This window comes from Accipiter gentilis, chromosome 18, assembly GCF_929443795.1.
Source record: "Accipiter gentilis chromosome 18, bAccGen1.1, whole genome shotgun sequence".
In the NCBI taxonomy this organism is placed as follows: Eukaryota; Metazoa; Chordata; class Aves; order Accipitriformes; family Accipitridae; genus Astur; species Astur gentilis.
The window spans coordinates 1995867-2117762 of record NC_064897.1 but is presented as its reverse complement, the minus strand read 5'-3'; the positions used below and the strand labels follow the sequence as shown (position 1 = coordinate 2117762).

Genomic DNA, 121896 nt, shown 5'->3' with positions numbered 1-121896 from the left:
GTGTTCCCTGGCCGTTAGCTTTGAGGCTGTTGGGACACTGAAGCAATTTTTTATCTCTGTGTAAAAGGAACATTAAAGTATGACCTAACATAAGTGCCTACCTCTAGGGGAGGCTGCACAGCTGAACATGCCAAACACAAAGCAGCGAACCAGACACCAAACCCCCGCCTCATTTATGGGGCTCCTTCCTCAGCTGGCTTCTGAGGTTCTCAAATCTCTGTGTTATGGGGAGCCTGCACATCTATCCAGAAGCTGAAATCTCCATCAGTGAAGCAGGACGGTAGCAAAAGATTGAGCTAACACTTTCCAAAAGATCAAGTAGTGAGGCCAAAGTATCAGAAGTGGGGCCTGGAGCCTAGAAACATAATCAAAGCCTGGGGAAGAGTTTGGCGAATGTTGGGGTCAGCAGTGCAAGTGCAGAGTGAAGCCGTAGAGTCCTTGAGCATCTGAGCTAAGCACTGGGTGCTGCCAGACCAAACTGACGACGAATCTCTGCTGAGCACCTCAGGAGTTACCAACTGACTCCTCCAGCGGACAGGCCTAGAATGTAGTGAGCTGAAGTAGCTCTTTCTTCACTGTAAAACCATCTGCTCAAAAATCTATCACACATCAGGACTTCTACTTCACCTTAGTATCGTGTCCATCAATCCTCTGTAAAACCACTCACACAGCTCTTACCACCATGTTACTGCAAGGGAGAATCAAAGAGCCAGGAGTGCTCAGAATGAGACAAGCTGCAAGGTTCACACTCCCCAGGTATCAACACATAATTGACAGTATATGCATTATTGTGTTTCCTTAAGAATATAAATATATCATGAGGATTTCCACCAAGAGGCCATATTTTTATTTATTTAGGAAACAAGTTGAATTCTGCTGGAATGTCTCCATACAACAGATGCTCCAGGAGTCAACAGTACACAGATTTCTTGGAATTGCCACGTTCAGAGCAAATAAACATGGCCTTAAAAGCCAGTTTCAAGACAACTCTCTCACAGACACAAGGTATTGGCTGTGAAACAGAACATGAGACATGAGGCATCGCATGACATCAGGTAGCACATTTCTGTTTATTTGCCTTTCTTCAAGAACTCTTAACTCACCATTAGGCAAAGTAGTGCATACAAGATGTACAAGAAAAAGATTAAAAGAGACTTCTTTATCACTGTATTCTGCGGCATGAAGGCCCACAGCCTCTGGGTTTTTTTGTTTTTTTTAAAAGGATATGTTTTTATTCTGGCTGAGGTGTTACGGTTCAGAGAACAACCTGCTGTCTACAGGAAATCTCTTGAGAAAATTAAAAGTGAACACGGCCATTTGCTAGGCTGTTTTACTGAACAAACACTGCCAGCTGCACCAATAGCATTTTACCAGACACTTGTCAGCTTGTGAACCCCTAAGTTTATAAAGACAATAGGAAATCCAACTGCAGAGTGACAGGGACAAGGAGAAGCGGTTGGAGTTTCTTCCCCCTCACAGCAGATTCCTGCCTGCTGTAAACTTGTGTTTGTGTACTTTAGTACAGCTGTGATGACCTACAACAGAGGTTCTGCCCTAGACACATATAGCTTGCTCATAGTCCGACTCAATGTGTAACTTTCATATATATTAAACCCCAAGGTTTGTCTCCCAGTGTCCTTCACATGATGCTCTGTCTGTTCACGTCCACATTGTACGCTGATGAATTGGAACAGCCTCGGCCAAAATCAATAAAAATGCCTTCAGAATCAGAGTCGATCGACTCCAGAATCTGATCCACTATGTTCTCAGGGCTGGAAGAAGGAACTGGAATCAAGGAAGGGTCCCTGTCCAGCTCAAAAGACCTATGCGGGTCATCTATTGAGTGGAAGAGTCCCTTCTGTTGCTCAACTGTGCTGAGTTTGCTAGAGCATTGCACTGACCCGGTGCTGGGCCTCTCCTGGTCTCCTGACAGCGAGCTTTTCGTGGCCGTCATGGAGCTCTTAGAACCGTTGTCCATGATGGTAGTGAGGTTGGAGTACCCCTGGAGCTCCAGGCAGGAGGTCATTTCCGAAACAGAGTGCCTTCGGATGCCTGTTCCATTGGCAGCCATGCCCTCGGTTTCATACTCGGCCACTGGTGTCAGCAGTGGGTTGTTGTAGCTTTTCGATCGCACAACGGGGTTCTTGGCGAGGATGTCACCTGATTTTGAGCGCCTGAAGAACCGCTTCTCTGTAAATAGAGAAAGATATATAATATCCACAAAGTCTCCTATTTTCATGGTACTAATAATTATGAGTGTTCAAAAGAAAAGTCAAGGCTTTTGAAAAGCTCAAATTCATGAGCTTTTCTTGAATGACACAAACTTTTATAAAAGAATACATTTGATAGTTTTGTAGATCCATAGGCTTCAGATTTCCTATATTTCTTTAGTACATTGAAGACTCCAAACCTATCTTTACAAATAATAGCTGAGATTCCCTTATATTCATACAACTTCAGCAGCTGGAGTAAAACACTAAATATTGTGGGAGACCTGAATAAACAATTGCAAATACTTTCTTTAGACAAGAACAGAAACTGCAATTCTGTTCTTGTTCAGGCTATAAAGGTCATCACTAATTTCTAGTAGTTGAAATTTAACTTTTCCACCCACCCTGGGAAAATCAGGTCTCTTCAAATTTGGGGCACAAGGATTAAGACAGGCAGTCTTACTAATAATTCTGGAAAAACTCAGATTCAGAGCATCAGTCAGAGACCACATAAGGAGAGAGCACCAAGAGCGTTTGGAAACGTTAACTGGAGGGCAGTGCCCACAGCAACTTTTTTGGGGAACAAACCTGCACTCAATCCAGCAGTGATGGTATGAATGCTGCTGTTAACCAAGTGTGCTCTTTCCAAAGAATGAGCAGCAGGTGGCAGCAAGTCAGCACAGAGATCCTCCACCAGTGGTTTTGGGCTGGAGTGCTCTCTGGCAGCTAGATCAAAACAATCATTACACAAACTTTTCGCGGACCTCAGTGCTCAGACTTACTTGTGCTAAAACCAAAAAGTGATGTGAATAATAGGTCTCACTTTCGAAGCTTTCTTCCTGCTACTCTCACTGCCATCCCCACAAAAGGCGCGTGGCTGGACAATCAAGTTACACTCTGCAAGTCAACCACAGCCACTGCATATAAATTGTCTGCTTTAAATCAGTATGCTGGTATATGTTCCCCTGCAAACCACACAATTTCCTTTACAAATGCTAGTCTCTTCTAAAATTTTACTTATGTATAAGTATCTGCTCACCTGGACGCAAATTCCAATCATATGCTGTACTACTAAAAACCCACAGTTTCTGTACTTAAGACTGTATTTTGCAGTTGTGTCTGCCTCAGCAGTGAAATTAACTAAGCCAAGTTCACCTTTGGATTTTTGCTTTGTTAGGAGTTTGACCTGGCAAATAGAAAAGGTTCCCTGGGGCTGCCCTGCCACAGGAACTCTGGCTTTTTGGTCACACCAAGGCTTGGCTAGAAGGGAAGGCTGGGTGTGCTGGCCAGACAGGGAAGAAAAGAGGTCAGTGGCCTCACCAGTCCCAAGGACAATTTGTCACAGCTTTAAATCACGCTACCAAAATAATTGGACAGAACTAGATGCATTACTTTAAAAGCAGCAGAGACTTAGGCACTCAACTCCCTTGGATCCAGGTTCATTGACTATAGTAAGACCTGTTCAGGGGTACTGCTACAGATCTGCACCCCAGACCACAGCAAGGGGAAGTGCCCAGTCCACCAAAACCTTCCTATCTTCTGCAGTCATGTAATACAACATTTATTTTTTAACAATCCATTTCACTGGAGTTTTATTATCTTTGGGTGCATTTTTTCTGTCCTGACATACAAAAGCCTGTATTCAGAAAACATCAATTTGGGGCTCCGTTTAAATGCTTGTGGCCTTTTAATGGCAAGCAATGAATACAAAGTAGTAATCCTGAACCATTTTCCATAAATAACTGGCCTCTATTTATTCACGTAAAACTGATTTGTTTCTTAAACTCCTACTGCAATACAACCATTTTTTCCATTCAGCTTCAAGGGAAAATCAACCACCTTATTGATCATTTCTGACAAGCAAACAGATTAAATTGACTGCATAGAAAACACACAATTGAACTTCTTTTCCCCTCTGTTTTCTGTATTCAAGCAGGCCATCACAGTATTTACATTAAAATACTCAGGTACTACCACATTTCCTTTTTGATTTACACTGGAAGTATCCCCCTTGCATTTTCAACAGATTGAATTACTACATGGGATATTCAAAAAACCTTCATCTTGGCCAAAGCTTGCCTTCACAGAGGTCACTGAATGCTTCAGAGCTCAAAGAATCGTTGAAAATAAGCTGGAAGGCACTCAAGAAGGTCACTCAGCCTCTGTCAACAGGCGGGACCATGTTTACCCACCTTACTCCTTATGGATGCCTATGTATGTGACATGTATGTAGTGCCTCTAGCAGTGAAGATTCAACAGCCTCTAGATGCGGTTTATGTGACATCAGAGACTTTTCCTTCCATGTAATCTGAATTTCCCCTGCTATGTGTGGTCCACTTTATTTTTCTTGTCTCCACTGGGATGGAGAACAGTTTATTATCTTCCACTCTGCAGAAAGCTTTCATAGGTTTGAAGGCTTATCCATTAGTCTTCTCTAAGACAAATTCCTACTCTCTTCCCTGCTTTAAACAGCCTTGTATGATCTTTGTGCACTAATAAACAGACACTATTCAGCACTCTAGAAATGGCTTCTTGCTTCTTCCTCTCACTGTCCATAAAGCACCCTGTGTTAAAGCGCTCTCATTAAAAGGTAGATTGGAAAGGCTAAGCACAATGGATTCACAGACCCATTGAGCGCTGTTATGAAGATCTGATTTCACCTTCTGCCACTGGCAAGTTTCACTGTGACTTTGCACACTGCAAAGAGCATGGCCTTAGAAAAGGAGCCTGACCACACTGCGTTAGTACTGGCAGTCTCCTCTCATGTGTGCCCTGACCCTGTGTAGAGCAAGGTTTTGGTGAAGCCCTCTGTGCTGTGTCAAATTGAGCCTCTGTTATTCTTACCCAAGATACAGGAAGAGTGCGTGAAGGGTCCGTCACTCGAATACAGTCCGTATGTGCCCAAGTAAGGAGAAACGACTTTCTGGATCAATGATTCCAGTTTCAAATAATCTTCAGTCACACCTTTCGACTCGTGAACCCCCTGAAAGAGAGAAAATACCCAAGATGAGCACTGTCCTCTCCAACCACAAGCTTTCCTTCCTCACTGGGGCAAAGAGAGAGGCAGCACTAACTTATATAGCAAAGATGCACCATGATGCAATACTGGTTTGTTACTACCGCTGATCCCTCTTACTGTAAAGACAAGAGGTGAGTTGAACCAGACAGAGTCACCATGCAGGCACTGCACAAATGCTCAGAAAGAGGCAGTAGCTACTCCCAGGACATTTAAATCCAGAAGGGTACATCCTGCTTAGGGCAAAGGCACTCAGGGAAGATGGAAGCTGTGGTCTGTGACAATGAATTAAAAACATCCCTGGACTTTTTGTTATTGCAATCTTACACTGACTTCTGAACGAACTACTGCCGAGTGCTGCACCAGCGGCTGGTACCACAGGGTGTCGCTGCCATCTAAGCAATACCAACAGGGTTAAGAAAAAGGTGAAACTGAGACTCCCAGAAGTATTTCTTCCACGATATTTTCAATAAGAAATGTTTACAGTGAAGAGGTTTGCATCTCTTTCCTCACGCCCTCCCTGGCACTTGCCATTATCCAGGCAAAAGTCATAACTAGCATGGTAAGATTCACCCATAAGTAAAGCCTTTTGCCCTTAGCTGTTAACTCTGCATTTCCACCCACAAATGGGCTTATAAGGCTGCAGAGGTGACAGGAAAACTCCGTGGAGCTGTAGTGTCCCTTCCACTTACAGCTGCAGCATGCACACTCCTGCGTCGTCTGAGCAGAGCCCTGCATACTCATGTGTAAGGTTCTGAACCCAAAGTAAATTCACATCTTAGTGTGTTGCTACGTAGCCATATGTTTGACGTATTTTGTTGCAAAATTAAGAATCTAAATGTCATGCTCAGCAAGAAGGTTGCTTGAATTTAGCAGAATTCCAGACTTTGTAATATGTCCCTGAATTATTGTAAAAAGAAACATGTTGGGATGAAAGCCTCCAGAGAGCAGTATGCAGATCAGATGAGTAAAATTGCAACACTTCCTTCAGCATGTGAAAGGATCCTGATGTTCAGGATGTACTCACTGCTCAGTATGATTCACCAGCCAGTGTCTACGGGTGACTATGAGCCTGCAATGTGTTTGTGAATGGCTTACTTCACCTCTTGGCTGCTGCCTGGCATTACTTGATAAAAGTTTATGAATGGAAAATAAATAATGGCCAACAGGGAAGGGACAGAATTTGCATTACGGTTCAGCAGGTTTTAAATAATGAATAACATCTTCGGAGATGTTCTCTGTCCTGTAAAACTTTGAGAGAGTCACAAATACAAACATGAACACAAGGGCATATGCAGTGAATCTGAAAGCTTGCAAACACCAAAGTAACAGCAGAATAAGCCCATGGCTATTCAACCAATTTATACTAGACAAAAAATAACACAGGAATAATTTAGAAGACTTAGTGAAGGTGCATGTATTATTTCCAAGTCATTGTTGGACTGTATCAGAGAAAACGTTCCAAATTACAAGAGGAAGGGTCTCAATTTTTATCATGTTGAGATCTGCTCCAGGGTTCCCCACCCTGTCTTGCTGGGATTTAGCCAAGAACTTTTCAGCCCTCAGAAGGGCAACATGCCTGCTACCTTACTACATATTCATGATCATATTGAGCTCATAACCCACCCACAAAGGCCAGTGCGTTAGGCCATCCGCTCCAGGCTCCCACACCAATTACCTCCGGAACTGGTCTCCTAAACATGTGTCCTGGTTTCGGCTGGGATACAGTTAATTTTCTTTCTAGTAGCTGGTACAGTGTTATGTTTTGGATTTCATATGAGAAGAATGTTGGTAACACACTGATGTTTTCAGTTGCTACTAAGTAGTGTTTATACTAAGGGAAGGATTTTTCAGCTTCTCATGCCCAGCCAGCAAGAAGGCTGGAGGGGCACAAGGAGTTGGGAGGGGGCACAGCCAGGGCAGCTGACCCAAACAGGCCAAAGGGGTATTCCATACCATGGGACGTCATGCCCAGTATATAAACTGGGGGGAGTTGGCCTGGGGCGATCACTGCTTGGGAACTAACTGGGCATCAGTCGGCGAGTGGTGAGCAATTGCATTGTTCATCACTTGTTTTGTATATTCCAATCCTTTTATTATTATTGTCATTTCATTATTATTATCATTATTAGTTTCTTCCTTTCTGTTCTATTAAACTGTTCTTATCCTAACCCATGAGTTTTACCTTTTTCCTTCTGGTTCTCTCCCCCATCCCATTGCGGCGGCGAGGAGTGAGTGAGTGGCTGCATGGTGCTTAGTTGCTGGCTGGGGTTAAACCACAACAACATGATATATAATACTAGTGGCAAAAGCCAGTGATATTTAGCGTTGCTCGTGCCCAGACTTTGTGGTAAGGCTTTATTTACTTTTCTGCCCTTTAAGTGTTTTTGATACTTGTGAAAGAAAGTAGCTAAATATCAACTGTGGAGAATGAAACCGGGTAATTCACTAGTACCATGCTGCCCACAAAATAGCTCTTACCACTAGCAGAACTGCAACACTGTACAAGTGACAAAAGTGTCTTTGCCCAGTGGCATCTTAACGCCATCTGATTTCCTATCGGTCTTACATGCCTGAAAAGTTCTTTTGGTTTCCCTCTTGGTTGTGAATTGTCTGCTCTGTTATATACTCCTTCTTCCCTGATGAACACCTCAAAAGCCTGAGCTGTATTCTGCATTGACTGCTGCTCTGGCAGGGATACAAGGAGGATTCCAGTAGCTCTGTTGAGTTCGGGTAGGCTCCTAGGGTGAACTAAGAGGATGGAGACTTGACCCCCAAGCTCCAAGCTGCTGCAACATCCCTCCATCACGGGGCTGGGGAGCAGCTGTGCAAACACACACAGTTTTTGTAAAGGTTTTACCTTTACAGTGTAAAACCACCCAGTATTATCACAGACCGCCATTAGTCTTATTCCTCAGCTCTGCGATCGTCCACAGGATGCTTTTCAGAACATACTGAAAAGTCACAAAACATCTGGTGTCCGCTGGAGCTGTGGCGACTTGTCTTCTGCTCTGCACCTTGGCACGAACGTGCCGTATCCACCTGCGACATCCTTCCCGCATTGGCCATTGTTCCGGGCCTTCCTGCAGGCGCCCGATGGGGCAGGTCCCTTAACCATTTTCTCGGCGTGGAGCTTCTGTGAGAGCAGGAGCGTAGCAGGCTGCAGACCACGTCCTGAACTTGTAAAAGAGTGTTTTTCCTGCATTTCCTTCTGTTATGTAATTCAATGACAAACATCCTCCGGGCCTCTATTTAACCAAATACAAATACCTCCCAATATCCAGCAAGGACTGTCTCAGCTTTCCAAACCTAAACTTTCCGTATCACTTGAACGACACCATCACTCATTTACGAATTACCCCAGCTGGAGCGGCCCAGAAGAGTGTCTGCAGGCTCAGAGCAAGCTGTGGCCACCTCCGCCTGGCCACACAGCCCCTGCCTAGGGGCAGGGCAGCACCATGCGGCAGTCACCACGTGCCGCTCATGAAGCCGAATGTCCCCTGACCCAGAGCCAGCTCGTCCTCACTGCAGCTGTGTCGACATGACACCGGCTGGGAAGTGTCCCAACCACATGGTCTGGGCTATAGGCTGTCAAAGGTTTGGTCACAGGGTGTAAGGCAGCCCCTGCTTCTCTTCATGAGCTTTTAAGATCACGGCCCATGAAGAAGGCAGCTACAGGTTCATACATCAGCCCGCAAAAGGTCAGCTGAGATATACTAAAGGTAGTAACAGGGGCAGGGGTGCCCCACAACCCTACTGCGAAAGTGGGGCTTTCCAATTCCGCAGTTCTCCCAATTTCACTTCTTTCGTGAACCCCAGTCGTGGCTGGTGCTGTGCTTGGTGCAGCCACAGGGCAGCCAGAGGGGGGATTGCTGCGGCACTGGCACCTCTGAGCCAGCCGGGAGCGGGGCTGGGGGGGGCTGCAGAGTCCCAGCTCTTACTGCCTCACCGATATTAGTATCAGGCAGAGCTGGGTTAGAAAAGGACTCTGAACAGCGACTGACCTGCCGATTCCTGTTACCAACAGCAGCGTGCAAACCTCACTTCAGAGGGTACTGTAATTCGGCACTGTGTGGGGCTGGGGGAGGCAAGGAACTTCAAGGGGAAGGATGGACACCTCCTAAAGCAGATCAGCTTTAGCAGGTGAGGGGAAGCTTCTGTTTTGCTTTAGCTGCAAGCCCCAAGGGTGCTTTTAAACTCTTCTCTCCATGAGAGGTTTCTACCCCATCTGTTGTGCCACATGTGAAACCACTTGTTTGTGTGACACCAAATTCAGTGGGAAGGCACTTCTGGTGGAAGTTTAGCATAGAGCGAAGTATGGTTATAAATGCTTTGTACATCTGTATGTAAATATAGATAGATAGACAGATGTATAGACATCTATGCATCTATCTACATGGATATCTCTATATACTTTAAGGTATATGAAGTCCTTTTTAGACTCTTTCTCAAATTTGTACGTGATTGTGCTTATAGAGGCAAAACTAGCTTTAGAGTAAAGCCAATTTGGGATTATTATCCGTGTTACAGTACTTTCTGAAAACCTGATGGCAGGTCTTAAAAGTCACCAATAAAATAATAAAAAAAAGTATTTTCCCGTTATTTTGGCAGCTCATGGTTCTTCTTGTATTTACTGCTTGATGCCTTTCTAGTTTGGTATATCACTATATAGCAATAAAACAAGTCACATCCAGCAGGCTGGCTGCTTAGCTTGCAGGAAGCTATATCATAATTTGGAGGAAAAAATGAAAACTTGGAGCATTATCAGTAAAACAGAGGCTCTACCCTTATCTTTAATGCAATATTTGCTCTGCAGACATGCAAAAACTTTCTTTAAAAGATAACCGTGACCTTTCATGAACCCAATTTCATTTTAGCAGTAGAGTTTCATGCTTCTCTGCAAGTGTGAGATGTATCTATTAAATTCCTTTCAAAGGCCTTGCCTGACCTATTTATTTCTCAATTGAGGGCCCAAATAGCTCAATATCATATAGCTGCAAGTATCTTAGTACTTCTGGAACAGTGTAGCTGCTAGATGGAATCCTCATCTTGGTCGCGCTGTTTTCAAATGCAACAAAAATCACCTCATTATCTTTGGAAGGATTATAATGTAATATTATTGCAAGAGTCTGCCTTACTTTCAAAGCATGGATAATGGGGATTTGAGTCCCGAATATGTGAATACCATTGCAAATGGAAAAGGTCTACGGTCAGCATCAAGAACAGAGACATGTATTTCTACGTGTAACACAGTATCCAAGTCCCTTACTTCATTAACCTGTAATTAAATCATTTAGAAACAAAGAATTGTATATCATAGTTTAAAAGCATTATAATGACCCGATGCACTACTGGTTTTGATATGTAAATCTGTAAGCACTCCCAGAAGGGCCATATACCCTAAAGACTACAGGTTATTGCAGTAGCTCCTTTATGAAGTTACTGCCCCATCTGCTGAACTGTGGCACTGGCTGCATGCATGCTCCTCGTTGCTGCACTTGAGTATGTTGCTGGAACAAAACATTCCTTGTGTTTGAGAACAAAACCCCATGAGTCAAAACCATAAGTCATTCCAGTAAGAATGGACACACCGAACTGCTCAGGTTTCCATCCCTGTTAATTCTGTAAGCTAACCACAAACTCCTCCTGAGTTTTTAAAGGGCACAAGGGCTTCTTAGGAAAGCACAGAGGAAAGAATAAATTTGTCTTTTGGCACTGCGAATAAACAGATACATTCAGAAGAATAGCTGGGGGGTTTGTAACCCTGTGTAAGGCCACAGCCTCCTTTTTCAAAATATTGGACGCCTCTAAGCCTCAAAGAGGTCCTAAAGTGGAGGCCACTCCAGGCAGGCATTTAAGGACTTGAAGAGTCCTCCTCAAACGCAACCTTAAAACCTGCCTGAGGCTAAGGTTTATTACTTTAACCTTTTGCATGCTGTACAACAAAAAGGGATTGCTTTGAAGATTTTTTAATGAACATACATATATTTTAACAAAAAATACTATTAAGCCATGATCAACATTCTATCTAAGCACAGGCTACATGACTTGCAAAGCTACCCAAAACCTAAACTCTATTTTGGTAACATTTGCCACAGCTTTTCTTAGGAAAAAAAAAGTATCAAATGTCCTTGCTTTATTTTACCATGGCAATGAAATAACCACAATCACAACTCTTTATTTCTATACACTATTATATTAATTTTTAACACCCTGGTCTTCTCTTCATAAGCAGTGAGCAGTGATAGTGGCACACAGGCGGGTGGATGTGCCATCAATCCAACTCGGTGTAAGATGCAAGCCTGCCTGCAGCCTCTGTCCCTGTGCAACTAGGAGGTCATTGCTGCATACTCCCTGATGCTCCAGCTCTGTCTTTTTATTCATCACCGTAAGTGAAATCCTTTAATTTTTGGTAAAAAAAAGACACCTAAAACCCCCCAGATGGTATCAGCACTTCCAAACAATGCTCTGAAATGACCATAAACCTGGCTGCACCAAGCCCAGCCCATCGAGGAGGCGTTCAGGCTGTGAGTTGCAAAGAAGCCCAGAAATTAATCATGTGCCTTCCACCACTTTTCACCTGGTCTTGGCTATTTCACTTCCTCAGGCTCTGGTAAGAAACCCAGACATGAAGCAATCCCCGAAAACAGTCACAGCCATGAAAAACTATTTATTTAGTCTGCTGATGGCCCAGTATGTCTCATTAGACAGCCTGGCTAAATTAGGATGCAGTTTTAGGCTTCCCATGGTCCTGTGAGCAGATGTAGGACATCTTACGGAAAAGACCTGGCTCACGAAACCCAGTCAAGTGGCAGAAAGGGACTTGCTTTTGTGTATCATTTGCTGCTTATGTCCCTTGCTTCTCACCACAAAAACTGAATGTGAAGCTGCATGCCTCCTTTTTACCTGTAGTTGGGAGCAAAGAGGTCCTCACTGTTTCAGTGGCAAAAACTGGTGGCAAAGCCCCACTTTTAATAACCTGCCCATGGAGTCCAATAATGAAATACAGCCCTAGGAGCAGGCTCCTGCGCCACCGAGCAGGCTGCATCAGTTTCTGCCCCATCACTCTGTGAACTACAGCCTGCTCACAAGTGCTTGCTAGCACAGCACTAAGTAGAACAAAGATGAAATTTTCTTCTCAAGTACTTCTGGTGGGCAGAGCAGCCACCAGCAGAAGAATGGTATATTCACCACTTCATCCAACTGCCTTGAAATCTTGGGAACTGGTGGCTTACATTGACTGAAAAATGATCTACCCTAAAAATCCTGCAATGCATCGCCTTCTTAATGGCAGGCGAGGCACCAGACCAGAGAACTGAATACATAAATCACAGCAGTTGGAAACAAAAGAGCTACAGCTAAAGCTGTCACGTCCTCTGGCTATCAGGCACACCTCAAGGGGATGTCTCATGCATGCCAAGAGGCTAGAAATAAACCTAGCTGCTGGCTGTTCTTTTTGCTACCTGGCTGCTTTTCATTGACACTTGGCTCATGTTATTCCACTTCGGTGTCTTAGCTGGATCTCCACGTGGCCATGACTCTCTCATGCCTGACTCCTTTTGTTTTAACCCTTTGCTTCACCCCCTTGACATCTGCTGTTTCAAAATACCCCACATCCATCCCGCATTCCTCTTTCAGACCCTGGCCAAGCCCCCTGTCATCTGCTGAGCTCCTCTGCTGCATGAGCCTCCCTGTATTCATCTTTGCTGCAGGCTGCTTCAGTTCTGGCCGGACAACTGCAAGTTGCCCCAGGTAACTCCTCATTCATCTGTGTCTGAAAATAATCATAAACCACTATTAAACACCAAACTGCTTATAACTGACCAGCAGTAACTTAATGTTTTGCTGAGTACTTATAAAAGGTCATAGGTCCTCTACAGTTTCCAGTTCTCAATAATAGCACCCACCACTAGTAACACCTAGAAACGGTGGTATCACTCAGTTGCTTTTCACTTCCCTCTTTAGCACAGAGTATTACAGGATTGCTTACCTAATAAAGTACATATTAAAAGATATCTCCAGTGTCTAAGTGTACCCTAACAATTGGATGTGACGGTGGAAACTACTTCATGCCCACCTGCAACTGTAGATGTGCTGACGTATATACTGGTCATTGATTAAATGATGTAGCACAACTTTAGCTTTAATGCTTCAGCTGATCAGCATGTTCACATGAGTAAGTAAGTAACGGTGCAGAAGACTGCCTTCTATTTCAACTGACAGACTGATGGATAGATTTTAAATTAAAAATAAAATAGAACACAATAAAATAAAATAGAACAAAATAAGACATAAATAAAAATCTGTCTTCCCCCAGGTCAGGGTGGGCAAAGCAAGCAGGGCTTCTGGACCCAAGCCCAGCACCCTACCAGGAGCAGACACGGCACCGAGGGAGGCACAGCATGTCTTGATGCTTGACATGGGAGCAGCTCTACCTTCTTGGTGTCCCCTGTGGAAGAGCTGCAAACTAGATCCTGCGTTACCAACTTCTGGACTTCAGGAAAGAAAGGAGTAAAAGCCCGACTTCTGGATTATTTAATGAAGTCATTTCAGCAATCACTACTCTTGGTGACTTGATGGCCCAGAAGAGCGAAGTCCTCTGCCCATGGGACAGCTGTGTGTGGCTCTGCTCATGGCCAAATAACACACCCTGAACCTCAGACTGCTCGGGCGTTCTCAGCCTGGTTCTGCTGGGGCATCCTTGATGGCTGGCCTTCAGCCTGGTCTACCAACAAAAAGCTGTGACCTACTACCTGCTGAAGCAGTCCTGACCCGGTGCTATGTGAAAGGAAACGTGCTGCCAGAAAGCGTTTACAGGGTCAGGCCCAAATGCAAAGTGAGGTCCTGGCCTCATGCACTGTCCTCTTTTAACCACATAGGAAAACAGCTAAGAAATGTAATTATTTTCTGCTTAAAAGCAGAAGATTCCTTGGAGGAAAGAAATACGCATTAAAAACCACATTTCTTTCTTTAACTGGCAACAGGTCAGATCAATATGACTAAGAGAAACACACATGCAGCAGCAATAATCTGACAAATACTGGATGATAATAGTTGCCCAACTGCTCCCAGGGAAAGCTGAGATTAAAAGTCACAAGACATACCACAAGGCAAACACAGAATAGTATCTATAGGGAAAACACACATTACTCAGGCAACACTGCTGGTGGAGAATTGATAAGGGCATGCAGACTGCAGTGCACACCCTGGTGACCACACAAACGGGAAGATCTGCTTCTTATTTTAGCCAAAGAGACAGCAGCAGCCTTGCTTGTAAGAGATTTGGAAACCAATGCCCTTACAGGCACTTGTTATCCCACTTTGGTGCGTGTGACACCTTTCACTGCATCATACCTAGCCTTCTCAAACTTGAGCAACACAGAGCAACCTGGTCTCAGGGCAGGCATGAAATCACTGTGAGGAGGAATTGGGGACAGCTGGGCCACCAGTCGTTGCCATGTCCACCACTGCTGGCATAGCATGTGCTCTCAGTTATGTTATGGGTCACATTCTGGATTGAGGTCTGCATCCCTCCATTGTCCTTTGAATAGACACATGCACATACTTAGTATCACCTAATAGCTAATCATCTAATTTTTACCGATCTTGCAATGCTCACACACAAACCTATGGCAGCAAAGTTACGTTATGTTTTACTTGGTTGAGAAGAGGCTTCAGCAGTGGTCCCCAGGTGTGCAGAATTTTTGTTTTCTCTACAGCATGGTGGCACTTCATTGACCAAGACCACCCAGCCTCATGCTTTGGAGGAGACCACAGCTGGCTCTTGGAGCAGCAACTATTGCCCAAACAGCCGAAGCTGTCCTCCTGTGCACAGCTGTTCAAAGCCTGCTCTTACCACACCATGGAGGAGCATCATCATGAGAGTCTCCTGCTCACATTTACTCCACCTTCAGTTGACATGCGCAACATTCTACTGAAGAACTCAAAGATCTTGCTTTTATACCCGCTACAGTAACTTGCTAGGCTTCAACACAAAATCAGGAAGCCCAAGTAGGTGGAGATATTGGGCTCCCTCAATCCCAACTATCCACCTTGTCCCTGGGAGTCAGCTCTGCAGAGCAAATCCCCCAGAATTATACAAATGGAATTACATTTGTGGAGTAGCATCTCACATGGGGAGTAGCATTTACACATGGGGTAAATGCAAGCTCCTGAGTAAACTCATGGAGGTATCAGATGTGATAACAGATTCTTCTCAGCCTTTGCAATTTTGACACCAAGGGTAATATGGTGCGTAGAATCAGCCGTGCAGTGTCAGACCAAAAGTTAACTAAATTCAACATTTTCTTGCTAACAGTGATAGCAGAAGTGCGTGGGCAAAAAAAGGAAATAGGGCATGCTCAGTTCAGGCTTTCTTGTTGAATACATTGGTGCTTCTGGCAAACAGTGATGTAAAAACTTGCTGCATGGGACTTTGCAGTAGCCCTTAAGCATAAACAATCTGTGCTAGAAATTATTTAACCAACAAGATGAAGATGGTCAATAATTGACAGAATAGCTAGTTTCCAGAACCAAAGAACAAGCCTAACTACTGAGTCCTCTGAACAGGGGAAAGGATGGATTTCTTTGGTACTTTTGCTAAGCGCTTTTCTTGTGTAGTTGCAGCTTTCCTAGTTAGGAGGTGAGCAAGTGCGATGCTGAACCCTTCTGCTGTCTGACAGAGAAGGACCAGACTGTTGGCAACAGTTATTCAGCTTAACTCTGAATGTTAATTGCAGTTAAGTGGAACTATGCTGACTGACATCAGCTGGCGGTCCAGCCTAAGCCAGCAAGGGTGGAAAACCGGGTGAAAACAGATAGGACATGGAGAGAGTGATTAATTTTTCCACCTACATTGATGAAATCCTGATGTTCACAGAATGGCTAAGGTTGGAAGGGACCTCTGGAGTCATCTGGTCTAACCTTGCTGCTCAAGCAGGGCTACCGAGAGCCAGTTGCCCAGGACCATGTCCAGATGTCTCCAAGGAGGGAGACTCCACCGCCTCTCTGGGCAACTTGTGCCACTGCTCAGTCACCCTCAGAGTAAGACAGTGTGTCCTTATGTTCAGAGGAACACTCCTGTGTTTCAGTTTGTGCCCATTGCTTCTGGTCCTGTCACTGAGCACCACCGAGAAGAGCTTGGCTTCATCTTCTTTACACTCCCCCTTCAGGTATTAATAACAACTGATAAGATCCCCCTGAGTCTTCTCTTCTCCACGCTGAACAGTCCCAGCTCTCTCAGCCTTTCCTCAGATGAGAGACACTCCTGTTCTTTTATCATCTTCATGGTCCTTTGTTGGACTCTCTCCAGTATGTCTGTGTCTCTCTTGTACAGAGAAGCCCAGAACTGGACACAGCACTCCAGGTGTGCCCTCATGAGTGCTGAGGGGAAAGATCACCTCCCTCGACCTGCTGACAATACTTTATCTAATGTAGCCCCAGGATACTACCAGCCTTCTTTGCAGCAAGGGCACATTGCTGGCCCATGTTCTTCTACTAGCTTCAATGGGGCTCGCATTTCTGGAGGACTCTCCACCTGAGAGCTTCAAGTCCCATAAAAATGTTGAGTAAACTCTGGGAGCTCACTTGAGAGGGACTACAAGATCAATTGATCCATTTTGAAAAGACATCTGAATAAAAAGAAATGCCCTGCATCAAACTTAACTGGGAGCAGAAAGGGGTCAAGGACTAGGAGTTTAATCTTCCTGCTCCTGCTCCTAGTCTGTGATTGCCAGGATAGAAAATTTCAGGTACTTCCTCCTGGGTTTCCCTGATGATTCATGCCACTTTCATCCCAAGCAGACAACTCAGACATTTTTTAGCCTTTAGGAAACAGACTCAAAACAGGATCAAAACTGCTTCAAGCAGGGACTAAATTTTGCTTTGTCCAAGCCTGTGTTGACTAAGCAGAACCTGATCCTTTTAAACTGTGTGTGCCCTCTTCCCCATAGGGGTTTCCCTGCAGCAGTCCAGAGGCAGAAAGAGAAAATGTGCCTGGGCTGGGGGAAATGGAGACCACATCTTTACAGAGTGGAACAGGCTGGAAGAAAGCGGTTTCCCCTCTCGGAGGGCTATCTCAGCTCAGCTAGGAATTCATAATGGACTCATTTTCAGTAAACCTCGAAGTCTATGCTATGCGTGTTCACAAACAGTATATCTCATGGCGGGCGGAAATGTGTAAACTAGGACTTCTGCATCAAACTCTCAATTGCTTTAAGTCAGAATAACCCCTGTTAGGTTAATAATTTTATACTGGTTTACAACCACAGGAGGCTGTGCCCTGTGCATTACATGTCCATTCCTAGGCACTGGTATCCTTTTGCACGTGTTGGGACAGATGCAGCTCCACAATTCATGGTTCTATCGTTATGAGCCCTCGGTAGTGTTGCCTCATGTTATTTTTTCCTCTCTCCATTCTATCCTAAGCCACTGGCAAACTGGTAAAGCCTAGAATATTTTAAGGGTTAAATCATGTCTTGTCTCATCTCTGCCTCTTGCTTTTCTCATAGCAACAGCATTCACAGGAGGGAGAGGCAGAGAAGCTTGCCATTGCCATATTGACAAAAGTCAGCACTTCAGATACCTGTGACTGCCTCAGAAATAAAGATCTTGTCATATTCACTTTAATCTCCAGCAAGTGCCAAGTTATGTCAATGTCAGCGTGAGAAGCTGCTCTGTCTCTCTCTTCCTTTCATTGGTGGCACTGAGACACAGACAAAAGATAAGGAAGACAAAACACCCAGACACAGCTTGTGTTCAGCTGGTGAGGGTTTTTCAAATGGCCTAGCTGCAGAAAGATAGCAATAGGATTTTTCTTTCCAGACAGGATCAAACACAAAGAACAGGCTAGTATTTCCCTGACCCACAGAAATCCAATGTATTATTTTTCTTTAAACTGTTATTAAACATTTTATATGAGACTGCAAAAGACAAAGCAGAAGATGAAGACTGAAGATAAGCAAAAGATAGGAAGTTATTAGAAGTTAGGAAGTTACTTTGTGGCTTTAAATACAGTGCTTAGGATCCTGCAGAAGCTGAACAGCCAGTTTGCTAATAAAGATCCAATAAAAATAATCTTATGCATTTCTGCCTTTCATAGTTTTAGGGCTAGAGGTTGTCTGATTCCCGGCTAAGTGACTCCCCTGGGCACAGATGAGAGCTGCAATCATCTCAGTCAAATAAGCTAATGTGACTTTGAAACAACCCACCAAATGAAATCTATGCAGAGGTGAGCATCTCTGAAGAGCTGTTTATGGAATAAATCTGGGCTGGAGTTAGTTTATCTGCATTTACAAATGCTTTAGCACTACCACATTACACTCACGGGCAAACACACACGTGCACGGAAGCGCATGTGCAGCCCCATGCAGAGACCACCCTGCGAGTTACCAAATAATTAGATGTGATGTTTAATGTCCAAGAGAATAAAGCTTCTCATTTCTTTTTAGGCTCCCTCCTGAAGTTCTTGCTGATTTGTACACATTAAGCTCATCTAACCTTGCTGGGGAATTGATGACTTTTAACTCTGAGCATTCAAGTCTTTTACCTAGTCTTGGCTCTGAGTGTTTTCTCATTTAACATTTATTACAAGAAAATCCATCTTAGATTTATTTTCAGGTGGGTACTCAAACAGAAGAAAGGATTGCAGAGCCCTCCCTCAGTGCATCCAGGCTCTTTTGAAGAGACATCCAAGAAATGCTTCTGAAGAGCTGCAAACATTAACTTGACTGCTGTTACCTACTTGTAGAGGATTTCTGACACTGCCTTTCACAGCCACACTCCCCTTTTAAATCATTAATGAACATTCATCCCTCAGCATCCTCCATGCTGCTTCATCATTCACAGGTGACTGAATCTACTCCACAAATTTTCTTCTTTTCTGAAATACACTTGAATAGACTGAGCAGACATGTCAGCCGTGCCTTCTGGATTTTTTTAATTTTTGCCATTTCTGGTAGTAACACCATTTTCATCACCAACAACTCATCCCTCTGAGCCAGAAAGCAGATTACCTCGAGATCACCTATCTATCCTGGCTTAAGAAGGTGCGTGGTTCAGACACCACCCGTGGGCAGCTGTCTGCTCAGGCAACCAGCCACTCAGGGCAGCTGCTTGCCCACAGCCTGCTGCTCGTGCAGGCAGGGAGCAAACCACCGGGAGAACTGGGAACTGAGCAGCACGCTGCTGAGCGAGTGCTTTGTGGTTATTCTCTTGCACAAGGAGGTTGAGCTTCCATCAATCCCAGAACACAGAAGTTTTGGAGCCCAGGTGCCCAGCAGCCTGGCCCTGAGGGAGTCCTCCTGGCCTGCAGCAAAAGCTTTGCTGAAAGCAACACCTTTCTACAGAACAATTTAATTTCAATAAAAAAATCTTTGCCAATTCAAAATACTTGGAAAGTAACTGACTGGATCTAGAGCAGAAACACCGTCTCAGCAACCCAGCACGTGGAGGGTAAAAGGAAACAAAGAAACACAAGCATACAAAATCCGAGTTTACAGCCAGAGAGCACTGAGCAGTGTACTTCCCAAATGCAAACAGCAGACGGATTAGGGACGTAATTGCAGGAGTAGCTCTCAAAGGCTGACCTTCCCTCCTTCGTCCCCATCACCCACCAGGGACATGCACACTGGCAACTCCACGCTCTGGCAAAATTCAGCAGCATTCAGCAATCCTTGCAACAACCTGCAAGATCTATCTTGCAACAGATAGCTCTACATGTAATGGAAACCTATGTGGTTGAAACCAACAGACGCCCTGACCTACCTGTTGTCAGTATGACCCTACTACTGAAACAAAAGTATTTTCCCACTGTCTCTACTTCCCTTAATGCTGGCTGGTGCTTTAATTTAATTCACATAGTATCACACAGCCACTTCTATGGAGCAAACCTTCTCCTTGCTTCTGTTTTAAATGTTAACAACACAGCTACATATATAACCATATTCTAGAGATTTTCAGGCAAAAGTACTGCCCAATTCTTCCTCTACTATACAGGGGCTTTAGCAGAGCTGCATGAGCTTAATACTGCCTAAACGTCTGTCCTAATGTGATTCAGTCTTTTGAGAAACGATGGAAATACCCCACTGCTTCTTCCAAGGTTTTGTTCTCTCCAGCTAAACAAGGAAACCACAAGAAAGGCTCATGAGTGATACAGGAGGAATGAGGGATGTGTATTTTTTCTTGGAGCCCAACACATAACCTACAACAAGAGGACAAGAAGGACCACATTGCCCTTAGTCTCTAGAGGACATCTAGACCACTAAGGCCAACAATGTATTATTTGTCATAAAATTACTTCTAGTATGTTTGTTTCCTTGTTTCCTTCTGTCCCCATTTGTCTGACCAGAAATACCTCCCACCTCTTGCATCAGGCTGCACAATCTTTAGTGCAGAGACCGTATTTTAATTGTGTTTATACAGTGCCCAGTGCACGAAGGCCCATCTACCCACACTAGCAAGTAAGGAGGCTCGGAGATACATGGCGGCTGGGAATAGAAGCAGCTGACAGGTCTTAGCTGCTCAAGAAGAAATTTAATTGGTTTCATGCGAGAGCCACTCCGAGTACAATAGCTGTATTTTGCAAAACACCTTTCTGACTGATTTCAGCCACGCTCAATGACAGCTTTTCTCTTGCCAGCATCTGCTTGACTGCAGCATGCTTGCTTTTTGCATTTGGATTACAGAGCACTAAAGCACAATCCCCTGCCTACTGACTTCAAACCAGAAGCCTCTGGATCCATTTTGAAGTGCAGATGAGTCAGGAGTGGTTTCCTCCCCTCCCTGTGCCCCTGGCTTGCCCCACCACAGCTCCCACCCTTTCTGATGGATGGTCACTTCTGAGCAAAACTATGCCGCCACGACCAGATGGTTCACTTGCAGCAAAGCCATAACATACCAGGGATGCTCAGCACAACTGCCCACACGCCCGACTCGTAGGCATGACCTGCCACATCATCGTCACCTTGTGCTGCAGAATTCTTGCCGCAACCACCCAGTAGCTCACTGGAAACGGGACAAGGCTCCTGGGAAATAACTGTTTAAATCAAATAACATAATCTGAATCCTGCTCTGTCACATGATTAACTGTTTACCTTTTAATTGCTTCTAATAATTGGGTAGTGCCAAGTTAATGAATTTCACTGTACGTGTCGTGTATCACTGTGCCACACAGTTGTTTCTTCTGCAGGCGCAGCAGAGCTAAGGGTAAGACTGTGAAATTACTGGTAGAAGACAATTAACCCTGTCCACTCACCATGGGAGAAAGAATGCCTCCGAGAGACTCATTCAATCACTCACCTATCTTTTGCAGATTGCAATGCACAGCCTTTTTGTTTTTGAAAGAAATACACCACAAAGCAGTTACCCTCTGCACAAGTCCCCGTGCCACTAGCCTGGTACACACTGTCCCTGTGGGCTGCTGGTTCTGGCACCAGCAACCACAGACCAGGAGAGGAAAGGCTTGGGGAGGATGCTTAGGTGGCACTGCAGATCAGAAATTTCCATACCTTGCACAACTCTTTCCCTTCTCAGTGCACCTTCTGGGGAGAAGGCGGAGGCTAGGACATTTTACATAATTTGTTTTAATGACCCTGTCAGCTTCAATGGAAACACATCTTCCCATTATAATAAAATTCTATAGCATAGACAGAGAAACAGGCAAACACCAAAACCCCAGGAGAAATCACTCCTGATGGAAAGCAAACAGCTGCCAGAGTTACTTCCAAACAATTCATAGAGGAAACGATTAATTTTGCTCCTCTCTAATTATAGGGGACTCTTCTACAAAGTTGCCATTCACATCGGTGTGAGCAAACCACTCTGTGCCTGCTGCTGGGGGACGCCTCCTTTCTAGAGCAAGCAGTGCTGGCCATGCCCTCGTCTCTCCCCAAACCAGATGGGCAGCTGGCTGCCTGCCAGAGAGTGCAACCAGCTCCAGCTGCCTACAGGGCAAACGGAGCTTCACAGCACCTGTATTTCCACTAGCTGCCACCCAGGTCCCCATAACTCGCTCAGGTCACCGCTGCCTCTGGGAGGACTCAGTAGTTCAGGCGTTCCTGAGAGATGCTCGTCATGACCATCTAACAGCCCGTGGCGCAGGCAGCTCCCTGCATGGTGTGTCCTGGCACTCTGCAACCGGCTGCTACTGGGTCTTGACCCTGTTTATGGGTGTAATTGAAGACAGGAGGGGGAAACTGAGACCAGAGAAAGAGTTGCCTGCAAGGATGAGCTTCCAGCTGTCCTCCATGAGACTAACATGCTGCCAGCTACTTTCCTCTCTGCCTTCCTCCCTTCTGCCCTGTGGGAAAATAAGATGGAGTCAGGGGAGGAAAAGAGTCAGAAGGCTCTTCTGACTCTTCCTATGGGAAGGTAAAAGGTGAGGAAGCAGCCAGCAAGACGATGGGAGAAGCTGTGTTACCAGCAAGCACCAGTGTTCAAAATCCAGCAAGGACTGTGGAGCCCCGTGTCTGCCGCAGGAAAGGCTCAAGCAGCAGGAGAACAGGCACGTGGGCCGCCTCCGAAATCTCCTGGTGGGAAGCTTCTCCGCCAGCCCTCTGCTCAACCAGAAAGCTTTAGGCAGTGAGAAGGCACGGGCATAGTGGTACCCGCACAGAGTGCTATCCAAGCAGCTCTGCACCCAGCTGCAGCTCAGTACAGATCTAACTGGAAACCAATGTCAACTCGTCTCCGAAAACCATGGGGAAGCCCAGGTGTGCTACACTACGAAACAACCCTGCGCAGCCTTTCTGTTGGAAATTACTTTTGCTGTTCTTCCTGTGAGCAGGGCCAGGCGAATCCCAGGAGGCCAGAACAGGAGGTGCTGCACCAGTGACCCTGACCAGCATCGGCTGACCTTCTACCTGCACGGACACGACTCAGTCATGGAGAGCAAACTGTCCTCCCCTGTTGCGCTGGTTGCCACCATGGCCATAGCTGGTAGGTACCACCCATGATGCCGGGTCCCAGGTCTGCGGTCAGCCATAACAGCCGAGAAGTGACAGCCACCTCTTGGGGACCCCCCCTGCAGTGCCCTGGGCAATTCAACAGCCACAATTCTTCATGGCTTTGTCTACCTGGAGATAGTCAGGAAAATGGAATTATATTCACTAAATTAAGAACAGAAAGCTGGTTAGATAAATTGCACGTAGGCCTCTGATGTAGAATTGAAGTGTCATTAATTTAACTCCCCAGCCTTCCTACCCCTTTAATTCTCAGAATGAGTGTCCATACAGAGTTTTAATGGGGTTTAATTAATCTTCTTTAAAAGGTAGCTTAGATTAACTTTCTTATGTTCCCCCTGTAGACAACCCATGAATTACAGTATTGAAGCACCTGCCTCAAAGGATTCTTGCACCGTGGGAATGTTTATTGCTCAGTTTTTCAACGGTCAAAATTTCTGCGCTATCTTTTATGCCAGTTTTAGTCTACTGGCCCAAATGGGTCCATAAAAGACATTTGTACAAACTAATGCAATTACTTAAAACCTTCTCCCTTTTACTCGATAAAATTACAGGGTCTACAGGGACATTCTAATTCAAGTTAAGAATGATTTTACTGATTTAACTCTATTTTGTTAAGGATTAAGGATTTGCCTACCAATGAACCTGTACTGGTTTTAATATGCCAGTTTCATTATTGGAGGCAAACTCCAGGAGACAGACATATATTTTATTAAGGACAACCTGGTTTAGTTGAGGTTAAACACTTATCTAACTGAATTGAGCTGAAACAACTCACACTTAAGCTGCACAAATAAATTATTGTGGGCTAAGGTAGTCTCAGGTGCCATAGGCAGCAGCTACACCGTAACTCCATGCACGCCCACTCTAACCCCAAGGCAAGTGTTGAGTAATTTGAAAGACAAGTAAGCACTTCTCACCTACCACAGTGCAAGACAGCAAATGGGCAGTAACTGCAGAGTTACCTGATGGACGGTAACAGCATAACTCAGGGCAGTCTAGACAACTGCTGTGGCATTTGACCAACTCTATCTGAAGCCATACGTTTGGTCAACTAACTGGTATCCTTCACAGAAGTGACATTTTACTTAACGCAAGGTACTCTTAAAATGCACTATGAACGTACACCCAAAGGGAGTTTGCACAATACAAATTGCCTTCTAAAACAATTGTGTTTAACTGGTATGGACAAGGTTATGGTCATGTTCCCCTGAACACTGTCCTTCTGTTAAGAGGAGGGACAAGGCGCACATTTGAATTACTACACCACAGTGTTCATGAGACACGTTTATACATAATAAAGCAAAGCAACTATATTTTATATTGCTTTCCTGTTTATCTGCTGCTTAAGATTACAGAAGTGGCAACATGTAGTGTTGTCAAATATGTTCAGAGCTAGTTTTGGTGAGTACTCAATTTCCAAATGAAATCTCATCTTTTCATATGGCAATGGACTTGCACTTCCATTGGCCTTAATTACAAAGAGGGTCCACATGAGTGCAGATCTTCCAAGATTCATGGTGCAGAAATGCTGGTTGCACTGGAGTTACTATTGAAAAAGTGCCTTGTCAGTCAGGCTTACAGATTGGTTAAGAGCAACCACGCTCAATCCCCCTATCTCTGCCCCTAAAGAAAACATACTTGTGGTAAGCCATGAAATAAGTGCCAGGTGGAAAGCGAGCTAAAAACATTATAGAGGGAAAATGCCTCTGATGTGGTTTCCCTCCTTAACTATAAGCCTACAGCTTGTAAATGGAAAACAGATAGCCACTGACTGCCACTGACTCATGTCCTTACCACTTACACCAAGGTCCCCAACTATAGCAGGGGAATTGCTCTTGACTGACATGCAAGCAACCGAAGGTGGTACTTTGGTTAGTACAAATAGTGTATTTGGCACTCCCACCTGGCACCATCAGCCAACTGAAGTATCAGCACGACTGTAATGTACATTTAGACCTTTCTGGTTCCCCTGTATTGCACTTAGACTACTGCAGCTGTCACTTTTTTGAACTCTTTGGTCAGTTCCCAGCTTCTTGTCTCATAGTCATTAACACAGCACATCCCAACCTGCTTGAGGCAATACCCCAAGATGTAGAGGAAATAGTTCCAGCATTTTTGCTGCTTCCATGCAGAAATGAATCCCAGCACCAGAAAACTAGCACAATAATGAAAACCATATGAGGAAATTCAAAATCAAGTATGACAAATACTCCTCACTAGCAAAAAGGTCAAGATTTTCTTTCAAAAGATCTTTTTCCTACAACAAATGAATGCTATGCCTTGTTAAAATCATGGTAATACAAATTCATTCCAGGATAACAAACCTCTGCCAATTTCATTACAGTAAACTGCACTTGCTGATGGAGACAACAAATAAGACAGAGTAAGACAGAGGATATTGCTTAGAAGTGAGCGTTGTTTCTACAAAATACTCTAAGGTGTAAATCTTGAGGCCCAGATTCTCAGTTTTGTGTATGTCAACACAAAGCAGTGGAGGACTCTTCCCTTTGTGTCAGGCAGTGTCCCGGCTGTAAGATTTCTTACCTGACTCCTTACGTGCCTATGGGGCTGATGCAAAGGACAGACAAGCCAGCCTTTCACCAGGAAGGAAGAAAACACATTTATGCACAACCCAGGGAAAGCACAAGTTTTTGATATGGTGATTTATATTTAAATAGGGTCTACAATATATTTATTTATTGGCTTCTACTTTTTGTGTCTTATAAATCAGGAATTCAGAAAAAGGTAAAGAGGAATTAAAAACATTTTGAAACCTCACACCCACACCACTTTGTTCAACCTGTGCTTCAGGTCTAAGAGACTTAGTAAGACAACCTCTCTAAAGCAACCAACAAATTTGAAAAACTATGGCCATAAAGAATTGACCCCAGTTGACACACATTGTAGTGTTACAGCTAATCTGTTGTTCCACAAGCAGGACCCTAAAGCCTTCTGATAGCAAAGGGTATTTTGTTTTTAACCACTACGCTGTCTTTGTTTTGCTATGTGGCTGCTGAGATGGAAAAACAGCACACTCTGCATTTTGCTTTCAGCTCTTGCAGTGTGCTTTTCTACCCCTTTAAAGTGCAAGGAGCTGAACCTACATTTAGGAACTTTCCAGAGATAACAAATAGGTCACACTGGGCAGTTTTATGTATTTATTTTGTCTTCCTTTACAGAGAAAGACAACAGGCAAGGGAATTCAAACGAAGCTCAGAGAAGCCAAAAAGGAAACCACAGGTTTTATTTTTCTTTTCAGAACTTATGTTTAGTGCGGCCTCCTCTCTCGGCAAGAGAGATACTGTGTTGTGTTGTTCTTCTAAGGTTTTTAAATACCTCAGATCACCCAGACAGATTCTGTGAACTCAAATAATCCTGATGTTAACTGAAAGATGCAGAGAAACACTTTTTAATTCTTCTCTTCCAACCTTCTCAGACTCAGGAGACATACCTGGAGCTAAGATGTTCCAGTTTCAGTGGCAAAGGTCATCTTTGACAACATGCTTTGTGAAATAAGTCAGGTTGTTTATCCTCTGGTGGTAGTTTTGCTCTCTTTGGTTCACAGAGCATAAAGGAAAAAATTCTGTTCTAATCTCTCCTTCTGTTTATCCCTCTCCTTCCAGCTTCCTAATTTCACCCAAAAAGAAAGGTCATCAAGGTGAGACTGACAACTCAGTATAGTTACATGAGCTCCTGTGCATCGCTCTGTGCTCAAAAGCGGTTTTAGTTCTTTTACTTCCCTCAGTCACAACTCTGCTCTTGAAGGCCCTGCAACTTAAACAGGAGCATCCTGGAGGCACTTCAGCTTATGTTCCTATATGCAGCCACAAAGGATTAACATTTCAGTTTGTGCTTTCTAACTGGGTCAGGCTATGCTGGTAACCAAAAGTTTGAGCAGTATAAGGCCCTTCTTCCAAGCCATGATAAAACTCCCACTGACTTCACCAGCACAGGACTATCACTTCTTCCCCCACTTCTGGGGGACTGCTGCTTTCCTGATAGATTGCTGGTTTGTACTTAGACCAGGTTATAGCACTGGTGAGAAGTGGCTCTACTGGATTGGAGAAACCAAGTCTAATAATTAACTCAAGGACTAATTTCTGATCCTTTAAATGGAGGGTATCCTACAACAAAGCTTCAGATATATGATCTGCTATTACAATACTTTAAACAGCTTTATCCCAGAAATGGAGGTGGTTCTTTCCTTCAAAAAAGGACTGCATAGAGAAGATACAGGATTTTCCTTCCTCTCGTTATTTTTTTTTAGTCTTTGATGTCTTAAACACAAAGAAATTTAGGTATTTGGCTTTCTGGGCAAATTGTGAGGTATGTGTCAGGCTGGTGACCCCTTCTGTCCCAGCATATATCCTCTATCATGTCACTGTATGTCAGAGGACTGCTGTGGGTGCTGTATCACATGCTAGGTTATTAAATGCATGGCTCGTAGGCATACTTCCAGCAAATAGTCTACTGTGGACAGAAAAAAAGATTTGATGCAAAGAAGGAAAAACAATCACCCAAACAATGAAGTAAAGGGTGCAACTTCACTTCAGGCCCTTTTATTCAGGAGTTCTTTGGCAGGGACTGTTTTATTCTCCTTGCCAGAGCATGGCCAGCTGAGCAAGCAAGAAACGTGTGCAACTTGCAATAGGTCAGTAAATTCACAGAGGTCAATGAAATCATTCACATGCTGAAGCCAATGAAGCTAACCCAAGCTCAGGTAAAATGCGTGCTTACTAAGCTTTGCTGAATCAGCACCTACTTCCTAAATGAAGTCCAAGGATTGCTGCAGCTTCCCTTTCCCTCCACAAGGAAAAAGTGTCTTCTCCTGACAAACTGACAGAGCTCTTCCCCTACACCATGACAAACTAAAACATGAGCAATACCAGATGCACCCTGCACTAGTTACCAAATCTCTGCCGCTTTAATCCAGTCTAACAGGACAGACTGGTGCATGTCAGCATGGGACTTTGTCAACCTGTGACCTTCAGCTGACTCTACAGCTGCTGTCCTGAAGAACATGACCTACTCCTTAATTAGATAACACAGCTGCCCAAGGCTGTCAAGGACAGAAACAGGGAACCTTAGCACCAAGCACCACTTGGTCCAGGGCTGACATCACTAGACTCATCATCTAGCCGTGAGATCTGGCTCCAGTGTCACCGAGTTTGTTATGGAAGAGATATCCATGGTAGACAGAAATAGGGATTAGACAATGTTCACACCAAGACATTGTCTCTCAGTCTGGGAAATCCATGCACACAAATACACCATGTTCTCTTTGGACAGCTGAATTGTTATCTCTCCTCCAGTCCTATTCACATGTTGATTTGATCTAAGTCAAGGAAATTCTATTATTATGCCATAAATGTATAAAATCTGCTTTTGTTTAACATGACATTTGAGTTTGGGAAAAAGCCTTTGCTCTGAAATCCAATTATTGACTAACTCTGCTAATCATGTACATAGTTCATTCCCAGATCTTCTTCTGACCTTTTCCTGTAATTTCCATTAGATTTTAAACCACAAGTTTGGCAGAGCTATTGCCAAGAAAGGACTTTTCACCATCCCCATCATACAACCATAGGTAACGTATTCAGAAATAAACACCCAGGGGCAAACTCCCTCTCACTTCGTAATTGATTTCCATTGACAGCTTTGCAATGAGACCAGATTTGGCCTTTTACGGAAACAGGCATCCACCTTGTTAACACTTCTGGTTGTTGAAGAAAGCAGATTTACAAAGAAGCTGTTTCTTGTAGCACTAATCTTGGCAAATGACTCTACATCACCTCCTATGAACTTTCTAAATCAGGAAGTTATTCAGTTTCCAGCTCACCACTGAATTCATTCAAAGCTGGATCCTGCCCATAGCCAACACAGACTCTCTAAAGAAGAAACCACAAAAAAGCTAGCAGATCTGTTAGTAATGACACTGCTGAAGCCTGGTTTAGAATGGACAGTTTACCTTGCATCTAAGGGATGAGGCCTGATAGACAACCTTCCCGTGATGAAGATTTTTGCAATGGTACTCTGTCATGTGGAGTCTCTGGTGTCTATTAACACAGCTGGGTTCACAGTTCAATTATGTGAATTCTTTGATGTCTCATTATGCAGTTAAGCCATGCTCCAATTTTTCCCTGAGGCTCCTCTCCTCTCTCCAGACACTAATTTCCATGAAACTCCTAGGAATCTTAGTATCTCCAATATTGCTGTCATTGTGCCACAATCTGCCAGCAGTTTCAAGAAGCGTTTGGTAAGATGGAGGACAGGGAGAAGGCAGACAAGGGGCAAGCAAGCAGTCCTATTGCGTGGGTACGTTTTTCTGAGAAAACTAGGTTAAACACACCATTATACACTCCAACAAATGTACAGTGCGATAGCAGGGATGAAATACCATTTCTTGACCCAGCAGAGAGAATCTTACTCCTTGCTCCATTTTCATCACTGGCCTTTAGATTATCCTGCTCTTCAAAACAGTTTCAGACACAGAATAATTCATACGGTGACAAAGAACAAAGAAACATTTTACGTGTGAGAAACTATATCCTTTTGTTTGCTGTAAATCTATTTGTTTATAAAAAAAAATAAATCACCAGCCAGGAAAATCTCAACTTCCTCACCCCCTAAGAAGCCATTTCTGGCTCTCTCCCTGACTCATTCCCCTTCTCCTCGACACAAGCTCATGCTTTTCTTTAATTAAGCAAAAAAAAATCTTAAACTTGCCCTTTGCCTGGAATTCCTCTTTTTGTTTCACCTCACTACTACTAAAAAAAGCCAAAACTAATACTGAAGGCAAATACCAGTATCTGGTCTTAGGTAATAGGTGTTATCTTGATAACACCTATCAACAGCTTTCATAGAACTTGGTTCCAGTGGCCAAATATGACCATGATTCAACCATAAATTGCATATTCACCTTATTGCCTACTCCAGATGTGAAGTTTCATATCCAGAACTGCTAATGCAGCAGCTTGCAGAATTTAATGGAAGTCACATTATTACCACACACACTGGTCTGCTTGCAAAACTTCGTATTGCATGGCCCACAGTTTCAAAATGAGTCTTTACTCTCAGACCCTCTGGATCTTAAGGCATGAAATCTGAACGTCTACAGTCTCTACTTTTAGATATTAGGACCACATTTAATTGCACAGACACTCTGGCATTCTGGGTAAGAAGTTTTCAATGAATAAGCAAAATCAGAGACTGCTTAAGAAGACTTCAGCAATATAGTACAGAAAGACAGATAAAGAAAACAGCCTGAGAAAAGTAATCAATTTACCTGGAGTATTAATAGCATCTGAATAATAGAAGGTGGAACTCTGGCTCTGGAACGTGATAATGCATCTTCCAATTTAATGTTGAGGGTAATTATATTCCTAAAGTGCAGAAGAGCCAGCTGCCGAACTGAGGGCTCCTTCCCCTTAGAAACAGAAACAAAGCAAGATGGATTATGAGCAGTGTGAAAATGACTTTCAAAATCCTCTGTCAAAATTCCTTCCTTCACTTCTCAGGGATTACAAGAATGGTAAACCTGAATGAAAAGCAAAGGAAGCAACAAAGGACACAGAGCAGCCTATAAGTCTGCACAGTGAATTTGATTTGGCAGTAACAAGCGCTGCAGACTCTGAGTGAGTCTGACTGTGCTTCAAGATGATGAAGGGGTGGGATGGGGGGAATCATACCTGAGTGCAGGATACATATGTATATTTTGTACTTTAATGGTAATGAAATGTATCATATGTTCAAAAAAAAATAAAAAGCAGGGTTGAAAAAGGGTTGAATTTCCAGTATTTCACAAGATTGTGAGTACTGGCTGGGTACTGTCTTCAATTATGGTGGGAATCCTGACTCAGCCCACCTGTGGATCCTCCTTTTCTCCACAGTTTGGGAGACTTCACTATAAGGCAGGAGCAGAATTCAAGTTTCATATTGTATTTTCAAAAGACATCTTTTTGCAGTTCAAGAATACCTTCTTATTGAAGAAAATCTCATCTTTAGAATACAATGCTAGCTCTGCCGGCAGAGATTAATACCACTTGCCTTATGAGGAGTTGCAAAGCTGTTCCTGTTTCCAGCATCAGGGTTTTTCCCTTGGGTATATATGGCTGTACATATATATCCTTGCCTGCAGTTATGAGTGCTGCCAGCCAAATACTAACATTTCTGGAAGATCTGTTATTCAGCTGATATTGATTTATCTTAGTTGGGAATAAAGAAGCCTGACCTGACCCAACCCAACCATTCCTTTTCACTTTGTTAATTATTTATACTGAAGTAAAAAAGGCCCCCAGACTGCTTCAATTGCTAATGAACAGAATTTACAAGAGCACATAAGCACCAGCTGGGCTTTTGGAAGTAACCTCAGAACATCAGACACCTAGATCTATTTGAAATTACATGGAGCTTGGGGCTCTTACCCCCCCCTAGGTTCCTTTGAAAATTCAAGCAATTATTTGCATCTGAAAGGTGAGGAGAATTGTGTTGCTAAATTATTTTCAAAGGCCTCAGGAACAAAACAATGAAAAGGGGGATTTGATGCAATTTTCAAACACTTCTGAGTGAGTTCTAATTTAGTCAAGTGCTTTGGAAAATGAGATTGAGAGCCTACCTATATCTCTATGTGCCCAAATGCCTTGGATTTAAATTATGTGGCACTTGAAAAATCTCCCATTGTGTTCTAATAGGTTTTTGGTACCATCTTATTTCTATTGTTTTAAAGTTTCTACTGGTAAGACAGAAGTCAATGGGTGAAATAGCCCTGTATGTTTTTAGAGTTCTTCTCTTTCAGAATCAAAGTCTGTGTAAAGTTGCCGCTTTTCCACTGAATTCAGATTTCATGCCTGTAATTATCTGCAGATGTAAATAGTAATATTGTTAACATTTGGACAATCATTTCAGGTGTGAAGTCCACTCGGAAAAATGGGAGAAGGTTTCGAAGTTTCCCCAAATATGTTCAGGCACCAAGCTCCCACTAAAATTTATAGGCATCTAGAAGAAAGTCCAGAAGGTCACTTATACCTATCTGGTATAAGATAGGTATAAGTGATTTCCTTGGGTACAGATTTCCTTGGGACTTAAGTGATAAACAACACTCTGTGGCCATCACGAAATTAGAAGATTGAGCCTTCATCCAAATCAGATCAAGTACCTGTTGTGGATTTAAAATTACTGGAGTCAAATTCTGTGTTCATGTAAACTAGTCTAACTTCACTATTGTTGTCCACTTATAGTAGCATAGAATTTGATCTCAGAAATACAATTCCTTTTCAAAAGTGGAGATACTTGTGAGACAAATTCACATTGCAGAGAAGGAAATGCAGATATTTAACTCAACACAGCTCCACTTACTTCTTTGTGTGCATATTTCAGTTTATCATTCATAACCTTTTTTGACTTTTAGTGTGAGTTGGCAGAAGGACTAACCACCCTTACTGCACTCCGCTTTTGTTTACAAAATCCCCCTTCGTCTTTTTCACCCAAGCACTTCAAACCCGTTTGCGTAAGTAACTTATTTGCATGACATGACTATACAGAACAGCTGCACTGGGAGGTTGGCCCAAGGAAAGAGAGTTAAGGATTGCATCAATCTGTTGATGAACCAGTAAAGTTGCTTTTTCAAGTTTTTCAAGATTCTATAGTAACAGAGTAATTTTTCACCTGCACAGGATAGAAAATAGCCTGAAGCATGGGCAGGACATCACTGAAGAAAAAATCCCAAGTTTCAGCTAAGGTATCCAGTAGTTTCTGCCCTGGAAAAACACACAAAAAAGTAGTGAACCGTTTAGGTTGTAATCGGCTAACTCCAAAGACTAAAACATGCAGGAAACAATGTCAATCTGCTATTATACACAAAGATGAATCACGTACCAGCTACTATTAGCAGTATGGAATTAGTATTCCTTTCAGTGTATCAGATCATTCAGTATTTGTGTCTTTTCGGGTGACACATCTAATGTTCTTAGTAAACTCAGACTTTGTGGTTAAAGCTTACTCAGAAAAAAACTCGTGAATAACAGAGTAATGGCCCCGGTTACCTCCTTCTCTTCTTGCAGTAATACCTACTGGACAAGACTGGGGAGGAGAGCAGTAGGAGGAGGACACAGCAGGTTAAACGTGGAAGCATTCCTGCAGAGAAATGTCCCGCACCATGCTCCCCTCTGCCCACCAAGCTGCAAGGAAGCAGAGCAACCCGCGCTCTGTGGAGATGCTCCACAAAGTGTTCCCTCAAATCAATCCCTGAGCTTCCCTGTATCTCCACTTACATAGAAAATCTCACCCAAGATCTATGGAAAAAGACAATGGTGTTGCAGCTCTGTTTTTTACTGTAATTTTCAAAGGATGCAGTCAAACCCTGCTATGATGCAAGTTATCCATGGTCCTCACAGCAAGGCCACCTCCCTTGTCCATTCCCTAGCTCCAGCCACCGGGAAGCTCCCCAGTGGAGACTGGAGAAGCTCTGGCCAGGTCGTACAACCAAGCTGGACACCGAGTTCCTCACAGAACATTTTGTAAAACAGAGGCAAATGCAGGAGCCAAGATCTACTGCAGAGGAAGTCTGGCTTGATCACTAGATGCTGCCCTCAAATCCCTGTTCTCCAAGACAGCCTGTGTGACCTTGGGCAAGCTCTTCAGCATCCCTGTGCCCCTAACCCAACTATGAAAGGAGAGCAATGGCACTGTACCTCCACCAGCAAGTACTATGGGGATAAATACAGCAATGATTATGAGGCATTCAGACAAGACAATATGACTTATCAGAAAGCCAATTCAATAGCAATCAATCAATATTACAACTGGTTTCAGAATCAGATACTATTCTTAATTTTTGTATTACAGCATTACTTAGGGTGTCAGCCAGGGAACATTTTGCCTAGAATTACACACGTATCACAAAGAAACTGCATGAAAGCAGCTACACTCAAAGTTAGCCAAGTGCCAATCTTTATTATGGAATACTTTATCTCCCTGCATTTTTAAGCACATGACAAATAGCACCAGCTCTGGCCCATCTGCAACTCCTGAATTATTCCCGGGTTGATAACTTTAAGTGCTTTCTGTGACAAATGTGGATCACCATGCTATACTGCAGCTGCTGGCTTGTGAACCACACCAAGGTCTTTGTTTCTGCACCACCAGACAGGAGTTCTCTCTGTCCTACACACTCACGCACAAGACTGAAAAGGGTGTTCTTGGTTTCAATTTTTTTAAAAATTTGTCTTGCATTAGTTCTAGTGAACAGAGCAGGGAATCAGGTTGAAAATTTCCTAGCAGCTGTAGCAGTAATAATAATAAATACTGTTGCATTATAACCTCCTTGCACTAGTGTCTGAAACACTAAAGTGTTACAAAGATAAAATCTGATCATGAAGGAGAAGCCCAACCACTCTACGCGCCTTGAGGGCAGAGTTTTAAAAAGAGTTAAATATGTTAGTTGCCCACAAGTTGAGGTTAAGTGGAAACTAAGCCCTTACAAATTTGGCTCCAGATGTGGGTGCTGAACATTGGTCCTTTTCAATCTTGCTGCTAGAATTGCACGAAGTCAAATTACCCTGTTGAGATTAATACATCTTTACTGTCACACACTCTTTGCACCTTGTGGACAGCTTGTTTTGTGAAGTGATGGATTTCTGTACAGCAGCTCAGAAAGGCTGCAGAGTTAACTGCCTTTTGCCAGGCAGGCCTTTTACTGAGGGCTGTGGAAGAATTCCTATGGTTTGTTGATCATGAGCATCTTTCACACAGAAGAACGTGACTTCCGTGTGCTTTCAAGAACATGTTTGTTTTACTGTAAAGCAAAGATCCCTGCATTTTCCATAAGCATTTGCTGGACTCCAGGAAGCTGGGTTACTCTAAATGCTCATTTTAATGAAGCACAACATAGTCAGTTTTGTATGACATAAAAATGCATGTAGTACTTTTCACAGTGCTGCTAAAAGCTAATTGAAACTCCTGAAATAAATGTAAGAATAAAAACTATCATTTCAAAACAAAAGCTAAAATTTTCAAAACCTCCTGCAGGACAAAAATGCTCCAAAGTGCACCCTGAAGTGATCTTTTTCCTATTTTGAAAACTTCAACACCAACTGGATAGGGAAACGTAAACCATGGGATGTAGGACAAACTGAGATTTGAGGGCAGGACGGCTGCTGCTGCAGACCCAGAAGGGAGCCCCGCTCAGAATGGGTGCTCCCAAGACTACCATGCTCCCGGCTTTGTCTTGGATGTTTTGGGAGCCAGGGAGTCACTGACTATGGGATGGACTCTGGGGTGCTGCTACCTCTGCTGCCAAAAGACCCAAATTCCAGCCTTGGAAACTCACATCCTTCAGCAGCTCCCCAGGCAAGCTAACAGAAAGCTATCTGTCACAAAGACCTCTGGTTCTGAATGAGACTCCTAAATTACAGCTACCCTCCCGTAACTAGCCAAGTCTTAGTGAGCTGACACTTCCAAGGATGCACTTGGAAAAACATGATCAATTTAATCCTCACCTTACCAGCATTTCTGACCATATTTTAAGGAGTAACCACAAAGTGATACACCAAATTCAAAACCAAAATAAACTTAACAGCTTGCTGAAATTTTTTTATTTGCCAAACATGCTCCTACATTTGAAAGCCATTTAGTGGTCTCACATTTCAATTTCTCATCTCACCTTTGATCTCAAACATCAGAGATAGTATTTTTTTATTTTCAAGCTAGTAAAACCAGGAAAAAGGGGTTGGACTTTGGTAGGTCTCTGCATCCAATTTGCTGATTTGATACTTAGAAACCAACTTCCTTTGTGATTTACAAAGCAGCTATGAAGGCCTCGAGATCCTTACAGCTCCCCTTGTGCTCTCCAAGCTGTTATTTTATATAACTGAGGAATTCTCTATTCAGCTTAGAAGAGTTTGGGTACTTTTGGGGGGTATTTTTTAATGTGAAATTTGTTCTCTTTTTGCAGTGTTCAGGGCTATCGTCTTTTCACCAGAAAAGCTGGGTCCCATAGAACCATCTTAATCTCATCAACTGTACTGTCAGTAATGAAAGGTTACATTTAGGATTTATAGAGAGCTGAAAGTAATGGACATGGTTATCTCCAGGCTACTGCTAAAACAGTATATTTAGACTAAATGGTATTATGACTGCAACTTTGGAAAAGGAAAGACGCATTTCTTTAAAATTGCCTTGACTCCCCAAAGATCTTCAGACTGTTTAAATGATCAATCATTCTTGAAGATATTCTGAAACCGTTTCACCCTCTGATGGTGTATGCCTACATCTAGGACAAAACAGCATCTTTAACAGAACATCTAAATGCCACACAGTAGCATAGGACATGAAATGAAGGTGTCTGCAAAATGACACATCAGGTGGAGGTTATCCTTGATGTTTATTTCTGTAAGGTGACACCCCCAGAAGGTGCAGACAGACAAATGGAGGCTTGACTGTAAAAAAAAAGAGACAGTGTCTGACCTCGTTTATGTAAGCATGAATCCACAATAACTCTTAAAACAACCTACAGCATTATTTTGGACTTAGCCAGACACTTCAACTAACTGGGATCTTAGTGCTTATTTTTTTGTTTATTAAGATATCTCAGTCCATTTTTCCACTTTTCCTTAACATTGAGCAGGTTATAATTGAAGGAGAAGGAAGTGTCCACGCTGGAGGCAACCTTTCCCTTACTCCATCGATGCTGCTCTAGGCCACCACCTCTCCTTGATGAAAGCCAGTGGGACCCTGTCGTGGTTTAACCCCAGCCAGCAACTAAGCACCATGCAGCTGCTTGCTCACTTCCCCCGCCCCCCCAGTGGGATGGGGGAGAGAATCGGGGAAAAAAGAGTAAAACTCATGGGTTGAGATAAAGAAAGTTTAATAGAACAGAAAGAAGAAAATAATAATAGTAACAACAATAATAACAATAATAAAAATAATAGGAATATACAAAACAAGCGATGCACAATGCAATTGCTCACCACTCGCCAACCGATGCCCAGTTAGTTCCTGAGCAGCGATCGCCCCAGGGCAACTCCCCCCAGTTTATATACTGGCCACGATGTCCCATGGTATGGAATATCCCTTTGGCCTGTTTGGGTCAGCTGCCCTGGCTGTGCCCCCTCCCAACTCCTTGTGCCTCTCCAGCCTTCTTGCTGGCTGGGCATGAGAAGCTGAAAAATCCTTGACTTAGTATAAATGCTACTTAGCAGCAACTGAAAACATCAGTGTGTTACCAACATTCTTCTCATATGAAATCCAAAACATAACACTATACCAGCTACTAGAAAGAAAATTAACTCTATCCCAGCTGAAACCAGGTCAGAACACCAAGGCAAGACACAACAAAAGACTGCAAGAATGAATTGATACAGCTAATCCATAGTCCTGGGAAGATAGGGGAAAGCATCACACTGTTCCCAGAATGCATTTGCTAAAACTCTTGTGACAGACATAGGTAGTCATGCTAAAATCCAAGTTACCTTCATAAAACCGGATCTTGTCCCTTAGGATCACCATGCCTTTTGTGAGCAGCTGATTCTGTAAATAAAACACAAACTACCTTTACTTATTACTGTACTTCCCTACAGGCATCATATTTCACATTTTGTTAATTCTTAACTTTTGACAATGAAGGGGCTCTTTTATTTTAATGATCAATCATCAAAGGACTTCTCCTGTGTCCATCTTGCTCAAATCACTTGGTACGCTTATCAAATGATTATATAATCCCCTACTTCTTTCAGGATACAGCACATATTCTGTGCAGCAGAAAGTGCTTCTCAAACTTCAAGTGGCTGACCCACAAAGCAGGTACTCTGCCTTAGAGAAGCCGAAAGAATACTGCTTCAATAGTGTGTACTTACTGCTAAATGTCTTTCCCATTAACTATACTACAATGAACTTAACTGGTTTACTCAGAAACTTAAATTTTAAGTTAAAAGAGACTGTCTGAAGTCTACTGAAAGACAGTAATGTCATACAGAAACTCAGTGACTACACAAATCTATTCCACGGCTTGGACTTTCACTATCTAACTGTATACATATATATATGTATAAAATCCAAATCCCATTAGAACATAAATGACAGAACACACAGAAGTCAGTGGACGTCTCTGAATGGTTTCACAGGTCTCTAGATCAGCATTTAGAGTGGGTGAAATGATTTTGCTCTGTAGCATATAACAAAATCTGATTTAAATGAAAGAAAGCACATGCCTACCTGTAGATATTCAGTGAAAAAGGATCCCAGTTCTGTTTTCAATAATTGCCTGTATTCAAAAGAGTAAGAAAAGGATCTGTGTAATCAGCAAATCATATTAGCTGTGCACTGCATGGAAAAGGGGAAGTCACTAATAGCAAAATATTTTCATATGAGCACAGAGCCTGTCAATAATACCTAACTACAAATAGAGCAAATGGGGTCAACAATACCAAGACTCCCAACCAGCATTTCTTTGTGTTGAAAAGTAACTGCTGTGCTTTTGGATAGTTCAGTTGCACAAATACATATGAAAGGAAATTAAGATTTGATGAAAAGAGGATGTTTTCCATCCTACTTCTCATCCTTTCAAAAATGCTCAAATTGTTCTCCTGCTGTGCCAGGGCTTCAGTGGCACCTGGCACTGCAGACATGGGAGGACTCCTGGTGCTCTCTGCCCATCTGTGGGTCTGAGCCAAAAAACAAGCACTTGTTCAGAGCCAAATCATCCCTCTCCTGCATAATGTCAAAAAAGAGCTGTGACAAAATATTTAGAGAGAAACCTGAAGCAGGATGATATTCTGTGGGTTTTGTTGCAGGTGTGAAACTTGGCCAGTTTTCACTGAAAGGGTCACGATCTTCCACTCAGGAGACTCATGACAGCTGAAGTTTCCTACAGTTTCAGTGAAAAAGCAGGTAGGAATTTAACAGTTTAGCTCTGCCTTTCATGATTCCTCTACACTAAAACCTACAAAGCAATCTCACAGAGCAAACCAAACTGACATGCAAAAAAATTCCCACAAACAATCCTCAAATTCAGAAACTGAATTCAACCCAATCTGCAAGCCTAGTGTTTGTACCCAGGTAAAACTCACTACGTTGCTAAAAAGCTGTATGTCCTTCAAATCTCACACGTTGGACACTAGATATATTTCTCTGCAGTCAGGTCACTATTCAGGTGCATAAATGAGAGCCTGGACCCTATAGAAACATAGCCCCAGCTGGGTTTTCTGAACACATGCAAATCTGGCCTGGAGCCCTTTTGAAAACCTGTCTCTGTGTGACCACCTCGGGTCCCATGAAGAAATAAAGTCAAGTTCAACTTAAAATCTAAACACTGACTTCAATTAGGGTAGTTATGTAAATTATATATTCAGTAGCATGTTATCATCTATCACTTTGGGTTATGTCTTTAACTAACAAATAACTAATTAATCACATTTTTTAACTAGTAAACAAATACATGTCTGGTTTTAGAAGGCCACCATATTCCTACGCTCCATGAAAAAGTCTGCAGGAGTTGGATCTGATGTTTTTAACAGCACATGCTTCAGCACAGCCTCTTGATATCTTCTGAAAGTTCAGGGAAAGGAGGAGCAGGTCAATCTTTAGGAGGCCGAAATACAGTATCTTATTTATTTATCCTTAAGCACATGTCCACACTGACCTCCGTAGCACCCTGTGGAAACACCCTAGGCATAAATGAAATTGAAAATAAACAAAAAGAAGGGGATTTTCAGATGCTCCTAAGCATCAAAATCCTTTTCAGCTAAAAACCTGATTAATTCAGACAAACTATCTCTGGACAAAAATTTCCAAAGCCAGCTCAGGCTTTAGCCATAGGTCTCTCATTGCCACAAATGGCCATTGTATGGCTAGTCCCTTTGGCACGCTGTTGCAACATATGGGAGAGGACAACCCTTGCAGTATCCTGAGACTCCATCCTGACTGGTACCCACTGACAAGCCCTTGGCAGGAGTTAATACCCACCTCCCCCAAAGGTCGTTAAAGTCTTAAAGCCTTAAGAGTAGACATTGAGTACAAGGATGCTATAGCCAAATCCTGCCATGCTCACTCAAAGTGGGAATTTACTGTCCAAGTATTGTGATTTTTTTCCGGAATGCAGTGCAAGCAATGGCACTAAAGGTTTTTCTTACTTTGAACTCAGATAAATAAACCATTTTTAGGTTAAAATAACAAGAAAGTAGCCGTTTTGAATTCTCCTATGATAGAAGCCATTTATTCCCAGATATCTCTTTGTGCCACTGTTTCAAAAAGTACTGATACTTGATGCTGACAGGTTTTGCTTAATTTTCAGCCCTTTCCTCAAGCTAGAAGCTCTTTGAAGTCTAATCTTGGATTCCTCTTAGTCTTCAACAGGTGATTTGCACATACTTTCTCTTTTCATATTTCAGGTTCTAGTGATAATTCCTGTCATTTAGAGCAGGAAATACAAAATTATGTTCTACTTATCCAATAACTAGCCCCCTGATAAAACAAAATCCCACCACATTTCCATTTTTTCTGCTGTGAATGAAGTAAACAAGCAGTTTGTAGTTAATTATATGCACTGGACTGCATCACACCAATCAGCATCGTGGCTACATTAGCATCTCCGTTTACAGGGTACAACTGACAGAACAGTGAATGTGTCTTACCTTTTAAATCCCTAATAATGCAGATACTTCATGCTACTTAATTAATTTCTAGTGAAATAAATAGTGAGGCTCTCCGGCCATGTCAGAACACTGGTGTTTTATGTTCTCTGTATCCATATTCATGTAAAAGAGATCCACAACAAAACTGGATCCAAGACATTGCTTGCAATTTTTTTTTCATCCTTGCTTAATTTCCTTTAACAAAAATCAGTTAGGTTGTCACCTGTCAGATCCTGGGTAATTCAGATTACTGAATAACCTTATCTAGATATATAGACATCATGGTGGAATCCCAGTAAAAATCTGATTAAGTCTAAAAGAGATCCCTGATCAGATAGCAGACCTTGTTTCAAGCACATCTGATGTTGAAGCCAGTGTTTTTGCACTCTTATGAAGCTTGTATATCATTGGTATCAGGTCTTCATTCCCTGTTTAATGACTTCAGAAATTAAGATAATAATATAAATTCACATAAAATATGCTAAAGTAGCTCCTGACTTTTCTGTATCTCCCTGCTGTTGCTGCTTTGGTTCATTTTGAAAATAACTCTTGCAATATTACTCAGAATGGAAAGTCTAACACTGTGTATTTCTGTTAAATAAAGTTAAATGAAGCAAATGGAAACAAGTGATTTTACTGGGTTTGAACTCTTGCTACAAAGGAGGAAATGCCACTAAAATGTGCTTTGTTTGCATTAAGCCAACATCCTGAAACTCAGAAAAGAGACAGCTATAAATATGTATTAGCTTTAATACAGGACATCCTGCTTCCACTACGTTTCCCTTTCCTTCTTTTTCTTCCTTGATTTACAAGTGGTGTAAATAAACACTTTGAAATGACATATGGTGCATGAAATGAAAAAGAAAAAACACTGTGTGATTACTAATATTACACACATGCACCAACAGAAATACTAAACAGTAAGTGTAGGCATATAAATTTTCATTACCTGACTTTTGACTCTATCCCCTATTAAATCACCTAGGGAGGGCTCAGAAGTAGTAATGTACAGGCCATACACTGGTCATACTTGCAGTTACTGGATTATCTTCTCACCACCTTACTGTACTGCATTAGCTTTAGCAGAGTTAGTCAGGAGCTACAGTAATATGAAAGAGACTGAAGTCACACGCTGATTTTATTGGTAAGTAGGGCTTCTGAGCACTACATAACTCCATATTTAAGGCCACTTTCTAATGCCAGAGGAAAGCAAGAATAGTGTCAAAAGCCACCGGTGTAAATGAGTAGCAGCTTTTATGAGCCAAACCTAGAAAAAAGTAAGTGTTACTGTACAGATTTTTACCCACTGATATTTTCTTAAATTATCAGTGCATACATAATAAGAGTTCAAAGCCTCAAAATGTGTGTTCAGAAAAGGAAGTTATACATATTTGTTTGCACATATGTGACATACAGTAGTTGAATATACGTGACATTTCTAAGTTAAAATGATGGTGTGCAAATATTGCGGGCATAACCTAACTGTTCAAATATTTACATTTGGTCTGTGAGTCAGCTTGGATATTCAAGGTTTAACTATGAAAAGTATCCCAGAATCTGCTCTAATTAAAGCAGTAAAACAAAATAACTTCTTTTACTGTCCTGTAACTGTTAAAAAAGTTACTGATACTAGCGATTTACCTGAATGCTTCCACACTCAAATCCTGTCCAGTGGAAATAACGGCTATTTGTTTCCTTTTATCTATGTACTTGTGGGGAAAATGGATCTAAAACAATCCTGATGTTTAGGAATCAGATATTTTTGCATTCAATAATAACATTAACCCAAAGAAAGTTATTTTGAATTCAATAACAATAGTAATAAGCCAGGTATTTTTGTATGTGTCAAATCAGTAATTTCTTAGTTAGGTTTTGAGCTGAATTTAAGTGAGGCAAAAGGGCTTTGGTTGCAAACAGTCAGGAGGCCCTAAAACGTTATTGACTGTGGTTGGCAGTAAAATGAAGCACACAGCAGGAGTGCAGTAGCTTCTGGAAAGAGGCGGTGGCTGGGCCTGTGAACACACATGTTTAAAAAATACCACTACCATGCTCTCCTCTAGAGACAGATCTTTGGGCCATTGTGTCCTCTTCACCCACTTGCAGTTTTCTCATCTTAGCTTTTTTCTATGAATGAAGCAAGCAGGACACACACAAGAAGCCTCACAAAAACAAATTCAGAGTTGTCAACTAGAGGATGGACAGCTTTTGGCAATAAATTAGAAGACTCTTCAGGCCAAGTAGGAGGCGAGAGGGAACAACCTCAAAACAGCAGTAGACAAGAACCAGTCTTGAAAGCCACGCTGCATCTTGCCAAATGCTCGCTCATCCCAGGAGAGTTATGCTGCTGATGCCTCATTCACAACAGCAGCTTTCTAGCTCAGTCTAGATTTCACAATATTTTGTCCATCAGCTCAGGTATGAGTCACCAGGCGTTCCCCCCCCCCCCCCCCCCCCATGTGAGCGATCAGTCGAGATAACAACAAAGCAGCATTATCCTTACCCTAACAAAACCAGAAATGGGCCTATCACGCGGCAGCAAAGCCCATCATAAAATGAAAAAAAAACCCAAAAAACCAGTCTATTTGTAGTCAGCTTGCCTGTTCAGCTGCCTGGGATGTTGCAATAAACTCAACACAACTATATTAGCAAGCATCATCATGGTGCAGGGTTTATACCCAGGTAAATGAAAGCAAAACCTGGGCACAATTCACCAAATAATAGCTATCTATCTGTCTTCTATTTGTTGGTTCGTACAAGATTGTATTTGTCTCTGCCACATCAGCAGATAATTCTTCCTCTTCTGTCCCTCACCAGCAGACGAGCACCCTGAGGCAAATGCATTGGTCCAGGAAATCTTAGCCCAGAACTACCATTTTTTGTCATTCAGATAAAGCTGAAGAATCCTAACTGCACTTACAGTAATAACAATCAACCATTATTCCAATAACTAACTGAAAATGATCGATGGATCATGCTAACTGACAGCCATCCTAGAAAAGCTATTCTTTGTATGTCATTTTGTCCCCAGAGAAGTAAGAAATAACTGGAGAATAAGTTTCTTTTAATTTCAAAAAGACAGAGAGAGATGGAAAAAGAGAGATCACACACCAAAACTCATTCACCTGGAATTCTCTGAAGATAAGCCCACAATTAAAAGAACCAGACTGGGCCAGCTATCCCAGACTGGGAACCAGACAGGGACAGATAGTCCCAGAATATCTGGATATTCTGTGGATTTCGTCAGACTCCAGTGCCCGGACAGAGTGGGAATAAGCAGTAAGGGAAAGGGAATCACTGAGGCTCTTATCTGAAGGCAGCCAGGGAATGTAATAAGCTGTCTGTCTTTTCTAAGTGCAGCTTCTTTTCCACTAGTTATTCTTCAAAGCATTGGGACAAATTTCTAAAAGGAAATCTGCTACTTTGCCCTTGTCAGTGAGAGAGGGTTTAGTAAGTAATACTAAGTGCTAGAAAAAGTAGTAAAAACTGAAGTGCCGTAAATCCAGATATCAGCTTATCTCTTGGTAAATGTTTCTTTGCAAGTATAACTTAAATAACTCGAATGGTAGGGTTTTCACCTTCTGTGGTTTTTTGGGGTTTTTTTTAAGGAAAAAAGTTCCCATTATCCATCTCACTGGTCTATATTTAGTCTGTTGCGAACAGCATCACCACAGTATGAGAAAGGAATAGGAACCTCAGTTCACTGTGCTGACAAGACAGCTTTATAACATCTACAGCATATTCAGCCTTTCCAGAAGGAGCAGCTAGATGTAAGGGACCACCAGGCAGGACATCTTTCCTTGCCATGTTGCACTGAGTGCCTGAAGGCTTTACATGCTCCACCTATGCAAGTGAAGCACCTCAGAGCTACGCCTGGAACGGGCAGCATCATTGCAGTGGAATAGGGCTGCATTACTAGAGGGGTCCAGGTTTTCCCTTCCTTAGTTTCAATCCAGTACATCAAGACAGACTCTGTAATAATCCAGCCTCCTCATGGCTAAGCACCTTCTCCACAGAAGGAGGAACCCAGCTCTCGCTACACAGTGAGGTGTTGACACACATCAACAACAGCTATTCACTAAGGCCCAATTGACTAGATTGGTTGAAACAACAACTGGGGGAAAAAAAGGCAATACTGCTGTAGAAGTTTTCAAATGCAAGTGCTAGCAAACAGTACTGTGAATGCTGGCTAATAACACCTTGCTATAGTCGAGTCTCTTACCTGACTCCTTCATTGAGGTTGTAAAGTTCATGGTCTGGGAGACCCTTACGCTGGAACACCGCTATTACTCCATTGTGGATACTGAAAGAGGACATTAGGAGTCATTAGCACCTGATCACATTTTAGAAGGGTATCACTTCCACAATAAGCCTAACATCTCTGCCTAGACACTGCAAGACCTTTTAAAAAGTCATAGATGACTTCTGGTACCCCATCCCAGATGCCTTAAAGGGAATTATTGCCTAGAAAATAGACGACATCTTTGAAAATCAGTTCTTTTTGATTTGTTCCAACTCGGTAACTTCAACAGTTGCACATCTGAAATCAGTAATTTCAGAAAACTTAGGGTTATAAATTTTAGGTACTTTAAGTATAGTAAGTATAACTTTTAATATATTAAGGATATTTGAAGTATTTGACAGTATATTTTTGTCTCTGTGGCTCAGCACAGAGACAATTAACAGCCTCACTATGAGATCAGTGATGATATTCCTGGCATTGTTGGCACATATTTGTCTGAGCTTTATCAATGAAGCAGCATTTATCCAGGCTGGACACTATACCTGAAGTTTACCCTCAAATATAGCATCCCTTTACTAGAATGTAATCTCAAGAATGGTTAGTTCTTTAAAAAAAAATATAAAAGAAACACTGGACAACTATGAATTTTAACTCATTGTAACCAATTTCTCATTAATTTTCAAAAATTAAACAATAGAAAAGGGGCAATTGGGTTACTAAGACTGTTTCCTATTACCACTTACTCATTTCTCAAAGATTTACGCTCTTGCTTCAGCTAAAGGAAAACCAAAGTTGCACTGAAAGAACAACAGGTCTAGAGTTTCTAAGGTGGACAGCGAGAGAGGCAGCAATGTGCTTGGCATAGGCCAACCATCTGTCCTACAAAAATGCTTCCTTTTCATTTTCAATGCCATTTGTAACTGTTCTAGAAGCAGATGTTGCTTAGAGGTGGTGACTTTCCGCTGCAATGAGATGCAACTGAAGACAGGATTAAGACCACAAAATTCTCTAGCTCAACAGAAAGTCACATACCCAATGCTGTCTGTCCCTGTGATGTATGGCCAGCAGCCCCATAAATTCTAGGATGCTGAATGGCAAAGATGCACCAGGTACTGCATGCACCTGGCAATCCACGTGCTTAGCAGGGATGCCTACTGGTCCCATGAACTTAAAAAGTCTGCACCTCAAAGGATTACTGAAATGAGTATGGGCTTCAAGACAAAGCTCTGAAATGCTCCTGAAATACACCTGACACAATTAGCGTGATGACACATCAGCCTAAATCACTGAGCTTAAGTCTGAGGATGAAGGTAAAGAAATGCCAGTGAAAGGTGAGACCAAACCTGTTCCAGCATTAGTAGAAGGGAGCAGAAGTCTCATTCCCCTTCCCCAACGCAGTGCCACCTTTTATAGCCTCACAGCTTTGACTCCAAAAGGAAAGACAACTCACATGGTCCCCCTCCATCTGTCAGGTCATCCCCACTCCTCCACTCTTGGAACCGCTTGGCAATTTCTACCACATTTAACTATGGAGAAGAAGTCCCAAAAACATGAAGGCCTTTTAGCTTTCAGCTGGGGTAGAAGGAGGATCTTTTAGTGACCAACAACATACTGCAGGGTGAGCTCAGTCTTTATTCCACATACACAGAGATGCTTTAGTTTCCTGATACTAACACACAGGAAAGCAGCGTTTATCCGCTGCACTGCTCTACTGCTGCTACTCAATTTCCGATATGACTGCTTTTACTGAAATGACCATTCCCACTGCTGGCAGCGACTGCAAGTTATTTCATTTCTGTCTGACTCAGTTACCCCATGTGTAAAATAAAGATGATTACACTGACCACTAAAGGGTATTTTAAGATGTATTTATGAAAATCATAACAAAAGCAATGAGTGTGATTATCAATAGCAGTATTACATGTCAACATTGTCACTGGATTTTTCTTCTTCCCTCACAATCCTACTAATTGCAAAGGGAAAATACAGAATTTGGCACAGGGCTCTTCCTAGTTGAGGTTGCACCTGAGAAGGGGAGATGACACCTTAAGGTGTATTACAAAAAACACAGGGCAGAAGTCTTCCTGCTCTGCACCATCTCCCTGGGTGTCTCTCATTCTGCATGCCACCTCTCAGCCTGTACTCAGCAGGAGCAAGGAACAGCAACAACCAGCCTCGGTGACACTCCAGAGGTGTATTTAGGAGCCACTGAACTGACTCTCACCCCTAGAACATCTACTGAAAAGACCTTCCAAGAATTAGAAGCTACAGCATGCACATGCCTCCTGGGGATTTGGTTTTACCAGTGACTCTGCAATATCATTTTTCAGAGCTTTACAGCCGACCTCCCCCTGCTCACACTGCACTGGAGTCTGGTGCACGGGAGCAGCAACCACCTTTGGAGCTCTGGAAAGCAAAACCAGGACCAGATTTGCCCATCCTGGAGGTACCAGGATTTGGGGTTGCCATGTCTAGTGAAGAATAGCTAAAGGTGATACCTGTTTCTAAGGTCTCCAGAGGGAGGAAGCCTGATTCCTACTGGCAGACAAGCTCAGTCAGCTCTGGCCTGGTGCCACCTCCAGGGCCAGACCCAGCCACACACAGCTGCTCCCACCGCAAGGGGATGTCACCGCAGGCACTATGCCAGGTGGCAGTGGAGTGTGCCTGGGGACCTCAAGCACCCACATTAAACATTCCCAGGTCCACGGTAGGGCAACCCCTTTCTGTGCTTGCTGGGAGCAGAGGAACAGGCTGGAAGGTAAACCCGACACTATTCACTGAGAGATTCGAAATGCAGGCACACAAGAACGCTGAACAGCAAAGAGATGCACTGTTAGAAAAGCTCAGCCACGTTCATCTGTGGAAAAAGGAAATTAAAAGTGGCAGGTAAAGGATATGACCCACTCTAGAGAAACGCACAAGCAGATAAAAATAGGAACCGTTATTCTCTTCTCTCTTTTGCTCCTTTGATGACGTTTCCAAGGCATTAAGCACTCCCCCCACCATGGTGGTCCCTCCTTCCCCCTACACCCACATGCACAGACATACACTCATGATCTAACCCAACTTATTTTGGCTGGCTCAGACACACTCAATTTACGATTATTTGAAAATTGGCAGCTAAATGTCTCTGGTATACAGTGAAGCGACTTGGGTATTTTAATATTATGAGTAATATGTGAAGTACGATTAATGTAGTGAATAAAACAAGCAGTCTTTACACGCTCTTCTGATTCGGAAATGAACTTTGCAATGTTCCCTGCCAGCCTTCTGCAGAGAAGAATGACTAAATATCTCTCCTAAAAGTCAACATGCTCTCTCTCCTCTCTGGCACTCCTTTCTAAATGAGGGGGAGGTTTTCTCTTTCCAGCTTAACAGGTCCATTATTATTCCTCAAAGAAGAGAGAGAGCAAGCTTTTTTAACAGGAACTAAGGGGACAGGTTGTGAGCATTTAAGTTATTGCCCGTGTAGTAGAACTGCACGTACATAAAACATCCTAGCAGTGGTCTTTTAATCTGCCTGGGATCTCCCTCGTAGTGAGGGACAACTGCCTTGTCTGGAAGACAAGTCTTGGCCCTGCTACATTACCACCTGCCTTTCCTTCCCATCGCAGACAGCAGTGCTTGCATGCAGGGTGCAGGCATGCAGTCCCAGGCTGCAGGTGACGTGGGAATACCACCATAATCTGGTCCTCCATACTTGCTCAAGAGGCAACAAAGAGGAATCAGAATAACCGGCATGCTATCAGTGGCATAAGTTGGTGTCAGGATAATAAAAAGCTAGCTTAAATCTTCTTAGCTACCTTAAGCTAATGAAAAAAACAAACCCAACCCTTGCTTAAATCAAAGTAACGCTATGGTTTCTATAATGAGTGATTATTTAAAAGGGTTTAGTCTGAATTGTACAACTTTTTGGTGTAAAGAAAATCTGAGCTGCTGCTTACACACAGAAGTCCTGCAAGATGCTTGAGGTGGGTAGATCACCTTTACTTGTGCCTGTGACCAGCCTCCACTAAGGTTTAAGTCAATAATGTATGTAATTAAACTTATATTTTAATAGTTAATCTGAACTGAAAATGCCTTGTAAACTCCCTTCTGTAACTCTTTTACAACACGAAAGTTAATAATGGGTGCACTCATGCACAGATATTACGCTGAACACCTTGCCTATAGTTGTTGTACTTGTAAATGTGTGCACAAGAACACAGCACCGCAGAGACAAAAAAGACCCCAAAAGAGCCCCCCCAAAAGGTCAGTTCCTGAATTGCCCATACTCAGTACTGAGTAAGGTTCCAGTTTCCAATCAAGACCAGACCTCACACAGTATGTCCAGGGTTATAAACGCTTCTGGTTTGCTATATTGTACCAACAGACATATTTTGTGCAGAACCTCCTGCTCCTGCAGTACTGCACTTTCTCCTACTTAAGAAAATAAGCAATTTCCAATGTTCCCCCACCAGTATCTTCTGCTGGAACAAGGGGGACCTGGAAGCCCGGTGCACCTGAGCAGTGCACCTTTGAAACAAGCTACAGCCACCCTCACACTGCGAGAAAAGGCAAATCTCTGAGTTATGGGATTACGGCATTTCTTGAAAGTGCAACACCAATTCATTACCCATCTCCTCAGCTGGTATGAATTGAGGTAAACTGCTGTGGCGGTATTACTTAACCTGAGTCTGAGCACTAAGATATATTGTGCAGGCACCTTTCCATAAAAACATATGCCATGGGTCACTCTTCGTCTGAAGACTATAGCTAGAAGAAAATATTTTGAGACCAGCAGCGGGGCAGAAAGAAGCCTGGGATAAGGCTTCCCATGGCTCAGTGGGTGGGCAGGGAAGAGCGAAGCATGGCTAGAACAGGCTGGCTGTGGGAGGGGAAATCAGGATGGGAAAACTACAGAGACCAGGTGTTTGGGGGGTGTTGCCTTTAGAATGAAGACGAAACGTCAGATGGCTCCAGCAATGCATTGTACTTATCTATCCCATTGTGGCCACCGAGTACCAAGAGAAAACTACCTACAGCCAAGAAGGCACTCAGAGCAACAAAAATCAACCCAGAAGACTAAGTAACTTCACCTCTTTGGAGAGACTACTCATTCTAGATTTGCCTGATCCTCCAGAGGAGGTGACAGCTCCAGGACTCACTATTCAAGCTGCCTGGAAGGTGGGGAATGGCAGCTCCAGCACACAGTGCAGACCTTCCCCACCATTTACTTCAGCAGGAAAGGATCTGGAAGGTGTAAATGGCCAGAGCACAAAGTTGGATGCTCGGTGACGGCGCTCCCAACCAGCCTAACAGCATGAGTGCCAAGATGGGGAGGGTGGGGTTTATTATTCTGATTTTTGCATAATAGAAAGCCACTGCCCAAGTAGCTCAATACCACCAAAACATACATTTCCCTTGAGTTGCTAGTTGTCCACCCAGACACCATTGCCTTCGGTGGGTGGGAGGCTGGCTCTCTCCAGCATTGAAGTACCACCCACCCCTGTTCTTTCACTGACATTTTTAAGAAGCCAAGAAAGAAAAATTATTGTGATTGAAACAGGTCAGAATCAGTTTTTCCACAGAGGTGAAGAACAGCTGCAAAGTTGGGCTCGCAAGTCTTTGTCTGAATCCTGACCTTCTGTTTGCTTTGACCATGGCCACGGCCCACCCAGCTCTGTGTTTCCTGGCAAAGCAGGTGGAGCAGCCCATGTCTTCATTCATGCACAGCACGCAGATAGTTTTGGTTCTCTAAAGCAGTCACTATCTTTGTATGCAAACAGCATGGGTGAAAATATCATGGCGTTTTTTATTTAGTGTTTGCAAATTCTCCCCTTTCCAGAGCTCCAGGTGAAGTCCATGAGCAAAAAGAATGCTGTGTGAATAATCACATCCTGTGAGTATTGGGTAGTTAAAGGCAACATTTTCATTTTCAAAAGGGACTAAGTGACTTAGGGCACATTTCCTCTGGACAGTTATGGGAATAGCTAATTAACCTGATATACTTGCATCAGAAGTAGACATCCTTGAAGACACCCTCACTCCAGAATAAAACCTCCTGTTTTTCTATTAGCTTAATCCAATCAGGAAAAGCCCATTTTCAGCACAGCTTCAGTCCAGCTGCAACTCCACAGGCTTTCCATGAGGCCTTGACCCTTTCAAAACAAGCTTGTGGCTGCTAGTTCACTTACGTTTCTGAAATTTCTATCCAAGGTAAAGCAATCTGCAAAGAGGGATAGGCTGCAATTACACACTGGGTCATACAAGTGAAAATAAGCTGGTCTGCAAAACTCTGTCTTCAAAGAGTTTGAGAGGCATTAGTTCACTAACTTTACCAACTATAAACATTACTCTTACACATGAAGAAGTTGAGACAGACTGGTGAAGGGACTTCCCTGAGGTGTTACTAAGAGTTAATATCTCTACGGAGTACAGGACTAAGGAGATTCTGGTTTCCAAATATACCTGCATTCAAGCAAGTATAAATATGTCTGGAGGGCTATGGGGAGCAGCAATTCTCCACCACCACCACTTTCTATTACTGTAGTCAAGGCTGGCACGTGCTCCATGGTACAGTGCTGGCTTGACCAGCTGGGAAGTCCCCTTTACCTCCCCATCCCTCCTCCCCACCCCACAGCTCAGCTCTCTGCCCCCCATGCATGCACATGGCCAAATGCTCCAAAGAGGGTTCCAAATAAAGGGTCAGTAAAAAGAAGGTGATTCTTGGACATGCAGAAATATTTCTAAATAAACACTAAATATTGGAAGAAAGAAAATTTCTGAGTGGAAGTCATAGATAAATATGCTGGTCTGGAATGCTTTCTCCACTAGCAAACCCCCCCTGTGATCTGAAAAAATATTCACTTTTAATTAGAAGATGAAAAATGGTTCCCATGACCGTAAAAATTACTTTACAGCAAGTTATTGTGCTTATTACAACCCTGTAAAAATTAGCCCAAACCATAAAACTCTTTCTGATTCCATATGTCTCCTTGGTTTTACTGCTGATCTCAATAAGGTCACAGGCATCTCATCTGCGTTTTCTTCACCTTTTCTTTGCTATCTCCTACTCCTTCATGTTTCTGTGAATTTTCCCCATTTTCTTATACCAAAAAGGATCTAAGTGCCTTTGACTAGAGGCCTTCCCACAGCACAACTCAGACAGTATCGGCTCCTGATTAGGCAGTCTGTGCTAGCTCAGTCAGAATGAAAACCTCGCGATGGATTTTATTTGCCCTGAGAGGGGCCCCCCCAGCTTGCAAGCTCAAGATTAAAACCCCTAGGTTTCTCAGTCCAATTGGGTTAGTCAGCATTCAGCCCTCATTTTTTGCCTGAAGCAGAAAAGTGGGGGAGAAAAGGAATTGAAGACAATGCTAGTGAAAAAATCTAAGCTATTTTAATCCAATGCAAATTCTGTGAGCTGTAATGAAACTGTATTGTTCCACTATGTTGCTGTTGGTTGCTAGTTAACGTGCACTGCCGGTGTGTTGCTGTACAGATCTTTTGGGGTTCATGGGAAAGCAAGCTCAGAAAAAGCCATGATATAAAGTCTAATTTGCATAGTAGCAGACAGCAGCTCAGCACGGATTTCCCTTTCACCTAACAGTGTCAAGAAGTTTTACAGAATTTTAGTTTGCAGGTGAGGGAAAGTTATCAGGGAGGAAGAGACCTTCCTTGCTAGCACCGAGTGCTACGTGGCCCCTGCACACTGAACCCTGCTATTAGGCTCCTGCAGTTTGCCCTCCCCTGGTGTCAGAAAGCAGCAGGCATCCTCTGGTATAAACAGTCTGAGGCCCGAGACCCGTCTGAACAGAGCAGAGGTGGTGGAGGGGACGTCGCTGGGCAGCCAGACTGCAGCCGCAGACAAGCCAATTGCAGAAGGGAAGCCGCACAGCCTCCTCAGAAAAAGCCTGCAGTGAGAGAGCTGCTACCTTGCAGAAGACCCCACCAGCAGAACTGCAGCTCAGCAGCGTGTCAGCACGGTCCCCGGCAGGACCAAGGCAGCATCCTCGCTCCACCTCAGAGGGCTGACTTTCAACAAAGTGGGATCAGCAGTCTCATGTGGGGCAGGGCCTGCCATGGGGTTGTACTTTACCTTTCCCCGCATTGGTTTTGATGAACTTGGTTCAAAGCCTCTTTCAAAAGCAGATACGCACATGCCACACCCAGGCACAGCTGCTAACATTAGGCAAGAAACCAGCAGACATTTAAATATAGAATAGCCAGGCTTGGCGAGAGGCAAGAGCTCTGCTGGTGCATCTCGACTTCCTTGATCAGCAAGCTCTTACGCTCAATATTGCACAGAATGAAACAGCACAGGCAATCCTTTCATTTGGAAGAACAAATATTCCCATAAACTAACGTATGGTATGCTAGTCTTCTGTTGGGATGTTTTAATTTTGCAGGGGAAAAATAAAATACCTTCCACAGCCCAAGATTTTCAAAACCCACCCAAGATTTCTGGTGAGTCAAAGTTTAGGTGCCAAGTTTGCCACATTAACGTTACAGTCTCTCCAAGAGAGCTGAACGCTGACTCCCTCAAGACCAGACCCTGTTACACATGCCAAGATGGGCATGCAATGGTGATAGGCAGAAGCTACAGTGGATAACTTCTTAATACAACTAATCCAATATCATTTAAGCCCTGGCTTTCCTGAGGATAAACTCCAGAGAGGATACAAGTCTTTTTGCACCTGAAAGAAGAATTACCCTCACTCTCTCTTCCGCTCAGGAGAAAGCCTTGCACTATTAAATAAGAAATAAAGGGCCTTCCCTTTGCCCATGCAATGCAACTGGCCCGTAATCTGCAGTACTTGCCATAGCTTTAGGCAGCTGTTAGCGCAGACACGCAATGCCCACTTGACTCGCCACCGCAGGTAGCCCCAGCCTGCCACCGCACAACAGCAGCCCTGCCAGCGCTCCCAAGGCATTTCAGAGGCACATGCCACCAAACGGCAGGGACGGCCCGGCGATCCCTGCACAGGGAAAAGGCAACCCACAGCAGAAAAGCATGGTTAGGCCCGAGTTCACACTAAGCAGCGACAGGATGACTTGCAGACACCTATTCCAGGAAGAGGCGATGGGACGGTTGTCTAATCATTTGGATGAAATGTGCAGATGTCTAGCTTGCTGATCAGCAACCACTTCTGGCCAGAGCTATACCTGTCCTGTCCGAATTAAAAATAACAACCTCTTGCTCCGGCTCACTTAGGAAAATCCTCTGGTTTGAGGATCAGCAGCCCCTAAGCCTGGAGCGCTCCCCGTCCCAGCAAACCCAGTGCCTGACCCGCTCTCCATTTGCATCCGTCTCCACAGCGCCCTCTCCCCAAGCAAGACCTGGAAATGCTAATCCCTGCCAACAAAAGCTGTCAGCACACCATCACAAAAAGGCTTTGGGGAACGTATTCTCTCACCTTGGTTCACACCAAGGAGTATCTTACTCCCTGCTGCTTCCCATGGGGCTACTGGCCAAATGAAGTCCCAACTGGCATGAGCCAAGATGGCCCAAACTAGCCTTTAATTACCATCACCATCCAGACCTCGGGTGTAACTCGGGCTCATATAAATAGCACAATATTTGAACAGAAACTCTTTTTCATGACCAGTACAGTTTCAGTGCTTGCTGTGTTCATGGCATTCAAAAACTAATTCATAATGCAGACGTGAAACCACAAATCAAGTGGTGAGAGGGACAGAAGATGTGGCATTTTATAATGCCTTTTTTTTTTTCCCCCCTCAAAACTGAAATACCTTTAACAAATGTGTCTATAGTTCACTGGTATTTTTCTTCCTACTGCTTGCTGTACAGCCATACAATTATAAAACATTACAAATGACGCTTTCCAAGCTGTGACCCAGGAGATGACATTTCATTTTCAAAAAGGACCTAAGAATATAATTCCTAACAACTTAGACCCATCTTTAAGAGTGTCACCAAAATGGTTATTAAGATGCTTTCTGAATATCTGTGCTAAGTGACACATTCAGAACAAAATGTTTGCATGTTTTTTTTTGTCAAACAGTAATAAAATTCAAATGTATAAAGACAATTAAGGAAACAATCAGAGCTTATTTTTTCCCTGTCCAAAGTGCACGTGCTTGCATACGCACATACACATAGGCACAGACATACTTGTATTAATGTGAGTAAATTGAGTAGACTTTGTCATATCTGTATCAACAACCAGCAATATATATAGTTATGCAGATAAAAATAATGTATTTTAATAGTTGCATATATGTAATTTTTTAAAAAACTAAAATAAACCAAATTAACCCGAATGAGAATATCTAGACAGACACAAAGACAAATTTGTAGCTGGACCCTGGGAAATAAGTCCTTGTCCGTCACAAGGAAGAGGAGGCTGAGCCATCTGCAGGAAAGGCTCTTTGCTGTCAGCCTTCAGAGAAAGGTTAACAGTAACGGGAAAAAAGCCGCTCCCGTCTTCTACTTGAACGCAAACTCCAGTACGTGTAACACACTGACGCGGAAGCCCGACGTACTGTAACCTTGCTGAGCTGGGAGCACGGCAGCCTAGCCTGCAAGCCGATGGAGCGGCTACCCGCACGTTAATCACGGCCGTGGGAGCATGGAGAGGCTGCAGGGGAGTCGGCACATCGTGCGAGACCTTACCTGTTCCAGGTAGCGTTGGAGCAGGCCCGTCGCTGCTGGGTCCCCCGCTCATCCAAGGCTGCCTGCTCTCTCTTGCCCAGATCACTGAGGCTGGGCGAACTCATGAACTTCAACCTGCGAAGAGTCCTCATGGTCAAATGTGTGTTTGCGCGTGGCAGCTACAGATACACCATCCTGTTTACACACACACACACGCAGCTGGAGCAGCGGCAGCAGCAGCAGCAGCAATGCGAGCAGTTCCCTCCGTTTGCTGTTCAAAAAAGAAACTTAAAAAAAAAAGAAGAGAGAACCAGTCTCTACGGAGCACACCTCTGCCAGCAAGAAAACAAACCTTTAATCAGATCAACTCTGACGTCATCAACTGTGGTTAATAATTTCTCCAGTCCTTTCAAAAAATCAAAGTCGAACTTCTGGCTGCTGCTGCAGCACTTTGAAGGGGCCCCTTGCAACCGCAGCTGCCCCGAGTACGAGGGCTTCCCCTCCCCCTGTCCCCAGGCACCACGACCCAGGAATCTCCGACCCAGGAATCTCGCTCAGCGCCGCCGCGGCAGTGGCGTGCTCCACCTGTCGTGGGAACTGCTCCGCTCCTCCAGCGGCTTGGGGGGGTCTGCTAGCATTTCTCAACCTCTCCCTCCTTCTCTCTGCACTCATAAATGGAAATGAAACTGGAGGGCAACGGACAGAAAAAAAAACCACCCAAGCAACCAATACTGACGCACTGAGACTTTATTGGAAAGTTTCATAACTGCCTGTGCCCTGCCACGTTACGACACTGCACACACGCGCTCTTGCTCCCTCACTCATACATATACATACGCACACTCCCGCACTCCCTCTCTGCCGTACACACAGAGCACAGCCTCACGGCTCGCCTGGGAGGCTGCTTCGGCTGCAAGTGTCACACAAGCCAACAGACGGAAAGTATTCGCAAGCAACACAACTGCAGAATGAAAAATGCTGGTTTGGGTTTTAGCATTTTGAGGAATTTTTGGTGGTGCATAGAAGAGAGAGACACTTTGTCTTTCTCTGCCTTTTTTTTTTTTTTTTTTTTTTTTTTTATAAATCGAGATAACAGCTGCACAACTCACGGCATACTCAGTTTCTACAAAAGCCCCAGGTGTCTTATCTTCAAAGGAAAAATCTTCTTTCTCTCTCTGACTGCAGCACTGGAGCTGAAGGATATGCTGCTACAAGACTCCAGCCCATGCTTAGCTCACTGTCACTCACTTGCCGTTCTGCTTTAAATTCAGGAGTGCCTGGCTTGTCTGCTGGGAAGTAATGTAACAAAACCGCTGCTAGCTTTCTCAGAAAAGACACTGTTTGCAATAGACTGAGCCAGAGCCCAAGAACTGCTCTTCTGTTGCTACAGCATTGGTCTGCAAATAGTGGTAAAAGCCACGAAGGCTCCTTGCCGAGTAGCCTTCCACTCACTGGAAGGGGGCTACCATATAGAAGAATTTACCCTTTCTTTTTTTCCCCACTTCCTACTTACTCTTTCCATCTGTGATAACCTATTGTCTAGATTCGGGCTATAATTGGATTCGTTTGTGTCCAAATAATATGGCAAAGTTTACCTCACAGGAGAACTAAATTTCTCACAGCGAGACCTGCCCTATGTGCATCATTTACCGACACATTTTAGTAAAAACCGATTCTTCTCACTACTCACCCAAACTCAGCTAATCTTATTGCATGTAACTCTTTTCTTCCAAAATTTGTATTTGGTATTACCTCCATGGGAACCAGTTCCAGAACTACCTAGGAAAATAAATCCATTTCTACCTTGTGCTCGTTTTAGCAGTAGCAGTTTTACCCAGCTGCTTGGATTAGTGTTATATTGACTGTCCTTCCCACACCAAAACCCTCAAGTATACAAATGAGCATCACAGTAGATGGCACATAACGTTTCACTTTGGAAGGGACCTGCAGCTCCACATCTAACCTATGTACAAAGACATCGCTATCCCCAGTCTCTTCCAAATGTTTAAATCCTTCAAACAAACGAACAACAATCCGCTATGTACACAGCAGCAAAAGGAAAACAAACACAACAATATATGGCTGTATTCTAAGGAATGAGATGGCTTCTACAGCATACAAATCAGTGACCAAAAATAGATACAGCAGAACGCTTCTTTGTTCAAATCGGATGAAAGGCACTCCATTTCTGTGGATAATACAGCCTGGGAGAGCAGGAGAGCACAACTCAGTCTGAGCTTCTGCTGAGGGCTCAGGTAAACATGCGTCTGCCCTGCTAAGTGAAACAACTAGTTAGATAAACCTGTGGCAATATAATTCCATCTAATTTCATTTTCCACCTAGCTCAGTTGCTTTTCTGTTTCTCACTTGCTGTGAATTTGATAGGCCTTGCAAAATGTTATTATACTGGATTAAACCCTTGGAATTTTTAACTCTCTGATCCCTCAGCAGCACCAAAGACTTTATAAACTGTACCCTAATGATGCCAGTACGTCAGCACCTACATAATAACATTTCATCTGCTTTTTTTCCTAAAATCTTCAACTAGCTAACTGACTGAACCCAGGGAGCTGCTGTGTCAACCTTGGATACGCCAGACAACACTGCAAAAAGCAGTACTTTGCTTCCTCGTAAAATGCCAAATACCAAGAAAAGAAAAGAAAAAAAGAAAAAAAAAAAAAAAAGGACCTCTTTCCAGCTGTATGTTGAAATATTACACCTATAGAAGTCAGACTATTTTTATGCCACCTCATCAATCTCACTAACCAGAACTAGATTCAGAGTTGACACATGCACAAAACACATGGGAGAGGCAGCATTCCAGTTTCCTGAAAAATTTCAGGTTGAGGTAACATAGGACGGGCTTTCTCTACACTTCTTCCTCCTTCCTATTATTCCACCTGATCAAATGTTGATTTATGATAAAATAAATCATTTTCAACAAGGATTACCTCCACCCATAATTACAGAGTGATACTTCACATTTACATTGTGCTGCGCGTCCACGGACATCCTTGACTTCATGGCATTCATTAATTCAGCCTGAGCAGCTCTTGGGTATGAAGATAAAGGATACAATCCGCACTTCAGCATTAAGAATGAAGAAGAGAAAGGTGATGTGACTTGCTCAGCCCACCCCGTGAGCAGGTGGCAGAGATGTCAAGAGATCCCAGGACCTCCAACCTCCCTTCCAGCACAGTCCCCAGGGAAAGCTGCAAGGACTGGATAGCCAGGGACTCCTTGGGCCCAGGCGACCGGAGGGTGATGCAGAAGACAAAGCTCCTTGCCAGGACTTGCGGTGCAGCCGTTCCTCTGTAGCCACTAGTGAAGAGAGTTGTCGCAATACAGCACTGCTTCAAGATTGAGAGCCTAAGCGGCAGAGATTGCTTGCTATTGGTCATGGAGAGGGATAAGAGCACTGACCAGACTAATTGGGAGGGAGGGGAGGACAGAGGATTGGTGGGGGCCCTCCCGTAGGCTCAATAACAAGCACAAGCTTCTTAAATAGAACAACTGCACTCAGCACATTTACAGAGCTAAGACTGTAAAGTACTGTTACGTTAATTCATTCAATCGCAGCATGCCGTAGACGGTGCTAATACTATTTCACTCACGTGAAACCTGCAGCTCAAAGGTTAAGTGATTTAATCAAAGCCACACAACCCCCTTGGTGTGGAAGGCACATCCAGTCCTAACTCCTGCTCCCTCCCTTCCCCTCCAACATCTCTCCTCATAAAAACAGGCCTGTCTCTACTAGAAACCGTCCTTTCATCTGCGGGGCCCACATCCTGCGGGTGACTGCATGGTAAGTCCCGGAGCTGCCATGGTGCTGGAGATGTAGGGGAATTCTGCTCACCTGGACTTAGTTGCTATCTTGAGGCCTAAAAACAACGTACAGGTACATGAATATAGGCTGACAGCCCAAGAGGATTTATGCTGTTATTACAAGACAACTTTAGCATACAGATCCAGGACCTTGTAGCAAACATGGCTTTTAAAATAATCACCAAGGGTAACTCTGTAGTTACCTCCTGGTATGCCTGCAATGCCTGCAACATTCTCGCTGGGAGCTGTGGTTTAAAGACTGTATTGCTGCCCCTAGCAAATGTTAAAAAAACAAAAATCCAGGCAGATCTCTCCAAGCATACACTTGGTTTCAAAAGAAGGAGATTTGCTAAAACAAACAAACAAAACCAAAAAACCCCCTACATTTTATTTATGTAATGCTATGTTAATTTTTACAGTACAATCATACTGTCTTCTTAAAAGTTTCTTTTTGACAGTGATAAGAGGGGAAAGGAAGGAAAAAGTAATGTTCATGCATGGGAACATTAAGAAATTCACAATATATGAAACTCATAATAAAGCTGCCAATACTGTGACTGCTATTGGTCAAGGTGTCTTCAGCTACACCGTTCTGCTACTGCAATGACAGGTTAACACTGCAGCGATATTGGTGCCAGTGGGAGGATATGATCAGCAAGAGAATTTGCTACCTCAGCTTTATTCACCAGAGCTTTGCCATGTAAAAAACAACTCAATAAATATAAATTTTAATTGGGGGGGGGGGGGGAGGAGGTGGAAAGCCCGCTACTTCACTTTATCTCCCCTCCTCTTTTGGAGAAGAGAGCAGAAAACCCTATGGAAATGCTGAATGGTGTATGCTCTGCAACCGAAGAACAAAGAGGTAAAGTGTATCTATGGCAGAAAGGAGTTAAAAACCTCCTTAGACGAATGCACTTTAGTTTTTCATAAACCACACCACAAAACTTAGGGCATGCCACAACATATGCCAAAGCTCAGGAATTAGTCTTCTGAAAAACCACACTTCTTAAAGGCACAACACGTTCTGCTGCGCCAGCAGAGGAGGGGCAAGGAGGAAAGGGAGAAGATGCGACTATCAGGGAAAAAATAAAAAGAGCAGAGGGGGAAATGAAGTTGCAAACCTTATGACTCATCAATTCCTTTGCTACAATATCTACATAAAGCTCCTTTATCATCAGAAAACAAAGAATAAAGAGAATAAAGAAAGTATGAAACCAAACAGGCGCTATTTACACCCTTCCCCCTCCATCCCATTGACTCTCTGCAACCTCTGGAGATAAAGGCACCCTCAAGGACAGTTTCTGCCTGTCGTTTATGGAGGCTGGTCACAGGACAGCCTTGGTTTTGATAGTCCTTTGCATTATTTCTGCCCTCACAACAACCAAGCACTAATTTATAGGAGGGGACCTGGGCTTACTGAGCCATCTCCCCAACCTCTGAAACACCTCCTGTGTACTCCTGTACTTCTGCATCCTGGGACCAATTCTGCCCACACGACCACAGTTGCCTCCCTTTAGACCGAGCTGGGCTTTCTGATCCTTCAAATTGCATGTAGAACTCACACATGGGGTTTCTTTATCTTTTATGCTGTGAAAAAGAAGAAATGCTCAAGACAGTATCTCCTTCCTAAGCAAGCAGAAGGTTATACCCAAGAAGAGTCCTTTGACTACCGCTAGAACAGAATGCTCTGCTCCCCCCACCATTTCTGCAGTAACACCTGCAAGCGCAGTCCATCCTACAAAGCTTCATACCTGACCCACACGCAGCCACGGCTGCTGCAGTTCCACTGCCAGCTTTGGAGATACGCTGGCTTGCACCAAGCACGGACACCCATAATCACTGCAACCTGTGGAGGATCAGGGCCAATCTCCTGGACCTTCCCTTCCCAGTGTTGTTCAGCGTGAGACAGAGCAGTGTGAATGTGCCTAGGAGACGTTTTCAGCAGAGAGAGAGACCTGCATCTGAGCAAAGGACCATCTGGACTACAGCAACCATCCATGTCCAGCTTCTTTTCAGTTTTCTGCTGGACAACATTTCTTATCTGTTCACTGACTGAGCTTCTCAGTCTCCCCACTTTGCTCCCTTCCTGCTTCTCCATCACCCTTTGCTCTAGTGCTCCCTCTTCCTTTTTTGTCTTTCTTGGTTAGCTAATTCTTCCTCTGACAAAGTTTTTAAATATAATGAAAAGGGAAAGGAAAACTGAGACCAAAACACTGGTACTAACACAGTGTTTGCAAACAACTCTTCGGCTGGCTCTAAGGGAATCAAGTCCTTGTCTTGCCTGTTTGGACTGTGAGCTGTTCTTTAGCTCTTCTTTACACTTTTCATTCAGTGTTTGTACTCTAGCTAGCAAAACAGGGCTCTGAGCTCAGAATAAGCCCCCAGTCACCAGCCTAATCTTACACAGGTCATGAATCTAGTTAATACCTGTAAGAAAGCCTTTGCTCAAAGCATCCATGAAATCCCATCCCTTTTGCCAGCAGAAGTTTTTGGTTTACAGAGCATAACAATATAAGCAGTTCTTAAAGTACAGTAGATATAGCTAAATTTTTTTTCCTTGTCCTTCAGGAGATACGAATTAGGAGAGAATTAGGGTAGAATAGGTCTGTTACACCCCCATCCAAAATATCAAGCTTTCCATCAAAGGGCAATTCCCCTAGCTCATAGTATCGTTCCTCATCATCTCTTTATAGGTTCTGGGAATTAAAGATAGCGCAGTGATCCGAATGAGCGTGACGACGATGTTGGAGGAGGTGAGGATCAATGCTGTGGATTACAGGACCTGTGGCACTACCACCTTTTCTATCCATATCACCTCCAGGGAAGGAGATGGGTTTCCAAGCATCAGACGTGTCCGTTCTGTGTTTCACTGTTGCCCACTCACCAAATTCACAACCCATTGCAACCAGTACATACTCCAAGGCAAGCCCACAACTTTGCTGTTAAATAGAAGTCAAACCTCTAACTGTGATTTAGAAAGCAAGGACTCAAGAGTTCTGATGAATAAGCAAATCAAACATTTAAAATGCTTTCTGCTCTTATTACAAGATCATGAGATAGATAGTGGAAAATTAATCTTAGAAAGTAACTGAGCTCATAACACGTATGACTTTTTCCTTCCCGAGCTCTGTGTGAATTCTTTCCTAAATTGCCTATCTTGCATAATTTTAATTGGATCCCAGAACACCATGACCTTGATGCAGCAGCTACAGTATCTCAGTGCTGTCTTCTATAGTTATCTATGGTACAGCGCCTTCCAAATCTGTGAACCCTGCAAGATCAGAACTGTGTGCTGCGCAGCGCTATTTTTCTTATATCCAAACACTTCTGAATCAGAATCAAGGTCTTCCAAGAAGGCTCTGATTGCCTTGGAAGGTCACCAAGATAAAGAACCCACTTTGGTAACTAGCTGAGTTTCTAATAAACTGCACTGGTGGCCAGCTGTTAGTTACGAGTGATATCCTGGCTTTACTCTCAAAGCCAGGATATCACTTGTGTGATATTCTCTCTATGAGAATGTGAGCATGTCTGGAAAGATGAACCATGCCTTGAGATTACTGCCACCTCCTGTGCATAAGTCAGGGAGGTCACTTCAGTACTGAGCAATGCAAGAAAGAGGTATGCAAATTTGCGGGATCTTTGACTCTGGTAGTACTACGCTGCTGTTACTCAAACAGTACTGTAGCTCTCTGGAACAAATCTTGTAGTCCCGTAAAAGTCAAAAAAGCCTAGCCTTCAATACAAATGGATTCTTTCAGAAAATTTATCATTCTCCCTTGGCATCACAAGGGTATTTTTCTGAATGGAAAAATTGCCAGACAGATTTTAAAGGTAATCCAAAATTGCAACATCTAGCTATGTAGTTGGACTCTGTAGCCTTCAGCACAGTGGAGCTTTCATTAGGAACTTAAAAACAGGGACCTTTTGCCATCTTTTCATACACACATGCTGAGACAGTCCCTGCACACCGAGATACAGGGCAGTGGAAATAGCAAGGGTAAAAAAAGGCCTTCATCACACAAATTATTTTACACTTGTACCTTTAAATCTTCATTTCACCAGGTCAAGCAGGTCCAGCACTATGGCCTCCCAGTATGAATCACGTCAGTGTTTTTCTCAGGATTCTCTGGGAAATAACTTATCTCAAAGGGCAGAGTGCTAGAATTTTTTAGACTCCATGACAAGGTTGGGAAAAACTCCTTTCACTCTCACTCCAGCTCGTTAGCCAGTCTCAATCTTCAATCAGACATCAACATTACATCACTGTTTGAGTTATCACCTTGAAGGAATGCCTTGTTATCAAGCAGGTAAGGCAAATTCCATTACATTTGCTTCCAGAATTTTTTTTTTTTCCCCCACAAGGTAGCAACAACTAGATAACTAGTCGAGGTACTCCTCCCTCCCTGAAGTCAGCATAAACACCAGCCTCCTCAAGGTACTGAGGGATGCGGTGGAAGAACAGTGGTGTCATTCAGAAGGCTTGTGCGTCTTCAGCAGCGATGTGGTATCTTTCCTCTCTCTCTTTCCTGATGAGTCCTGCTGCTCCAGCTTGCTTGTTCACCAGGCTTCCTTTAGTCATTTCAAATGATCTGCTCTCCAAACTCAGGCTATATTTTTTCACTGCAAAATAGTTCAAGTTTTCTAAACTTATGGAAAACTAAAATTCCTTTTTTTTTTTTTTTTTTCCTTTCAGAAAACTGCTGGGACCAAAAAGGTTTTAGGCTTCATGGCATCTGGACCTGTGACCCATCCAGGGTCTTTCAAGCTTGCCGCTCCAGGGCCAGCAGTCTGAAAACCCTCACAGACTGAGCTCCCCCACTCTGAAGCAGAAAGGTTGAAGGACTTATCTCGAGCAAGGCTCCCAGATGCTCTGCTGGACTGCTATCATCCTGGTACTGAAAACCCTGGGCCATGTTTCTAGGATGCACAGCTCCTTCATAGAGAAAGCCGCAGGCCAGGTAGTCAGTCCCAGGCTTGCAAGCCAGCACTTGCTTGAATTGCTTCCTGCAGAGCACACTTCATTTTGGGAACGTCACTGGAAAAAATAAATAAATTGAAAACCTCTCACGAGTGGGGAAGCCTGGACCATGGTCAGCTCTGTGCTCAAATCCCTGCCTCGAGTCGTTTCAAGATACTTTGGTGTTTATAAATAGGTTGGTACCAGAATTCACCAACTTGACATTTTCACGGTAAGACATGGTGATCCCTGAGGGGAGGATCACAGGACGACGAACAAATCTCGGCCTCACAGAGAAACTACAGCCTTTGCTCACCCCGACTCTCAAAAACTGACAAACCCATTTGTGTCAGCCTGTTTGTTGTTTTTTTTTAAAATTTCAAGCCCATCTGAGCCACATGCCCGGTTTCAGCCTGATGAAACCCAAAGGGGTGAAGACCTGAGGTGATGAGGACGCCTGGGAGGGTGGCCAGGCAGAGCGAGGCCTGCGTTCCCCCTCAGCCGGGCAGAGGCTGCTGCGGCAGCGCTCAGCAACCCCACCAACCGGGCACGTGGGGAGGAAGCCCTGAAAACAGCCATCTAAAACAAACAAAAAAACCCAATAAAATAATGCACCATAACTTCTGTGAAGGCATGCACCCAGGCACGTTGCTTTTAACCAGATTTTAACTTTTTGACAGAGCCCCTCACTACTTGTTATGGCCTCCTTCGGGCAGGATGCACATTCCCGCCGCCTGGCCTGAGGAGACGCTGCCCAGGTGGCCATTTTATTACTGGTCGCCAGAGGCAATGGCTCCATGTCCCCCCATGGGCCCTGCCCCGCTCCTCAGCCTGACACCAGCAGCAGGGCAGGGAGTGCCAGCCGCGCAAGCCTCGGAGGAGGTGACACAAAATGGCAAGCAGGGCAGCCCACCGAGACCCCGCCGCCTGAGGGCGAGGCCAGCGGCCCCGTGACTGAAACAGCTTAACTGCCGCAACACTGCTCTCTCATCTATGGTTTTTTTTTTAATAAAAGATGTCCGTCTTCTGCTTTTCCAGGCGGCATGAGAGCAGCAGCGACAGCAGGGACAACGCGACAGGCAAGGTCCTGTCCCTGGTCCCCCGTTCCCTCAGGCAGCTTGCAGGACCGGTGGCATGTCACCCCCTGTTTAGAGGGGCACAAAAATCTGAGGTCAGTACCCCTCCTGGTGGGAGATGCTTCCCGCGGGACACTCTCGTATCCCTGGCAAGCAAAGAGAACCTCCTTGCCTCACACTTTTGCTCTGTTCTCCACAGCCCCTCATCGAATAAGCAGGCAAAAACCAGCCGTATGTTTCTAAGTGCTGGTTCTTCAATTCCCACTCTTCTGAGCCACAGCCACCACAAGCGGTGGTGGTGAGGTGGGTCGGAGCGACAAGGTGTACTGGCAGCTTCAAAGCAGCCGGAGGGCAGCCGGGCATTTCCAGGCAGCCGCAGGGGCTTCCCCAGTGTGTACCTGGAAAATGGCCATACCACTGCGAGCCTTCCCATTTTGCCATTCATCTGCTTTTCACCAGGACATGCATCCATAAAGCTTTAGTACCTGCTGTGGTATTTTGATGCTTGCAAATTGTAGGGCACTGGTCAAAAGACAGAGAGACACAACTTTTTTTTTTTTTCTTTTCTTTTGTCCCCCCCCCCGCCCAAGACTCAGAAAGGTCAGATTTGAAATTAATTTTGTCCTATGTAATGTTTTGGCTTGGTTTGTATTTATTCCAAGTGAGTTCACCCATTTCTACTGCAGAAATAAAAGGTCATGAAACCAGTGAATTCTCTCTCTCCTAAAAGGGGTGAATCCCCTCTAGGAAGTGAATCACCAGTGAAGTGCACCAAAAGAAAAAAAAATGCAAAAATATATTGTGTGGGACTGTAATCACAGCTGGGTGCAATTATAAAATGCACAAGGGCACTTTGGATGCCATTTGCTTGCATCAATTTTTAAGCTGTTTAATTTGATTGATGAACATGGGGAAAAAAGTAAAACAAAAAACTTTCAAATTTTTGCTACCAAAAAGAAAAAAAAAGAAAAAAAAAAGCTGTATTCCTTTCTGCAGTATTTGGCTATGCAGCAGTAGGAACCAGCACAAAGATTTGGCCAGACTGGGAGAAGGGAGGAGGACAGGGAAGGGAAAGTTGAATCGCTTTATACATAAAATAAATCTAAAACAATCCTGGCCCCCAGCTAATGCTCTGCATGTTACAAAGGAGATATGTGCGTGTATATATGTGCGTGTCATTATGTTAGTTTTATTAGTCATCTGTTTTAAGAGATTGGCTCCAATGAAGTTTTGGGTCCAGATTTGAATGCTCTGAGGAAGGAGAGTATCCAGAATTGAACTTTTGACTCAGACTGGCACAAAGATAAATGGCTTTTTGAATCCAGGTTTTTGGTTCATTGACTCCATTTGCGTTTCTTCGGTTTGTTTAGTACAAGAATTTAGCATGTTGTATGAAACGTAAATGCATCCAGACTTATTCTGCTGGAATAAAATAGAAAGTTTCAGTGTTTGTTTACTGTAGTGTATTGCTTCCTACCTAATGCTTTCAACAGAAAATCTTCTTCGTTCAAATGTTTTGAAGCTTTTTTTTTTTTTTAAAGGCAAAAGGCTTTCCAACTCTATAGTTGGTACCCTGTAGTGTTAAAAAAGAAGTATAGGAGCCTTACATTTTAAAGGCTGAATCCTTAATATTGTATAACTGTCTCTCCTTATGAGAGGGACTAAACTTTTGTAGCCAAAGCCAAAAGGTATCCAAAATTATTAGATACTTTGTTAAGTCCTAGTTAAGAGGTTTAATGGATATATGATCAGGACCCACTTGCATTTCACACTTCTCTTACACTTTTATCAAGAGATGCTATCTAGTCATCAATGTTAGGTGCTGAAACAGTTAGAAGTCCCATTTTGGTTCAAATGCAGAACACAAGCTCTGCAGAAATAAAAAAAAATAATCCATTTTCAAGCCCACATAATAATTTTTTGTGCCAGGCATATGATTTTCTAAGGCCTTATTTTGGTAATACTCATTATTTAACTTTTGGAAGATTATTCAGATCTCAGTGAGGTGACCTGTCCTCCTTTGCTTAGATCTGTTAAAGTTGTTTGGGTTGCATTCGAGTAGAGTTGGGGAAAAAAAAGAGGAATGAAAGATACTATTTTCACCTTCCTTTACTTATAGCAAAGTTAAATGTAATAAATGTAACACTTTAGCTGTTATTTCATATACAGTTAGATAGGTAGATCTATAGATAGAATATTTATGCTTTTATCTACACTTTACTACTGTTTGTATTTTAATGAGTTGGTAAATAAGTAACAGGAAGAAAATTGGGAGTAACATTTGGAATAATTCCTTCCTTTTGATTAAATTATCCATAAGAGCTGTGAAGAGGCAAGATACTCATGACTGCAGTGACAGCAGCATAGTGACCTGGCAGGTCAGAACTGGAAGGTGGAATTAAGACTCTCCTGTGATAAAGTGCAGTCACTCTAGCTTGGCCTTCCATTTTTTAAGCTCATTCAGCACTAGCTACTAGGAAATGAGGCAAGGGACATCAGGAGTGGGATATGTACGTCTCACAAGTAGAGATGTACAGGAAAATCCAGACCTCACTCTGTAGTTGCTGGAGAAAACGGGGCACACATCCACAGTGCACTTCATCACATCCTATACAGGATACTTAAACCTGGTCAGGAAAGTCATGCTGGGGACGTGCCTGTTCTCTCCACCAACTATAAAGAGAACATAATGTGAGCAGTTCAGATACGGATATGGTATTCCAAGCTATTAATACCTAAAATTAGATGAGATGAATGTCATCCCCAGTCTCTTACTGCCTGATTGATCATGATACAAGTGTAAATAATCTGGCATCCAACTAATGAATGTTTCATTTCCTCAAGTACATGCTCTGACCCTAGATGAAGAGACCTTTGGGAGCTATCTTTGGTTTTCAAGCTCAGTTGGTATTTCAAGTAGGGAGATATTAAATTAGGAGTATTTCTAGGAGAGTCTGCTGCTGACCAAAGGCATTGTGGGCTTGAGAGAAAAGGAGCAGCCTTCCTGGGACAGCCTCAACAGAAAGGCAAGTAGGATTTGCCGGTTAAGAGCATCTTCTGGCTAGGGAATCCACCGAAATTTTAGAGAAGAGTTGAGCTGAGAGTAACACCCAGTCCAGCAGTGGACAAGGAGAATTAAACAATAAATAAAAATACTGTCAGGTTCTCATCTGAATTGGAAGAGGAGAAAAAAGGGAGCAAAGAAAGAGTTACAACTTTCCCAGGAACTTCTCATAATACTAATTATGAACAGATTGAGTGCTTATCAGCTGTGACACAGTAAACATTGCTAATCTCCTTTATGATCTCAACACTCTCCTACTGACTTCTGCCTCCTTGTGAGCACAGCAAATATATTACTTTGCTGTTTCTGATTAGGCCCCTGCCATGCCAAGGCTTCTGCATGTGCTGGATTTGAAACCTGTGACACTTCCATGGAATAGTATGGGACACATCCAGAAAGTAAAACCTATGTACAACCATTTACAAAGGCCATGGCCTGCAGATGCAAACTAATGGGGGCCTGAAACCTTCAATACATGTTTTCTATGGTCCCTGTTACAGTAGGACCAGATTCCTAAGACCTTTAAATTATATCATACCACAATGAAGAGCAAATAATAAATGTAACTGTGAAAATATGTACACTGTTGGAATATAAAATTTGAATACAATAAAACCATAAGCATCACTTAAAGTCTATTATATTGCCAGTAAGTTATGTCTTTTGCAATGAAAAAACCCCAAGCAGTTATAAAATGCTAGGTTTGCAGCAGGCAAGCAGTGTTTTTTCATTAGGCATTGGTACTTCTAGTCACCACCTCCCTGACAGAGTGTTTGCTCAAGCCATAATGTCTAATAATGCCTCCTCCTATGGTGGGAACTCTGATCTGACTGTCCATCACAGTAAGGTTACAGATTACATAGTAAACTATAAACAGTTTACAGTGGGATAGTTTGCAAATGCTCTGCCAGAAACAGAAGGCATGCACGTGCCTCCGTTTCCTCTGAGGGGCAGTTACACAGAATACCAAGAATAAAAAGTTTAACAACGAACAAAAAGATAGAGTGTTCACACTGAACGTCTCAAAATATTTCAGTGAAGCATTAGAGCAGCTTTTAGTTCTGCTGGCAATGGCTGAATCCTCCTAGCAGCTGTATTTGTAGGTGCTGCTGACAGAACTCATGTTTGGTAACAGATTAATTGGTAGGCTGCTGACTTAGTTAACAGCACACATGGGTCCTTGTTTTAGAGAAGGTTGTAAAGTTCAGGAGCAGATATTTTCTGGGTATGGTTGAATAATGTGGGCAGAGGTAGCAGGGATTTCCTGACTGAGTTATACCCAGATTCTTCCCTCAACTTTCCAGAGGAACCGCTTATAAGGAGAAAAGCTATACCCATACCCATACTCTTCATGACCTGGGACTATCAAGTTCCCATTGTACAATACCCCCTTCTCTGCTACTGATACCGCTAATTCACTTCTCAGGGAATCCAGAAAGGCAGTAGCTAACAACACCTTGGAAATCCTTACGGCAAAAAGTGCAGCACAAATGAAAATGACTTCTCTCACTTTTAAACATCTGCACCCAGTTTACAGACCAAGCTAAATTCTGCTGTAGGTTACAGCCTTGCACTGGATTACGGTGCAAGGCCCCGGTGGGAGCTGCAGATTATAGGGGACCATTTACCCCTGCTGCCTGAGATGAGACCAAGTAACCACTGTAGCAAAATCCAGCTACCACGGCAATGGAATAGCACAGAACAGGCATTCCCATCATTTACCGCTTGATACAAACTGGGAAGAAAGCATGCATTACCACCAAGTAAATCAAACGAGAAGTTTTCAAGAGTGAATCCTTTAGAAAAGGCTTCTTTGCTTAAAAAACAGAGGGAAAAAAAAGTTGAAGCCATGGCAGAGGTTGGATTCTGCAGCTTAGTGATAAAGCAAATAAATCTTTAAGGGAAAATAAGTGCCTTAATGTGTTCAGAAAGAAAATTCTTTTGGAGGAGAAAACTGGCAATTGTTTTCTAAGAAAATTTCTAAGTTGTTTTGAAAAAATAAGAGCTACTACATGCAATGATAATGTTAAAAGAAAAACAGAGCAACATCAAAGACAGATTAAGCACATTTACTTTCCTTTCACATAAATGCACACACACCCCCATACACACTCTCCCTTCATGACTAGCATTTACTGCAAGTAATTTCAAGAAATCTGTAAAAATTTCCTCCTTCCTAAAAACCTTGTGTCTCAAACGCGGGAATATTAAGGAACTCTAGTGGGTTGTGCCAAGCACCTCTGCAGAAATAGCTGCAGCTGTGTAAGATATTACTACCACTCAGCTGTTCGGTGCCTGTTCTTGCCACACCTACGTATACATCAATCATATATAGGTCATTTGAGAATTCCTCATATGCTTCAGCGCACAGCCAGCCAGGGCAGCTTAATCTGTTTCTGCAACGGCTGTCTGACTATGATCTTGGTGAACAGTATCTGAACCCTCTCATTCAGCTCGAGGTCACCATGATGGGTAACACCCGAGCTTTTGCATCACCCATTCTGGCTCTCTATTTCAGGGCTTTTTTTTCCCAAGGACATGAAGTTATTTAGAGGCTCCTCTCAGAGTGCAGAAATTCAAGTAATTTTCTATATTGCTTGCTCACAACCCTGATTCAGCTGTAAATAGATTCACAGCTGAAAGTTCATGCATACCATTTTTTAAGCTGCACTAAAGCTAGAGGGATGTAGACTGACATGAGCTGATGTTAAAAATCCCAAAGTACTGCACTGTTATTCAGATATTTTTCTGTAGCAGAAAATACAGTGGGTTCTGTGGGAAATTTTGGAAGACAGATGTTAACCCTAGTTAGTCCAACAAAATGAACTCTCCAGGTGTCTGAAATTGGAAACATTTTCCAGTTGAAAATAGTGTTGCAGAAACAGGTGCTTACCTGCTAAAGGGAGAAGAGAACAGGAGTGAATAGCAAATAGGGAAGACTCTGCAGCAGGTTTCCGATAGTCACATGAAAATTCTTGGCAGCACGTTTCCGATAGTCACATGAAAATTCTTGACAGGCAATACAATTTGGTTGAAAAAGTCAATTGCCTTGCAATAAAGGTAGCTCTGCAACAAAAGATGAACAAAAAGTAGTATTGCAAGTATTGCTATTCTAGGAGTTGTTTCTCGAGAGTGCACTAGTAAGCCCATATATGACAGACACAGAAGTACAAGTAGTACAATAATCAGTCGTGTTCCACCTCATCACTGACAATTTAATGCTGCTTCTTGCACTTTTCCCTTTTCTGTTTTACTTTCTTCAGGGGGAGCAACTCACTGACACCAGCGTGAAGAGCTATGCTTATCACTAAAGAGGATAAGAGAGTTTCCATGAGCACACACAGTGCAAGTAGTTCTGTGTTCCAGGACTAAAGAGGTGACAGAAAAAGGTCTGAAACAGGCTGCGCAATCTGCAGTGATCACCTTTGGAGAGCAGCTGTCTTATGAGGCCTAGAAAGGTCTTAAATGCATCATTTAGAAATATTGGAAATTCTTTCTTTAGGGCTTCAAATGATGGTCATAATATCACTGCCTGTCCTGAGCTGGTCTTGAAGTGCCTCTGAGATGACTATTAACAAAATAAACCACTCCAGAGCGGATATCTTAGTACAGCACAGGATTTATAATTATGTGACTTACAATATAAACATCTTCATAATACAAAGATTTTTTTTTTAATCACTGGTCAATAAATATAAAACACTATTATGAAAAAAACCCATACAGAGACACACAGCAGTATCCACATACATCTGCATCCACATTCTGAGTGCAATTCTTCATGCCTTGCACTTTGCATAGTCATTAGCACCAACTTTAACACATTGCTAAATCTGATTAGGAATATATAGATGTCCTTTTTGGCTCAGTTTATCCTGCATACAAACCACTCTTGCTTTTGTTTTGTGGCATTTCATATCCACTTTGCCAGGATGTAAATAACTGCATGTGTTTACAAATACATACTTTAAGGTTAATCTTTCCTGCATTTAAGAGAACTAAGAAACCCCCTTACATTCCCACCTTTTTTCTGCTCTATGGGTGTGAGCTTCATTCTGTTACCACTTATTTTACTCAAAATCAGAGGTGTTAGTTTAAATAACAGTGTTGTGCGAAGTCAGTGCATTTTGACTGCAATGCGTTAAGGAGCACACACACAAGCAGCTCAGCAGACAGCCTGCAGAATAGGAGAAATTATCTGCAGCTTGTAGGCTACAGCCATGAACTGGTATTTTAAATACCTAGGGGCAAGGCAGGGAAAGCAACCTTTTCAGCGACACGTGTGCATCTGGGAGATGACACATGAACAAGTTTGAAGTGCAGGATGTATAGCAAAAAGACAAGATATGAGCATAGTACACTGGATACGAACATGCTATACCAACAAAAACTCCCGTGGACACCGCTATATGTTGCACTAGTATACGAAAAACCGCTCTAAGCAAAGCAAGCTGTCACACTAGAGCTTTCTTGATATAGCTGGGTTTATATTAAGAGCGTCTGCCAAAACTGCTAGAGTGGTCAGGACATTGAGGTCTTCCAAAAGCTATGACCAATTGATCTCAGCTGGAAGTGGATACTGTCAAAGTACGTATCTAAAATAATAGGCCTTGCCATGAATTTTGGCTTTTTCCCCCCTCCCTGCTTAACAGGCAAGTTGAAGAAGATTCTTAATCTTCTAGTTTAAAGTATATGAGAAATCCCACTGATTTTAGACAGATATTATGGACAGACAGAAAGGGTAATAATAGCTATTTGGTTCTCAAAATAGTAGATGCTTATGGGAACGAAAGCAGTGTTTTGCTTGGAGATCCTGCTTTGACATTTCTATGCTAGCAGATTAAAAATATCCTCCATTTTGCCTATAACCTGTGATAATTTGATTAGCTGGGGTAGTAAACCAACATCACACTATTCTTCAGGATTTGAGGGGGTTATTTCAGAATAAAACTCCACTGCCTTTTTTATTTAAGTCAACCCAACTTTGACGATCAAAGCTCAGCTATTCCGTCAATGCATTCATGAAGTATAAATAATTTTTTTTTAAACTTGTGAATTACATTTATCTTGCTTTCATCTAGTGGCCTGTATATCTTAAACTATTTATAGGTTCAGGGGAAAGGGAAGAAGAGAATGCCTGAAAAAAAACCAACCCATGATGCTGTTGTACACAAGTTCCAGGAGACTGTAATTAAGCATATTGTTCACACCAGCTGAGCAATCAGTATGTTATTTTGGCAGGTAAAGCAAATCAAGAATTCATATAGCATTTTGTTATCAAGTATTGATACCATGCCTTAAACCAGGCATCTCCCACAGGCAGAATTTCAGAACTACTTACCCATCCCTCCACTGTGCTATAGGGAAAGCAGCAATACAAGTCTCTGAGGAGAATCACTGTGAAAGACCCAAAATACTTTTGGAGACATAACTGTCACATTGTACTTTTAGAGACCTCCTGACCAGCATGGAAAGGAACACGACTCCAGAGGTTTTTGGACTCCAAAGCTGCCACAAATCCAGATTCAGCTCAAACTGCTCTGAGCTGCAGGGCAGTGTGAGTTCCAGGTATATTCTGCATGTGAGCCAGAGGAGGAAAAGGTGTAGCATGGCTGGTGATGCTGCTTGAAAAAACAGCTATTTTGGAATTTGTTAAAATCTAAAATGCTACTTCTGGCAGAGAGGCTAGATGCCCAAATGCTAGAGAATATTCAAAAATATAGGGTAAAACACAGGATCATGCATCACAGGTGCATTATAAATAATACATTAATATAACTGCCCTCCTTTTCTAAGTGACCGTACTTTAAAATTAACTTATTTGTGAGTGTGGGTGAAATTCATTTCTCATACAGCATGAACTTGCTCAGCGAAGGGAATGTCAGTTCCTCCTCAGGACTGACAACGAGAGCTGCTGTAAATCAGTATTTCAGTGGAGCTGACAGTTGCCCCACTTACACCTACTGCTCAGCCAGCTACGGCCTGAGAAACCAGTCACACGGACTCTAATTTCAGGTATTACTGCGTGTGTCTTTCAATTCAGCTGTAAAGCGGCCGGCAAGTGAGCTCTATCATTTCAGTGACTGCAGTCTACAAAGGTGCAAGCCAAGAATCAACACACTGGGTGGAAATGGTGATTGCAATTAAACTACAATCAGCCCGGCAGGCTGACGTGATCAAGGTCAGTCATGTACAAACCCACAGCAGCACCATTACGGACCTTTTTCTATTAGAAGATTTTGATTTGGGGCTGCAATGACCAGGAAGAATATCAATGGCTGGAAATTGCAAAGGCTTGGTCACTAGTTTGAGAGTTTTGCAAGCTCAGGTCAATCAACCAGAAGTGTAGAAAAGAGTGCATGGGAAGAATGAAGTCGATATAAAAAGTACCATCTGTACTCTTGGCTTTATTCCTTGAGTTACGTACATATACATTTTCTTCGGGCTAGCTGAGCCTTATTTCAGTCTTTGAAGCAAGTGGCCTTTTGTGCTCCTGGCCTTCCCCTCCCCAGCCATTTAACAAGCCAGTCTGCAACTGGTCCCACCAAGCAAAACCATGGGGTTCAGCCTATGCTATAACTGGCTTCCCAAGCACCTTGGTTCACTCTTCTTTCAGACCTGTGAAACATTTGCAGCTATAAAGTATTTTTTCTTTTTTTTTGCCAGAGATAAAAAGATGGTAGTATGTCTTCTGGGCTTTATTTCCCTGATCTTTCTCCTTTAAAAAAATATTTCACTTCAATGGAATTAAAGCTCATACCATAAATTCAAATTATAACTAAAGGATGAATTCTGGCTACAGAAATGGATAGGAAAGCCCCTGTTGACTTTCCCTGGGGCAACATTGTACCTCAGACAAATAATAAGATTGTTTTTAATGCTGACTTCTCATAGCTGAATTTTTTTTTTTGCTGACAGTCTGTTTCTGTTGCATGTATTGCTGAGTTTCTTTTCTGCTGCAATAGTGACACTTAATCTGCTTTTATATCTCTGAGGACATAAACTTAAGAAGATAGAACCCTAAAGGCGATAATTTCTCCTGAAAATCCTTGATGTTATTCTTAAAAGAAGTCAGTTGAAAAAGTTGTAGAAAGCTCTGCATTAAGCAGTGTCAAATTTAACTCCATGGAGACAAAGAAATAGCTAGTACATACCAAAAACAAAAATGAAACTTCAAGGGGCCAATTACAGGATTAAACTAGTCTAAAAGAACCAAAAGATCTCCCATCTCAGATTATGACTTTCTCCACACTCAAAACTCCAGTAATTCATATTTAAAACCTCCCTCATTCTTCCTTTCCCATAGACCGAATCTTAAATGAAAGGACTAACTGATTGCACGGACAAGTGGTACAAAGATTACTGCAAGCGTGCTTCCACAGATATTGGTGGCGATGCTCCATTTTGCAGAGAGCACCTTGTGAACTGGACTTCACAGCACCCCAAGTTTAATTTGTATTCAGCTGAGTGAAAACCTCTCACAAGCAAAGCTTGCAAATGTAACTGCATCACTGCCAGTGTTTTTACACAGACAAGCAGGCTGTGAATTTAATCATGCAGGTAGAACAATAACACATTTTTCAAGGGCTGACTACCACTTAACAAAACAGACAAAAAATCCCAACGGCAGTGCTCCTCAAATTCATAACTGTCTTTATAGACTGAGATTTTTAAATCTTTCTGCACTACCCTGGCTCTGCTTTAATGAAAATTAAAGAAAAATATTCAACAATTTCAGCAGGAAAAGACTGGAAAATCCTATTCATAACATCCATCATTTTAAGCTAAATTCATATTTGATATATTAGTGCCCTGGTTTTACAGGCTGCCCATTTACAAGCCTCACATGAAAGTCAACATCCCACAGCGGTCTCAATAAAACATTAAAGCTTCAGGTAACTCAGGGAGAAGAGTTCTTGGATGGGTGAATGCAGCATAACTAAACACTAAAAGTTCCCTTTGAACTTTCCACAGGCTCTTTCAGGATGAAACAGAAAAGTCTCTCTGCTTCCGTTAAAGCGCTCAAACTCATTAATTTTTGAAGCAGCATTTGAAGGGTTTTACTGGAAAAGGATGCAGTGAGTGTAAACGAGGGCATTTTGGAAGAATTTCATTTGAGCCTTTGCTCGCACAGTCACTTCAGGCAATCTCATGGACAGGGACTGTCAACTGCTTTACCCCTGTATTTGAACACCAAGCAAATCCAGGGAGGATTTTTTTGCACAGCAACCTGGCACTATCTCTGTGGCAAAATTTCTCAGAAAAAAGAAGAAAAAAAAAAGAGGCATTCCCCTTTGCTTTTCACTAAAATGCCAACATTTCTTACTGGCCTCCTTCCTCATTCCCAAGACCTGCAAGAGGTGGAAAAGCAAAAAGGGAACATTTCAATTTGTCTTCCTATTTATAAGCGATCCCTGCACCACGGGGAGGTCCTGCCCACAGCCATCCTCACCCTGGCCCCTCTCCAAGCCCAGTGCTCAGCCTCTGTCTGCAGAGGTGCCAGACCACATTTAAAGTAGCTGCTTCTGAAGCCTACGTGAAAAACATCCGCCACGAACGGTAGCTTCCTATTAAGAACAGCAGCAACCCTCTATGGAGAGATTAAGAGACTGATGGATCCTGCACAACTGAGACTCATAACCAGCTTAGAGAAACAAATCACACCCTTCTCAGCCGATCCATCGCTCCTGGCAAGGCCAGCAATAAGCAAGCTTTGGAAGAAGCAACAGGAGAGGGAGAGACAGGTATCTGACAGCAAAGCGGAGCCAGAAGTGACTTCTAACACAGCAAGAATTTCAAGTCTGCATGGCAAAAAGGAATGACAAGGTCACAACCCACAAACCCCCTTGACAATTTCATCTGTCTCTTTTCACAAATCTGTAGACTTTGCTAGACATGCTCTAAGAACCGTCAACATTAACATGGACTTCTCCGCTCAAACCACCAAGCTTCTGGCTCAGCACGTTTCAGGCATACACCAGAGCAAAAGCCACTCACATTTCTCTATTTTTAGAGCAGAGCTGGGGTTACTTATGGCCACAGCAGGGATAACCAAGCCTAACGATGCCAGCATTGGCACCAGATTAGAGACATATGCAGGACCTGTAGCGGAGTTTTACAAGAGATGCTCACAAAGCCCTGGCTGCAAAAGAAAATTTTGTTTGGGTGGCATGCATTGGGCAAAAGGAATGTGAAACACCATAATTCCCCATTTCCAGGATCACTATGACTGCAAGGGGGGAGGGGGGAGGGGGAAGGAGAAAAAAAAAAAAAAAAAAAAAAAGAGAGCGCAATCCTTAGATGGGTAGTACTCTACTGTCATTACAGTCATGCAGCCTGAAAGCAGAAGTAATTGCATTTAATAATGTGAGGGAAACGGGGGGAAAAAAAAAAAGAAAAGAACAGTAAGAAGGCAGTACATCCTAAGCTCATTACAGATGGTTTCCAAGTCTGCAAAGAGAAATTTGAGAAATGATGACACTACTACCCCTTCTGCCCCTTTCCCTGCCCTACCAAAGCGCAGTTGGCAGAGGGAATGCGTTATACTCTGGTTCTGCACAAAATCCAGTGGTGTCAGCTCTGCTGCCGAGGAAGGTGAGGTTCTGGTGAAGGTGCCAGATGCAATACTGAGATATTTTCTGCTCTACCAGCCTTGCAGATTTTGAAGAAAGGTAGCAAATAGCTGCAGGCAGCGACTTCTTATATTTCCTCTGACATTTCTACTACAATTTCAGATTCAGCTTCTGACTACACACGAGCCAGCAGCTGCTTAGTCAAAAGCTTCCTGAGGAAACCCCGTAACATGAGAATACAGCTCCACAGCCTGCATCTGCTGCCATTCTCAAAGCAGGTACTGCTGCCTGAACGCCTTGAGAATAAAAGGAGAAAAGGACATAAAAGAAGTTTTTGATGCCTCTCTAATGAGGATGATATACCAGGAGAGCAGAGGATAAGCTGCTGTTGGGAGGAGACAGGCCAGGTCTCTAATCTCGCAGTTGCCAAAGTTTGGGGAGATGGGAATGCTGGGCTTGGACTCACACAGAACTCCGCAAGTTCGTGGCTCCATTGATCCTCCATCACCGAAACCAAGCAGAAGCTAGATAAACTGTGAAGCAATGTCAGGACTCGGTGTGCTGGAGGCAGTATGTAGGGAAGGGTTTTGTGGGAAATAAACTGACTTCAAAAAAAGAAGAGGTAAATAGAAGTAGCAGCAATCACACAACTATCACAAAAAGCCCCTGCATTCAACTCGGCTATCTCTTTGTGCTCCTGCCATCAATAATTTAAAGTCCTACAGTGCAAATACTACAGATGTAAAAACTGTCATCCCATTATCTCTCTCTGAACAGTTATGAAAGACACCTTAAGCCTCTAAACAATATTCAATTTTTCAGTAATGACTCAAGTGCAGAGCTATTCTTGGAGATTAACACCTGCCTGAATGGTCCTTCAGGCTCAGGAAGGGACACTTGCCAGTGACTAATCTCTGGAAAATCTCTATGATCATTAGTAATACCAGGAGATGAAAACCAAAAATAGCAGTGTGCTGGATTTTTTTGTATTGGGTACACAAAATATTTTTCTATTGATGATTGATGTCAACAGATACTAGATCAGGTCTCAGGTTGTTATAAGACCACCCTGAAGAGCCTGCAGCTCCAGGAGAGGAGAGGTGGACTCCACGCACCTTGCGCTGGGGCAACCCCTCAGACACCTATTGAGTGCCTAACTGAGATTTCAAGGAAGGTATCTAAAGCCATTCACAAAAGCACACTTCACCCTAGGTATTTCTGCTGAGTTTCAAGTATTTGTTACCTTGAAATCCACGTTTGCCTATTTTCCACATTTCCACAGCAACTGATACAAAATACATATTCTTCTCAAATAAAAGGAGGGCATCTTCCCCATGCCCCTGGAGCTGGGACTGTCAGAAACTGTACAGCGCCAGGTAGCAGATGGAGGCCCTGAGCTAACGAAGCATTTAAGCACATCCTTAACTAATTTTAAGCACAGAAGTAGTTCCACTGTAGCTCTAATTGGCCATTCCCCTTTGCTTCTAGGTAACCTTTTAATGTTCCAAAACTGATGGTGCTGCATTCAGAGGCATGGGATTCGATCCAGAAAAAGCACACATACTGAAATTATATTTGGCTCCCAAATTCTGGGGAAATCTGGGGTGGAGAGAAGGAAGAAACGAGAGAAGAAGGAAGAGGATATCAAGGGGGTTTGAGCCGTTAAAGGCTCTGCCTCTGGGTATAGTTTATTCTGACCAGGCTATTTACTAGCATTAATCTTCAGTGGTTTATGCTCACGATGCAAGTCATTTGGCTGTCTGCGCTGGGTTGGAGAGACGGCAACCTGTCAATGGCAGAGCAGCTGCGCAAGTCCAAGTGGACAGATGGCGAGGATGCAGCTCGACTCTTTCCTCCCTATATTTCCCTCCTATCCTTTTCTTTCCTTTCCCCACCCGATTCTTTTGTCAGGGGGAGGGCGAGCTACTTGGACCTGAATGTACTTGAAGAGCAAATTAAATTCGCCTTCTAATTACTTCCTGAGTCTCTGTACTAGCAATCTGTCCTCACCCCAGACAGATGGCAACTGCTGCTGCACAGCTGGTCTGGCACCGGCAAAGCTGGCGGATGAACGGCAGGCAGGTGTGATGCTGGTTTGGCTCATCAGCTGCAAAGAAATCAAGGAAGAAAACCCAGCCTATCGGCTGAAAAGAGTGTGATTTGGAAGCTGTTCCAGCAGGATGGCTGGCAGTTTAATCACAGAAAAGTCTAGTATATACTTGTCCATTGAGACTTAGATCATGCCAGTTGACACTGGGCATTTATTGGAGGACTGAAGGAGGCTGTAGCATCCTCACTGGCACTGGCTTTAGTTACTTCTCACTCCAAGGAGTTCTCACTAGACATCTTATTTTTTATTAACTTAGAATGTGTATACATATTTAAGTGTGTATATATATATATATGCATTTTAAGTGTCTATTTCCATGTACTTATGTAAAGTCTAATACAATGGTTCTGCTAATAAGCTACTTAAGTACAATCATGATCAAGTAACTGCAACAGCAGCAATATCACTAAGTGTCTCCCTTCAGTCATTCTACAGCCAGAATATGATGTCACTTCATCAACTGTCATGGCACTGCTTTGTCCCAACCTGCCACTGTTGTGAGCATACAAACATGCCTCAAGACCATCTTGAGGGCTAAACTGGTATCAGCTGAACTGAAACGAAACACCCTTACTACAAAAAGAAGGGGGGGGGGGGGGGGAGGAACACTGATTCATCAGTAAAAAAAAAACAATCAAACCAAACCTAAAACTTCTTCCCCATTCTCCTCCACTTGGTAAAAGCAATGACTTACCCTGGACTACCCAACTGGTCCCCAATTTGGCTAAGTTCTACACAACTTCGAACTTTTAAAAATAAGATCCTTTTCATTCTGAGTGGTGGTGTCTTCCCCATTTTAATTTGCCAGGTTGTGCTGAGAGACTTTCATTGTCATGTCTTCATTCCTACCGCAATTTCCATGACTGTTGACATATTCACACATGAATGGATGGATGAGTTTGTTTCCAGCAAAGGAAGAGTTACCACCTGCTGAGAGACCACAGGCAGCCTGCTACCTGCACAGTGCTCTGTGAGCTTTGGGAGCATGTACCAAGACACACGGACAAAAAAAACACTCATAAATGAAAGCCCCAAGTGTTAGCCTCTCACCAGGCAGAGGAGAGGAAAAGTGCTGCTAGAAAAAGAATACTGGGCAATTTAAAGGTGAACATTTTGCAAACTAACATATTATCCAGGCTCACTGGAACACTCCAGTTCTGCCAGAACATGACTGCTGCACTAGTGTTAAATGGATTTATTTAAACCAGCCTAAGCCCCTGCTTACTGTCACTGTGCAAACAGATCCCTTAGCAGATGCAAGTGGGAGGGTTAAAGCAGTGCCCAGGTCCAAGGATCCCTCCTGCCCAGGGCAGAGGAGGAGCAGCCACACCAGCACTAACACAGCCATCCCCGTGCAAGCAGCTCCCATCCGCAGTTTAACCTGAGCTTTCCGATTTTGCCTGAAGTGGGTTAGGGAGTGCTCAGTCTATTCTGCTAAGTAGACACGCAAGACTCTGGCAGGGGCAGTATCAAACAGCTGTGGCAAAGGGTGCCTCTCCATATTTTAACCAGCAAAAGCAGTTTGTGAAGCAGATGGCAGTGCAGCATCTTTGCCGTGCCTTATCTGACTCATCCAACAAAAGCCTCAGTGCATCTTCCTGCTGGTGCAAGAACGCAAACCTACAGACCTTTTTAATGCTATGTCCACAACCCTTTTGTAAGCGGGTAACAACCCTATGCAAGCAGGAGTCGTCATTTAAAACCTGAACAAAACTGCTACTTCAAGAAAAGATTGGAGTTGGAGAATTTTCAAGCTTCCATGAAAGCAAAGGAAACACTGCAGGTCTAGGATCACGGGTAGTTGAAGGGCAACACGATTTGGATTTCAGATCCAGCAGCACAACCAACCAGAAGATTTTGCTACATGTGAAACCAAAGTTTGGGATATCTTATTAAAACTCTGCATAACAATAGCAAAAGTTAGGTCATAACCAAAGAGAAGGAAGAATCTGGATATTAAGACACACTGTAGGGCTTATCAAAACTGTGCCGGTGGACAATACTGGCTAGTAAGTGCTTTGACAATGAATTTACCTGGAATCTTTTTTGTCACTGTTCTGCACTACGCAGAGACACAAGCATCTCTATAGCATTTATAACGAAGAGGGGGAGAGAGAGGCTTTTGCCAGGGCCACAGTATTTACAGTGGAGCATCAGTTATTCCACGTACGCAACAAAAGAAAGAAAAAATACACTAAGAAAAACTGAATTGGAAGGAGCCCGAAGAGCAATGACCAGCTTTGGTAGTGCTCACCTTCACTGAGCAAGAAACAGGAACATACAATGGGGAGGAACCACAAGCTGACGCATGTGGCTGGGTGGGTGACTCTGAACCTACGCTCAGCTGGCGTCTCTAACCTTTACCAAAAGTTATCGCTCAATCGCTGCTGAATTAGCGGTGAGAGCACTGCTGCTGCACTCGTTCACAGCAGGTCGGAGAACAATGCTGGAAAGCTGCCAAGGGTTCAGACGCAAAGAGAACAAAGAGGGGGAAACCCCCCAAAACACAAACCCCAAACCTGAAAGCTACTCAAGAGACTGCACAAGCCTAAGCATAGTTTCTCAAGACTCTTTATTCAGGGAAAACTCTCTCTGAGCTTCAAGGACAATCGCACCTCAATAAAAATTAACTGCAAGTTGGACAATTTTTTTCCACCAAGTTTTATCAAGCAGGCTCCTAAGCATCTACAAAATAGCATAGAAGTAGTTGTATTTAAGTATTTTGAACTATTATTTGTTGGGCTTTTTTGCATTATTCTCCAACTACGGAGCCTCAACCATAGATTTACAGACCAAAATCTGACTGAGGTAGGTGCTGTGGGAAGGCAGCACAAAAAAGATAATTAAGCATAAGCAAAACCAGCAGCATATGTTCTCTAAGGATATGTTCTAGGCACAATCATTCATGGGTAACTAAAGAGTAGCAAAAGCATTTCCACATAATCTCATAGCAGCATGCTAGACGACTCAAAAAATTCCTCCCTATTTCCCTTCATTTTCAAACAATGAGGGAGAAAAAGGCTTTTACAAGACGCCACAAAAGGCTGGCAGACTCCATTTGTTTCACACAGAGTTGGTATCCGACTCTGAATACTGAAGACCTCACTGAGACTACTACAACACAACAGTCCGCCAGGAAAGACGGTCTGGGTCACTGCTGCTCCATTCCCCACGCAGAGTCAACACAGCTTTTTTTACTCCTCAGCACTGTATTTAAAGGTAATTAAAAAATTACTTCCCTGCCTCAAAATTAATTCTGAAGCCTCAGAAAAAGTTGAAAGTCTACTATTAATATTATATGACTGCTATAAAAAAAACCCTCTTTTTTTTTTTCTTCCGCCTGTTTACCTTACAGATACACCAGGAATGTCTCCATTTTGCTGAAATATTTGTGGGATGATGTTTGGTAGCTCTCATCCGCTAATTAAAGGGCAGGAGAAGAAAGATACTCTAAAAGGTTAGTTTCCGATATGATAGTGATGCTCAAGGAAGTGAAAAAAAAATACACGAACAAAAATAGCTCCCTAAAAGTGAAAACCGAAATCAAACACAAGGGAAAACACTCCCTCCCCCACAGCCCCCCAAGTACATTTTCTTCAGTGATGGAGCAGCCTGCAGGTAGGCCTTCAAAAGCTGAAATAATCTGCTGCCTTTCTAAGGCGGTGGGATTTGACCAGAAGGCTACAGGTTTTGCTAAAGAAAAAAAAATAAATGCAAGAGTCCCTCTTGCCTTGCCTGACTTACTACAGTCATGGAGACTCACAGGCTCAGCTGGATCCCACTTTCTATAAAAAAAAAAAAATCAAACAGAAATAAAGAAGGGCATAAGTGCATTTGGCTTCCTTTCATAGAAATTTTCAAGTCTTGAAAACTTGGGTCAGTCCCCCTTACATACATTCATTCCTCGTTTTTACCAAATTTGACTTCCACCTTGGGAAAGAGCTGAGAAAAAGGAGAGAGCCAGAGGCTGGAAGAGAACACTGAATCGCCTGGAAAATGAGAGATTAACACAGATGCCTTTGTGTTCACGGAAAACATACAATGAAACACGACAGCGGAGAGCACTGCCAGGGAGCCACGAGAGCACAGCAAATAAGATGCTGCAGCAGTCAGCCAGCAAACGCACCAGAGACGGGGATTTTCGATTCGGTAAAAAGCTCTGCTTGTTTCTATTTGAATGTAAGTATCCTCTGTGGAGCCAGAGGACTCTCCAGGGTTGGTATCCCCCGTAAGAGTAAGGCTCTTCCCCCAAGAAGGCATCAGCCAGACTGCCTTTTTAAAATAAACAGCTGGAACATCGCCCTAAGCGCCAAATACAAAGGGGGTTTGGTGGCTGAACCAGAATTAACTGAAATGAGGACCAGATTTCTGGTCTCTGGCAAGGGTGGTGGGTTGACTCGGTGAGTTTTCAAACTGCGTTAGCTTCAGGGTGACTTCACGAGGCCCAGGTTTCCCTGGGAGGGAGGAGAGAGAACTGGAAGGTCGTTTCCCTTCTGTCCTCGCTCCCTGCTGCCACCGTCCCCCGTTGCACAACCTTGCTGGGACAAGGCACGAGGTCACAGCTGCGTCAAGGTGTGCTGTGCCAAACATCCATCTTCCACTTAGGAAGCTACACCGTGTTTCACCTAGGTGTACTGAGGTACAGCGGGGCTGGCGAGTCTGCATCGTCCCCTTAAGTTATTCCATGCATAGAGGCTGCAGTAAATATTTCCCTTATATTTCTTCAAGCTTGCAGTATTTGTTCTTCCACTTAGCAGAAACTAAAAGCCCCCAACACAACCTAGTATCCTAATTCACATGGTCTTATCATTTAGGCTGTTGCACAGTTCCATTCAGTAAAATCAGCAACAGATAAACATAACCCCAGAGAGTAATAGGTTTACTGTAGTAATTTATAGTTCTTAAATAGAAGAAACCAAAATTGGAGGGGGTGGGGAAGAGGGAGGGATGAGAAATAGGACAGCACACAAGACTTGGCTGTCAGTGCTGCAGGCATCAGCTACAGCACGAGATAGCAGTGTTTGCATGGAAAAGCTCCAAGGAAGAGGGCACACAGTGCTGCTTATAGACAGGATTCATACCTAAAAACTCAATGCAAAATTAATCGATACCTTTAGCTACTCTAAACGCATGGGCATTACTTGACTTCTCCGCACTTGTTCCCATAAAACCTGCACTTAGATTTCTTACCCAAGCGCTCTCCCAGAATTCATCCAACTCCGTAACACGACGGTGTAAGCCCCTGCTCGTCACCCCCCGCCCCGGGAGCTACAAAGCAAGCCGTCAGCTCCGAGGTTTGTTTGCAACAGCACCGGACTCGCCATTCCCAGACACCTGCCACCACCCAAGCACCTCAATCCACTTGACCTCCTCTCAGTAAGCAAAAAACATAGTAAATTAAGAACTAAACTCAGTGTTGGTCTGAGAGGGACCTGCACCACTAGCATACTAAAGGTTTTGTACTTTGTTTCCAAGGTAGGAATATAGGGGCTTTGCTGTAGAGTCAGCAAAACAACAAGGTGTTCTTGAAACCTAAGCAAAGCGAGTCTCTCTTAAATGACTTCAAACATCCCCCATGACTTTGGACACCCTGACCAAGGGCACTATCTTTCAGCTTTATACCAGCACACCATGCTGTGCTCCTCAGAGGTCAGAACCGTCTTCAAATTCCACTAAATCCACTGTTATTTCCTGTTCTTTATCAGCTTAATAAATCTGCTCCATTACTGTCTCATTTGTAGAGGCAGGCAGAAGACTGTGCAACACGGCAGATGCAGGAGTTTAAAAAAAAAAAGGGGGGGGGGGGGGTGACACGACACCTAAGCAAATGGCTTTTATTTGCTTACATCTGGGATGTCTGAATGCATCCACAGAGCTGCTGGGGCCAGCCAAAGCAGCAGCAAAGGTTTCCTAAGCTTTCCATGCCCCTCCAGGAGGAGTTCTCCTAATCACTGCGGTCATCCCAAATCACAGCACGCCTCTAGTCTTTATACGGGATCATGCAGTGGTAGAGAGTTGGGTTGGGTCATACCCAAAGATCAAACCACAGGGGATCCTGCCCCAAGTTACATAAATACTGCTCAGTAGGACTCGTAGATAAAAAGCCATTCTGAGCTCTTCAGGGCTCTACCAGATATATGTCACCAGGCTTTGGAAAGCTCAGGTTGAAAGAGTAGGAATCCCAATAGATATGTCAGCTGTTTCATTGGTCTTCACAACTAGGTAGCATTCCCCACATTCCCTGTAAGAGCATGAAGCATTCAAGGGTCTGCCCTCGCAGCATAAAGCCGCATCCATCCTTCCTAGCACCCGCTGGTGATGGGATCACCGCACACAAGCCGTCCGGGGTCTGCCTGGACATGCCTTCTCCCGGATCAAAAGAACGGCAAGCCCCATACACTTTTTCCACCAGCTGTGTCAGTACAAGGCAGGCATCATCTAGGCACCAGATGTATCTTTCCAAGAGTCATATTCCGTTTAATACCCCAAACAAGGTTACACGGGGACACGCTGCAAAACCTGCAGAGTGGTGACTGCTGTTTTAAGAGCGGCGGGTCAGCCTTCATGCTCGGTCTGTTAAACATCGTGTGTCTGCCTGTGTATCTATGTATGTCTGTGTACGGATAAGCTCCTGTATGGAAAACCAAAGGAAAAAGAAGGAATGCTTAGAAAAGAGCTTAGTTCAGTTAACTGCCCTGTGACATCCCCAAGCTCTGCCTCTGAACCTCTGCGGCCGACAAAATCACACTCCAGGCGTAGTCTTCAAACGGTACAGAGTGCTCCACATCCAGCAGTTTGCGCTCAGCAATGCAGTGATTTGTAATTTTGGTGTGCTTTTATCATTCTTCTTGCCATCACAGATTCTAGGGCCAGCATGGAACCTTTCGAGTTTGACCATTTGTGGGGAAAGCAGAACATCCTTCTTTACAGGATTACGTGATAATAGAATATCTTCATTTTTAGTAGTCATTTTCTTCTCCTGTTGTTTAACACTGAACAGAGCGGCTGTTGAAAGAAGGCGAGAAAACAAGACAGACAAAAGGAGGGGCACATTTTGCCTAAGCATTCATCAGCCCATGTGCTTGAATGAGAGGAAAAGCGAGGCAAAGAAGAAAGAGCTTCACATTTTTGCCTAAGCACAGAGATGACAGATAGGCTTTAAAAACTTAAATTTTTACAGCTTCCAACAAGCACAAGGCCTGTTTTTGCAGCAGTAGTGCTGAGTTTTAAATTGTTTTCCCTAAGCTGAAGATTTGCTTTCTAGGGTATCTAAACGCTTCTAAAGTGACAACTGAGAGTCTGGAGAGGTCTGAGTACAGATCAGTTACGAAGAATCTCCCTCATTTAGACATAAAAAGAAAGTGTCCATGTGCAGGGCAGGGACTGCACTTTGCTTTGTGTTTGTACTCTGCCTAGCACAGGGTGGTCTTAGTTCCTCAACCCAAGGGTTTAAAGGCAGGGGAAAAAAAAAAAAAAAAAAAAAAATCAGATCACCAATAAACAATAGCTACTAAGGCAGATTAAGTGAGAGACTGGAACTATTTTTTAAATAAGCCTGACAAAGGCTACCAGAATTAGCATTTACAGGACTCTCCATATGCTACAAAATAATTATGAGGGCCGGGATTAAAATGTGAATGATCAAGAAACCTTCATGGGAATTCAAGACAGACCTCGATGTGCTCAGGGGGCGATAATAGCTCTGCAATTCAGTTGCATCTCTCATTAAACATTGTTAAAAACTCCATGAAAGGGAAATTAAGTTAACTGAATATAAATCAGCTAATAAATATTCTTTTGGATACCCCTTTCCCAGCAAAAGAGTAAAAAAGGGATGATGCCAGTAGTGTATTATCAATGTTAAAAACCTGAGCCTAAAAACAACAAAAGAAAGAGGAATTTACTGTACATGAGTATGCTAAGCATAAACCTTGCATCTTATTCCTGACTGGGACCATTCTCAAATTAGATCTTCTGGCACACTTTGAGAAATCCTCAATGACTGTAACAGGGTAGACACAGCGCTGTAGATGGGGAAAAATTTATTTTCTAACCTGCATTAATATTTTCTGTCCTGTCTGTATAACCGCAGACAATTCTGGTAGTCATACAAACACATACTTAAGCCTGAGTATCTCCAGGAAATTGTTTAATAATGATAAATGAACAAAAGTCATGCAGAATAAAATTGAAAAGTGACCCATGCTGGATTATACATTACAGAATTAATTTGGGAATCATGCTGTAATGCCAAATTTGATCCATGCAAACAAATCTCACAAGTTTGGGCCAACATCTGGCTTCTTATCTGAATTTTCCAAGCTGCTTCTCAGTTACAAAACTGGCTTGTGTATTTCATGAGAACAAGCTCTCTCTCAAATTTTCCAATACTTTCTATCTTCAGGGATGCCAGAATTACCACAAGAATGTCTTTTTCCTGGCACTTTGAATTGGACTGATTCAGACCTCACTGACAGAATACACTATAGGATAATTTATACCAGGAGTGATGCTTTATTTAGGAGAAGAGGTTTTGTTATGCCAAGCCAACCCAATCATCTGTTAAGTCTGATAACTTGCTGACAGCGGCCTTTGCCCCTCCAGAGCAAAAATTAAAATAAAAAAAAACACCAAATAACAAACCAAACAAAGACTCCACCACAAAACACAGCAAAACAAACAAGCAAAACCATGCCCACAAAGTCATGGTAACCACCAGTGGAGCAGTCAGGAGTGAATCAAGACTCTCTGTATGTAATCCTTAGTGCCCATACTTTGAAAAGGAATCGATACTATAAAGCCAAGTCATACCTATGAACTAATGCAGACAACAGCGAGTGTTCCTCCTACAGGGACAGCTGGATGTGAAATTAATTTATTCATTGGAATCAATGAAAATCACCGAATTCAAACAGTTCAACTGGTATTTCTCTGGATCAGGATGTAAGTAGCTAATCAAAGGAAAAGAAGTGGCCCTCCATTCTTCCTGGAGAGAACCTTAACACAATATTTTACAGAAAGAAAAATGAATATAGTGGTGAAAAGAAAACCAGCAGTACTGGCTTACAGAGGGGCTGGACGAGCACATCCAAGCTGGGTTAATGCACTTTCTGGACGAATGCTTAACTTCTCTCAGCTTTCTGATTTCCTTTGCAATCAAGACAACAAAATTTCAGTTTCTTTTCTTCCGATGTTCCACTTCAAATGGACAATGCAGGAAGTAAAAACCTGGTACCAAGTCAATAGATGAGGAATTTCGGGACCCAAGTCACACGTAATTAGAGCAGAGTCATCCTTAAGCCAGCGCTGTAAATGCTTGTCAGTGTTTTTCCTGCCTGCCCTCCAATAAACCATTCATGCTGAAGACAGTCAAACTGTCTCTGATTTTTAAAGCAGGCAGTATGAATCACAATAAAACTATTCCTTCCTATCTATCCAACAACATGCCACCTTGAAGCACTTCTAACTCCACCTGTCCTGCAGTAAGAGCATATCTAATTTATATAAACTCTGGTTTATTCTGGGATACAAGCAGAAATTCAGTGGAGGAAAGATTATATGTTAAGACATCAAACCACCCGGGAGAGGTACTATACCATACTATCTCCATCATACTATCAGTGGTCTCTTTAATCAGACTTTTCATGAAGTGACCCACCTCGTATCTGAAGCGAGGAACAGAACAGTATCACTAGTATACAGTAACACCATAACACCAATTAAGTTCAAAATTGCAACCTCTCTATATTCTTGGAACCACATTCTAAAAAATACCTTAATCCCAAAGAAACTGATTAAATCCAAACATTAGCAAACATGAGATCTTGGACTGAAAAACTGCCAGAGCTGATCCAAAGCAGCAGTCTCTCCCCCGACTGCGGTGCGTTTTGTATCACGGCCCTCAGCCCTTCTAATCTGTTTGTGCATCGCCTACAACTTCAGCAGAGCAGCGCGCCCCTTTGAAGTTGCTCTTCGCATTTCGGCAAGTACACAACGTTGTGTCTATTACAGGACTCTGCAAAGGAAGAGGTAACTACTGTCCAAGAATATCAATTTTTCTTCTGCCGATAATGGCTGGAACTTGAAGCAGGAAAACACCCCAAGCCTGCTGCTTTCTAGCTTTTCCTCAAGAGGAAACTTCAACATGGGTCCAAGGACACAAACTAACAGAATCAGTGTAAACCAAGCAGTATTTCTAGCCCAGCCTGCTGTGCTCACCACCGGAAAGCGTCTTCCCTCCTCCCAGCCGCCCTTGCCGCGTGATCAGAAAGGCATCCGAGATGCTATAGCATTTGCTTTTACAGAATAACTGCATACATGTCAGCTGCCAGCAAGATAAGCGTTCGTGTATTTCCCGGATCACAGGCTAAAGACGGAGTAAGATCTATTAATCCAGGCAGTCCATCTCCCTCCCTACAGGCATCTCATCCAAGCCAGCAGAGAATGACTCTGACCCTTCCAGCAGACCACACGGGGAGCTGAGAAGCTGACTCCCAGCAGAAGAGTTGGCATGCTCACTCTAGAGCCTTGTTTCCAAAACCCTCCACCCTAATCCCCAGGCACAGTTCAGCCAGGGGAGATGCGACCCGGAGCTGCCAGCCTCGCAGAACGTTCTCCAGGGCTCTCCAGGAGCTTTACAAAACCCCAACCGACAACACCACCAGCATTTTTCATGGAAGATTTAAGTAGCTTCATTCCACCAAGAACCTTTTCTTGATGTTCAAGTTACCTTCTCTTTTGCAGCCCGTTAAGTCTAGTTGCACCCTCTTGCAATGGTTAAGCGATTATCTCTTGAGTACCCACACCTGAAAGTGTTGCCATCTTTGCTTCTTTGATAATGTATCTATGTTAAGCATTTTTAATCATTCCTCAGAAATCAGTCCCTTTGACCTCCTAATCAGCTCTTTCCCTTCCCTCTCAAGCCTTCAAAGGGCAGGTGTCCTATATTTAAGCCAGGGAGCCAGATGCATCCACACGGCACACGTAAAGCCTGTTATTCTTCCATTCGTAACCGGGGTATCACGGACAACTGAGCTGCCTTGTATTACTGCGTCACTGCAGCAGCCATGTCTGACCACAGGCCCTTGATTTGCTTCAGCCCCGTGACTTTGCGTGTGCTCTTTCACACCCAAAACACAGGCTAACTTAGCATTCATTTTCTTTTCCTGTTTCCATCCCTCAGTCTCCTCAGATCGTTCTGCACCGTTGGTCTGTCTGCAGAAGGACAGTTCATTGCCAGTAACTGCAGACACCCAAGTTTTACACGAGAAAAGGTAAAACGCACCGAGCTTTTCTGATGCCTTTCATGTTCTTTCCTCGGTTGTCATCATCCTGTCTTCTACATCACACTGCCACTAGGCATAAATACATTTTCTTCTTATACGGGAGATGGATGCATCACCAAGTTTCCCCAAAAGAGCAGCTGCTTTGTCTGCTCGCACAAGCGGCGTAAAGGGTACCTCCCTGGTGACACCCAATATCTTTCAGATCACAACTGCGCCCCGAACCACTCGTCAGCCTCCCAAGCAGATTGAATTTCAGCCTGAGCGACACAAAGGAGTATATTGTGGCTAGCTGATGGGCAGGAAGGGATTTGGGGTTTACAGTTCCTGTGAGTCTTCCAGCAGTCACAGGGTGATGTGACAGAAAGTAAATGTAAACATCTTTCAAGTGAAAATAGCTCGGAATAAAACTGATGTCTCTTTTTTCTTTTTTTCCTGCACCTGTCTTTGTTTCAGATCCAGGATTGTTACAAGAAACAATCCTCAACTCAATTGTCCGAGCAAGGGAACGCCCGGCATCGTTATGTGGCGTTTTCCAAGTTAGCTGGCAGGTTTCGTTTAGCATTCTGCACCGGTCCTACAGTTTGGCTCGCCTGGAAATTTTAAATGCAAATGTATTTGTGGGGTGGCACGAGAGAACAATATCAGAATTTTACCACACCACAGCTCCTCGTTTGGGTCCATTCGACTCCCTTTTCCTCCCTCCCACACACATGGATTTTGCAGCTACTTAAAAAAAAAAAAAGGCTTAAACATGAAAATCTTTACCTATTATTTTTGCTATTGAAAGACTTCCCCTGGCCCTTCTGCTTAAACAGACCTAAACTACAGTTTAAATAATGCTTTAAAAATCACCTACGACTCCAACTCGAGATGTGGAGCAGGCAAGCAATTTCTTTAATAGCAGGGAATAACAGCACTTAATTCAAATCATACCTATACAATATTTTCCATCTTCCAAGGGTTAGATATGCACCAGCTAATTAATCACTGCTTTCTCCACACCCCAAACTCACCAGTGTTATCCTAAGAAACCAAGGGGAAAGCAAACGCCACTGTGAGGACGTGCTTCTGGACAAGCATTTGTCATTTTCTTCTCTTATTTGTGCTCAGTGTCAAGAAGTCCCAGGCCACAGGTGTAGGCAGATAATTACCAGCTCTCGTAATTCAACAGTTCCTTGAGAGGCTCTGGCCAGGGCTATCGGAGAGGCAAATTCTTCACTGACTTTAATATGGCATTTATCTAGCGGTGATGTTGAAACACTTCAAACACTGTTAAACGATCAGAACCAGGCCTAATCGTTTCCTTTCTGGTGCAAGGATGCTCTTGGCCATGCGTGGGACCAACCACTTGCGTACATCTAGGTGCAACCTGAACACAGCTCAGCAGTTTGCAGTGAGCTACATGAGATCAGAATACATTCTAGAAATTACAGTCCCGCTATTGTGCGGCAAAACCACTCTGATTTTCCCTCTAAAGAACAGCCTTCTGGTTTGCATTTCTGGTTTATTATCAAATACACATGCAAGAGTGCTACTTCAAAAGAAAATAAAGAAGTAGGCCAGAAGGTCAGTGGGTATGAATGGTCAGAGCCTCCAGCTCTGGACCAGTCTACCTTGTTGCAGTTAATAACAAAAGAGTTAAATATTGTAATGGATGAAACGGGAAATACTATTTTTAGCCATTACCTATTATTTTAGTTCAAAGATTAAGTCCCACTTGCAGTTCTACTACTGTTCTTGCATTTTATCATGTGTATTTATACAGCTGTTCATTAATCCTGCTGGCTTTTATGTTAAAAAAAAAATAATTAAAGTAATTTTACTGGCTTGCTTTGTTGTGGTTACATTTTACAACTATAATTCTGTCAAAATTAAAAGGAAATGCCTCCAGAATGAAAATGGGGGGAGGTATGACTGTAACCCAAGGATCAGATTTTTTTAAGTGCTCAGGGCTTGATTTTCTTAAGTGTTGAAGACTCAGAACTTGGCTTACACAGATAACATTTCCCTCAAGGTTGCCCCAAAGAACTCTGGGTACAAAAGTCTGAGAACTGAAAAGAAAGACCCGCCAATACAGCAATTTACTCTGGAGCCTAAACACAAGCCTGTTCAAAATCTGGCTCTGTCTTGGGTGATGAGTACTTTTGGAAATTCCTCTTATACTGTCTGCTTTGCAGTGTCTTTTTTACTGTGTATCCACTGGGAACGTGTCTTAATTCCATATTGCTTCCAGAGTCTTCCCCTAATTAGATTAATAATGAGAACAAGAAAGATGAGGCATTAAGTCATTCAATCAATGGTGTATATTTTAAATATGAAATCCCTGTCAATACACGTTTCATAATAAGTCACATATTAATAGCCTACCACAGAGAAACTAGAGTTATACGCAGTATTCATCTGACTCCCAGAACTAAGTTTTCGACACACTACGCTTTGGCTACAGGGGAAACTTACGAACAAAGAACAGTTCTGCGAGGCAGCACCACACCTCCACATCCAACTATACACTAGATGCCAAGCGGGTCCATTATTCTATAGCCAGCCCGTATCGAACTATTTCTTTTACTCAAATTGTAAGCAAGCTGCCTAATCATCACCTAATAACCTTCTTTTTCCTAAAAGCTAATAGGTGCGCGAGACAGATGAAAAAAAAGCATTTATTTTAAATGAAGCATCAAAATTTAGTTTTAGACCTATCTTTCCATTATTAATCAACACGCCGGTAAACGCAAAAACTGATTGTTTCCCGTACTTTAAAATGAAACACTTGAAAGTACGCTGGCTGGAAACGATGAACGTTGTGAACACTAAATCATTTCCTCGATCCTTTTTCTAAGGCTGTCTCTCTCGTTGCTTTTACGCTATCAAAACACTGGCACACGTCCAACTTAAGGTATTCTTGAAGAAAACGAAGACGCCGGACCCTTCCCAACGATCGCTTACGAGCCGCCAAAATTTACAGCGGCTGCGCGCACGCAAAAATTGTAACGGACAAGCCCATCTTCTGCAAAAGCTATCAGAGATGATGCACTTCAGGGCAGCAACATGCGAGATCATTCTGCAAAAAATCATCTTACTCATGCACACGGATCTTACTTGCGTGAATAAGGCTTACAGCAGTCAACCCACAGGAATCGCATTTAGAGTCAACTCCAGTTACCTGAGATAGCTATTTCAGACTGTAAAGAAGAAAAAAAAGGAGACGAGTGTCTGCACAAACACTAATTGAATATTCCCGTAGTGTGCAAAAACCGCAAGCCCCGGCTCTAGAATGAACAGAAATCCACCCGGACGGGCTACGAGGGGTATTTTATCGCACTTCACGGGCACGAACAAAGCCGGGAGCCCCCCCCGAGAGCGCGGGGACCGTGCGGCTGCCGGCTCACCCACCTCCCCGCCACCCCCCGGCCCTTGGCGGGGACAGAGGGGGCCGCCCTGTCCGCCAGGGAAGGGACAGGGGGACACAGGGACAGACCCAGTCCCCCGGGGCCAGACCCAGCCCCACGCCGGGGCCAGCCCCACGCCGGGGCCAGCCCCACGCCGGGCACAGAAACCGCCGGCGGACGCTTCCCCCCCCCCCATCCCTACCCCCACCCCAGACCGCGCCGCGGAGGGTGCGCGGCCCCCTCCGCCGCCTCCCCCCACTCACCGTGCGCCGGGGCAGGGGGGGGGGGAGGAAGGAGCCGGAGGCCCGGCCCAGAGCCCTGGAGGGGTGCGCTGGGTTTAGGTTGGGGGGTGCCGGTGCCCGGCAGCCCCACAGCCCGCAGGGACGGGACCGGCGCTGCCGGCCGGGGCAGCGGCGCGATGCACAATGCGCGGCCGCGGGAGCCGCGCGGGCGGGGCGGGGCGGGGCGGGGCCGCCGCCTCAGCCTCGCGCCGCCTCAGCCTCGCCTGGCCGCCGGGAGGGAGCTGAGGGAAAAGCGGCACCTCAGACCCCCCCCCCCCCCCCCCCAAATCTACCAAGCCCCCCACACACTCCCCCGGTCGCCGGCAGCCCCTTCCCTCCCCGGCCGCTGGTGTTGGGTGGGCCGGGGCGGCGGGGACCGACGGCGGATCCCGTGGCGGTGGGCAGGTGAGCGGCGGCCGGGTCGGGACCGAGCTCCTTCGTGCAGCCCCCCCCGAGGTGTTCTGCGGAACGACCGCCCAGCACGAAGGCCGGCCCAGGAGCCCCCCTCCCCGCTCCGGCGGGCTGACGGCTTAGCGGCTGCCGAGGGGGGAGAAGGGGGAATAATACAGGAGCTGGGACACACACACACACACCCCCCCCGGGAAGCTGGAAGCCCCCCGGGCCCGCTGGCCGGCTGGAGTTTGCTTTAGGGTTTGCGTATCAACCAAAAACTTGTGGTTTCGCCTGGCCTGCAGTTGGTAGTTTTGATCTGAGTTATGGGATTTTAAGCGCGCCCCGCAGGGATTTAAACCAAAGGAAGTTTTACACAAATCGATTCCACCACGGGTTTCAGCCACATCAAATCGCAGCTCGTGTGGGGCATCTGCCAGGCGCGCTGCTTCGGTTTCCTACCTGCTTCAGCTGTCCCGCCGGGGGATCGGCAGTGCCGAGAAGGGGACTCGAACGATGGCCGTGTTTGGGCGTTAATGCCCAACGACACCACGTCACGGTACTGCAGGCTTCAAAATACGTGGTCTGCTCGTCTGCTCATGCTTCACTTTGTTCCCTTTTCGGTGGAAGCTGGACGTCGGTGGCTTACTGCGCTGATTTCAGGTTGTGTTCAGACTATAATGACTTTGGATGGTAACGCTATAGGTGAAGGAAACTAATAGAGGAGAAGTAAGGATCATGCAAAGGAGTCCTCCTTTACAGCATTCAGGACAAATTGGTACACTTCAAAAGCAATTAATAAAGTACACCCTTGCCTGTTTTCTGACGGCAAAGGCAACGGCAGCAGTGTGTGAGCTGTCATAGGGTATTTATACCTGCAGAATTCATGGTGTCTTTTGCGATTAAACGGTGAAACTGTCAAGTTCACGACTAAGCAGTCCGAGAGTCATGTAACCTATAACACTCTACTCATGCATAGAAAAAAGCTGTGATTTCTCATCGGCTTAACTGACCCAGAAATCTGGGGAAGACAACTTCGCCCTTCTAAACCTGCGGTGGAGGAATGTCAGGAATGTCCCTGACTGCCCTTGTCCCTAAATGCAAAGAGGAGTTAAACTAAGGATCAGGGAGCAGTTTCTTCTCCAGATCTGGCATTTTTTCAAACAGTAGGTCTCTATGACAAACTAAAGCCCTCAGAAGGAACATTTTCATTACCGTCTGTTTTCTAAGTCGTCTCCATCTTAGAAAATCTAAACCGAATTATTAAAACACAGTTAAATAATATGCAAAGGAACCTGAACTGGGTCTTTAATCCATAAGTATTACAGAATCACTACTAAATGATGCTTTTTTGGTAGGAACTGATATCTGAATTTGTCATCAGAAGCTTCGGATACATTCGTTTGTTTATTTAACAAAACAAAAAAGTACAGGTTGCATTATCTCTGGAAGTTTTCCAGAAGCTTTGCTTTAAAAACTGCATACTCCCTAGCAAGCATAAAAATGAAAGAATTGGTACTTACAATTGATTTTAATGATGACTACCAGGATCATAGCTACAGCCGAATGAGCAACCTCCCTGCACCCCTCTGCAGCCCAGCTGACTTCTAGCAAAACTAGCATGAGCACAAACCCCCTTCCGTTAGGAACCTCTTATGGGATCAGAGCCTCATTTTGCAGTATTAATTTGTGATTACTCTGGGTAGGTGAAATACCACCCTGACCGATATGGTATTTTGGTGTGAGAAATATTTAGTTGTGCTTGGTGTTCACAGCAGGAGAAAATACCAAAGGATTCAAATTAATCTCAGTGCCAGGTGGAGTAACATCGGTCAGAATACGCTCAGATCCTTTGCTAACAGCCAAACGCATCCAGTTGCTTCAGAAAACCACATCACTAGCAACATCTTCCTACTAAGGTCTAATCTGTATACTGACACTTTTTACTAGTCTAAGTACAAGAGATGATAGGCAGAGTTTAGTACAGCATAGCTACACTACTAACAGTTCTAACAGGGAAACAGCAACAGTTCAGAGAAGGCGTCTACTGATTTTATTGCTCCCCGTCAGTTCTATACCAATATAAGTGCACCAAGAAGCAGACTAGGAGCGTTATAACTGCAGTCCATCCAGGTGCCCAGAGCAAAACAGTGTGGTGCAGACTTATCTGTACATAGGAGACAATTGTTAATTTTTTTCCCTGTCTTAAAGGACACAGCCAGAGAGAAAGCAAGCCCTCTTCAGTACCCGTGTAAAACCAGAAATGATCAACCAAAGCATGCTCAGGAAGGCAGCAGAAGCCAAATCAACAGGTGGCTCAGCCCCATTCTGTGTTTCAGTTCCTTCCTTCCCAGAGCCAGTTTTAGGTTCCTGTCTGAAAACGTACTTCCAGCAGAACAGGAGGTGCGTGGAGCCAGCCGTCGGGGGGGGGGGTGGGTGACACAGGACGATCCCCTCACTGCTCTTCATCTTCTCACGAAGATGGCTTTGCTAGCAGGCCACGCGCAAGAGCTGGCAGGGCACGCTTACACTGCAAAAGCCCAAATTGCTGCCTTGCACATGCAAGTACACTCTTGATCAGCTGTCGAGGGAGGCAGAATTTTGTACGGCCGGAGTAGGAGGTTTCTCTACCTGGGGGAGCTTGTCTAGCAGAGGGTCTGTGCTAAGCAGCAAGGTAATTATGCCTTGCAGGAGGGGCCAGGTCTTGGGGGCTATATCCTACTGACAGGACCTCATCTGACTTCCATCCTGCTTTGTTTTCCTGCACTAGGTGACCAAAGGGAGCAGCAGCATCACACCCAAATAGACTGGGATGTGGTTGGAGCCAGCAGCAGCTTTGTGAGCTCAGTTTCCCTCCTGTGGGTCATGTCACCGAGGAGACTTGATTAGAAGGCAAATATCAACTGGAATATTTGCAAGGAGCAGGGCCACCCCCGCCAGCAACGTTAAGCACAAGGGCAGCCTGAGCAGCAGCAAAGGCTGAGATGAGCAGCAAGAACAGCCTGCATAAGCCACGCTGAGCCGGGCTGCGAAGCTCCGAGAGAGCTCTGCCAGAAACGTGGTCATCCACGTGTTGTTGGAGACTCTGGTGCTCATATTCTCAGGCTGCCAAAGAGAAGGGAGATTGGTAAAGTTAATTTTAAGCCAGCATTTCCTGGTGCCTAGATATGCTGAGGTGGCACGTTTTTTCGATGTCTCAGCTACGGCAGCAGAAAGAATATGTAGGGCTTTTGAAAATGTAGGGCATTAGCTGTTAGCGCTTTTTTTTTTTGGTGCCCTCAGCAGTTCACAATTATCAAAACAAGGGCAAACCTCTTACCTCCTGAAGTAAAAGCTGCACAACAAAGTTGTGGATGAAAGGAAATTCACACTAGAACAAGCACAGGAAACCACAGAGCTGCAGAAAGGATGAGTTAATGGAAAAAGGTTGATGTCCTGATACTGGGTAAAGGCTGTGGAAAATTACCAGCTCACACTGTCAAAGACTATGACTGCCAGAGAGTGTCCTCAGTTAAGCTGTAGCATGCCCACTCCAGGCAACTTCATTCCACAGATATTACTGGAGGCAGAAATTTCCCTCCATCTGCAAGAACAATACCTTGCCAACCAGTCATTTTTCTAAACAATGAAGTAAGAGCACAGAGAAAGCTCAGTTTTCACCAGCTGGTTAAAATTAATACGAGGCCGGATTTACTTTATTGCACACAGTGATGGGTTTTGTGTGCGCACTTGTTTTACACGTCCCTGCTGTTGCTTCTCCTCAAATTACACAAGGGATTGTTGTCCAAGGGGCTGAGGATAGGAAGCTCACAGGAAGTGATGATGAACCATAATCACAAGATTTTTAAATAGGGCTTATAGTACAAAGGTACAGTTGCAGAGAGGGGAAAAAAGAAACCTACCTAGGCAACCAAGGCACAGGTAGATGATTAGTTAAAAACTTTCTCAGCTACAGGACAGCTGGGATAAAGATCTCTGATTCTTAATGGAGCCGTAGGACTTTGGCTTCCTTCATAGCTCAAGTGGCTCAGAAGTGGGATGCTTGTCTTAGCCTTCTTCCCACACCCCTTCTCTAGCCACAAAGTAATTACCGCCTATTTAACTTAGCATGGGAAGCCTTCTCTTTACTGTTTCTTGGCTAGTGAAATTGTTCACTGTAGATGCCTTTTTCATCTGAAAAGGAAATATCTTCTCCGATTAAGGATGCCCTCAGGCAACTGTATCTAACCTTTTTTTTTTTTTTAAATGAGCTTGTTAGTTTTTGTTATCAGCCTTAGATAAAGAAAGTATTTAGGAATGGAGTGGAATCTGATTTACAACATAAGGGATAATAATTTGTTTTTCTGCAGTGTCTTTCATCCAAGAATACCAAATGCTTCACTAACATTAATTAATTAGCTCTCTCAAAGCATCCAGTCAAGACAGCAATAGCTATTTTGCAAAATAGCTGCAATAGGTAAAACACCAAAATACATGTAAGCATACTTGCACCAAAATAAATGTAAAAGTAGGTGTGAGTTGCTGAAGGGCATGTAGCAAATCAGTGATGTACCATTGATACACATCCTAGACATCCTGTACCCCATCTCATATTGCTTCTCAGTGGTCCAGGAACTTTCCGACCTCAAGATATCTTCAAACGTTCCAGCAAATTAAACATAAATACAGCGGTAGATGGCTTCCACCAAGGCTTCAGCATAAACAAACAGGTTTGAACATCAGAACCATTTTTCATTTTGGAGTGGTTTTGGCCACCATTGGAAGATATATAAAATAAACCAGAGGTTTCAACTTGACAGTCAGCTGAGAAGGAAAAGGAACTGCAGTTCAGCTGACATTTAAAAAATCAGCATCTCTGATGATGCAGTTCAGTGCAATGTCAGACCCGAGCACAATTACTTGTAGCAGTACTGCAGTACTCTGCAGAGATGCTGGCTGGGATCTCTGTTCTTTTTGTACTTAGCATCGCTTAAACACGCACTTGGGTGAAGTCTCGTAGGAGCCCACAGTCCCAAAACCACCATCCCAGATACGAGATAGCTACAAACCACAGAGGGGGGAGAGAGAGAGACTATCTTTCCTCTTGTTTTTATCTTATCTTGTAAACTAACCAGGAATTAGGTAATTTCCAAATGAAGCTTTCAATAGAGTCTCAAATCAAGACTGAAACTTTTGGTCCAAATCAGTGAGGCTGCCCTGAAAAGACATGACACACCCAAGGACTTCGAGTCAACTGTTGAATTTGCAGGCAGGTCTCCCACAGCTGCTGTAGGAGCAAAACTACAACTGGGACTTTGGCTGCTTGAAGTCAGACCTGCATCTGTCTTGTCTTCGGAACTATTCCTTTTGGTGCGAATCATTTGCTATAAACTGGGCAAAGGGACAGGTTCGCGCCCAGTGACCTTCCTGTTGGACATCAGGGAACTGCACAGCGATGACATGAATCATGGGAATACCTCCATCCCTAGGACATGAGATCTGCCAGCAAAAGGAATCTATTGAAGCTATCGCTGCCCTCTCGCCCTACTCCCACCCCTGTTGGCAAGGGCTTGCTCTCCCTTACCGTGTAATGGGGCTGCAAACACCACTGTCTCCTCCGTCCCCCAAACCTCTCGAGTGCTCCATGAAGGTCTAGACCACCCCTGCCTCTCGCCAGCCAGGACTTTCCCAGCCATGGGGAGTATCTATCTGATGACTTCCTCAAAGCAGAACCACTCTAATGAAAAAAAAAAAATTAATCTCAAAAAGCATTGCAGGAAGTAAAAACTGTTTCTGCGCTGCTCTGCTACAGGTATGGCAGGGAATGATGCAGGTGGTTTCTTGCCATCATGCTCTTGCCCTTCTGAATCAGTAACTCACTCTGGTCCAGGGAACTAGGTTATAGGACTTCTCTAGTCATCCTTTCTCAGATTTTTAGGTGGTTAATAAATTAGGACCACTCTATTTCACCACTGGATCCAATTCAACTATTCCTTCCGTGACCGTGACACCATGTAGCCTGTTAGCTTTGCTTCTAAGCAGTTGCCATACTCCATGCCAGGACTGGCTGCATTTCCCCAATTGCAAGAGTGATTCTTACACCTCATAATACCATTAAAAGTTTAAGTGCTAAGGGTCTTTGTCAAAGAAGAGATGGTACATAATTATAATGATTAAGTTTCCCAGAACAATGAGACACTCAGAAGCAAGCATGAAATGACACAGACTGCAAGGAAAAAGGTTTGGCTAAAGAACCAACATGTATAATTTACAGTGATTTCAAGTTCTTACAAAAATATTTTCATTTTAACATTTTTCACTTTGTATTTTCTAATTTTTTTTAAACAACTTGTTTATTACACTGCTGAGGCTCTTCCTTAAGAAAGTCTGCTTTCTTTAAGTACTGTTTTTAATACCCTGAAGATCAAACTCAGTAGTCCTATGTAACAGATTTTAAATATTAATAGCAACACACTAGTAATGCTGTAGGGAATAATATCTTCTTTAAAATACATACCAAAATGACTTTAATAAATAACATTACAAATCTGATGCTGGACTAAAAGTAATAAAATTATAATTCATACATATTTGCTCCCTTATACCCACTGTTGTAACAGCTCTTTCAATAAAAATTACCATAAAGGCATCTGGAATTTCTGTAAGACTCCAACAGCATTTCCTATTTGTCTTTGCACAGCCACTGCTGTTTCCAAGTAAATAAAAATGTTTAATCTTTCTTAATGTATCCAGATACATTGCTTGCACAACAACTGGCTGCCCAGGACTGTTTATATCCACTCCGTCTCATTTATACTTTGGCCAACACTTGTTTGCAGCAGCACCCATAGCTGAAGTTTCTCCAACAGCAAATACAAATTAACTCAAATGTTGCATATTTGTGGATTAGGAATTTTCTTGAGTTTAAGCTGCTGGACTCTACTGGCTTACATAAGGCAGCGAGGCATCATCATTACAAAGACCTTTACACAGCTCACTTCAGGGGACAAGAACAATAAAGGCAGACTGAGAAAATCCCAGCTGTTCATGAGCATTATCTCTTTTGGGGAATGGCTGAAGACTTTGGGAGTGGTATAAAACAGAATGTCAGTAGGTAATTTGCTAGTCAGTCAAGATCCAAAGTCTGCAGTTTTATATTTTCAAAAGGTTAAGTGGCATCTCCATGTGGATAGGTATATACATAGGTACGTAGCATTCCTGCTTAAAAGACAGCTTTTCTAACACAAGCAACTCAGCTCCCTGGTCAAAACATCACCACGTTTCCAAAGAACAGCTCTGTGGAAGAGAAATATCCTTGATCATGGAGCAGTGTACAGTCATTAAGGAGTTTTTCTTGCTGATACCTTGGAAAAAGACAGTTCAAGGAAATTTAAGAGAAAAACAACAATACAGAAAGATAAACAACCTATGCAAATAACTCTAAGAAAGGCTTGTGTGCCACCAGAATGGTAATCACTGCCTATGTTATTCAATTGCTTTGGAGAAGGCCTTTGCTCTGATACAGCCATTATCAGGCAGCCAAAACATACATGGGTACAAGTGTAATAATCCTTTCTGCTTTCATCTAAACTGGGGTTTTCAATCTCCTTTTAGCTGTACAATTGTAAAGCCTTCCAAGTGACTCTACAACCTCCTACATGCCAAATGTAAGCCCACTTGCCAGCATGATGGCTTTTTTGTTTGTACCTTTGTGTGGACACCTTAAAGTCAGAGACACTTAGGAGCCCATGAAAAGAACAAGTGAAAGGCACTGATTTAAAAGGCTGCCCCTCAGGAGCAGCTGGAAGCCAGCTGCATGGAATATGCAGAAAAACAGGGTAGAAAAGCATACCAAGAGCAACAGTCATAGATGAACAAGGTGGGTGGAAGCAGCAGTAGGGCATTTACTGGCTCTTAACTGCTCCAACAGTGAAAATCCTCTGTCTACTCCTCAGGAATATGTTGTCCCTGCCACTGAAGGAGCATTACCTGCCATTCACACAAAAGCAAGGTGTGTTTAAAGAATGGTTAGAGCTTTTTTGCCCTGCAATAGAGATGTTATCTATGCCACATGCTGCAGTTTCTGCTCTAATAAATACCTTTGTTTAATGAATAATATGTAGGGGGAAGATTCCATGATGTAAAAGACTGGTTAGACCAGCTACAAACCCACTGAAGAGTTTCAGAGTGATGTTTTATAACATTTTCCAAGTTCAGCTGCACACTGATGATGCTTTTTTTTCCTGTGGGAGGTACCTATTTTCCTTTTACTGTGCTTCTTTCTCACATGGACAGTACGGACTTAATATACACCAGCATGTTTGTCAATACTGGGCAGAAAAGAGCTTCCTCCTTCTCTCCAAGAAATTTTCTTCTGCCTTTGCCAAAGCTTAAGGCTGGTGATAAGTCTAAACCCACTGAGAGGTTGGAGTGTCTGGAGCACCAGAGGCAAATCTTGTAGCTCTGCTGACTCCAAAAGAAGCAGGGGAGGATGTGCCTCTGCCTTGGTCAGGGCAGGTTCAGTCCATACAGAGCTGTGGAGAAGGGAAGGGAGGACAGAGCTACTGAACCAACTTTTGAAGGGGTTTGACATGCACTCCTGCCTCACCGGGTTTGATCTGCTGGCGAGAGTCTGAGAGGGGCAACATGGCTAGTGCGTCCGCCCAGCCAGCCTGGGGCAGCACAACAGCAGCACACCTGATCTGCCAAAGTCAGAAAAAAGAAACGCTCCTCTTTCCTCTTCAGAGGATCTTCCAGCAGCCTCAACCCAGAACAAGACCATCGATGTGCATCATACAGCCACACAGCACAAGACAGTTCCTGCCCCAAGGGGTGCCAGCTGACCAGAGACGGGCAGAAAAAACCCACACAAGGAGGTGTTATTCTTTCCACTGCACCCTTCATCTGACTACCAGTCCAGACTCCTGCCAGTGCCCTCCACTCCCCAGGACAGAAGAAAGCAGAGCCTACCCCAAAACGTGGCAAGACTTGGAGATACATTTTGGGGAAACAGTTTCTCAGTGTTAGAGATGTACAATACCCCGATGAAGGAGAGAATTGAAGTGTCCACTACTCTGTAAAGATGAAGTCCTTCCACCCAGGCAGAGGCAGCCCAGCCATGCACCTCAGCAGATCTGCAGAGATCAGGCACAGGGGATGGAAAAGCACCTTACCTTCATGGTGTTCTGATGATTCAGTCTCAGGATTTTCTGTCAAGTCTGGTAACATGAGAACAAAGTGTCATTTACTATGATGATTCAATTCAAGTGAGGTCAGATAGCTAACTCATTTTATGAAAACCACCAGATTGTGTGATGGGATCCCAGCCTAGCCCAAGCTTTGATACAAATCTGTCAAGACCTTTTCTTTCACAGGGAGCTCCTCAAAGGCTTCAAATTTAGAGAAAGCCAGTCTTTATTAGACAAAAAAATCTGACTTGTTGACTTCTTAGATCAGAAGACGCCAAGTGACTAAGAAAGACAGTAGGTAAGACCGAGGAGTAGTTTAAAAAGCTTATAAACAAATCTCCCCCTGCCCATTGTATCTTAGAAAGGCAGGTCATTGCTCTCAAGCTATATTTGGAGTTTTTTGGTGGGCTGCAACTACCTACAGAGTCCCCTCAGCTCTCTAAGAGGTTTTCTCCTATATCAGCACAGAGCTCAAAGCATGCTCGCTGCTTCTCTCCCCAGTCTCTCACTTCCTCGCTGTGCTGCAAATTGCTGCCTTGCTAAAGCCTTACTGCTGCTTCCTCTGATCCGCCCCATAATCTGGATGCATCTCTCTCCCTTGGGAAGATTCAATTGCTCCCTAAGGGAAAGAGCATCCCTTCTCCTTCCAGAGGCTTCTTCACCCAGCTTCACCCTTCTTACAGGGAGATAATCTATGAAGTGAGAACAAGCAAAATAGATACTGTCTGTCATGGATAGCCATCACTGTTAGTCAGCAGATGGCAATTAGTATTTGTTACTTGCTGAACTGTGCTAGGTGATCTGGTGACACAACTTGACTTTCCAGCCTTTTCCTCTGGTAGTGAAGCAGGCGCCCAGGCGCAAGGTCCTGCTCACAGGACCGGCCCTGAGAAACTCACTTTCTAGCCTCATTAGTACACACGGGCAGGCTGGAGGTGTGCATGCAGTAAGGGATCAGCCATCAAGTCTGAAGGGCAGGAACAACTGATACACTGCAGATGAAGCTAAAAAGAGAAGACGTCATCAGATCCTCCCACAAGCTAGACTTAGTAAATCTGAAGAGGAACTTTCAGTGTGCAAAACTTGGAAAGAGGACATTTCTAAAGAAAGCCACTTGCTCTGACAGTATTTTGGGGGTGGTGGGTGTGAGAATCACAGTGTTGAGACACTGAATTTGTCAAAAGATTGGGAAGATGCTTTAGCCAACAAGCCCCAACAAATATCTGTTGGGAACAGACTCCTTGTCAGATCTGATTGAAGTCATCAAAGGAGTCAACTTTAAAATGGTATCGCTATATCTGCTGTCAGTAAGTGTTCTGGGAGAATGATATAAAATGAAAATGCATGTATTTAGAAGTAAAGGAACACAAGACTTACTCTATTAGATCTTACTTGCTGTCATGCTGGGCATCAGAGAGGGCTGCAGAATCAAACACCAACACAATCCTCATTTTTTTCAGGAGGTTGTATAATTGTATGGTCAGTCATAGTGTGTGTTATGCATGCCAAAATAATTGTCAACAAAAGCCTGATGACTGAAGGAGTAAAGAACAGGCTCTTCCTTGTTCTGCCAACAGTTCAAGATTTTAGTGCTTGAGCCCATTTTTTCCAAAAACACTTTTTTTTAACATATGCTGTACTTGTGCATGAGGAAATAATTTCCACCCAGGCAGCCACATCTTTCCCAACTCTTAACTACACTGTAAAGCTCTCTGGAGCACCACCATGATACCTGCAAAGTGGGTAGAAGCTGTTCCACATACTCATGCACCATGTTGTCTCATGGTGAAACTGAGACTCACCAGTCTCAGTTCAAATTCCTGAGTGGTCAGGAATTCTCTAGTCTGTTGTCCCCAGAAAAGCACCCCTGCCCATCAGTAAACCCTGTTCATAAACATTCTTGTTACCCAAGGGAAGATGTCCTTGCTCAGCCCCAGCAGTGAGACTTCTGCAAGGTGCCCTTAAAAGAGCAACAAGACACAAAAACCTCTTATCATGCAGGCATGGACTGGCCCCCCAACACTTGGGTGTCTTTTTAAGCTAACCAAGGAGGCTCCTTCTGCAGCCCATGGGGAGAGAGCATTACACCCATGCTGCAAGTCAGGCAAGGTCAGCAAAATCTGGAGATAACCACCTGAAGCAGCCAGGCTAAATGTGCCCAGTCCCCTAGGACAGTGTTCGGTGACAAACGGCCATTGCAAGATAAAGGCTTAGGGTTTTTGCAAGGAAAATTCTTCACACCATAGTAGCACTCCCACATGCAATCAGTTCTCAAAATTTATTTCTCCTGCACTAGCACGTTATTAATGCAGGCAATAAACTCCCAGTCCAGCCAAAGTACCATGACCCTCCTCCTGCCTCTGTGGCCATTTCATCCATTTTGCCTCCTATGGGCATGCAGCTTTCCAATGGGAGTGCTTGTGGTAGAACGTTTAAGAATGCATGTAACTTTCTGCAGGCCCAGAGCAAAAAAACCCTATGACTAAATGAAAATCATCCATGCTAGGAAACAGGCACACCTGAAACTCAGGGGGGCTGAAACCAGGGGTTTTGTGAGTTCCACCCATCTTGCTCCTCTAGAATTTTCACCCAACAACACTAAATGAGTTGAGAAAGCTTCAGGAAAAAAAACCTCAGCAGCACACAACCTCACTGCAGAAAATTATTCCTCACTCAGCAAAAAAGAAAAGGAAAGCGAGTAAAACAATGCAAACAATTTATATCATTCTACTTAAACAGCTTTTCAAAGGGCGGTGTGTGGGCATGCCACAATTATTCATTTTTAAGCTCTATCTCACTACTGTTATGAATTGGATTCTGCGAACCTGCTGGCCCCTGGCATCCTCCCCAGCCCTGCCTCACAGAGAGCCACTCTGATGTTAAACTCAGAACATCTCCTTATGTTGTGTGTGTCATTTTCACAACAAAAGTAATCGCTATCTTATCAACAATGGCATTACAGCTGAAACAATGAGCTGTGGGTATTTTGTGTACAGAAGTGCCAGCCTCGGCTCTCACAACATCCAAATTCAGCTTTTTAATATCAGGTGGCCATAAGACCTGGGAATACAAGGTAAAACTTGTACTTTCACCATTTTCTCAACCTACTGTACACCTACGATGGGGACAACACCACGGAAGAACAAAAGACCATGGCCTTGAAAAGATTTTTTTTTTCCTTAGTCTTGCCATATATTTGATAAGTCACACAGGTACGATTAAGCAGACCTGGACCCAGAGGGCTCAGTTCTCAGTGAAACCAACAATGGAGAATATACCCCCCCTTTTGAGCCCCCTTTTCACTTCTGCAACAGTGATTAATAGCCCCAGCATAAACAAAAGTTTTCTCTTTTCCTGAGCTACTTGGACAGTATGTCACACCATGTGTTATGTGAAGGGTGGCAAATATTTAATCTTCCTACATAGAGTCTTGGATATCACTCATGGGTGTCTCCACTCGATAATCTGCACTTTTCGTAAGCACCCTCTAATGAGCCCCTCTGCTAATGCAGTGCAGCTCAAGTGTACATGAAAGAACTGATCAGAATCTTATATTTTTGCTTGAGCTTTAACTGATGTTTTGCTTAATTAGAGCATTCTTTCATTTTTGAATTTTTTTTTCCAAATGTCAAAGCTGGTTGCTTCAAAGGATCATTTCAATCACCCCTGCAGGAAGAGAGAAAATTGCTCAGAAAGATTAAAGAGAGCGCAAGAGAGGGAGGTGCAGACAGATAGACAGAGTGCAGAACAAAATATCTAACAAAAGCCTGATCTTACTCCCACTGCAGTGAATCTGCAGAGAAAGTGGAGAGATCAAATATAATTTTCGCATCTAAGACACATTCATGACAATATACCAGAATAGTAAATGCGACTTTTGTGACATTCATGAGAGATATTTTGGATGAAGCTCTTCTCCTTCAACAAGGAAGATCATAGCAATTCTGTGCTCCAGGTATCATATTGCTGATATGCATTCCAGCTCAGAAGGGCTCCAGAAAAGCCAATTTTAATTCTGCATTCTCAATTCCTTTCTTCTTCCCCCAGCAATTTAACTTAAATGGGATAGGTCTTAAATCACAATACCTTTTTCCCCCCAAATATACACAATATAATGTGTTAAAGCTTTATGATAGAAATGTATTATTTGACATATTTCTGTAGCATTTTCATGCTCTGCAGTCACATCAGTGTGTTTCTGTTGTAGGTCATACTGACAGAGAAATGTGTAAATGTAGAAGAATTCAGAAAGATGAAGTCTAGCTGCATCATTATGCACATATCAAAAATATCAATCTTGCTTCAGCCTAGGCTACAGTGAAGTATCTATATATTTTAACAACTGAAGCTGAGGACCTCATGTTTCAAACAGTCTGCAAAAACAGAACCACTGACTCCAGTGGGACTCTGCATGGTAATAAGAATATTTTTACACAGCACTGCAACATACCATGCAGATGTATCCAGAAGGGAAAATTCACACCAGCTTCTTCAGGCATTTAGCTTAAGCTCCTTTCATATTCAGAATAATACTTACACTGCCTATGTAGCTAGTGAATAACTGAGACTACATTTCCTGGTGGGGGGAAGGGGCAATTGAAAGCACTAAGGTTTAATGCCAAAATCAGCTGATTTGATTAGTCTTTCCCAAAAACATTCAGCTAAAGTTCTGTGAAGGACCAGGATCTTTTAAGGCACTAAATGGACACACACAGCTCTTAGCTCTTGGAGGAAGAGCCTACCCACTTATAAAAATGTTCTTAGGAAAACATATCTGCATTGTATCACACAGAGGCACAAGTAAATCTAAGAACCATGGGTATTTCTGGCGCAAGTCTAGTATTATCCAAATACCCATACTCCTGTGTGAAAGGAAAAGACAAATTCAATGGCAAAAAGGAAAGGATGCGAAGATCATCGTCTCCTGACTTTCCTGATTACAAGGCAGCCGATTATCTGCCGGTGTCCATATTTTAAAAAAAAGTCAAAAAAGAAGGTATGAGGATAAGATGGATGACTTGAGGACTGGAAAGTCTGCCTTCATTCCATCATGCAAGACAAACACTTGAGGAAACCTGATAATGATCTCTTAGCAAGCTCCATACAGAAAAGACTTGTGATATTAGATGGATAATTAAACTAGTAGCAAATAGTACTGCAAGATGCATTGATTGGAAGTTAAAAAAGTTCAGAGCCAGACAAAAGACATCTTTTTTGAGGTATCACACCATTAAAATAGTGACAAATTAGGGAACTACTGCACTGACATCACCTCCCAGGTCCCTGCTCTGTAGTGACCTAAACACACCCCAGCCCCAAACACATGATTGAGATGTGATTTGTTTGGCTTACAGTTAACTTTTTGGATGTGTTATAGGTGTAAACATATGCATGCAGTCACATAGGCACATACGCAGAAATGTCACATGAATCTCACAAGACTACTGCTTTTCTTGACTCTCACCAAGGAATACAAGAAATACATGGTCTAGGCAAAGTAAAAAGCCCAGTAAACATCCTTGCCTCAACTTCCTTGCCCTCTCATGTGTTCTTTAGTTTGGACCCAGGTCCCCTTGATAGCCAGGGCCTCCTACTCAAAGCTTTTCTCGTGACCCTTTGATTGTTCTTCCACTTCACCCGAGTATTTCATGTCCTTCAGCAAAGTCACAAGCAAAAGTCTTGACTCAGGGGAATTTTTATTTCATTCAATTTATTGCCTATTAACACAAACTTCTGATCATTAATTCAGGTAATTAACTTGAGGGGGGAAAGGAGTGTAAACATTTAAGAGCTTTTCTTCCTTCTAGGGGTGGGCATTGTAGCAATCTGAACATGAATCTATTATAGACAACACCCCTTGCTCCTGTCAGCTAGATCATTTGGATTAACGTTTTCATAATACCAACTGCAAACTTTGCACCACATCCCTGTAAAACATACAAGCAAGAGCATCATACCAGTTTAAACTGTTCACTGTACCTTAGCACAAAAATATAAACTTAGTTCAAAGATTAATGTAACTACTAGAGATCCTAATAAATTCGTAAGTCCAACAGGGCTTCATCCAGGCCCCAAATGGATGGTGGAACACTGTTCACTGTGCTAAGCATGATACTCCCTTTTGGGGAGTGAAGTGAAGCACTGAGGGGTGCAGCTCTCCTGGAGCTTGCTCTGTCCTGTAGCATTAACTGAGCTCTCGCCTTGCTCCAGCACTTGCAATCCCTTAACTCTCACCTCTTAAGCTCTGAAGGGCTTTTTCTGACTTCATCATATCCTCCCTCTCTCCCTTCAGGAACCTATACGAGTCCCTACACATTAAAAAACCCCAAACAACAAAAATACTAAAATTGCAAAATATTTGCTTGCATTTACAATTTCAAGCAAAGGAGAGGTTGAAGAGAGAGCAGCTATGGTGTTCCATTTCATTTCTTGTTATCCGCTCTTAAGCTGAACATGCTAGAACCAAGCTTGCTTTATATAGCCTAGGCTCTGTCTCATTTGACATGCTTTCAGAAAGACATGTGGACATGTAGCTAACGTTTGAGTTAAACCAAATGGGGTGTTGCAGACAAAGCTCTGTAGAAGGCTACCCAGGCAATGCAATTACATTTAATTAGGCTTACAGCGGAAAAAAGCTACATAGGCACAACACAAACGCACATGCAAAAAATAGAACGGGGGGGTGGGGTGGGGACAGACGCGACACTGAAAGCATGTCAGAAAAATGAATGGGAAGAACTGGGAGGGAAGGGAGCAACAAGGGCAGGCCTGGAGCCTTGCCTAGTTGAACAGTACAGGGAGGATCAGGCTCATTCAGAAATATTCTTAGGGCAAACAAGAGCCTGATGTTACCAAGGAGCAACATCTTTAGCTCTTCAGGGAATATTGGGCACAAGATGAAGACAGATTTCTGGCTGGGACTCATAACGTGTGTCTAATCTTTACATCTTTTTGGCCTCAAAGAATTGCATTGAATGTACAGGATATGTTTGCTAGGTTGGTTGAAAAAAATATATATAGGAGAAGCTGCTGTATATTATCTAAGTAGTAGCTGTGAAATTGAAAAAGTGAGGCCTTTTGATCCATTCTCTTGCTGCAAAAACTTAGGCTATTTCGTTTGGCCACAAGACCTGAAAACATCCACAGCCAGAATGGAAATTCTAGTGATATTCCAGCAAAATAATCGTCGTTTGCTCCATGGTTACCTGCATTTGTTTCTAAGGAAGGAGACGAGTAATCAGTGGGGGCAATGGGCTTTATAAATAATTTTCTAAAGAAAAAGTCTATCCAGTTGAAAACACAAGTGCACCAAAAGAAGCCAATAAAGGTATTTGTCCTAACAAGGCAGAAACACTTTGCTGCATTTCTTTACTCGGCATGCCCATATGGCAAGTGACATTCCTAAATCTTTGCTACACTTCTGAGTTCTTTACACGTGCCAGCTTTTTGCTTTTTCCTGTATTCACAGGAATTCTCTGAGGCAGCCTTCATTCCAACATGCCTTTTTTAGAAGGATGTGCAGATGAAAGGAACATGATATTTTTAGGAGACCTACATCACTTCATGCAGGGCTCCTCCAAACTAAGTCAATGCATTCTTCATCTGAGCTGTTTGTCATTAGGTTAGGAAAAAACCAAACACCAAAACAAAAACAGAAAAACTGAGGAAAAGAAGAAATATGATTGTGACTGGAAATGCTGACTTTGATCTGCTTGCAAGGTTTAACTGTTCATCCCTCAAGAATACTTAGATGACCTGAGGGTACACCTACTTATCTGGAAAGGCAAGTTTGAGATAAATGAAATCTAGATACAAGTCTAGATTATGACAGCAACAAAAACACGTGCCGATAGAAAGCTTTCAAGAATTGCAAAAGAAAGGATTGCTTTCTACAAAATGAAGAAAGTCTTCTGTTCCCTGTTTGGGAAGAATTCTATATAAAAATACATATTTCATAGAGTGAGCTCCCCAAAAAGAAAGGACATACACTTTACGCAACATTTCCTTTTTTGCCTACTTGTAGCTTGGACTTTAGATTGCATTCTGGAAACCACCATTACAAGTAAGTAAATAATGAATTACATTAGTCACTTGTTATTAACTCTCTTCCCATTTCTTAGTCTCCTATTCAAGGATTTAAGAGCAACTCAGAGCAATTGCCTTTAAACCCACAAATAATGTTAATAGTTTCAGTGGGGCTTAGTGCTGTAGTTTAATATTATTCCTAACCTTGTCTAACTGCAGGTGCTGGTCTCTCCTCTCTTGGCTGTACCCTCCCACTATTTTCACTGCATCAAATACAGTTTTTGCAGCCATGTGTTGAATCAGATCAGTTTGCAGAAGCAAGAAAAGAAACTCGTTGTCTTTGAGATGAGCAAGGCAATCTCCTGCCAGTGAGACTGCAGACCACCAAGTTCAATGCGGAGATGCTGATGAGGACAAGGCTGTCCTTCTCATCAGCACATCATAAATCAGAGGGGGTATGATGTGAAGTAAGTCACCCCCTTGGATAGCCAAGGAGGGAATGGAAGTTATGTGGCCTGGATACCACACCTCTTTCATCCCTGTGAAAGTAGCAACATAAATCCCAGGTACAAATATTAACATCAACAACCAATAAACGGAAGGCTGGCAACATAAGCTGCAGAAGTTATTTGGTGAGCAGTTATGAACCACAGAGCCAGTGCTCTAAATTGAAATCAGTTTTTGAAACATTTGGAAGCCAGCGGAAAAAACAAACCCAGAAAGGATTACTTTGGAATGCAATGCATTAACTATGGTCGTCAATCTGTTTTCAATTATAAACTCCTTAAGACATCTAATATTTCTTGTCCTACTTATAACAGAGCAGTGATCATGCTATTAGCTTTCAACAATACCTAAATGATGAGCATGAAATTAAAGCAAAGACTAAACTAGACTGGAATAACAATTGTAATCACAAAGAAATAAAAAATGAAATAATTGCAGGTAAATTGTCAGGGCATAACTCAGAGACAGGCATGGATCTGCCATGTAAAAAGCCAACATGTATTAAAAGGGAGGAGCCAAAACACACTCCATGAAGTCAAAGTGATTAAAAAGATGAAATAAAGACCCTATTTTATTGCACAGTAATATTCAGCTGCTGAGGAATAGCAACAATCATGCAGTATGCCAAAGACACTAAAGTTGCAGGAACTGGAGACCTTGATTCAGCAGTGACCATGGTGAATAGGGATACCTTTATGCATATACTTACTGATTAACAAAAAAACCTTCGGAATATGTGTAACTGTAGTCTGCGATCAAAACCTGCGTCCTGCAGGCTGCCACTCTGAAGTACGACACACCTAGCAAATACACTAATAAAGACCATGACTTATAATAACAAATATGAAGTACCTTGTTTTGGGTCACAGAGATAATTGTTATAACAAATCCATATTAATAATTATAAATTCCTTTATCATTCATCTATAAGTTGAAATATAGAATTATGTGCCCAGTGCATTTCAGAAGAGATGCATTAAAAGTTAATTGCTACATTTGTTTTGAGCAACTTGCATGCAATACATCCAGTTCAATATTTTTCTTTTATTAAAAAAATCTTTCTAGAAATGCCTTTTTTCTTTGCAGACTGATTTTTCTAACAGTTCATTATTGCCATATCAGGACAGTCTGGAAATTCCTACGTAAGCACAGAGGCACCTAACAATAGACACCCATAGGTACCCGATAAATTCTACATTATTATCTAGTCTGTGACTTGCATTAATTCACTTTGCATTGATCATTGTTAAATTGCTCTGGAAGATTTCCAGTTGCCCGAAGTTAGAGCACTGAAAAAGGCAAAGAGACTTTATCCACTTTTCTTCCAAAAAAAAGTGTAAGCAAAAAGCAAGTCTGGTAACAAGCATTCATGAGTAATTCAATTTTACTGCCTTGGCTGAAAGTCAGATGATTTTTGAATGGGTGGTCTGCCTGCATCCCACAGAAAGATGCTACTACGTCGTAAGGAAAGTATTCACAGGACATAGTAAGGTATGAATAGCATGTCAGTATAGCTGTGAATGCACCAACTACATCAGAATATCACTGACAGATCTTTCCTGTGCCTGTACCCACAAAAAGGAGTTGGCTGTGAATAACCAGCACTGCCAGAACCACCTTGGCAATATGAGAAGTCTGTAGACTATACACAAAATGCTCCAAGGGTAGACCTGATGCATTGCATTTTGACTAGTGATAGGTTCCCAAGAGACCCCAAATTCTCATTTTTACCTCAAACATTTTCCAGTTTATGGGTGCTTTGTGAAGATGGTCAGGCTGTGGATAAAAGTTTTAGAGCTGGCTGGTGGGACATAGTCCTCTCCTGAAGCTGTGAATGTTACTTGTATTGTGTAAAGGAACGGTGGGCTAAAAATCATTTAGTCCACCTCTATTAATGAGCAGAGAACAAAGATTTTTAGAACTGAAAGTTTGGCCACAGGCTCAGTAAGCCCCCCAAGACAAAAGCCAAATGAAATGCAACACTTGGATCATGAATGGACTGTAAGTGATGAGCAAGATGCTTGACTCAACTCATTGGAGAAAATGAGGAATGGAGAAGTTCAGGAGGTAAAAAAGACTTCAGGTGTAGCCCTACTAAGTGAAATTAGACCTCTCTCTTGAGGAGAGAAGAAAATCAGGACTTTGTTGGTGCCAAATTTACAGTCCTGCAACTCAGCACAAAGTGTCAAAGCAGTGGTTCTGCCTCACCCTCTTTCTTATTTCAGCACAGCATTACACATACCTCTTTTAACACTCCCTTTATTCATATACTTACAGCAAGTAATCAAACGTTCCCAGCATTTGGCTGAATAGAGCATTCGGCCTTTCTGAGGATGTCTCTGACAGTCATTGGCACTTCCTTCCAAAAATGTCTGGAACAAGCATTTGGCTAAACATCAAATTTGATGTCTGTCATCATTAAGACAGTGCAGTGGCTGCTGTTTTAACTGCTTTTCTTGACTCCCATGGTTTCACATAATGTCTACAGCTGACCCCTACCAGACATATGATCCTGTTACTTGCAAAACACAGATGGATTCACTTCGTCTTCTAAAGTGTAAACAGTTATTTGGAAGGTAAAAATGAACACCAGTAGCAGGAGAAGACAGCTACATTTGTATGACTTGGTAGAGAAGTGTCATTTGTAGCAATAACGTTTGTTCTGACAGAACATATGGAGAATGAAGATAATATCTTTGCATTGCACCAACATTAATAACCACTTTGGTACCCTATAATTACACAGGGAAATATTGAACCAGTATGAGTTCTTCTGAGTCACCAGTGTAAGAGTTAGTCAGCAATACTCAGCAGAGCTGGCTGGAGCAGAAATAGGTGTGGGAAGGGAGCAAGATAAAGTTATAACAGTGAAAACACCTGACAAATCCATCACTCAAGTGTTCATCCCTTCTTTTTTCTAAAGTGATAGAAAAATGGAGGATGCTCTGAAGTTTTATCTGGCCATGAGTTCACATTTACAGAAGCTGTTGGAACTCAGTCAAGCCTCAACATGACATACCAACTCTGTATTAACATCAGGAGTATCGCATGGACTGATTCTCCAAAGCCTTTCCCCCACAGAGGTAGGAGTCAGTTGGGGAAGAGGAACAGAGGCTCATTAGACCACAGTACTATCAGCTGGAGAGTTTATAGGAGATAAGTACAACCTGTATACCCAGTTTGCATTTGCTTCATTGCCCATGAGGTACCTGGCACCTAACCACCCTTAACACCTTTGACCATTCTTTCCTAGATAGATTGTTTGAAAACTTGCTGCAGTCACTGTTGAAATACTTCCCCTGGAGGAAAGTCAATTGCAGAGTAGGTCTTCTAAGCTGTTCTCTTAGTAGGCTTATACAAGCTTTTTGCCAGGGCTTCATTAGAGGCAACAGCTGCAGATCAAGTTTTAAAGCATCACTAATACAATACTGGCTCAAGTCTCACCCAGAGATCTGGAGAAGTTAAGCTAAACATTCTAGTTTCAATGATTTCATGTTTTATTCAAGAACCAGTCCTAGCCCCCATGCCCCCAAGGAGACCAAGCAGGCTGATGTCAAACAACACCCAGTTCCTCAAGTACAGCTGGAAGTGTCCCAGAGCTCGCTCTCCTCTGGAGAGACAGACAGCTGTTGTGATCAAGTTGCTTCCTTTCCCAACCCTACCTGTGGGAACTGCTCGACAGTCTGGGACTATCGAGTGTCACCTGGTATCAAGACCTGATCCAAGATACCACTGGTCTGGTGGCATGAGCTGCTTCTCATGTGCTACTCACCCCTTATCCTGCTGGCCCATCTCTCCCAGGAGCATCACCAACTGCAGAGCCACAAAGCCAAGGCAGGTCCCAGGTCAAGGCAGAGAATCAGTCCACGGGTTGAGATCCAGATCAAGGGTAGTCATAGCTGTAGACTAGCACTTCTCCAACATAGTTCAGGTAGGAACAAGTGCCTCAGGGCTGATCTTAAATAGAGCTCATGGGTGTGGGTGGAGGCCCCAGGTGAGGCTGGTTGGGGTCATTAAAGCCTATTAAGGGCCCTGACAGAAATCCTCTCAAGTGCAGTAAAAACATAAAGGCTTTTCAGATCCTCCAACAAGAGGCCTGCTTGCTTTTGGGCACAGCGAGAGGACATCACTTCTTTTTTAGGCTTCTGCCGAGGAGTATTGATGCTTCTGTCTGTCCTGCCATTCACAGATCTGTGCACAGCTGTGTTCGTATGTTTTAGAAATGATTGGTACCGGTTAGTAATGGAGTAGTAACCAGCACAGAGAGAAGGTGAAATTGAAAACATTCCCTATGTGTTGACATGTAATTTCGAAATAACTAGCTCTAAGGTACCTTTCCTTTTCCCCTGAAGTGCTGCAAGATGGGTACTGCTGGATGTGGGGTATAGGAACAGCTGGACCACACTCGTGGTGCCCAGGGGACACATACTCCAGTTCTAGCACAATTCTCCATTGGGTGAGGAGCACCGGTCCCCTTTCCTTGTGGGCTGGTACTCTGTTTCAGATCTAGAGCTGCCTCTTTTACCAGGACTACTCAGAGAGTACGGCACTGTTCTAAACATGAATGAAGCATTTGTACTTAGAGCATGAATCACGCTGTCCCCTGTCACAGCCACCTTCCTAGCGCAGCATCACAACCCACATCCTTGGTACATCCCTGTGGGAACGCCTTGATGATCCCCTTCATCTGCTCTGACTCCAGGCTGGCCCTGAACGCAGTAGTTCCCTTCTCATGTGAATCTCTTTGTACCTAACAAAGCTCAATTTTGGACAGAAATCCCCCTCGCCGCAAAACTGTCACCAGTGGGCAAACAGGACTGCAGGTGAAGGACCGCACAGTGCCGCAGTGTGGATTTACATCCCCCTCAGCTAACGTGCCAGCAACCCCTAATCTACCTTTTTGACCGCTGTGAAAGGGGAAGAAGAGCTTAACTCTAGTGCTGAGATTCACTGGGGGGGCTGGTTTCTCCCCACGCTCATCTGCTTAACCCGAGACCCCTGCTGCGTGGCTGTACTGCAGACGTGGGCTGTAGCCTCCTCGTTCTGCTCTCCCCGCCGTCGTGCCTCTACAGAGGACAGGATGAAATTACACCCGCAAGGCAGTGGTGGTGGTGGGAGGAACCAGTGCCATTAATTAATTACCATTAGTGTGCAAATTATTGGCTCAAGACTTTTTAAGAGAAAAGTGTTTTATCTCTTCTTCATCTCAATTTTCTGCTTTTTCTGTAGCAGGAGAAGAGAAAATGTGCATTTTTTTGGCATTGTCCCCTTCCTTTAAAGACCTGTTCTCTACACCTTTTAAGTTTTTCTCCCCTTATTTCTTTTCTTTGCTTAGCAGTGTGCTAAGATTGGGAAAGGATATATGGAGAGACAAAAAGGATATGAAAGAGGGAATACTAGATGGGAGACAAAAGAACATTTTGTATTAAAATGTTTGCAAACTGTGTCAGGGACACAACATTTTTTTTTTTTTCCAAAACCTGTAGACTGAAAATGCCTTCAAAATTAACCAATTTTTTTTCATTTTGAATTTTTCTACCAATTTTGTTATCAAAGTTTCCAGGGACACGTTTGTGTAATAATGACTTTTTGGATTACAAAATCTTGCGAGAGGCAGCCTAGCCTGAAGACGAACACTTCCAGGAGCACAACCCAGTAAGGCAGATAATGTCTTCATTGTGCTCAGGTTCTTATATTCCCAGCTGTCACTTTTAATAAACATGTTTCAGATCAAGTCTTACAGGGTGTGAAATACAGGAATAATAAAGGAGGAGAAATCATCACCTGGGTACTTTTGAATATAATCAATACATACGAAATATTGCATTGCGACAAGCAGAGAAGGGATAAAATGAAGGCAATTATAATTTTTTAATAAATAGGGCACATGAAAGCAATATGAGTTACATTATTATGCAGAGTTAAACCATGGATCACAAATACATATTTCTTCTCCTTTGCATCAAGGTATGCTCAAACAGTCTCTGACACATGAAGCTTGTTTAAAAGGGCCAGAGCCTCAAGCAGCGTAAATAGAGTTGTCTTCCTGCAATTAATAGATCTGTGTCAGATTTTACCACAGAATATATGACCTTGATTTTTTATGAGCTAGTAAAATAGGAAATGGCATTTAAAATGAGAGTAAGGCCAAAATAACATAAGTATGCCTGTGTGTCTTGTTCTGATGTATTAAGATGTGCTCATAAAATCGGATTTCTTTTTTTAAACCACAGTGTTTCCTTCTGGTTTTGATACTGGAGGTGTTAAGGCATTCGTAGCCTGAATCCCCGCTGTCTCTCCTGGGATCCTGGAGAGAAGAGGGCATCAGGAATCCCGTGTCTTTTCTCCTCCCTGCCTGGATACCAGAGAGCCCGTACTGCATGCGAGTTTCCTCTGATGCCCTGAAAACTTGTGTTACAGACTCCAAAAATATGGCCACTGTTGTCAAGAAAGGAAATCAAGTACCCACGTGTCTGATGCAAAAATATTCAGAAAAGGCTATATAGAAGTGGAAGAAAACTGAATAGCTGTTGAGGAGGCCTTACAGCAGAGAAGGTGAAAATGTTTGGTTTTTTTTTCACCATGCTGTTAAACTTTGATGCATAGGCATTTGCAACAGCAGCAGACCGAGGCTATCATGACTGAATAAGATGGAATTTTCTGTCTGTCTGCAGCAATATCGTGTTATCATATTCCTGCCTGATGACGAGATACATTGTGGTTCAGGAAATCCAAGCCTTCTGAAGAGACACGAAATAAAGTTCCTGTGGTTTGTGCTCCCTAAAGGTTCCTCAGGACATTTATTAAGAAGGCAGATGTGAACCAAACCATTGTGGCCACTATCACTTTGCACTGAATCTCGTCCTGTACCTAAACTTTATTGTTAACGGTGTATCTGATGACATTACTTAAAGTCACATTACTGCTAAATAGATGTCGTAGTCCTGCTGTTTTGAGTAGAGTGAAAGGGACTGTACAAACAGCTCTGCATAGACATGCTTTTGCCTTCACTTGTAGCCCAACTGACATTTCCCAGTTCACTCAGGACTACCCGTGTGTCTAAGCACTATGGTCAGTTGTGACAATCCTGCCTACTACATGCTTCTGGATCTTTCAAAATGAAAGATGTTCAATGGTCCAAGATATAGCATAAATTTATCCCTAACTTATTATGGGTTCTTGAGCAGAGAGTCTTGCAGGGATAACAGAATGAAAACTGGGCTCTGCTGAGCTTTGCAAATGAACAAGAAGCTGTCTGAAGTGTAGGCAAGTCCAAGGTAATCTGCTGAGGCACTGCAGAGTAAGCTTGCTTGACACTGGCATTGCTAGTGGAAGGGCAACTGTTTGAACATCTGAAATTTTATGGGAATGGAAGGAGAAGCATGAGACCTTTTAATATGGATTATTGCCATTCATACGTAATTGCATAAAATGCTTTGGAACGAAAGCTAATTGAAGCTAAAGGGACCAGCAGAGCTAGTAAACAAAAGCATTCAACTTCTTTCCAAAAGGATTGCCTGGGGTTTTTTTGTCTCATTGGAGTTCTAATTCAAAGTTTTGTTTAATTCCAATTGCTATTTTAAAACCAAGTTTTAGATGACAGTTTAACAGTCATTGAAATGTTGAGTGTATTGTTTGTGTAGGCAAAAGCCATGAGAAGTACCAAATGAATTCCTACTGGTGATGAAAGCAACTCAAATGCAAAGCAGCTAAAGATACTTGGCTGTGACAAAAACGGATGCATATTATTAGACAACTCTGGATTACATCTGGTTTTTCCCAGCTGAAGCTACGTAGTCAAGGACTCCCCTCTCCTTTTTCCCACAGCAGCTCAGTACTGATTCAACAGATTTGATTTGTGTGGTGTGGCATTTGCCAAGTTCGGCTGCAACTTCTTAGCTACTGCCCTGGGTCCCAAAGATTTTGAGGGAAGGTCTCTCATTCAAGATCTAGGTCTGTTAATCTTCAGCCATCAGGTGTGTTCTGGTGCATTCAATCAGTATATTCAAGTCTGACAGATCTAATTTTGTTCCGTGGTCCTGACTTTGTGGTTCTGTCCTAAACAACACATTTTTCCTATCTAGCACCTTGAGGAGCTATGATCTCCCTCACCTTAGCTGCTGAGATCTAGGCTTCCCAGTTCATTCTCCTTCTGGGGAAAGTTAGTGAAACAGTGGACACGCAAGCCTGTCCTTTCAGGAAAAGTGAAAGGATTACTGAAAGTGAGAAAAGGAAAGGAGGGTGTATACCTGAATAAGACATCATGGCTCAATGGTCAGGTATGCTGAGTTTTTTCCCAGATTTTGTACTGTCTATGTTTGATCAAAACAGGCACAGCCACTCCTAAATGTAAAAATAGGGCACTGAAGTAAGAAAGTCAGTCTTTGGTCCAGACTGAAGTGGTCTGGCAAACTGGGAAAAAGCAAATGAATGAGAAAGCCAGTGAAGAGGAGGTATGGTTTTACTCCCAGGAACATTAAACATACTTGAAAAAGGATGTCAGAAGTATCAGGTCACAGAGCTTAAACCATTTACTAAACAAACTCAGCAAACACATTGCTGAAGCTACCACTGAAATGCCTAATAGGGTTGTAGTGGTAA

At 43.3% G+C, this 121896-nt stretch overlaps 1 protein-coding gene across 5 annotated transcripts; it reads right to left on the bottom strand.

The window, feature by feature from the left end:
• Positions 1-832: 832 nt before the first annotated feature.
• On the bottom strand, positions 833-94707 carry PRR5 (proline rich 5). Of its 5 annotated transcripts, none has more exons than XM_049822594.1 (10): positions 94636-94707; positions 71463-71635; positions 55669-55934; positions 45030-45110; positions 38394-38442; positions 37652-37709; positions 32850-32941; positions 30472-30612; positions 5055-5193; positions 833-2190 (listed from the first exon to the last, which is right to left on the bottom strand). In XM_049822594.1, the coding sequence occupies exons 3-10, from the start codon at positions 55797-55799 to the stop codon at positions 1640-1642; spliced, it is 1242 nt and encodes a 413-aa protein (XP_049678551.1). In that variant the 5' UTR covers positions 55800-55934; positions 71463-71635; positions 94636-94707; the 3' UTR covers positions 833-1639. The 5 variants fall into 5 exon arrangements, with proteins under 5 accessions (XP_049678551.1, XP_049678553.1, XP_049678555.1 ...); XM_049822596.1 differs by having other exon boundaries at positions 55669-55782; XM_049822598.1 differs by lacking the exon at positions 55669-55934 and having other exon boundaries at positions 94636-94705.
• Between the last annotated feature and the right edge of the window lie 27189 nt (positions 94708-121896).

What these genes read in the sequence shown, in the direction of transcription:
- PRR5 (XM_049822594.1), bottom strand. Translation starts at nt 55,799, where the DNA reads ATGAGGACTCTTCGCAGGTTGAAGTTCATGAGTTCGCCCAGCCTCAGT. An exon ending in TCCAACGCTACCTGGAACAG is followed by an intron (nt 45,111 to 55,668) that starts GTAAGGTCTCGC and finishes GTCCTCTTTCAG; the next exon opens with TATCCACAATGGAGTAATAG. An exon ending in GCACTCTTCCTGTATCTTGG is followed by an intron (nt 2,191 to 5,054) that starts GTAAGAATAACA and finishes CTCTATTTACAG; the next exon opens with AGAAGCGGTTCTTCAGGCGC.